The sequence below is a fragment of the Homo sapiens genome, chromosome 4, assembly GCF_000001405.40.
Source record: "Homo sapiens chromosome 4, GRCh38.p14 Primary Assembly".
Lineage (NCBI taxonomy): Eukaryota > Metazoa > Chordata > Mammalia > Primates > Hominidae > Homo > Homo sapiens.
In genome coordinates this window covers 53989484-54119054 of record NC_000004.12, presented here as the reverse complement: position 1 = coordinate 54119054, position 129571 = coordinate 53989484, and the positions used below count along the sequence as shown (strand labels likewise).

Here is a 129571-nt window from a genome sequence, read left to right as displayed (position 1 = left end):
CTTCCATCACCCAGACTGCAGTGCAGTGGTGCAATCGCAGCTCACTGCAGCCTGGAATTCCAGAGCTCAAGCGATCTTCCCACCTCAGCCTCTCAAGTAGCTGGGACTATGGGTACACACAACTACACCCTGCAAAGTCTACAGTGTACCTTCTTAACTTATCAGTCTCTTTTCAAATAATATTAGACTACCTTTTTATTGATTTATTTTTTAATCGAGACGGAGTCTTGCTCTCTTGCCCAGGCTGGAGTGCAGTGGTGCAATCTTGGCTCACTGCAACCTCTGCCTCCCGGGTTCAAGTGATTCTCCTGCCTCAGCTCCCAAGTAGCTGGGATTACAGGTCTGTGCCACCACGCCCAGCTAATTTTTGTATTTTTAGTAGAGACAGGGTTTCACCATGTTGGCCAGGCTGATCTCGAGCTCCTGATCTCAAATGATCCACCCAACTCAGCCTCCCAAAGTGCTGGGATTACAAGCGTGAGCCACCACACCTGGCCTAGACCACCTTTTGTAGAAGAATTTGGCCTATTATATAAAAGCCTTACAACAGTGTGCTTCCATTTTTCTCTCCCAGTTTCTGTGCTATTGTTGCCTTTTACTTTACTTCTGTATACACTTTATTCTCATTATTTACAGATTCTATATTTGTAAAGTCACCTACTTGCTACAATTTATTTGTAACTCCAAAATCTATATGGTAATTCTGTAATTATTTGTGAACATGCTCAGAGCAGCAAAATCTTTGAGTCCCTTGAGGTTCACAATCCAATCAGAAGAAATAAGGCAATGCCTGTCTTCTTTGTTTCAGCTCTTCTAATGTAAATAAGTGTCCTATTTTTGGTCTAGTTATTGCCACATTGTTTATATGTTGTGCTTTCCATGTAGATGATTTCACTGTTTAAAGTGGCCCCCCAAAAGACTTGTATACTGAAAACTATGAAATGTTGTTGAAAGAAATAAGTAAATGGAAAGACATCTGGTGTTCATGGAAGACTTGGTATTGTTAGGATGTCAATATTACCCAAAGTGATCTACAGATGCAATGCAATTCCTATCAAAATCCCAATGACATTTTTTTTTGCAAAAATAGAAAAGTCCATCTTAAAATTCATGTAGAATCTCAAGGAACCACCAAATAGCCAAAACAATCTTGAAAAAGAAGAAAGTTAGAAGTCTCATATTTTCTGATTTAAAAATTTTCTGCAAAGGTATGGTAATCAAAATAGACTGGTACTGGCATAAAGACAGATATAGAGACTAGTGGAAGAAAATAGAGAACTCAGAAATAAACCCTCTCATATGGTCAAATGATTTTCAACAAGGCTTCCAGCCATACTCAATAGGGAAAGGACAGACTCCTTAACAAATAGTGTCAAGAAAACTGGATGTCAGGCCAGGCGCGGTGGCTCACGCTTGTAATCCCAGCACCTTGGGAGGCCAAGACAGGCGGATCACCTGAGGTCAGGAGTTTGAGACCAGCCTGGCCAACATGGTGAAACCCCGTCTCTAATAAAAATACAAAAGTTAGCCGGGCGTGGTGGCACATGCCTGTAATCCCAGCTACATAGGAGGCTGAGGCAGGAGAATCACTTGAACCCAGGAGGTGGAGGTTGCAGTGAACCTAGATCATGCCACTGCACTCCAGCCTGGGCGACAGAGCGAGACTCTGTCAAAAAAAAAAAACAGAAAAAAAGAAAGAAAGAGAAAACTAGATGTCCACATGCAAAAGAATAAAGTTGGACCTTTATCTTATACCATATACAAAAATGGACTCAAGGCCGGGCGCGGTGGCTCACGCCTGTTATCCCAGCACTTTGGGAGGCCGAGGCGGGTGGATCACGAGGTCAGGAGATCGAGACCATCCTGGCTAACACAGTGAAACCCCGTCTCTACTAAAAATACAAAAAATTAGCCGGGCGAGGTAGCGGGCGCCTGTAGTCCCAGCTACTCGGGAGGCTGAGGCAGGAGAATGGCGTGAACCCCGGGGGGCGGAGCCTGCAGTGAGCCGAGATCGCGCCACTGCACTCCAGCCTGGGTGACAGGGAGACTCCGTCTCAAAAAAAAAAAAAAAAAAAAAAAAATGGACTCAAAATGGATTAAAGATCTAAACATGAGGCCTAGACCTATAAAACTCCTAGAAGAAAACATAGGGGAAAAGCTTCATGATGTTGGATTTGGCAATGATTTAGTGGATATCACTGGATAATGATAAATATTAGATAATGATTTCTTCCTTTGGATATGACACCAAAAGCACGAGCAACAAAAGAAAAAAAAGACAAATGGAACTACATCAAACTCAAAAACTTTTGCTCATCAAAGGACACAGTCCACAGAGTGAAAAGGGAACCTATGGAATGGGAGAAAATATTTTGAAATCCTATATCTGATAAGGGATCCAGAATATATAAACAACTACAACTCAACAACAATAAAAAAATCAAATAACCCATTTTAAAAGTGGGTAAAGGCATGGAATACTGTGTGGCTATAAAAATGAGTGAGATCGCCGGGTGCGGTGGCTCATGCCTGTAATCGCAGCACTTTGGCAGGCAGATAATGAGGTCAGGAATTCAAGACCAGCCTGGCCAACATGGTAAAACCCTGTCTCTACTAAAAATACAAAACAGCTGGCTGTGGTGGCAGGTGCCTGTAATCCCAGCTACTCAGGAGGCTGAGGAAGGAGAATGACTTGGAGCCGGGAGGTGGAGGTTGCAGTGAGCCAAGATCATGCCACTGCACTCCACCCTGGGTGACACAGCGAGACTCTGTCTCAAAAAAAATAAAAATAAATAAGATCATGTCCTTTGCAGCAACATGGATGGAGCTAGAGGCCATTATCCTAAGCAAATACAGAAACAGAAAGCCAAATACTGCATGTTCTCACTTATAAGTGGGAGCTAAACAATGAGTGCACATGAACACAAATAAGGGAACAACAGACACCAGGACCTACCTGAGGGTAGAGGGTGGGAGGAGGGTGAGGATGGCCAAACTACCTATCTGGTACTATGCTGATTATATGAGTGACAAAATAATCCGTACACCAAACTCCTGTGAGACACAGCTTACCTATATCACAAACCTGCACATGTAGCCCTGACCCTAAAATAAAAGTGAAAAAAATGGATAAAGGATCTGCTTGAGTAGACATTTCTCCAATGATAATACACAAATGACCATCAAGCATATGCAAAGATGCTCAACATGACTAATCATCAGAGAAAAGCAAATCAAAACCACAATGAGATATCACTTTACACCTCTTAGAATATCAAAAACAACAAACAAGCAAAACCCCAGAAAACAGCAAGTATTGGCAGGAATATGGAGAGGCCTGGACCCTTGAACACTGTTGGTATGACTATAAAATGGTACAACCACGGTGGAAAACAGTATGGTGGTTCTTCAAAAAGTTAAAACAGAACTACCGTATGGTCTAGCAATCCCACTTCTGAATATATCTCCAAAAGAACTGAAATCAGGGTTTTGAAGAGAGATTTGCAAACCCCTATATCTAGCAGCACTATTAACAATAGCGAAGAGTTGGGAACAAACTAAATGTCCATCCATGGATGAATCAATAGACAAAATGCAATATGTATGCACAATGGAATACTATGCAGCCTTAAGAAGGAAAGAAATCCTGTCACATGCAACAGCATAGATTACCCTTGAGGACATTATGCTAAGTGAAACAAGCCAGTTACAAAAGAACAAACACCGTGTGATTCTTCCTATATAAGGTATCCAAAATAGTCGAATTCATTGATATAGAAAGTAGAATGGCTGTTACCAGGGGATGAGGGAAAGGGAAAATGGGGAGATGTTGTTTAATGGATATAGAATTTCAGTTCTGCAAGATGAAAAAGTACTGGTGATCTATTTCATAACAATGTAAATATGCTTAACACTACTGAACCGTATACTTAAAAAAGGTTAATTATGGGCTAGGCGTGGTGGTTCATGCCTGTAATCCTAGCACTTTGGGAGGCCGAGGTGGGTGGATCACCTGAGGTCAGGAGTTCGAGACCAGCCTGGCCAACATGGTGAAACCCCATCTCTACCAAAAATACAAAAATTAGCTGGGCAAGGTGGTGCGCACCTGTAATGCCAGCTACTCGGGAGGCTGAAGCAGGAGAATTGCTTGAACACGGAAGGTGGAGGTTGCAGTGAGCCAGGATTACGCCACTGTACTCTAGCCTGGGCGACAGAGCTGGACTCAATCTCCAAAAAAAAAAAATATTGTTAACATGGTAACTTTTATGATTTGTTTTTTAACCACAATTTTTAAAATCTTATTTTAGTGCATATGTATAACTAAGATATACAGAAATTCCTGGCTCAGTGACCCTTCCAGATGCTTTGCCTTTGGGGGAGAAATCAAGTAGAAGTTCGGAGGGGCTAATACAGTTACACAGATCATAAAATATGCTGTGAGAGAAAAGAGGCAGAGTTGTTTGTCTATTTTGTGTTTTGGGCTCACATTTGCTCAAGAGCTTTATGTTTATCAATCAGATAATTAAAGAATATTTGCTTAAATATCACTTTGGTTTGCTGAAATCAACACAGCCTAAGGATAAAAACCTAGTTTTTCCTCAAATTTTGTCATTACAGGTTGAATTAAGTGTGTCCCCTCAGATTCACACATTGAAGTCATAACCCCCAGTACCTTAAGATGATACATTTTATGTTGTGTTTTTTACCGCAATGAAAATTTTAAAACTATTTTAAAAATAAATAAACTCAAAATGGATCAAAGACCCAACTATAAACTATAAACTCTCTTAAAAGAAAACATAAAACTGGGCGTGGTGGTTCATGCCTGTAATCTCAGCACTTTGGGAGGCCAAGAAGAGTGGATTGCTTGAGTCCAGGAGTTTGAGACCAGCCCAGGCAACATGGGGAGACCCCATCTCTATAAAAATACAAAAATTAGCCAGGCGTAGTGGCGGACGCCTGTAGTCCCTCCTGTTCAGGAGGCTAGGGTGGAGGATCACTTGAGCCTGGGAGGTAGAGGCTGCAGTGAGCTGTGGTCACACCACTGCACTCCAGCCTGGGTGACAGAGTAAAACCTTGTCTCAAAAAAAAAATTAGGGAAGAAGCTTTATGACATTGGGTTTGACAATGATTTATTGGATATGACATCAAAAGCATAGGCAACAAAAGAAAAAATTGATAAGATGGACTTCTTCAAGATTGAAAACTTTTGTGCATCAAAGGGCACTATCAACAGGGTGAAAGGGAATCCACGAAATGGGAGAAAGTATTTGTAAATCATATATCTGATAAGAGATTGATATTCAAGATATATAGAGAACTCTCTTAAAATGCAACAACCAAAAAAACCAACCTGATTTTAAAATGAGCAAAAGATTCAAATAAATGATTTTCAAAAAAAATACAAATGGCCAATAAGTACATTTAAAAATGGTCAAAATGAGGCCAGGTGCAGTGGCTCACCTGTAATCCCAGCACTTTAGGAGGCTGAGGTGGGAAGATCACTTGAGGCCAAAGTTCAAGATCAGCCTGGTCAACATGGTGAAATCCCATCTCTACTAGAAATACAAAAAAAAAAAAAAAAAAAAATTATCTGGGCATGGCAGTACATGCCTGTGGTCCCAGCTACTCATGAGGCTGAGGTAGGAGGATGGCCTGAGGCCAGGAGGTGGAGGTTGCAATGAGTCAAGACCATGCCACTGCAATCCAGCCTGGGCGACAGAGCAAGACCCTGTCTCAAAAAAATAAATAAATAAAAAATAACATCAGTAAGCATTAGGGAAATGAATAACAAAACACAGTAAAATACCACTTCACATACACCCATTAGAATGGCTATTACTTATTATTTTAAAAAATGACAACAACAAATAATGTGTTGGTGAAAATGTGGAGAAACAGGAACCCTTGTGCATTGCTGAGGAAAAATGTAAAATGGAGCAGCTGCTGTGAAAAACAGTATGGCAATTTCTCAAAACATTAGACATAGAATTACCATAAGATCCAGCAATTCCACTTCTGGGTGTATACCCAAAGAACTAAAATCAAGGTCTTAAAGAGACATTTGTACACCTGCGTTCATATCACACTGTGATTATAGCATTATTCATAATAACCAAAAGATAGAAGCAACCCCAGCGTTCATCAATGAATGAATGAATAAACAAAATGTGGCGTATACATACAAGGGAATATTATTCAACCTTGTCACAAAAGGACAAATATTGTATGATTCCACTTATATGAGTGTGGGAACAAGAGTGACTTCTGACTAACCCTGAGTCCAAAAATGCCTCCATAATGTCTAGGTGTCAGTACTTTTTGTGTAGAAACAGCTAGTCACTGTAAGTTTCCTCCAAAACAACACTTAATGCTGTTACAAACATCATAGGCTAGGATTCCTGTAGCACCTATACATTCCTTCCAGAGCACATATTTTTATACTTTTCCCCAAGACATCAGCCTCCCTAAGGATCTGGGAGGTTGTGGTGCTAAGATCTACCTGTCTTGCAGCCCCCAAGACCATGCTTCTGTCCATAAATTCCCCTGATAAATAATCTCATACCAACAAACTGGATTTGTCTGCTTCCTTCTTTGATTTCTTCACTTCTTTGGTATTTGGGGATCTCTTTGCATATACAGCCCTTTCACAGAACAATGAGGTACCTAGAGTACTCAAATTCATAGAGACAAAAAGTAGAATGGTGGTTGTCAGGGCAGAAGGCACAGGACAGGGGAGTTATTGTTTAATGGGTATGGAGGTTTCATTTGAGAAGATGAAAACGTTCTAGAGATGGGTAATGGTGGTGGTGGTGGTTGCAGAATAATATAAAAATGCTTAATGGCACTGAATTGTACACTGAAAAATAATTAAAATAGTAAATTTTATGCCATATATATTTTTCACCATAAAAAAATGGCTCCCAGGGGCAATTGTAAAATTATATCTGGTATTCCTAGTACGAGAAGACATGGATGTGCCTTATGTGTGTGTTAGATGAGCTTTGTTCAGACATGTTGGCTGTGAGCTCCATGTTAATAAATCAATGATATATATTACATAAGCTGTCTTTAAATAGAGACACACATAAAACAAGGTTATGTGTTGATTGCTTGACAAAAGTGTTGCAACCAGAGGTTTACAGAATCTAACTCTGTATTTCCCCTGTGAACAATGTTCAGTGTTCACTAATTCATCATTTTCAACAACTTTACAGAGCATAACTATCATGACTAAAAAGAATCAGCTGAGACAGACACAGTGGCTCACACCTGTAATCCCAGCATTTTGGGAGGATGAGGTGGGATGACTGCCTGAGTCCAGGAGTTCAAAATCAGCCTGGGCAACATAGTGAAACCCCATCTCTAATTTTTTTTTAAAAAGTAAAAAAAAAAAAACCAACAAAAAAACTGTATGTTATAAACTCCACAATATATTACTATTTTTGCTTTAAAATATTCAATTATCTTTAAAAGAGATCTTTTAAAAACATCTTTTATATTTACCCACATATTTTTTATTTGCAGGCATGTTCCCATCTACGTCTTTGCACTTGTTTCTACCTCTGTCTGGAATTCTCTTGCTCCAGCAAGCCATGTGATCAGTTCTCCACATTCTCTTTAGGTCTCTATTCAAAAGTTACTTTTTCAGTTAGACCTTCCATGGCTACTTTATCTAAATAGCTATATATCTTCACATCTATTTCCTTATTTAACTATCAATGTCCTTATTTAATTCTCAACTATTAATTATCCTTATTTTACAAATGAGGCAAGTGGAAGTCAGAGGGATGAAGTGAATTGCCCGAGGTCACACTGCTAGTAAATGGTAAAGCACGTAGATTGTCTCCAGAAACTTCTCAATATATTTACCTTATGTACATGATATTTAGCCTATATAAACATTTACATATATTTATCATGTGTATACACACACCTATAGATATATCCCATCTTCAAGCTATATTTCATCATAGCTGTTTCTAAGTCCTCCATGATTGATGCAACTGGTAGAGACTTGGAAGTAAGATGATGCACTGACCCAGCTAGCATTTACTGGGCATCTGCTAGTAGGTGCTAGGCATTGTGATGAATGCTAAGGATATAGAGATGAAAGATGCAGTTGCTGTCATCAATGTCCTCACAGTTGGGAATAGGGAGAAGACAGACACTTAGAAGTTCCATGGAGAAAGAACTAGGTAGGACCCAATGGATAAAAAATACTGAATGAAGATTCTAATCCAACACAAGAAAGTTTCTAATGGTCAAAGCTGTCTGAAAATGAAATGGGTTAGAGGGTGGAGTTCCTCTCACAGGAGTTGTCCCAGCAAAAGTATGGTGACAGTTGAGCTGGCTGTTATAGAAGGGATTGACTTAAACATAACATGGCTGATCAGGAGCCAGGTAACCAATGTGAGCTAGGGTTTTTAAAGACACTTTTCAACAAAGCGACTATTTGCAGAGATGTGTGTAGGGCTAATGGAACTAACAAGAATTTTGATGCACCCAGGGGACTAGCAGAAACTAGAAGGCATTTCCACTTCATGCCTGAAGGCACAGGGGGAGTCTGATTAAAAGCCAGAGCCTAGGAAAATAGGCTCTCAAAGAGAAAAAGAATTTCTAGAGAAGCAGCAACTGCCAGAACTGGAACAATATAACATTCCCAGAAACAATATACCTGCAGTTCTCTATCCTTAGGTTGTTCGGTTATTTGCAGTGCCACTTATTCACCAAATGCAAATGGAAGCCAGAGGCAAGCGCCTGCCAGTGACGCAGTTGATAAAGGAACTAATACTGTCCACAAAGGTCAGTGTCCGAGGGCACCCAGCAGGGCAGAAGAGGGCGAAATGGATCCAGATGGAAAACGCAGGATAATCAGCAGAGTTGTTTTTAAGGGCCCTTTATTTATTCAGAGGCAAAATTTTCTTTCCCTTTAGACTCTACAAATGAACAATCGGGAAGCGAACCTCAACTGTGGGGTGAGTGGCGCTTGGAGAAAATTGGAGCTGAGTGGATAATCCGGCTATGCCCTTCCCACGTCTCTTTCCCACGCAGCGTCACCGTCGTGCTCTCCAGTGCACACCACCAGCCATCCCTGCCCTGGCGCCCGGACGAAGCTCACGGGCTGGGGAGCCTCTTTCCTGCGCCGGTGATCAAGGGCGTCCCAGCCCACTGAGGGCCAGGAGGCGAGGCTTGGGCACACGTCCCTTCCCGCCCGGACGCTGGTGCCCGCGAGGTCCTCTTGGCCCTGCTGGGAGCGCAGGGGTCGCGGCAACCATTCAGAACCCCGGCTGCCAGACAAGCGAGGCTTTCCACGTGGGCAGAGGCGACGTTGTTCAGGTGGCAAGGATCCAAGGCTGAGCCTTCCTCCCTCTGCGTCCACCCACCGCCCCTCCCCACCCCCGACCTAGAAAAGGACACGCACACAAAAAACTTTCGCCACACTATTAATATATTCGCGTTTCCTCCCACTTTCCCAATGGGCTACCAGCTGCAGAACTCCTGAATAGAAAGCTTAATTGTGCTTTGTCATGCAGAGTACCTCGATTTTCTATAGAAGGTTACAAAGGGCCATTTGAAGTATTTCTTTCTCGCCTAATAGTGAACCATTTGCATACGGCACCTCTGCGCCTGCCAGACCCAGGTAGCTGTGCCGAAGCTCCGGGGGCCCCGGAGTAACAAAACCCAGGGCGGTTTCCAAAGGGCGCCCTACCCCGCCTCTCGCCCAGCGTTTGGACTTTTCTCTCCAATTCCCTCGGGTCACGGCCCGCCCTAGGCAGCTGATTTGGAGGACGCGAAATATGGCCTGCAGGCCGCGGGTGCCCAGCCGGTCCGTCTGATATCTTGGAGGCCTCGGGCCATCCAGGCCCTTCTAGCCTGGACCCGAGCCTTTTTTAGGCCGGGTCTACCGAACCCAGGTGGTGTTTTTCATCTACTATCTGCAGGTCCAGAGACCAGGCCTTTGCCCACGCGGGGTCCTCCACCCACTTGCTTCTCACGTAAGGCCCAAGTGAGGCGCTGAAGAACTGGAAGGTGATTATGATTTCGATACCACGCTGTTCGTTTCTCCTGGTTGATTGACAGGGCTGCGTTCAGAATATCTTTTCTTGTTGCTTGTTTTGACAGTTCAAATCCAGGTCTGTGTGACATATAAAGCTAATAAAATTCTAATTTCATTGTTAATCTTATTTCATTGCAGTATAGGTTTTTACCCTCACACCTGCATGGCAGGGTGTAATTCCATTAATAAAAAAAATCAACATATTCATTGCATGTCTTTTCCCTGATGATATATTGTGAGCAGTGTGAGTTGAGAAAGAGCCATTTATTCCCACCGTGAATGAGCCTGCATGGGGCGGGAGCTTCACCTGCCCCTCAGTCAATTAGGAATGTATCGAAAAGTCTAGCAGAAAACGAGTTAAATTAACCGTTGGCTAATTTCCTTATGTCCCTCCTACATAATCCCCCCTTTTCAGCTTGCCCCAGAAATTACCACATGTTGCAAGGTTCAAATAGTGCCTAATGAAACAGTGACTAAACGCTTCTCCCTCCGGCGCCACCGACGGGGGAGCCCTTTCGCCGGCCTTCAAAGCTTGCAGGATTTCGTGGTTCTGGTTCCCGTATCCAAGAAAAAAAAAAAGAAAAAAAGAGAAGAAAAGAAAGAGAAAGAAATTTTTGACAAGCAGAAAAAAGAAAATCTAAGCTGTCAATAACTCTCGATCCAGCGAGTGAAACTACATTAATGCCCACCCACTTCCTGCCACCGATGATGCAGTGGGATTCCGAGATGCCTGTGCCCGCAGTAGATACCCAAGTAGGAATGGCAGCTTTAGCATCCTCCTCTTTCCCCGGAGAGCTAGGAGGATTGAGCCATGGCCAGGGGAGACTGGATGGGGAAAACGGCCAGGAGAACAAAGGGTGGGGGTGGGGGCGGATATCAAGGCAGAAGGAGATGGAGACAAGACAGAGAAATGCAGACAGAGAAAGATCACTGGGGAAGCAGATGCAAAGGCAAAAAAAAAAAAAAAAAAAAAAAAAGACAGAGTGACAGCAAACACACCTCTAAAGTCTCAACTCCCTTATCCCAAGTTAAAACTACATGTATGGCTTAAGCAACTCATCAGCCTCTAGCCAAAGGCATTTTGAAGCCTTGACATTCAAAATCCTAATAATTAATCATTCTTATTAATTAATTAAGGAGGAAAGGAGGAAGGTGGCTGGCTGCTGCTTGACCCCAAACAATCTAAATTAGGGTTTGTGAAGGAAGTCTCCAAAAGCATGCACTCCCTCTCCTTCGTATTCTTTCTTTTTCACACTCTCAAAAATTTCCATTATAATCCTTCAAGGTCTGGGGCAGGCAGAGCTTCTCACCCTGCTCCATCCCTTCGCAGCAAACTGAGACCAAGCTGGCTTCTGCTCCTTGGAGCCGGCTGCCACTCATAGGCAGGGAGCTCTTTCCCATCGGGAGCAACTCCCACCTGCCTTTTTTTCTCTGCACCTGCTGTGGGTGGTTTCTCCTTGAACTTCAGAAACCAAGTAGTTGCCTAGAATTACTTTCGCCACAGTGCTCACAGGCTAAATATTACTACATTCTCTCTCTCTCTCTCTCTCTCTCTCTCTCTCTCTCTCTCTCTCTCTTGTCTTCTCTCTCCTCTCTCCCCTTGCCTCCCTCTCACTAGAGACTTGAGTCCCCTATTTGAAATGGTGCAGCTAATACAAAGTCATCAAAGCACTATGGTTCTTGTCTTAAAGTGACAGCCTGCTTTATGAGACTGTTTGAAATACTCCCCTTGCTTTTCAATGTCTCTCTATCCATCTTTGTCTGCTCTTCAGAAAAGGGGACAATATAAAGCCCAGCCTGGCGAGCTCCCCACGCTCAGGCCTGGGCAGTGCCAACCTCCGCCTTTAAGCAGATTGAAATTGTCACTGCTTCATTAATCTGAAACTAGTTACTTTCCTAAGCACACAGCATACACTTCCGATCTGTTAGGATTCACTCAGGGGAGCCCCTGGGGCCTTCCTGGGTTTGGGATTTAGAAGGCTCAACAAAGATACAGCAAGGGTTCAGGAAAACATAGGGCTCAGCTTGAAGAAAAGCAGTGTCCAGTACCGAAGGGCGGCATTGACATCAGTATATTAAGAGAGCACAAAACACTATTTTCAGAGACAATGGGATGCCCAGGATTTTGGAGGGTACACTTGAGAATAAGTAGTCTGGCTATGGCAACAGACAAGGTTATCTATTGCCACATGGAGCAGCACTAGAGGTCTCACAGGCCTCAGAATTTTTTTCCCCAAACAGAAGAAACTGGAATCCAAATTTCTTTGCAAGTTGGAGTTTTGCTGACTTTCTTTTTTTTTAGTTTTTTTTTTTTTTTAATCTGAGTTCTGATTCAAGTCTGATTCTAAGAGATGTCTTAAGTTCTGTGCTTCTTTGGCCCCTCCCTTAGTTCCAGCCTGTGTTGCCCACTCCAAGTGCCAGATGTTGGATGTAGAAGCCTCGGGTCCTTATAGAATTTCTATGAGACAAGTTGCCCCTTTTCTTCATACCCCCACCATTAACAAAAGACAATACAAAGGATTCTATTACTTTTAATATTTCTAGCTGGCTTAGAATAGCAAGTTTTTGGGTTCTATTCTATGTAGTTTAGGGAAGAGATGTGGGCATTTTTTAAGAGAAGCTCAATTTTCAGTAATGTGAGCCTAAAGATTTATAAAATAGATTTATATTAAATTATGTTAATAGACGCCTAGTAAATGCACCATTTAATTGCATGGAAAAAAATGTTCCCTTTTAAAAGGTCTGTCACCTTAACAGGTACATTCAAAGATTTCCTGTGAATAATGAAAATAGGAACAATTGCTTTGATGCACTGAACTGCATTCATCGTCTAGGACAGCTTTGGGCTGTGTTTGGAGAAGATGGGAGGAGCTCTTTTGAAAGGAGTGATTGCTCCTTTAAACTTGATTTCCTCTAGCAAATAGGTTCTATTGGAGTGTCATTCTCCTCCCCTCTCTCACACCCGTAAGGCTGGGCTTGAGATCATGCCCCAGAGCTCTTCTCCATGTCTCCCCTCCATGTTCAGACTGTTTTTCCTCCCCACAACCCAACACTGAGCACCTCCCCATCTCCCTCAAAGAAATCTCTCAAGGAGTGCCATTAAAAGCGAGTGGAACCTGCAGGAAAGGTATAAGTGGGAAACAAAAAGAAAAAGAAAACCTGGTTAAAAATTACTCTTTTCCACCTACATCACCACCATCAAAGGACCCTCTCTGTCTCTTTCACACACACATGTGCCTCATGCATGCACACACTACACACATGTACATACAAAGCCCCTGTTGCCCTCTGTGACTGCTTTTAGTTAGAACCACCACCTTTCTGGCAATTGTCTGACCACAGTTAGAGTGTGCCAAGCAAACTGCATTTCTAATCCTGACCAGATATAACTGGACAGAACTGGTGGGGCGTTGTGGGTTAGCGGGGTGGTGGTTGGCAATGAGGAGACGGAGGCGGAGGTCAGAAATCAAAGACTTCACATCCCCAAGTGTTTTGTCTCTCCTAAAATTATTAGATATTCTTTAGGGGAGTGGGGAAGGGACTGAGCTATGATGACCACTTCAGAATAAGGACCCTAGAGGAAAAGAGGTCTATGGGCACCAGTGTCTCCATCATGCAGGCCCACTGACACCCTAAGGATGGGCTACTGGGTCACTTTTGCTTTTGGCCTAGTTTGCTATCAGTATCAGGCCCTTGGCCTTAGGCATTTGTTGGTGGCTGAGTGGGAGAGTGAAGGGGAAAAGTCTCTGTTCCTCCTCTATGCTCTGAATGTCTGGGCTGGGCCAGGGCACATGGGTGAGAGGTCATCCTTCCTGCTCTCCACTCTGCCTTCCACCCCCAGCTCTTTTCCTGTTTAAAACTAACATGAGACTTGTTCTCAAAAAGATGGACTCAACCACACTCACAGCGGGTGCTACCCACTGATTTTCTCTTGGTGGAGCAAGTTCCTGTTTTCTAATTCTCATTCTCATTTTCATTCTCTTTCTTTCCATTCTTTCTTTCTTTCCATGACCTCTCTAAGAGGTCATGCTCTGGGGGAACATAGTTCTGTTTCTGTTTTTCAATTGGGGCATAATGGAAACTAGTATCTAGTGCTTCCCAGGTAGAGAAATTGTCAAGGGTGACCCCATACATCTTAAACTTTCCTCTTAAATGGGTGTTTGATATCAAGATTATTTAGCTGAGAATGTGAGTTTCTGAGGGTTGGCTTAAATGCTCTTAAACTAAAGTGAAACTGTTGGTCTTTAGAATCAGACCGACTCCAAAATACCAAAGCATTATTCCGATTTGAAAACTTCAAAAACATCAACTGATATTTTTTGAGGAGTGGGGATAGGGAAACATGTAAAACTTATTCTAGCATAGTAGGAGACCTCATACTCCATTCTGAAAGTGACCAAAGGAGTCCACTTTGCATCGGATGTCCTAGAAGGAAGACCTCCCTGGGAACCCTGGAGAACCTTTTCTTCTATGGAGAGTGTCCCAACATCTAAATAGGTATCGCTACGCTTTTTTTTTTTTTTTTTTTTTTTTTTTTTTGCCTCTGGGCAGAAATACTTTGTTTATTCTCCTTTCCCTAGGGAACTTCCCCAAAGATCGAAGCAAGAGGGGCTGGGGCCATCCAAGCAGATCCAAACCATCTAAACAGGGTTGGCACTGCGGCTATCTGCGGCATGGCAGAGCTGGGTCCACCGCGCGCGGTACCTGGTGTTCCAAGTGCTTGGCTCCGCAGGGCCTGGGAGCCGGGGGCCGGGAGAGGCTTAAGAGACTGTGATCGGGGCTAGTCATGGACATAGGGGAGGGCTAAACCCAAGCGCTGAGCCCCAGAGGGGCCGGGCTGGGTAGATGGAACGGGGACCAGAGGAGTCTCCCCACAGCCCAGAGGAAGCTTAGCTTTGGGCAAGAGCGCAAAGAGCTGCAGCAGGCGCTCTTTGTGCTTCTTATTTCCCCTGGTGGAAATAGTCTGCTTAAACTCCTGTTCTTTGCGCCTGCAAACTCCCGTCCTCCCACCTCTGTTCTCGCGCGCGGAGAGGCCTGCTTCTTGGGAAGAAGGGAGACAGAATCTTTTGGAAAGGCAGCCGGCCTGCGCCTCCTCCCTTTCGTGGCGGGCAGGGCGAAGAGCCCGGAGCTCTGCGCGTGAGAGACAGGAGGAAAGAGATCCAGAGGCCTGAGCTTCCCAGGCCAGGCAGTAGTGAGCCGGCTGTCTGGGACCTCTGCGCAGGACAGAGCTCAGCACATTGCACAAAGCGCCGGCAGCTCCCTTTTCAGCCTCACACAGTGCGGGCCCTCCTCCCTATGTCCCTTGACGGAACGAAGAGGGATTTTCCTTCTGAGCCTACTGTGTGTGTGTGTGTGTGTGTGTGTGTGTGTGTGTGTGTGTGTGCGCGCGCGCGCGCGCGCTAAAGACAACACTCAGGGAAAACCGTGTCCAGTTTTAGAACCCCAGCCGTACCTGGTGAGGTTCAGTCCGACCGGCCTCTAGTAACTCAGACCTAAAGCCCTTGTGTATGTGTGTTGTCATTAACTCCTGTGGCTTGAACCTATTGGGTGGCGTCTTTATAGAACCTAATCAGAAATCACACCGGTTGAGGATTAGTGGGGCTCAGCTTGCAGGGAATGAGATCTCTTCGTTTTCCTGTTTCCAGTTTCTTCACTTCTCTCCCTAAGATAACAAGCCCAGGCCGCACTGAGGAGAGAGCCAGTTGCCCTGCTGAGGGAAGAGCTAGAAATAAGTCTTCTCTGGGACCAGGCTTAAAGGAAGTGATTCTGCTAGGCTATGGGAAGGGGGGTGGGCTGGAAGGGACTAGAAGGGAGCCAAATTAACTGAATATTAGGGTGACCGGGAAAAAAAGCCCCAAAACTCAAAGCTCTAAAGGCATCTCTGGGCTGCTTTGAAAAAGTGAGATTATAAATCTTTGAACAGAATACTTCCTGTCCCTGACTTTTTGTTTTCTTAACATTGAGGGAAACCCGCTAATTCTGCTTGTAGCATCGTTATTAAGTTTCCACTGTTTGCTTCTGACCTGTTTGATGGATTGTTGCTCTTCCTAAAACTATTCTGACTCTACAAATTCCTTCACATAATTCAAGTTTTCGTACTGAGAGAAATGAGGAAGTAGAAAGAAGAAAACAAAAACTAGATGGGGGATTTTTACCCTTCCTTGCTAAATAAAGGTTTACCTGTCGTTAATGGTCAGTGTCATTCCAAATGGAGTGATTTGTCCTATCAACTGTGAGGAGGTTGCCTATTTTAAGGATGGAGAGGCACTGCCTGGTAGATGCCATCATGACTAAAGGTGTCTCCTTGGCGAAAGTTCTGTTACATAGAAAACCCATTGAGCCACAAACTCCCTCAGTCAAGAGACCCACATTACCAAGTTCTTACTCAACATTTTCCTCGAATTCCTCAGACAGCTTTTTCCTGCATATGCCTTTCTCTAGACATTGGAGGAGGGGGCAGGAGAAGATAGGGAGAGCAAACACCACAGATTTAAAATTCTGGTTTTTGTTTCATTTATTTAAATAAATATAAATATAAATTTTATATAAACCTATTCACATACAAAGGGACTTCCAGCGACTTAGATTTTAAATTCTCCCCAGGCGAAATTTCAGAAAGCAAGACCTACAAGGTCTAATTTTCTAAATTATTTTCAACTTGGGTGTTTTTGTTTGAAAACGACAACAGAAAATAATCAATAAATCCTGTGTTCTTATCGAGTTCTGAAAGAGAGTAGGGATGGGGAACTGACATGTGCTTTCAAAAACCCCATACAGTGTTAAACTTAAACCAACCCTGTTTTTCCTCTGTTATACGACAAGAATGAGTTGAATTATAGGTTATTTACATTTTTTAAAAAAATCTGTAACTTCAAGTTGGAGTCCTAGATAAACAGGTCAAGAAGGAGACGCGAAGGGTCAGGTCCCGGCTTGTCCATTCCAGAACTTCCAGGTTCGTTTCTTCTCCAGATGGGACCACTGCAATGAGCAAGGATTCTGGCCCCTGGGTGCCCCACGCCTTGGCGTTGCCTGGTCTGCCAGGAGCGGGGGATGTGAGGGAGGAGGCCCTCCCTCATAAGGGGGAAATCTCCTTGTCATCGTTGGCTGAGGCCGGCGACAGGGAGTCCTCATCCTCGGAGCGCGCGTAGTGCACCTGGCTCCCGACGCACTTGCAGCCCGCGTGACTGTTCCTCTGCGTGCCCTTCCCCTCCTTCTTGTGCTTCACTCGGCGGTTCTGAAACCAGATTTTCACCTGCTTCTCCGACAGGTTCAGGTAAGTGGCGATTTCAATCCTCCGGAGTCGAGACAGGTACATGTTGGAAGAGAATTCTCTCTCCAGCTCCAGGAGTTGCGTGCTAGTGAACGCCGTCCTCATCCTCTTGCCATTGGGTACCTGGCTGGCGTCAGAGCCTCCTGCGGACCGGCGAAGAGAGGGTAGAGAGGTAAGGCTCGGGCAAGGTGCTCCCACCCCATGTGCTAACCAGGACGCATTTCAGGGACCCACCCGGGGAAGCCCAGCCGAACATCTGTATCCCTTTCCCATTTCAAGGCACGTGGTTGCTTAGCGGGGAAGAAAAGAGACGTGCAAAGCAAATAAAGGTCTTCGATGCGCAGGATGCGAAGTCACAGGATTAAAGAGGGATGGGGGCTTGCACTATCTGATCGCCTCCCTTTGAGCCAAGCGGAGAAGCGCGCAGGCTTAGCCAAAAACGTCAAGACGCTTTAGCCGCCCCGACGCGGGGATGCCACACAGGTTCAAACACACCCACCCCAAATCCCAAGCAGTTAACCTCTGGTTTATCCGCCGTGACGTTCGAGGTCCCTAAGGCCCCAGTATTAATAAGGCAATACTCGAGCACCTACTACTAGGAGTAAAACGCACCAGGCTGAGTGGAGAAGCTGGCAAACTAACTTCCACTTTCGTGGAACTTCTGTGGCTGACTCTACGGTTACACTAAAAGCCCGTCCTCTCTCTTCACCCTGTCCCCGGGCTCCCACTTCCTCCACTGGAGGTGGAAAGTTTGCTCCAGGAGCGCGAAAGGCGCGGAGCGCAGGTGCCCCAAGACCCCGCCCTACCCATGGTGAGGCAGTGGAATCTCCGCGGGTCCGCCACGTTGTAGGTGGTGGCGGTGCAGACAGGTGCGTGGTGCTGCGGGTGCCCCAAGGCCGCCGCGGCCGCCGCCGCCGCTGCTGCTGCTGCCGCCGCCGCGGCCGAGCCAGGCTGCTGGGGCTGATGATGGTGATGGTGGTGCTGCGGCGGGTGGTGGTGATGATGCGCATGGTTCACCCGCGGGCAAAACTGCGCGTCCCCAGGAGCCGAAGAGAACTGGCCCTTAAGCAGAGGCAGTGCCCCTGCGGCCCCTGCCACCCCACTGCCTCCGGCCCCGGTAACCCCGGCCCCTGCGCCCCCGCTGCCGGCGCCCACAGACCCCCGAGAGGAGTGCAGGTGCGAAGTGACGCAGAGAGGGCACACGCAGAACGCGCCGCTCTTGCGGGACGGGCAGCCGGGGCCGGACACGGACATCACCAATGGGGGCGGCATGCCAAGCGGGATGAAGAAATCCGGCCCGGGGTGCGGTTCAGGCAGCGAGGGCGCAGGCCGTGAGGTGTCCTTGATGATGAGCGAGTCGACATAGAAGGAGCGCGACATGTCGAGAGGGGTGGGTGGCTGGAAGCCCCGGCAGTTCGCGGCGACCCCTCTCCTCTAGTGTTCTAAGCTCTGCCCTGGGAGCCGCGCAGACACGGGCAGTCAAGCCCTTGGGGACGCAGAGGTGTTGGCGTCTGGGCTGGGAACAAAGGGGTCCCCGGAGAGGGCTGGTCCTCACGTCCCCCGCCCGGCGCCCCGGCTCGGGTATTTTATAGCCCCCCACCCTGGCACGTGATGCTGCGGAGTACCGCTCGGCTCAGGCTCCTCGGCAGCTCCGCACCCTCGGGATAGGCTGCCCGAGTCACAACAGAAGCCGCGAGGAGGGGCGGGCGCGCGGCGGGGAAGAACTCGGGGGAGGGGGATGGGGGAGACTTTGCAAAGTGTAGGTTTTGTTAATTTCCCGGGGAGGCCGGCCTCCTCCCCCTCTTTCTCCACGCTTTACTGAGAAATCACAGCGCTGCATCCTCCATCCCACCCCCTCTCGCTACCCTGGCCGCAGCCCAACTCTTCCCCACGCCCCACCGCAAAGCGTACCAGGTGGGGACTTGGAGGCTTATTTAATAGGAATGCTCAGTGTTTCCAGCTCCTCTGTGGTAGGGGTGGCTGCGGCGCGGTGAAGTGTGAGGCCTGCGGTTTGGAGCAGGATTGTGCGGGCGACGGACTGGCAGTCGTCCAGTCCCTGAGCGCAGCTCTGGCCACGGTTACACCTACCCCTGTCCACAGCTTTTGGACTTGGCAGAGGTCATTCAGGTGGTTAGTTCAGGACTGTCCGGCGCAGAACTGTGAGGCCTCCCAGCTAAGAAACCGTCAAGCTTTTCATGCTGATGTTCGACAAGGTCTGAAGTGTCTTTGTACTTGGGGCCCTCCTGGGGCCACTCAGACCAACGACCCTTCCTTGTTTCCCTTTCTGATCGGCACCTCCCACTTCCGCAGAGAGAGAGAGATGTTGAAGAGTCACCCTTTTCTTTCTCCAAGTAGTAACACCATGGCATTCCAGGGCAATCCTACAAACTCCATCCTGAAGATTTTGGAGGGAGGACCTCAAACACCAAGCCCTCCTAAAGACGCAGCAGGGATTAGATAGACCTTCGCTCTGGGTCTGAGGATTTCCTGTCCCTCATTTTTACCAATCATGGGCAGCTTAGCAAGGCTAACCAGGAAGCACTCTTTCCTCTGCATCTTAAGAACCTAAAAAGGATGAAGAGGATTCAGCCATCCAGGGAATCTTGCCTCTGATTGGCAGAAGTGGCTTTGTAAGGGAACTCTCTCTGGTCCATGGAAGTCTTGCACACCCCTTACTGCCCGAGAGAGGGTGGCTGCCAAACTATTGGGACTATTTATCTTCGGAGAAGGCAAGGCAGCAGAGGTGGCCATTTTCTCTCTTCATTTCCCCCTGCAGAAAAGCGGGCTGGGGCCATGTGGTTGGGCAATAGTTAGAAGTCTGATCCTTTTTCCAGAGCAGCTAACTTCAATCCTGAGTTCATGATGGTGCTAAGAAACTTAGAGACAGGACTCCCTCCACCTGAGAGAACAAGGTGCCCAAATCCAGGAGAGCACTAGCTAGAGGCACGGCTCTATCTTTCCATCCTCTGTCTTCCCCTCTCCATCTCTGTGACAGTCTCTCTTGCCTGCTAGAGAAGTGTAATTGGGTTGTAGGGATGCCCGGCTCTGGGGAGCCCAGGATTTATGGATGGCAATTAAAGTTTTATGAATTGCAGCTGAGGCTGGTTATTGAGCTATTTGAATGTGATTAGAATTCAATTAGAAAGCGGTTAGTGGACGGTGGGTCTCTGGAGTGTAAACAGACAGCTATTCCAGAAATGTGCTAATCCAACATCTTGTGACAACAATTAAGGAGTCTCAGGGCTTAACATGGGGCAGCTCAGCTGTAACTACTTTTGTACCACAAGGTCTGCAGACGCTCAGGCTCACCCCAGCCCGCCCTTGTTCATGACTGGAGGATCTAGGCAATCCCCGAAATCATTTCAGCCCCAAGAAGAAGGCTTGGAGCCACTGATGGAGAATGGCAATAAAAAACATACCCTGCTGAATGGCAGGATATTTTTTACAGTCCTAAACTGTCCAAATAGATGACTCGATTCCCCCCATTCACTTTGCAACTATACAAGCATATATAGATATAGATACAGATACTCTTTAAGAATAATAGCTTTCTCTCTTTTCCTCCTCTGGGTTAGGTCCCAGGTTATCCACAGTCTGTTTTGGGCTGATGGTTTGAGTCACAATGTTCCCAGCAGTTTGGGATGTGTTCAGAGGAAGAGCTCCTATGCTAAAGTCCTAGAAATCGCACCCATGTGCAGACCATTTTACCTTAGAGAATCTTAACTATGCAAGAGGCTTGTGCATCTTATTCAATTTGTGTCTGACTGTGGAAACTTTCATTTTTCAGTGCCAAGGAGTTTTGAGAAATGTGAGGGGCTCATGGGGTTTCCTAAAGACTTCAAGGGGAGCAGTGGTTTCAGACCAGGCTGAGGCTGAAAGCAAGACCATGTCTGAAAAACTTGACCCTTAGGGTACTTGGTTAATTCCTTCAGCCCACCAAGAGCAAGTATACTGGAATCCCATTTCTTGCACAGTTTCTGTCCACTCTGACTCACTTCTCTAGTTCTCTTTGGATCTCTCAGTGTCTGCCAGTCTCTCTCCCTCCTTCTCTTCTGAGTCCAGCCCCTATCTGGCCCTACCTGCCTATCCCCTCCTCAAAGGAAGCCTACCCTCCATGCCCCCGGGGCAGCACTGCCCACCCCCCACCCCAGCCCTGCCCAGCCCTACTGTTCCCCAGAGTGCAGTGCCCTGAACCAGCAGGAGACCCCAAGTTCAGCTTTCTTTTCCTGAGAGGGAACAGACAGACCATTGGCGTGTGCCCATGGTGTCTGAGCCGCCACACAATTTTATTTCTCAGTGATTCTGTCCGATAAAATTTCATCGTCCATTAAGTAATCCCCAAAATGAGAGCTCTTATGAGCCTATAATGAGCTCTAATTGCCACAACTCCAGGAGCCACGTGGAAGGATTTATTCTGTATTAAGCAGTCGGGTACAGAGTACAGGCTGTTACCTAAGCCATTACTTTCATAATTCAAGGAGAAAATTAGTTCTTTTAAAGGAAAGGGGAAATCTTTTTATTATCTCCCTCTTGCTTGGGACAATAGAGTATGGTTTTGTCTTCCTTGAGTGCAAGACAGTGTCACATATGTGATGGTAACAAAATTGTTCTTTGTACCTCCTCCTGGCCAAGGCACTCCACCCTTACCCTCAACTTACAAAAAAAAAATCAAAGCTATTCTAGAAAGAACAGCAGAGGCATGGCCTTCTTGTCTCTCGATTCTCCAAGTTGAGCCTGGGTGAGCAGTTTCCTTTCAGCCCAACCCTGAGATTTGGATTCTCAGTTCTAGCTTCCAAAAGGTCTCCAGTACTTCTTCCCAGCTCTGGAATGGCACCTGACCTGAACCCCACATTCCTGTCTCACTTCTCTTTCTTCCTGTTTGCTTTCATGGGCAAAGTCAGGACAAGTAAAGGGCAGGGACTTAGCATTGCTTATTCAACAGGCCCCAGAGTTCTGACCCGTTCCTGTGCTTAGCTGTTTTTTTCAGGCTGTAACTCCCACTTTGCCCCTCCCTCTGTGTCCTCCAAACCTCCCCACCTCCCCCACCACCACTTTCATCCCCAGTCCTTTTTTCTCTTAGTTTCAGCATTTGCCCACATGGTTCTCCAGCTCCAAATGGAGGCTGCAGGCAGGGCGGGACAGCCGGGGAGTTGGCGGGGCCGCCTCGGATTTATTTGCTCCTCTTACATTGATTTCATATTAGTTTCCAAAGCGATGAATGATCTCAAAGCTGGGTTTTGTTAGCCGAACACAAACAGGAGACAGGACTTACTTGCCCCCAGCTCCCTTTAATGAGGTCATTATCAAAGCGTGAACAAGTCTATGAATGTTTTATTGAAAGTGCATCGTTAACTTGTATCCATCCTTTTCTCCGAGTGGCATTGTGATATTGCTGTCTGTGGCACATCTTACCCGATATAGCCCGAGATTTCCCCATTCTCTGTAACCAGGCAACCCTTTCTGAATACCCAAAAATTGAAAAGAACCGCTTAGTCTTCAAGAAAGTCCTCAATAATAGTGGAAAAGAACAAAGATCCAGGAGACAACAAAATGCCACAGGGGTGACTTTTCATGAGCAATTATCTCTCATTAATCAGAAGAACAGCTGCAATATTAATTTTCTCTCTTTCTTCCTCTCTTTTCACAGTCCCCAACATTTGAATAATCATAAATTTTGATTTTATGAAGGAGTCACATTTTCAGGGGCTGGAGGAAAGCAGCTACCTAGGTGAAGACAAGAAGAAAATGCTCTCATTTTATTTTATTTTTTGTTTGGGTAAAGCTGCCAACAAAGCAAAATGGAAAAAATAAAAATAAGAAATGCCAGAGAAAATGCCCCCCCCCCTTTCTTCTTCTAGATGGCTGTTGAGAATAAGGACTCTCTTCTCCCCCACCCTCTGCTCACAACTACCCCTCCTTTCTTTCCTCCCCCCGCCCAGACCCATTCCCCAGTTTTGCTCTGAGCAGGGCGGAGGGAAACGTCCCTGGCGTCTGGCGTGGGAGTTTCAGCCGGGTTTCTGCCCGTTTAACTTGCAAACGTGAAGCCAAGCGTTGTCGATCTGACCAAAGAGACACTCTTTGGGCGTAACTTGCATTGTGGCCATCAAAAGCCCGCCAGCCTTGGATGAACTGAGAAGTGTATTCAGCAGAAATGGGGCGCTCGCTCTCCTTTCAGGCTCTGGAGAGGCAATTGTTCACAGGATGTGTAGCCAGGGTGGAAAACGTGGGTCCCCAGATAAGGCTATAACCTGCAAACGAGCTTGGGGGAGTTAAAAGAATCTCATTAAAGCCCCGGCTGCAATTAGCAAATACACACTCATAGAGAACTCAAGCTCCTCTTGAAAAGCTGTGGGTCAAGATGAAAGAGGGCAGTTGGGAGCTAGTCCCCACATTCTTGTACTGCTTGAGTGATGGGGGGCTCAGGAGCCAGGCTATTCCTTCAGCTGCCCCAATATTGTTAGTTTTAATGCAAGGCCAGGGAAGGCCTTTCTAGAGGGAGGGCAGGCTGTGGGCCCTGTGTTCATGCACCACCAAAAATAATCTTGCTTCTCCCTGGTGTTTATTCAGAACGGATGGGCTTTTGAGAAACCTGAATTCGCCTTTGTGCTCACCACAGTTGCAAGAGTTCAATTCGGCCCTCTGAGAAGAAGCAGCGGGGAGAGGGGGGTGGGGGGTGGTAGTGGAGGTCTTCTGAGAAATAAGTGAGGGGTTTGGCTTAGAATTTCAGGAACGGCCCAGTTGGAAAAAAGTTGTGATGGCACTGAATGCCTGCCACACAGCCCCTCTGCTCCCCACTTCACTTTAATTAATATTCGCCCACCCCCAAATCCTCAAGCCGAACAAGGCATCCCTCTCCCACCCTCAGAGCTCTCCTCTGTCATCAGAATAAAATTTATCGAGCGCCTACTCTGTGCCCAGCGTGTGCTAGGCACTGCAGGGAGCAGGCCTGAAAAGGCCAAGACAGTATCCAATAGAATATTGTTTCATTTCAGTAACAATGGCCTGAGGTGGGGAACAATTATCCGGATAATTGAAGCAAATGCTTCACCTCCCTCCCTCCCTCTCCAGTTCTCCTGGCACTTACTATTTTTTACTACCCTATTCAGAGATGTGGTTTTTGTATTGGAGGGCGGGCGGGGGAGGCAGGAGTGTGTAAGAGGAGGGTTGAATTATTCACATGCATACCAATTCCCCACTTCCCTTGGCCTAAATTTTCTGAAAGCTTGGAGCCAAAATAGCTGCTTAGTTATGGGAGCAAAGACTTAAAAAAAAAAAAGTCACTAAAATAAGAGCAATTCTTTATAATTTTTAGCAGCCCAGCCCTTCTGGTTTTTGATCTTGGTCATCTACAAAAATCACCTGGAGAGCTTTATAAAAATACTGATTACCTAAGGGATTTCGATTTAATGATGTGAGGCTGGAACACGGCGGGGTGTAGATGGAGGGGGAGACAGAAGTCAACCAGAATTCTGCATGCGGTTCTGATGTAGTTGAGAAATAACTGATAAATCCTGCCCCCTACGCCCTCCTACCATGGAATCTGAAGAGAGCAACGTAACTTTTTTGAGCCTTATCTGGTCATTTGATAGTTGGAAAGTGTGTATTGAGCGCCTATTATACCCCAGGCTGCGCGCAAGGGAATTCAGTAGCACAAGACCCGCCCCCGGGGAGTTTCCAGGTTAAGCGAATCAACAAATTAACTCGGAGCTGGTGAGTTAAAAAGGTCGTGTGAATATGAAAGAAAAGCTCAAGGGGCTCTGGGTGATGATAAAACCGAAGCTTGAAGTGACATTTAAACGGAGACCTGCAAGATGTGCGGGTGTTGGCCTGGGAAAGAGGGATGGGGAATGCGTTCCCGGCCACCTAAGGGTGCTCACGGGAGCCTCCGAGAGTTTCTCTTGGTTAATTGCAAAAACTGAAAGGAGGCCTAGGAAAGTGGAGAAAGAATTTCAGTTTCTGCATCTGTAAAATAGAGAAAATGCCATCGTCTTCGAGTTTTTGTGAGGAATTCAGGACTGCCTAACACCGGGCCTGGTGCCTGGTAAGGCTCGTGGCTTCTCTTGTTGGTTTTATTATTATCTGAGACCTGCAGCTCCATAGGCTCTTGAAGCTTGTAAATTAGGTATCAGAGTCCCTGGGCTTGGCAACTAGGAGCCAGGAAGCCGCTGCACAATCATCTCTCCGTCCCCCCGCGCCTTTTCCCGGCCGAGTGTTGCCCTCTAAGGCTCCTCCACAGCCTGGCGCTCGCACCCTGAAGGCGCCCAGTGTGGGGCCTTTCTATCCCTCGGTTTCCGGGCATATGTTTGTTCAGCAGTTACATTAACCTCGCCACTCCCCACCCCCGTCAAAGGCTCTGGCGTCCTGGCCGTCCCTACTTGGGACTGCGCCCTAAATTTCAAAACGTTCCTATGATATTAGAAACCTCCCAGCTTTGCTGCACACCCACCTGCTTTGCATAGGAGGAAAACAGTCGCCTTTCGAGTATATGACAATACTCGTAGGTACATTTTCTGAGCTCTCACTGTGTGGCAGTTCTTGAACCAAGAGCCTTGCCTGCATGACCTCATTAATCCGCACAACAGCCCTCCCAGATAAAATGCCATTATTTTCTCCTCATTATGTTTGCGGAGAACCCTATTTGAACTACTGAAGTTCAAAGACTGAACCAAGGTCACACAGCTAGTGATGGCAGAGCCTTTTAGGCACTAAGCAATACTAACCACCTGATAACACCTAGCATTTATTGAACACCTACTATATGCCTGGCAGTGGCTGAAGACTTTAATGCCTCCTTTATTTCTCACAGCAACCCTGTGAGGTAGGTGCTTTTATTACTTCCTTATTTGTTGGCTGTCCATTTGTTGGTTAGTGTGGTTGGTTTTCCTACATATTAAAGGTTCTGAGGGCCAGTCCAATGTACGGACTGAAATTAGAATGAGGACAGGGAACATGATTGTTTTTATTCACCTGTGCCCAGAACACAGTAAGCGCTGAAAAACATTTGGAGTGGATGAAAGCAATATTTTATTATTTAATTCAAAAGCCCTCTTCATAATCAATCCGTATGCTTGTTGACTGCAAACTGCTCCTGGGCAGAAACTGGGTCTGTTTTATGTATTCACCAGTGTATGCCAAATGTCCAGACCAGAGGTGACATATATTAGGATGGCAATTAATATTTGTTGAATGAATGATTCCTTATTTCAGATAGGAAACGGAGGCTCCGAGACAACGGTAAACTGGCCAAGGCCACATAGCAAGTGGCAGGGGGAGAATTCCAACCATAGTTTCTAACGCTGAGTCCCTTTTTCAGCCTCCTGCCCTGTGTCCCCGGGGCATAGGGACAGGGCGCGGGAACCCTGTGCTGCGCGGCCGAGGACGGTTGTAAGTCTGTCCTCACTCGCCCGCGTCCCACACCTGGGCGAGGGCAAGGGAGGCAGAAGAAATGAGACGCTGGAGAAGCCGCTCCGAGGAAGAGGGTAAACAAACAGGCTCTGGGGCTGCGCGAGGTGCTCTCTGCGCGACAGCTCCTACCCGGCGCTCTTGCTCCCACGGCTCTAAAACCTCAACCTACTCCCTTCCTCCAGTCTCGGTCTCCCTGGGTCTCCGCCTCTCTCTCTTCCTGGCTAACTTATTTCTCACTGGGAAACCAAGGAAATCTAAACGATCGCACTGACCCCACAGCCTCAAAACAAGCCCATCCGCAAAGGCCACCAAACACCCGCTCCCACACCAGGCACAAAGTCCTCTCCGCGACGGATGCGCATGCACGAGCGCGAGTGAGGAGGCAGAGTTAGCGTGTGCGCCTGTGCGCATGCGTGAGTGTAAGTGGGTAGGGAGTCCTTGAGTGTGTCTGCGCGCAAGCTCGTGTAAAGAGCGAAGGCGAGGTGGGGGCGAGTGTGCATGAGCGCGAGCATAAGTGTACTGTCAACAGTGAGATTAAGGTACGTGGGCGTGATGGTGTGTGAAGAGGTGAAAAGTGAATTAGAATGAGGGTAGGGAATGAGATTGCTTTTCCTTTTTTATTTTTAAATTATTTCAATAGTTTTTTGAGGAACAGGTGGTGTTAGGTTACATGGATAGGTTCTTTAGTGGTGATTTCTGAGATTTTGGTGCACCCATCACCCAAGCAGTGTACACTGTACCCAATGTGGTCTTTGATCCCTGTGCGCGGAGCTGTGTGAGTGAAGCGTGTTTGGGAGCATGGGTGTGTGTGAATATATGAGTGTATGAATGTGTGAATGTGAGGAATACGAGAAACTGGGGATGTGCACAGGGTGAGTGCGGTGTGAATGAGAGTGTGAGAACGTGCGTAGAGAGAGCAGGAGTGTGTCTGCGTGTGCCCGGCCCCTGGAGCCCCGCCTCCCCACTAGGCACGCCTTCCTCTTGGTGGGGTGCGCTACGGGCGCAGCCCAGTGCCTCTGTCCGCGCAGACCCGCTCTGCTGGTCCTGGAGCCTGGCGTGGGCTGAGGCTTGAAACTGGCGTCACTCAGCGAGCCAGAAAGGAGTGGGCGGGAGTGTCTGGGGGGTGCGCTGTCTCCCCATGTAGAAGCCTGGACACTCTAAGCAGGAGGGGCTCTGGCAGTATTGCCTCGAGGTCCTCCCTTTCACCTGCCCCCAGTATTGTTCACCCACCTGTGGATCATCTTTATGTTCATGTACTCAGGGAGCACCCATGGTGTGCCTATAGTATGCCAGGCTCTACTTGGGCTTGGGAAACCGTGAGAACAAGATAGCTTAGATCTCATTTGTTTTGGAACTTCCACTGGGCCTTTTATTAATGTGTAACCAGCTTGCAAAATGCCAGTCATACACAAGTTTTGTCGCCTCTGTCCTCAAGCAGAGGGGCATGGAGATTATGAGACAAACACTGATCGTAATAAGACGATGCATTGAAATCAGTGCAAATCCATTTCATCTCCAACCCAACCTCACCCTTTCACTGCACCACTGAGTTTGGGATTGGGTTTAGGAGGTCCTGGATGTGAATCCACCTTCTCTCTGACCATGGAAATAATAATGACCCTCTTCTCACAGGATGGTTGTGAGCATTAAGTGAGTTAAGCCTGACATCCCTTGGCACAACGCCTTGCACATACTTAGCACTCAGTATACAAACTATGACGACGTTGATGTGTGATGACGTTCCCTGAGTCTGATGGAATGTTGTGGGGAAAGAGGGAGGATGCGTTTGTGAGCTACAAAATTTAAGGGATTATTTCTGGATTTAGGTTAAATTAGGCCGGTTGTGGTGGCTCATGTCAATAATCCTAGCACTTTGGCAGGCCGAGGCAGGCAGATTACTTGAGGCTAGAAGTTCGAGACCAGCCTGGCCAATATAGTGAAACCCCATCTCTACTAAAAATACAAAAATTAGCCAGCGTGGTGGTACACGCCTGTAGCCGCAGCTACTTGGGAGGCTGAGACAGGAGAATTCTTGAACCTGAGAGGTGGAGGTTGCAGTGAGCCGAGATTGCACCACTGCACTTCAGCCTGGGCCATAGAGCAAAACTTCATCTAAAAAATATATATATATAAAATAAAATAATTAAATTGTGTATAATTTATACAGATTGAGTATCCTTCATTAGAAATGCTTGGGACCAGATGTGTCTGAAGATTTTGGATTTTTTATGGTTTTGGAACATTTGCATGTATATAATGAGATATCTTGGAAGAGGACCCTAGTCTAAACACAAAATTCATTTATATTTCACATACAGCTTATTCAGTGTACATAGCCTAAAAGTTTTTTATACAATATTTTAAATGATTTTTTGCATGAAGCAATATGTTTTAAGTACTTCTGTGTGGAATTTTCCACTTGTGATGTCATGTTGGTGCTCAATAAGTTGCAAATTTTCAATATTCAGCCTGTATTACATTCTCCTCTAGCATCAGGCTAGTGTTATAGTATCAGATACTCCATCTTCATCCTTTACTATGACTTCTTTTCTTCCACCAATGTTATCAAAAGTACTGTTACCAAGGGAAATAAAAATGCAGCAAGAACCTATAGGAGCTGAATATTCTTTTAGGCAGCTTTGGAAGCATTTTTAGTCCTGTTAAAATGGAAGGGAATATTTTCACAGTGGCACAAAATGAATGCTGTAATTTAACCTTGTGAGCAAAATTTCTGATTAAATACAACATAGGAAATATGTTTCCTGATTAGCCATGTACCTCCCTGGAACAAGGTATTGTATAAACAATTGCAAGACATACTTATTTTTATTTTAGAGAAGCTGACTTATTAAAAACATTTTTTGATATTTTGATCAAATATTTTGATCACTATATATGTGTGTGTATATATATATATATATATATATGGAATGTGGTGGTGGGATCATAGCTCACTGTAGCCTTGAACTCCTAGGCTCAAGCTGATCACAATATAATTTTGTTTAAAACCAAAATTTTTAAAGATTGGATTTCATTATTGAGATGTTTTCCCAAGGAAAAAAAATCAAAAAGAAGGCTTGAAAGATTGGAGAACCGATTGCAGATCTAGGTTCTTGAATTTAACAGCAAGAAAGGAATTCTGTCCTTATGTAACTGACCTATCTCATGTTATAAGTAGGGAGACTGAGGTCTCAAGGGATGAAATGGTCTTAGTGGTCAGTCTCTCCTACAGTCACCAAATAGGACCATATCAGCTTTGTTCCTCTACCTACAGTTTTATACACTTGCAGGAAGATGCCCTGGAAACTAGGAGAAGAGAAGGTACAGGAGTTCCAGGTTCCTGCATTACCCTCAGGTCTCTGTTGCTGGCACCTCCATCTTCTGGTGGCTCTTGCCCAAATCCTTTGAATCTTCTGTGACTCCTCTCTTGCTCTTTCTCTAATCCTGTACATTTAACCCATCATGAAGTCCTGAAGGCTTTAACTTCAAATGTAACTGGAAACTGACCACTTCTTAACACTCCAACTACTATCGCACGGGTCCAAGCCATCACCACTGCATAGGGATGACTGGGTTCATTCTTCCTATACTTGCCTCTACAATCTGTTCTCAACAGAGCAGCCAGAAGGATCGTTTTGAAATAGAAGTCTGATCAGGTCAGACCAAGAACAAAAGGCCCTCCATGATGCCACCATGGCTGTCTCTGACCACTCCAACCACTGGCCTACTTGCTCCCTCTGTTTTCCTTGCTGGTCTGGCCCTCTCTAGCCTTCCCCTCTGTTGAGAACTCTTCCCCTACAAGCTCACACGTCTTACTTCCTCACCTTTAGGTCTTTCCTCCAAAGACACTTTCTTACTGTCTTTTTTCTTTTTTGCTTTGAAATTTAGAAACAAATTTTATTTAAGATCTGAAATGTAATTCCTAAAATATCAACTTTTTCAGAAAACTGTGGCTTACACAATAATGCATTGCCTCTATCACGTTACAACATGCATTAGACTCAAATGCAAAAACCATGAAACAAACGACCACCCTTCAACAATTTGCGCAAAGACAGAATGCCTAAGGAACAACATAGACGGATTTGCAGAGGATGGGCTGTTTTACTTCAAGCATCATTAAAAAAAAGAGAACAAATGCATGGGTTTTTGGGTATATATATCAAATTGAATGTTTGGCACTAGGAGTCAGGGCATTTTGTCATGTAGCATTAACACATATTAGAAAATTGTGTAGTGTCAAAGGGGTAGAACCACCAGCATTCAAGCAATGTTGTCAACTAGGCAATAAAATGTTCCACTGAATATTTCTTCTTTGTTCTAATTACTGCATACCCTGGTAGCAACTTTGAAATGAGAAAAGGAGCTTACACTCCTTTTATTTTCTGTTTAAAACAGAACAGAAAACAAACTGAAACATAAGCCCTGTTTTACATTAACAATGTTAAAGAATATCCATTTTACAAGAAAAAGACTAAGAACAAAAAGTGTTTCCAGATCTCAGGGAAATAACAGTGAATGGTCTGTAGACCAGCACAGGGCTTTGTGGTGGTACTTAGCAGAAGCTACTTTGTAATCACCGCCAGTAAAAAGAGATGCAGAATTCTTTGCCAGATATTTTAGGAAATCATGCAAATGGCCCAACAATAACGCAAGGCTCTTCTCATCAAGGGATATATAGGCCAACATTTCTCCTATTCTTACAAATAACCTCAGTAGGTGTGTGCCCCTTAAACCTGGGACACAGGAGCATCAGGGTGAGCCAAGAGGATTTCTGCATACAGGGGCCTCTCAAATTTGTAGAGCAGCTGAGTGCCTAACATCACGTCGAAATATTCTTTTATTCTTGTCACAATTTCATTAACTGCCTATGCCTTATTATCGACGTTTCCCTGCGATGTTTTACAATTTGCATACTCCTTTAGAATTGCATCTACATTTTGCTTAGCAGGGAGTTAAAACAGCTGCTTCTGCTTGGTAACTAAGTTCCAGTCCCCAGCAAGCCATGGTTTCGATTCTTCAGGCATCTTCACTTTAACTTCCATTCTGTTCTTAAATGCGTCCTCGCTTTCAACAGTGAGGTCTGCCCAGGCTCTTTCCTTCCCTGGGGTCTGAGGTGCTTTGCTGGTACTGCCCCCATATCTGTTTCCAGGAGTCCTCTGTTTGTTCTTTCTGGTCTTCCTCACGGATCCTGAAGCTAAGAAGTTCTCTGCAGAGCGACCCCACATCTTCCTGAGAGAGGTGGTTCAAGATTTTTCTGCTGTGGACCAGCTGCCTTCTTTCCTGAGGAGGCCCCTCTCATCTCTGCATGTTGCTTCTAGTTGGTTTTTTGAAGTTGTCTTCTTCTGCAGATTGTTGTCCATGAGATTGAGAACCCGGCTTTCTGGAACTCATTCAACCCTTTTTATTCCAACCAACAATCTTTCTTCTTTCCAAGAACTCCTAGGGATTTCCCAAAAGGACTCTTATAGATCTTGCAGGATGGTCTAGGAGGATACAGTGGGAGATACAATCCAAGATTCTGTAATCAGAGGTTTCTACAATCAGGATCAGATCTCCTGAGCCTTACTGTACAGCAAACTTAGCTTTTCTGAATGGTGACCTGAAATGAGAATCCAGATCTTTCTAGCTGCCGCTTTCTCACTCTTTTTAAAATATCAAAGCTGCTACTGTGCCTTCTGCACTCCCAATCCCTTTTCCATGCTCTATTTTTTTCTCCCATAGCAGTCATCACTTTCCAACTATATGCTACATAATATCTTCTGTTTATGTTTATCGTCTGAATCTCCCTGCTAGAATGGAAGCTCCTGCAGGATATTTATGTCTACTGGGTTCATTGAGAACAACCACCCTATGAGAAGAGGGCCATTATTATTTCAAAGAGAGGGTGAATTTACATCCAGGACCTCCTAAACCAAACCCCAAACTCAATGGTGCAGTAAAAGGGTGAGGTTGGGATGGAGATGAAATGGATTTGCACTGATTTCAATGCATCATCTTATTACTATCATCATCTGTCTCATAATCTTCTCCATGCCCCTCTGCTTGAGGGCAGAGCCCAAAACTTGTGTATGACCAGCATTTTGCAAGCTGGTTGCACATGAATCAAAGGCCTAGTGGAAGCTTCAAAATGAATGAGATCTAAGCTATCTTGTTTACATGCTTTCCTAAGCATATAAAGCAGAACCTGGCAGAGGAGATGCTCAATAATTTATGAAGGATTGAAAGAAGAATGTCAGTGTTCTAGGTGGATGCTTCCTCACCATTCTATTTTACCTGTATACAGGACTGCAGTTTATAAAGACTCTAACCAGTTATGTCCTTGGGTTAGCACAATTATTTAAGCTAGATAGGACTTTTTGTTTTTTTTTTAACTGTTATTTCCACAATAAGATATTGAGAGGTTAAACGACTTGCCAAAATCAGATCCTGGATTTAGACTTGCAATCAAAGTATCATTTTGTTTTTGGTGGGAGACAAGTTCCCTTTCCAGACCTCCTGGCTAAATGAGGAAAACTAATAAGTTACTGGATTTACTGTGGATGCTTCTAAATCCAGTGGCCCTGAGATTAGGGCTAAGGTTCTCCCTCCACTGTCGGCCTGTGGAATTCTTTAGCTGCTCACATCACAGCTACATGAACAGTTTTTGGGAAACACACCATAATGGCCACATCCTCTTGTTTTTATAATTTACACAGGGTTGAAAACAAGAGATATTGTCTTGTTGTTAGCTAGAGCTCATTTGGAGTCTGCCCTGAGTCTCTGGACTTGGCTCGATGCCCTTCCTCATCTGACTGCTCTGGGCAAACCAACTACTGTCTTAGTCATTGTATTACTCTGTTTGGATTCTCTGTCAGTCCATCAGATTTAGCTGATGAGCTCATTGACTGAAAATTGATTGAGCAAGACAGTGTCCCTAATTCTGTATGCATACACAGCACCATTGTCTTCCACAGATACTTCGTAATAATTGGCATCCCCCTACGAGATCATTGGTATCTCAATAATTAAAATCAATAGCTGTTGTTAAGGCAAGAATTTATCATAGTAACCTACAAAAGTGGTAAAAAGGTAATATAATTCAGAAGATAGATGTAAATATAAAATTACCAATTCTGAACAGGTTTTTAAAGATAATACTTGTTCCTTAAGGACATTCATATTTAATAAAATAAATGAGTTATTTCTTTATCATTTGAATGACATAAATTGTTACTTTTTTATGTGAGTGGGGAAAATATAGCACTTTAACATTTTGAGATAAGGAGTAGAACACTTTATTTATATCAATTCAGTGTTTAGCTTTTCACAGATTTTGTCTCTATGCTACCTGTTTGATTTTTTTTTTTTTTTTTTTTTTGAGACAGAGCAAGGCTGTGTCTCCCAGGCTGGAGTTTAGTGGTGAAACCTTGGCTCATTGCAACCTTCGCCTCCTGAGTTCAAGTGGTTCTCATGTGTCAGCCTCCCGAGTAGCTGAGATTGCAGGTATACACCACCACGCCTGACTAATTTTTTATACTTTTTTGAGTATACTCTAATTTTTTGCTTTCTGGGGTTTTACCATGTTGGCCAGGTTGGTCTCAAACTCCTGGCCTCAAGTGACCTGTCTGCCCTGGCCTCCCAACGTACTGGGATTACAGGTGTAAGCCACTGTGCTTAGCCTGTTAGAATTTAATAGGTCTCAGTTATACACTATTTCACTATTCTGGGTGCTCTAAAGCATCAGTGACAATAATTATGAATGTAGAAGGTGCATTGGTAGCCAAAGTTAACTATGTCATTGCTGTCCTTGAGAGGGGTTTTTACCTGTGTTTTCTTTTTTTTTTGTAATTTTTCTGAGATCAGACAAGTTAGTTAGATTCCAAACAATATGGGCCTAATATAATCACAATTCCATTTAAATTGGCCAAAGAATGACCCTTATCCAGACAGGACTCTTAGTGTACTTAGCTGTCAACAAAATATAAAACTTATCAGAATAATGGCTACTTTTAAATATAAGGCCTGCATCATATTGTTAGAGGAACTTCTGGAAATAGGAGACAGTTGCTATTAAAATTCAATTTAGTTTAATTCACCATTATTTACTGAGTGCCTACATATGTTAGGTACTAGGGCTACAAAGATGACTAGACCCCGGGCTGGGCACAGTGGCTCACCTAACCATAGCCATCAATGAATTCAAGTAAGTGTGTGATAGTGGCATGCAACAACTGTGGAACCATGGAGGAGAGATCTGTTCTTTCTTCCTGCTGGCATCATGGACTCTGAGACTGAGGCTTGAACTATTTCTAGGAGATGCTCAGAGTAAAAACAACAGCAGGAGAAGAGACTTCTAGGCCAAAGTTTCAAGAGTGAGCACAGGCCCAGAGGATGGATATGCATTAAGCTGCATGCAGGAGACAGAAGCAGGAAGGGCTGCTTAGTGGCAGAAAGCAAAGAGTGTGAGTGGCAGGTGAAGAAGTATGAAGGCCTCTGTAGTAAGATGAATGGTCTTTGAAGGATGCTAAGCAGAAAATTGAAATGATTATATTGTAATCATTGTAAAGGATGGGATTGGAAGAGAGAGAAACCAGAGACAGTTAGTGTCCAGTACCAAAGTCCAGACTTGAAATGATAAGTGTCACATTAATCAGTAGTGGTGGGAATGGAGAGGAGAGAATAAATTCAAGAGTAATTTGGAAGGTAGCACCAATGAGCCTTGGTTACTAATTAGATAGGACAGGGGTACAGAAAGACAAATGGGTCAGTGGGGACTTGGGTTTCTAGCTCAGGTGTCTGTATTGAATATGATTGTGTTAACAAATATAGTGGTTACAGATGAAAGATAAGCAGTTTTTTGTTGTTTCAGATGAGACTGTAGATAGAGTGAATGGAACAGAAAAAAGATAAATTGGTTGTAAACATTTTGAGTTTTAAGTGCTATAAGAATAGCCAAGAGGAAATTTTTGATGTAGAGTAGCAGTTGGAAATATGGATCTGAATTTAACAGAAATTGAGATTGGAGTTGGGCGTGGTGGCTCATGCCTGTAATCCCAGCACTTTGGGAGGCTGAGGTGGGTGGATCACCTGAGGTCAGGAGTTCGAGACCAGCCTGACCAACATAGTGAAACCCCGTCTCTACTAAAAATACAAAATTAGCTGGGTGAGGTGGCACATCCCTGTAATCCCAGCTACTTGGCTGGCTGAGGCAGGAGAATCGCTTAAACCCGGGAGGCAGAGGTTGCAGTGAGCCGAGATCACTCCAGCCTGGGCAATAGAGCAAGACTCAGTCTCAAAAAAAAAAAAAAAAAAAAAAAAAGAAAGAAAGAAAAAAGAAAGTGAGAGTAGAAATAAAAATGGCATCAGCCTATATTATTTAAAGCATATATAATATTTGAAGCAATATGATGAGATGAAATTACCCAGGGTTGGTGTCATGGTTAGGATGGTGGTCAGGAAAGTCATTGTTTTGGTGTAGTACTTAGAGTAGTTTGAATATATTATGTGATATATTTGTTGGATGCTGAGTCTCTTCTACAGTCTCACTTCCCTCCTCTAAGGACTTGTATAATCTTTTGGTGAGTCTATCTAGGGATAATCCAGTACTTACTATTTGACAGTGGAACTGGAATACACCTGGGAAACCAAATTAAGGTTGTAAGACAGGTTGGTGTAAATATGGGATTGGATTTAGAAACGACTGGTATGAATATGAGATTAGAGTTACAAATAGCCCTGACCACCAGATGACTTGAAAAGGTGGCTGAGTACTCTTTCCTCATCCCTCTCATCTAATAGAAATAGAGTGGAGTAGGGAAATCCTGATGGAGGGTTCAGACACCCTGCCTTCTTTTCTTTCCAAAAGACTTTCTTTTCCATGTAGACCGTAGATGTTTTCTGACTGAGTCAACTTTATATCCACAAGGTCTGTTGACATTTAACATGCCAAAGATCCATACAGTGGAGCAGCCAGATGTTTAGGGCCTGGTCCTGGCTTATTGCCATGAGCATTGCTCAGATTCCCAGTCTGAGTCAGAATCCTGAGTGACAGATCACAGGATGTTTGTGTTTCCTGAAGGACTTAAAGGGCTTGCAAAATGTTCTGTCTTATCCACCTCCAGAGAGAAGATTGCTCATTTTTGAGATCCATGTAGATGGAAAAAGAAAGGAAAAATGGTATATCAATGCACAAAATCATATACAGTATCACCATTCATCATCAGCTATCACTCTTGATTTTCCATCAGTCACTTCCTTACCTATCTAATGCCCTCATCCCATTATGTTCGGGATCAACCTTTTTGCTTCGACCAGGCTAGCCTGTTTGTGGTCCATGGCACACATAGTTATCTTACCATATGTGGGGTTTCCCATTGACACCTTTCTCCACCTCTATCATCTATTTTTCATCTTTAAATTGCTATTCAAAACTATGGCTTCTCCACAAAACATTTGCTTCCCAATGGTAAAAACTTAGGCTGGGTGCTATGGCTCACACCTATAATCCCAGCACTTTGGGAGGGCAAGGCAGGAGGCTCACTTAAGACCAGGAGTTCGAGACCATCTTGGGCAACATAGTGAGACCTCATCTCTAAAAACAACAACAACAACAACAACAGCAACAAGCAACCCAAAACAAGCACATCAAATCATCCCAAATTCACCAGTGGTTTCCTATATGGCAATTAAAGTTTTATCTCCCCATAGAAATTATACCAGAGGTAAAATTTATACTCATTTGGGCATAAAGTACTTATTTATACATGTCTAGGGCAGATTCCTGATCTTTCCATAGCAGTATGTTACAGAGTAGCCCTCACTTAGAGAGGTAGATAAGTAGAATAGAATATTTGACTACATCAAATTGAAGTATCTTAGATGATGAGAATAATAGCGATAATAAGTATCATTCATCAAGTGTCTGCCATGCCAGACACTCTACTAAGCATTTTGTAATGTTATTACATTTAACTATCACAATAAAGATTAAGAAGGGTATCATGCCCATCTTATAGACTAGAAAACAAAGATTCAAAGAAGTAATTTGAAGCCAGGCACAGTGGTGTGTGCCTGTAGTCCTAGCTACTTGGGAGGCTAAGGCAGGAGGATCCCTTCAGCTCAGGAGTTCAAGGCCAGCCTGGGTAACATAGTGAGACCCTGTCTCTGAAAAAAGAAAAGAAACAAATAAAGGACTAATTTGCCCAAGGTCTTAATTTATAGGCAGTGGAATCTGGATTCAGACCTAAGTCTTTTTTTTCCCCAGCTTTTTGAGATATTAATCAAATAAAATTTGTATATATTTAATTGACAAATAAAAATTGTATATATTTAAGGTATATGTGTGATGATTTTATATATATATATATATATATATATATATATATATATATATATACACACACACATTGTGAAATGATTACCACAATCAAGCTAATTAGCACATCCATTATCTGACATAGTTACCATGTGTGGTGAGAATACTTAAGATCTACTCTCACAGTAAATTTCAAGTATACAATGCAGTATTAACCATTGTCACCATGCTGTACATTAGAGACCCCAGTACTTTTTTTTTTTTTTTTGAGACAGAGTCTCACTCTGTAGCCCAAGCTGGAGTCCAGTGGTGCGATCTCGGCCTCCACCTCCTGGGTTCAAGCAATTCTCATACCTCAGCTTCCCAAGTAGCTGAGACTACAGGTGTGTGCCACCACGCCCAGCTAATTTTTTGTATTTTAGTAGAGATGGGGTTTCACCATGTTGCTCAGGTTGGTCTTGAACTCTTGATTTCAGATGATCCACCTGCCTCAGCCTTCCAAAGTGCTGGGATTATAGGCATGAGCCACTGCACCCAGCCGAGACCCCAGTGCTCTTTAATCTTTCAACAGAAAGTTTGTACCCTTAACCAACATCTTCCCATCTCTTCCCCTTACCCTGCACCCCAAACCCCTGCCTCAGCTCCTGGAAACCACTATTCTACTTTCTGCCTCTGTGAGTTCAATTTTTTTAGATTCCACCTATAAGTGAGATTATATAGCATTTGTCTTTCTTTGTCTGTCTTATTTCACTTAGCATAATGTCCTCATTGTCACAAATGGTAGAATTTTCTTTTTTTTAATGGCTGAATATATATATATATACACATATATATACACATATATATACACATATATATATACACATACATATACACATATATACACATATATATATGTATATATATATACCAAATTTTCTTTATCCATTAACTGTGGATGAATACTTAAGTTGATATCATAACATGCAATAAACATGAGAATGCAGATATCTCTTTGAGATACCGATTTCATTTTGTTTGACTACATACCCAGAAGTGGGATTGCTGGATCATATAGGAGTTCTATTTTTAATTTTTTGAGGAACTGCCGTACTGTTTTTCATAATGGCTATACCAAGTTACATTTCCTCCAACAGTGTATAAGGGTTCCCTTTCTCCATACCCTTGCAGACACTCATCTTTTATCTTTTGGATAATAGCCATTCTATTTTAAAAAATTTTTATTTTTTAATTTGTTTTTTTTTATTTCTGAGACCTCTCAGGGATGAAAATATTAATAATTGCCATTCTAACAGGTGTGAAGTGATATCCCATTGTGGTTTTGATTTGCACTTACCTGATGATTAGTAATGCTGAGGACCTTTTATATACCTGCTGGACATTGGTACATCTTCTTTGAAAAAATGTCTATTCTGGTCCTTTGCCTATCTTTAAATCAGGTTTTTTGTCTTTCACTATTGAGTTGTATGACTTCTTTTTCTATATTAAATACTAACCCCTTCTCTGATACGTGGTTTCTAAATATTTTCTTCTATTCTGTGGGTTTTCTTTTCATTTGTTGCTTGTTTTCTTTGCTGTGCAGAAGCTTTTTGATTTGATGCAGTGTACTACTTCTTTATTTTTGTTTCTATTGCCTGTACTTTTGGTATCACATCCAAAAAAAATCATTGCCAATAACAACGTCAAGGAAATTTTCCCCTATTTTTTGTTCTAGGAGTTTTGTGGTTTCAGACTTTAGCTTAAGTCTGAAAGGATAAAAGTTTTCTGGAAGGGGAAGTTTTGTTGTTGTTGTTGTTTCTTTGTTTGCTTTAAATGGAGTCTCTGTCACCTAGGCTCGAGTGTGCAGTGGCGCAATCTCAGCTCACTGCAACCTCTGCCTTCCAGGTTCAAGCAATTCTCCTGCCTCAGCCTCCTGAGTAGCTGGGATTACAGGCACCCACCACCATGCCTGCCTAATTTTTATATTTTTAGTAGAGGCGGGGTTTCACCATGTTGGCTAGGCTGGTCTCGAACTCCTGACCTCAAGTGATCTGCCTGCCTCAGCCTCCCAAATTGCTAGGATTACAGCCATGAGCCACCGCACCCGGCTCTGTAAGGGGAAGTTTTAACACTAACATGGAAAAGAAAGTATATAGTAAAATTTCAAAGATTGTATAATTTAATGTCATGTAGGAAAACATAAAGATAATAGTTAACAAATCATAAGAGAGGCCGGGAACGGTGGCTCACTTATGTAATCCCAGCACTTTGGGAGGCCAAGGTGGGCAGATCACTTGAGGTCAGGAGTTTGAGACCAGCCTGGCCAACATGGCGAAACCCCATCTCTACTAAAAATACAAAATTAACGGGGTGTGGTAGTGCATGCCTGTAATCCCAGCTACTTGGGAGGCTGAGGCCAGATAATCGCTTGAACCCAGGAGGCGGAGGTTGCAGTAAGCCAAGATCGTGTCACTGCACTCCAGCCCTGGGGACAGAGACAGACTCTGTCTCAAAACAATAAATAAATAAATAAATCATGAGAGATCTTTTAAGGTTGTATGACAGAAAAATGAAAGGCCAGCTCAATACAGACAAACTAATTCAAGCTTTATTAATAAGGTTGTTCCTATATTATTTTAATTATGATCCAGAAACAAAAGAGGAATTAGAAAAGATTGTGGAACTGTTCTCTAATGGCATGATCCTAATATGACTGGATTAAATCTGACTGGACTGCTCTGTTCAACACAACCATCAAAATGTTGATTTTGACCATCCTAGCAACGAGAATAAAAAGCAACATCTGACCCTTTGACAGTGGCATTTATAAAAATGAAATCTCACATATACATGAGGGTAGGGTCCTGAGCTACCTAAAGTTTGTAAACTCATTTCAGTAACTTGAAGAAACCTCTATTAGTAAGCACTAATTATAGAATCCCACATGTGAGACACATTACATTCATGGGTTGATTGGCATCATTCTCAGTTGATCTGAGATTATCATCAAAAAAATTTTGACTTAGGATTTCTTTGCCAAGTTACATCATTCCTAAAGCATCTAAAATCAGGCAGGGCAGAATAGAACCACATGCTGATGTCACAGGGTGTAGGTGGGTTTGAATGGTCTCTGATTTAGTCAACATTCATGCTGTAATTGTGAATGATAGCTGCTCTGTGATACTAATAAGAATGCTCACCTGCTCAAGTGATACGCCCTTGAACAACAGGTCCTCACAGTTGGCAGCCGGGTGGCAGGAGGGCTGCTATAGAAATGAAGTTATAGAGACCTAACAGAACCACTGGCAGAGTGGGATCTTTGAGCCAAAGTGGGATCATGTCTAAGGTGAGTAGTAGCCTCAACAGCCTTGCAAGTACATTTTGAGGAAGCATATTCTTGTGGAGAAACCTCTTACAGGCTAGTGACTATGCTCATCCTCAGCAAAATAACCTGTCTGTTCCTTAGATGATAGGTGCATAGATAGTGTGAACTATTCATTTGATTCTCAGAAAACAATAAAATCATGCTGGCTGTTCTTTCCAGTTCAGCCATTGAACTCTTAAATTGCCAGACAGCCATGTAAGTCTGAATGAATGACCATTCATATACCCTTTCCACTGCACTGCAATATGGCTCTGCTCAGAATGGCAAGGAGAAAGACTGGAAGAGAAAAATGGTTGCAGGATCTTCTTGTGTTTCTACAAGGCTTTGACGGTGCTGAGAACATAATCCATTCTGGTGAATTTTTTCTGTGAAGGAGGCAACTAGAAAGGAATATTGTCTTCATTCTCTAGAAAAAAAGAACTGAAGGAAGAGAATTTATAGTTGGCTGATTATAACAGCATGAAAACGCATATCTTCTACTCTTTATCTAGAATTTTGTCCATCCTGATTAAAATAACAACACCCTCAATAACAACTAACGTTGAGTACTTGTCATATATTGTATCATTTTAATCCTCCCAACAACTTTATGAATGAGTACTATAATTAGCTGCATTACACAGATGATAACAAGGATGACAATTGTTGAGTTAACCCAGTTTCCTCAGTTTCTTTTTTTAAATTTTTAATTGTTTATTTATCAGTACAAATGATTCCTTAGCCCACATATTCATGTTTCATAGTTCAGGAACATAGGTCAGTGACAAACTTCTGAGGAACTCAATCCCAAAACATTCTTAACATTCCAAAATCACTTTGCACTCTGAAAGGTACCAGCCCTCTTCACCTCCTCAAAATCTTTCATGGAATCATAGTTTCTGTAGAAATCTACATATATCTGCTTTCTTGGTTCAGCAATGTAAACTTTAAGAGAGCTGCAACCCCCAGCATTACAAGAAATGCTCTGACAATATGAAATCACAGACACCTGGCCAAAAGGCTATGCATCTGAAATTTCTTCAAAACACTGGAAGCCGTGGTAGTTATTGTCCTCAACACCAATGTCCTTCCTGGCTGATGGAGAAATGCCCAGTTTCTTAAATATCATCATGGGATTGTAAAATCTTTGGGGAAGCATATAGACTTTTAAAATAACCACTCAACAATTGCTAATTATACTGAGTAAAACCAGTTAGCTTTATTTTCTCATTGCTTATATTTTTTCCTTCTTATTTATCTTTTCTCCCTTGCAGTAGAAACATTTACCTACAGCAGAAGTCTTAGACCTTAGTTGTATTTCAGCTTTTAGGGGCCATCTGAGCTGAGTAAGTCATTTTTAAAAATTAATTTAATTAATTAATTAATTTTTTTTTTGAGACAGATTTTCACTCTATTGCCCAGGCTGGACTACAGTGGCATGATCATGGCTCACTGTAGTCTTGGCTTTCCTGGCTCAAGCAATTCTGCCTGAGCCCCCCAAATAACTGGGACTACAGCTGTGCCTTACCACGCCTACCTAATTTATTTGAATTTTTAGTAGAGACAAGATCTCGCTATGTTGCATAGGCTGTTCTTGAACTCCTGAGCTCAAGCAAACCTCCTGCCTCAGCTGCCCAAAGTGCTAGGATTACAGGTGTGAGCCACCATGCCCAGCCTGAGTAAGTCATTTAACTTAAGTTTTCTCTGAAGTTTATAGAATGGGATGAATATCTCTCTGTTTACAGCACTGGGGTATGGTGAGGGTCAGATGTGACATTGCAAATGAACATGTTTTATAAAATATTAAGCAGTATGTAAATACTGATATAAATATGGCCGGCACAGTGGCTCACATCTGTAATCCCAGCATTTTGGGAGGCCGAGGCGGGCCTTGAGGTCAGGAGTTCAAGGCCAGCCTGGCCAAAATGGTGAAACCTCATCTCTACTAAAAATACAAAAATTAGCCAGCCATGGTGGCAGGTGCCTGTAATCCCAGCTACTCAGGAGGCTGAGGCACGAGAATTGCTTGAAACCAGGAGGCAGAGGTTGCAGTGAGCTGAGATGGAGCCACTGCATTCCAGTTTGGGTAATAGAGTGAGACTCAGTCTCAAAATAACAATAAAAATAAATAAATATTTTTTCTACTTTTTTCTTTGCCTGATTTTTCCCCTTATTTTTCTGAATAAAGATATTGCATTCCTTTACATGTTCATATCCAAATATCCTCCAATGGTGTGATTAACTACAGCATAAAAAGATAATAGCAAGATTTCTGAAGACGTTCACTTAAAACTATTTTGTTTCTCCAAGACTAAGTTATTCGTCCAGTAACTAACGTGTATTTAGTTTTCTGGACCTTCAGATTACCTCATAGTCCATTATAGCTTCAAAGGACACATTGATATCTTTAAATATATCAAGTGCAGAGTCACCAGATGATCCTCAAAGCTCAAATTCAGGTATCTCTTTATGTGCTTAATGTCACTGAGAGCAAGGTTATACCCTGGATATTGACACCTTAAAGTTAACTGACTTGAGAGAATTTATTTTATTTTATTTTTATTCATTTTTGGAGACTGGGTCTCACTCTGTTGCCCAGGTGAGTGCAGTGGCACAATCACAGCTCACTGCAGCCTTGATCTCCCTGGCTCAAGTGATCCTCCCACCTCAGCCTCCTGAGTAGCTGGGACTACAGGTGCATGCCACCATACCTGGTTAATTTAAAAATGTATTTTTGTAGAGACAGGGTCTCACCATGTTGCCCAGGCTGGTCTTGAACTCCTGGGCTCAAACAATTCTCTTGCCTTGGCCTCACAAAGTGTTGGGATTTTAGGCATGAGTCACTGTGCCCAGCTGAGAATTTTTAAAAACATTTTAGTTCTACCTAAGAGTCACTCAGGTTAAGAAGAGGTTGAGATATACTAGCCAATAAAGTAGAAAAGAAAGAAATTTGAAAAGTATGAATTCAAAAAGTAGACATATTCAGAAAAAAAATCACATAAATATAAGAAAAAATTAAAAATAGGGAAGAAACACCATAGTAAGGCCAGTGTGTGTGTGTGTGTGTGTGTGTGTGTGTGTGTTTGTGTGTTGTAGGTGGAGATGGCAGTGGGAGAACATAGAAACAACTTCTCTTTTGAGTTCCCAGATGAAGCTGGGTACTTCCTAATCTCAATTAAGTGAGAAGGCCAACATGATTATAACTATTAAATCCAACTTTTCCCTGTACCATGTGCAAAGAACTACAGAAAATCTTAACACTGGTGTGTAAGAAGGCCATTGACTTCAAGTGAGAGTTCCAAAGGATAAAGAGTAGATTTTCTCAGCATGCATTCAGGGGCCAAAAGAAAGTGCTTGTGCCTCTCAGATCTTAAAAGTGAAAACCAGTGTCTTAAAAGCCATGTTTTAAGTGTCTAAGTTAAGTATGGCACTTAACAGAGACATAACACAACTTAATTAAAAATATCCCTTAAATTTTACACACAGACACAGAAGAGAAAAAAACCTATGACTTTTTTTTTTTGAGATGGAATCTCTCACTGTCACCCGGACTGGAGTGCAGTGGTGCCATCTAGGCTCACTGCAACCTCCGCCTCCCGGGTTCAAGCGATTCTCCTGCCTCAGCCTCCTGAGTAACTGGGACTACAGGTGTGCACCACCATGCCCGGCTAATTTTTGAATTTTTTTTAGTAGAGACAGGGTTTCACCAAGTTGGCCAGGATGGTCTCCATCTCTTGACCTTGTGATCTGCCCATCTCAGCCTCCCAAAGTGCTGGGATTACAGACATGAGCCACTGCGCCCGGTCTAAAACCTACGACTTTAAAAATTAATAGTTTGATCTATTTTTCTTTGTCTTTCTACTGTTTCTTATGATATCCAGGGTCAGGAAGAAAGGGCTAAGTCCCTCTTTCTTCTAGCCTTGCTGTATTAGTCATCTATTGCTACATAACCAATTGCCCCAAAACTTGGTAGCTTAAAACAACAATAAACATTTGTCATTTCTGACAGTTTCTGGAGGTTAGGAATTGGTGAATGGCTGGGTGGTCTGGGGTTGCAGTCAAGATGTTAGTTGGGGCTGCTTGGCTGGAGCTGGAGGATCCAATTTTAGGGTGGCTCACTCCCATGAGTGGCAGAAAGCCTCAGTTCCTGTTCATGTGAGTCTCTCCATAGGTCTGTTTGAGTGTCCTCATGACATGGTGAGTGGCTTCCTCCAGAATGAGTTATTTAAGGGAATAAGATAAAATGTGTCATGTCTTTTATAACTTAGCTTTGGAAGTCATATACTGTCACTTTCACAAATCCTATTGGTCACACAGGTCACCTCTATTCAGTGTGGGAGGGAACTATAGAATGGCTTGCACACAAGTTGATGAGTCTCTCAGGGACCATCCTGAAGGCTGGCTATCACAATAGTTAAGTCACACCATCTAGTCAGAGCCCCAAATGTTAAGAAGGCTGTTGACCAAACCAAGGCTGATGGGAGTGAGAGACTGCCTCTGCAAAGAGGCAGGGACTAGAAACTCCCTTCCAGGAGGAAATATGGTTGAAGTAAATGGGCATGTTTAGCTCACAAACAAAAAAGATTTGGGATGTGAACATCTTTTTTTTTTTTTAGACGGAGTCTCGCTCTGTCACCCAGGCTGGAGTGCAGTGGCACGATCTCGGCTCACTGCAAGCTCGGCCTCCTGGGTTCATGCCATTCTCCTGTCTCAGCTTCCCAAGTAGGACTATAGGCGCCCGCCACCATGCCTGGCTGATTTTTTGTAGTTTTAGTAGACACGGGGTTTCACTGTGTTAGCCAGGGTGGTCTTGATCTCCTGACTTTGTGATCCATCCGCCTTGGCCTCCCAAAGTGCTGGGATTACCGGCATGAGCCACCACGCCCAGACGCGCACATCTTAACATATTTGAAGGACCATCATATAGAAGAAGTAGACTTGTTTTGTGTGTCCTCAGAGACAAGAACCAGAACTAACAGATGAAGACGTATTGAATGACTCTTGGATTCCAGGCAATAGTCAAGGGCTTAGATTACAAGAATAACTAAGTCATAGTTCTAGACCTTAAAGAATCTAGTCTTTTATGTGGAAGAACATAATATTTTTGTATATGCTCAATATACTATAGATATTTAATACAATTATTGTAGTTGTTCAGCTAAAGAAGGAAGTACCGTGTGATGCAGACTGGTACATGGTTTTGAAGGCCAGTGTGGGCCAGATGACTTTTGGGTTCATTCTGGTTTTATGAACCTATGATTCTAGTAGTAATCTCCAGATTGTCGTGAACTTAAAAGATGGTAGTGAAGAGAGCTAAGTACATAAACTAAGTATTTTATATTTATGGTGTTGATTTAAAAGATACTTTTTTTTTTTTTTGAGATGGAGTCTTGCTCTGTCGCCCAGGCTGGAGTGCAGTGGCGCAATCTCGGCTCACTGCAAGCTCCCCTTCCAGGTTCACGCCATTCTCCTGCCTCAGCCTCCCGAATAGCTGGGACTATAGGTGCTCACCACCACGCGCCATGACACCCAGATAATTTTTGTATTTTTAGTGGAGATGGAGTTTCACCATGTTGGCCAGGATGGTCTAGAACTCCTGACCTCGTGATTCGCCCGCCTTGGCCTCCCAAAGTGCTGGGATTACAGACGTGAGCCACCGCACCCAGCCTAAATTAGATACTTTATAGGTATTATTATTATTTAGATTTAGATATTACTCCAGGAGAATCTAAGAGAAACAACATGGATTTCATAGATTTATTATAACAACATTTTAGGGACAAATTTTGAACCAAATGTGTACACATGGTATGAAATGATCTGGAAAATATGATTTTATACATGTAGCCATCCATTTAGTATTTATTTTTAGTAGAGACAGGGTTTCACCATGCTGGCCAGGCTGGTCTCGAACTCCTGACCTCGTGATCTGCCTGCCTCGGCCTCCCAAAGTGCTGGGATTACAGGCGTGAGCCATTGTGCTTGACCCCATTTAATATTTATTAAGCACTAATTATATGGCAGGTACTGTTGTAGGTGTTAGGAAGACTGATGTAAGGAACCCAAATATTTCTCTAGTGGTGTTTAAGACCAGTGTAGCATAGTGGTAAGATTATGGGATGAGGAAAGATCCTATTTGAGTTCAAGTTCTGGCTCTACCACTTCCTAGTTGTGTGGCCTTGGCCAAGTTACCTAACTTCCTTGTACTTCAGTTTTATAATGTCTAAAACAGGGATGAAAACGGTACCTATGTTATAGGAATGTTTACAAGGCTTATAAGGCTAAGTGGGTTGATTTGTACAAAGTGCTTAGAATAGTGCTTGGAATACTATATGTGTTATACAGGTTGTGTATCCCTAATCTAAAAATCCAAAATCCAAAATGCTTCAAAACCTGAAACTTTTTAAGTGCTGACATGACACTCAAAGGAAAAGCTCATTGGAACATTTCAAGCTTTGGATTTTCAGATTAAGGATGCTTAATCTATATACACATTTAGCTTTTTCTCCAAGCATAATTGGTTCTGCTCTCAGGAAGCTCCCAGCCTAGTTTAGATCATCTTCCTTCCCTCTCCTTTAGTGGCCACAGTTGTATGGAAGGCGAAGAGGATCTCTGTTGCTCTCTAAAGGCCTTTTGCATAGTTGTATTGCACATACATCAATCCTAAAGCATTGGAGCAGAAGTGCTATTTTCTATTACTTATACTGCGGGCACCAAAAACTCTAAGGTTGGGGCACAACCTGAACATTTTAGGTCAGATGCCCACTCTTGGAACTGGAGATATGGTCAGCTTAACCTAATCACATGTACTGAGGATGGAGGGGATATGATTTACTAAAAATCCTGAGAGTGTTGTTACAGAATGTGTGCCATTTACAGAATAACAGGCTGGGAAGTGGTGCAGGCAGGCTAGGCTGGACTACTGGTCTCCCACTTGGGGATTTAAAAATACACATCTGGCCAGGCCTGGTGGCTCACTCCTGTAACCTCAGCACTTTGGGAGGCCGAGTTGGGCAGATCACCTGAGGTCAGGAGTTCAAGACCAGCCTGGCCAACACGGTGAAACCCCGTCTCTACTAAAAATACAAAAATCAGCCAGGCGTGCTGGTGCATGCCTGTAATCCCAACTACTCAGGAGGCTGAGGCAGGAGAATCGCTTGAATCCGGGAGGTGGAGGTTGTAGTGAGCCGAGATTGTGCCATTGCACTCCAGCCTGGGCGACAAGAGTAAACTCCGTCTCAAAATAAATAAATAAATAAATACATAAATACATAAATAAATAAATAAATAAATAAATAATAAAAATGCACATCTGATAATGTCACTGCCTGGCTTCACATCCTCCGCTCCTTTACTTTTGGCATGCATTTAAGATTTCTTACAAAGGCCATCAAGTTTCCACCAGCCTCTTTGACCTCAACTCCAATCTGGCTCTGCCTTCCTCACTATGATCCACCCACACTGGCTTTGTTTTTTACCTCATTTGAGCTGTGCTCTTTTCTACTTCAAGGTCTTTAAACATGCTATTCCCACTGTCTGGAGCTTTCTCCTCTCTTCTCTCTACTTCCCTACCTCCATACCTTTGCTTAGCTCATCAGCTTACATGTCATTTTCCCAGAGAATAAATCCTGATTTCTTGGAGTGAGTTAGGTGGGTTTACTACTCCCATGGACCCCTGTGCTTCTCCACAGAACTGATCACAATTCTAATAGTTATTTATTTTTATAATTATCTGTCAGTCCTCCCCAGTGGACTTCATGCTCACAAAGGCAGGGGCTGTGTTTGGTTTACTGCTAAATCCCTAGTTCCTGGCACAGTATGTGACACATGAGAAGCATTCAATGCAAATTTGTTGAATGAATGAATGAGTGAACAAATGAGGGTTTATATGCTTTCTCAAGTCAGCTTGGGCTGTGTGATATCAGGAAATACATATTTGGTTTTTGACCCTGTTTCCTGGCATACAACACCTAAAATGCTTAGAAACTCCAAAGCAATGTCTTTCTGTATTCTAGTGAGTTGACTGTAGGCTGGCAGCTCCTAGTTAGCTTCAGGATGAGAGCTGATCACCAGAAGGGGCTGAAGATTAAGTCAATGGCCAGCGGTGTAATCAATCATGCCTACGTAATGAAGCCCCATAAAACCCTGAAGGAACAGGGTTCTGAGAGCTGCCAGACAGCTGAACACGTGGAGGATTACAGGGAGATGAACAAGAACTCATCCGTGTGCTGGGAAAGCAGAGCACCCCGACTCCGCGGGGACAGAAGCTCCTGCACCCAAGACCCTTCCAGACCTCACCCTCTGTGTCTCTTCATCTGGCTGTTTATTTGTAACCCTTAAAAGATCCTTCTTGGCTGGGTGTGGTGGCTCATGCCTATAATCTCAGTACTTTTTGGAGACCAAGGTGGGTAGATTACTTGAGCCCAGGAGTTGGAGACTAGCCTGGGCAACATGGTGAAACCCCATCTCTACAAAAAATATAAAAATTAGCTGGATGTGGTGGTGCATGCCTGCATTCCCAGCTACTCGGGAAGCTGAAGTGGGAGCATTGCTTGAGCCCAGGGAGGTTGAGGCTGCAGTGAATGGTGATTGTACCTCTGTCTCAATAAATAAATAATAAATAAATAACTATTGGACTGCAGTGAATGGTGATTGTACCTCTGTCTCAATAAATAAGTGAAATGAAATGAAATGAAATATCCTTCTTAATAAACTGGTAAACCTGTTTCCCCGAGTTCTGTGAGCCGCTCTAACAAATTAGTTGAACTTGACGAGGGTGTTGTGGGAACCCCAATTTATAGCTGGTCAGTCAGAAGTTCTGGAGACCTGGACTTGTGACTGGTGTTTGAAGTGGAGGGTGCAGTCTTGCGGACTGAGCCCTCAACCTGTGGGATTTGATGCTATCTCCAGGTAGAGAGTGCTGGAATTGAATTAGGACATACAGCTGGTGCCCACTGCAGAACTGATTGCTTGCTTGTTGGTGGAGAAAACCCCCCAACACATCTGGTCACAGAGAGTCTTCTGTGTTGGTTGTTGTTGTTAAGCAGGAGAATAGGAAAAAGCACATTGAGTGTATTTTCCACACAAATAGGCTGCCACACAAAATACCATAGACTGTGTCTTAGTCCCTTTGGGCTGCTATAATCAAATATCATAAACTATGTGACTTATAAACAAACATTTATTTCTCATAGCTTTGGAAACTTGGAAGTTCAAGATCAAACGGCTGGTAGCTTTGGTTTCTGGTGAGGGGCTTCGTCCTTGTATATGGTTGTCTTCTTGCTGTGTTCTAAGATAGTGGAAGGGGCAAACCAGCTCTCTGGGGCCTCTTTTATGAGGGCACTAATCCCATTCATGAGGGCTCAGCCTTCATAACCTAATCACCTCCCAAAGGCCCTAATATTTCCTAATACCATCACCTTGAGGGCTAGGATATCAACATACAAATTTGGGGGGATGTAAACATTCAGTACATCGTAGCCTGGGTGGCTTAAACAACAGAAATTTAGCTCACAGTTCCTGATGATTTGGTTCCTGGTGAGAGTTCTCTTCCTGGCTTGCAGATGACTGTCTTCTTGCTGTGTCCCCATGGCACAGAGAGATCGAAAACTATCTAGTATTTCTTCTTGTAAGGGCACAAATTCCATCATGAGGGCCCCAGCCTCTTGACCTCATCTCAACCTAATTACCTCCAAAGGCTCCATTTCCAAATACCATTACATTGAGGGTTAGGGCTTCAACATATGAATTTGGGGGGGGGGACAAAATTCAGTCCATAGTACATGCACGATCTCATTTGATCTTCCAGAACCCCATGACATAGTTTCCATTTGAAGATGAAGAAAAGGAAGCTTAGAAAGGTGAAGCTGCCAATGGCCACTCTGCTAGGTAGAAATGGAACTGGGAAGTTTTCAAGTCTAAGGAATTAACTAAGCAATATTTGCCTTAAAAACAAGTCTTGCTGACTCCTGAGGCCTGACATTATCCAGTTTGGTTTTGAGCCATTTGGTCTAAAGGTAAATATGAAAATATGTGAGGCAAGAATATAAAGAGAAACTCCAATGAAGAGGAGGCTATGGAGGGATGGGCACTTAGCAGGGTGCAAGTGAGTACCTGGACACAGAGGGAGAGGATCCTGGAAAAGTGGCTTATCTCCAGGAAGAAATTGGGGGAGGAGTTTTACAGGAAACTGGATCTTGGAAGGTTGGCAGGGCGGAGGTGGAGGGTTGGAATTACGATGTCAACTCTCATCAGGAAAATGTTTGACTCATGTTCGCTCACCCCTTTGGCCTTCTTCCTAGGTCCCACACCCTTTTGCTGGCTCTGACAGGTTTTTCAGAACAGGAAAAAGAAGAAAACACACACACACACACACACACACACAGACACACACACACAGAAAGGAAAAAAGAAAAAGAAAAGGCAATTCCCTGCCTCTACCGTATACCCAGGCCGTGGGAGTTACAAAGATCTCTCTGTTGAATAGATCTTAGAATAAGAACATTTCTCCCACATCCAGCCAGTGTGAAGATAAGAGTGAGGTTCTCACAGTCCTCTGAAGCCTAATTAAGTCACAGTGTTCTGGAAAGAGCACTAGTAACACTGTATCTCAATTCAGATAACATTTATTAAGCTCCTTTTCTGAAGCAGGAACTGTGGAAGGTGCTGGAGTTCTAAGGAGCTCTGTGTGGCTTCCTCCGTCTTTGGGAAGTTGTCAGCTATGTGATGATTTAGATACTTTGGGGCACTAGCCCCTTATCTTGGCCACTGTTTCTACATAAGGGTGAATTCTCAGCCACAGCCAGGTGTGGGCTGTGCCAGGACATACTGACCTTATTTCCTCTTATTCTCTTTCTTATCTTCCCATTTGCAGCTGTTCCTTTAACTGAGTGCAGCCACTAGTCTCCTGGTTCCTGCCAAGGAGGAAATTCAGAGGCTGAGGAGGGAGGATCGCTTGAGCTGAGGAGTTCAAGGCTGCAGTGAGCTATGATGGTGCCACTGCACACCAGCCTAGGTGAGAGAGTGAGACTCTGTCTTAAAAAAAAAAAAAAAAAAGACATTCAGGAAAGCTTGGACCACCAGTATACTCAATTAGACCATTAAATCTTAAATCGTCACATGGCCTTGAGAAAGCCACATAGCATCTCTGAAATATAGCATATCATAGCATCTCTGAAACATAGCATATCTGAAAATAAATACACCCTCTTTGCTTACCTCACAGGTTCTTGGGGGAATATTAAATGATATATTATGTACGTGCTTTATAAGCAGTAAAATATTACATAATGCTGTGGTAACCCTCACAGGGTTGATAAGCTAGGGAGCCTTAAGCATCACCTATTACCCCGTATTTATTGTGTACTGGGCCTTCTTCTAGGCACTTCACCGATCTTAAGCCCTTGAATCTGCTGAGCATCCCAATGGGGCAGGTACTGAACAGGGAAGTTAAGTGGCTTGTCTAGGGTCACACAGTAAGTGGCAGAGCTGACATTCAAGGCCAGGTAGTCAGGTTCCAGAACACACATTGTTAAACACCAGACCAAGCTGCCTCCTGTGTGCCCCACTGACACTTCCTGTGTCCTCCTCCATGAGCCCCTGGCAGAGATGACAATTGCTTGCCTTAACAATAGATAAGCTACCAGAAGTCAGGGCCTGTGCCTCATTCACACACGTCCACAGTGCCTGCCACATAGCTAGAGTTCAGTAGATATTTGTTGAATGAACAAATACCCTCCAGGGAGGGATACAATAAGTCTGATACAACTACTGTATTTTTCCTTCATTTTTTCTTGGCTAACCACACTCATTTCCTTCAGTTGTTTCCAAAAGGAGGTTGGCATCTCTCACTGTCCTCATTGACCTCCTTTGCACTTTCTCCACGTCAACAGTGACCCATCTAAAGCCGACTACTGTGACATGAACACTGCACTTGAAGAGCCTGACCAGCGCTGGGCTCAGTAGAACTATCCTTTCTTCTCCCATGGTGTATCCTCACTGTCCAGGACTCTCTTCTCAGAAGCCCACTCCTTCCCCTGTGCTGTTTATATGCTTAATGAAACCAAGTACCCAAAGTGACCGTTCAACTGTTACTAGGCAGCTAAGTAGACTCCATTAAACCTTTTCCTTCCTTCCTCCCCTTCTTTCTTTCTCTCCCATTCTTCTTTCATTCTTCTCGTCCTTCCTTCTATCCTTTCTTCCTTCCTGCCTCCTTTTCTTCCTCTCCTCTGCCCTTTCTTTCAGGTCTTTTTTGTGGTAGGAACTGGTAAGAAAAGGAAAGGAATTCCCTAAGATTTTAAGGAAACAACAACAAAAACCAGGTTATGTTTGGTGAGAGAGTTGGGGCAAGAAACTGCATCTTCTAATATGGAATCCAGGTAATTTATCAGTTTTTTTTCATAGCATGACTACGGTGAGATTTCTTGTAAGAAAAAAAAAAAAATACCAGCATCGCTGGCCTCATATATTGGATTATACTTAAGGGGATCAAGGGATAAGATGTTTGAATTTGGAGATGTCTTGAAAAATCCTGTGGTGAGCACAAATGTTTGCAGTGTCTCTGCTGGACTCCTCAAATTGGGAAAAAAGAGACTCTGGTTCTCATCATAGACTCAAAACCTGAGGAAAAGCGAGATGCGATTATTAGATAAACTGGCAATGACACGCACAAAAATGTGTCTATTCCAGCCAGGGCTTTTCTTTTCAGTTGTTTGTTTTGGTTAGAGATGACTTTGGGGAACTGCATGTCCCACTGGACATTCCAAGCTGCGTTGTCGGAGTCGCGGGTCGCGGCCTCCAGTCAGCGGAGCCGCCGCCCCCAGGGTCCGCCACCCAGAAGTCGGCGGAGGGGGGCCCGCCGGCGGGAGCGCGCGCCCCGGTCGCCGTCTGCGGGTAGAAGCAGAGGAAAGACGGTGGCCTGGGAGCGCGCGAGGCCGCACGTGCGCGCGCCCGCCCGCCCGCCAGCCAGTCCGCTCGCCCACGCGCCCACGCACGCGCCCGCCCGCCCGTTGGCCCGGGAAGTCTCGCGATGCCGTAGCCGGCTGCTCCCGCTGCGGGTGGCTCGGGCTGTTGCTGTGGTTTCCTGAGTTGCTGCTGCTGCGGCGGCGGCAGCGGCGTCTGTGCTTGTGGAGGTGTCGGCCTCTGGGCGGATGTTGACATTGTGTTGTTGTTATTGCTGATGGTAATGGCGGCGGCGGTGGCGGCGACGGTCCAGACCCCATCCCCTCTGTAGCCGGAGCCGAGACAGCCGACAGCGAACTCCGCGGCCTCGGAGCCGGCGGCAGCGGCGACTCCCCTCAGCCTCCGCCGCCTCGCCCGCCGGTACCCCGGCGCCAACCCCGGGAGTCAGGCCCTTTGGGCAGGGGAGCTCGGAGGCTCAGGATGGCGGATTTCGACGAAATCTATGAGGAAGAGGAGGACGAGGAGCGGGCCCTGGAGGAGCAGCTGCTCAAGTACTCGCCGGACCCGGTGGTCGTCCGCGGCTCCGGTCACGTCACCGTGTAAGGCCCGGAGGAGGGCGAGGGCGGGAGGTGCGGGCTGGGGTGGGCCCCGTTACTCCACGGGAGCCCCGTTTCCCCTGTGTCCGTCTGGTGTCGGGGGCCTTCCGAAAGAGTAGGCAACCAGGAAGTGAGAACTTGGCTTATTTTCATTTGTTTGGGTCTCCGAAGTGGGGACGGACGCTGTCCTTCCTCCTCCACACACCCCTTTAGCAGGCCCTACAGGCCCGGGCGATGTGACGATCCCAGTAGGCACGGGTTTTCATTAGGGTCTGCCCTGCGGGCCACCCTTCCTCTTCAGGGTGGAAGTACGTGTATTGACAGGGAGCCTCCTTGTTTTCTCGCCCAGTTACCCTGTGGTTGTCTGTGCCTTTGCACCCAGTGACATGGCTCAGAGGCCAGATCTGGGCCGTGTGAGACCCCAGTGACAATTGGCAGCGAAGCTCCGTTTCGTGTCTATTTCACACATACCCACAGGTCTCCCAGTTTTTCCACTAATTTCCGCAGAACTAATGCAAGTTCTTGTAATTGTACGTGATAAAAATATATAGTTGAACACAAATTTAAGATATACAGAAAGAAATATGTTTACAACAACAACAACAACAACTACGTGAGGGACATACACTCTGCTCAGGTTACTGAGGGAAAATTGTAGTCCTGAAGCTCCTCCTTGGGGCACGAACTTGGGGCTTGTTAATTTGGAAAGTCCCACTAGTAACATTAAAAGTCTGATATTAATAAGGAATGAAAGCTTTCGGAAAGACCATGACAAAGGAATGTGAAGCCTTGAACCAAATAATGAGCTGTCCGGAAGCAGGAAGTTTTGTAATGTTTCACTATGAAGTCCACAGTTTTGTACCACTTGATGTATTACATTGATACTCTCTCATTTTAGATCTCTTGTTCAAATAATAGATCAGACTTCCATACTTGTCAGGTATCTCTGTACTTCTTCACCTTTTCAGTGAAACAAAAGAGCCAGCAAGTCTGAGAATGTCTGGAATAGTCTTCATTATATTTTGGTGAAGAGTGAGTGGGATGTGCTGTGAATAACTTAGGGAAACAGTAAGACTTCTCATATAAGTTTGTCAGCAAAATAATTGCATTTCTCGTATGACCAGCCATATTGTTGTTTGAGTATGCTTATGTAATGCTTTAATTTCTTTAGTACCTGTTAGTTTATGTTCAGGTGACTTAACAGGGTAAAAACACTGCATAATTGCCATCACAGCACCATGACAAGACAGTGGAATTTAATTCACCACAATAATACTTTCTAAGTGTTGTCACCAGCTTAAGAAGTATAACCAAATATCATGGATATTAAACTTTTAACATATATCACAGAATTCATAACCTGCCATTTGATTTTATTTTGACTTTTAGGACCTTTTTGCACTGTTTTAAGCCTAAGGAGTATGTGGATGCTTAAAGAAGTGATTTCCAAACTTTGTCATGCCATCTATCCCTCCTTCTACATTCCTCATGTCAAAGAAAAGCTAGAGAATTTTGTCATTTAAAAAGGCGACGCTGTAGTTGTAATGTTTCCTCTGTTAAGGAGAAGAAAAGCTAAGCACTTTGTTGGGCAAGTGGAAAATGCAATAGTGGGCAAAGTGCTCAGAACCTAGGTAATCAGTAAACTTGATTGTAGTTGGCTACGTGGAGAGGTTAATAGGGTAGAAAATAATTATTAGTGGTTTTCAAACTTAGCTGTCCATTAGAATCCTGGGTGTCTTTAAAAAAAGACCATTGTCTTTGCTCCACCCCAGGCCAGTTGAAGGCCAAATACTAAGTGAGGGTCCTAGGAGTGGACAGTTAAAATAATAAATAAATAAATAAATAAATAAATAAAATCTCACAGGTGATTCTAATGTGTAGCCAAGATTGAAAACTATTCCAGGTTATAGGGAGGGACTATCTATCATCAATAAACAGTATGCCTTTCTACATTGTGAGTTAAATCTCTGATTTTCCTCAGCAACTTCCTTCTTCTCCCATTTATCTTGGTTCTAGGCTCTGGGTTAAAATCTATCTCAGCTACTTCCTGGATAAATTGTTTATTCATGACCTTTAGTTGAGATGGGGATAGTTATAGTCGATACCTTTTAAGATTATTAAGGATTAAATGAGATAGTACATGAAAAGAATTTATTGCACTGTGTGGTACTATGTTCAATAGATACTAGTTTTTATTATTCTCCTCCTCAGATATAGTTTTCCACTTTGAGAAACAGGTGTAAAACAAAGTACTAAAAAATTAGAACTGCCATTATCAAACATAACAATGATTCACCTTAGTCTTATTTTTCCATTTCTAAGCAATGTGTATGTGCTTAAATTACTGTGTTTGAAGTATTTTGATGACAATAAGGATCTTTCTGCATTGAAAACTTAACCTGTTTTGTGGCGACATAGGTAATAATAGAAAACTTTTTTTTTTAACATGGCTCTGTCATGCATAATTCCCAGGCACACTAGCACACCATGCCAGTGGGTAGCCCAGTTAACATCTATAAAGGTTTTTAGAATTGGTGCATATGTATTACTATAACTGTTGAGCACATTCAATTTTTCTTGCTTTAAATATAAATGGGAAGAGCTATTAGAACAGTTGTAGTAAGACTGGCTAAATTTAACACCCCCTCCTCCACCTTTTTTTTTTATTAGGTGCTGATCAGAGCAGTCTTCCCTTACCAATTTGAAAGTAATTGACCATGTAAACTGAATCATCTGTAGTCTAGATCAGTCTAGAAGGATATAGATCAATCCATATGTTTTTCACAGATGTAACTTTTGAGTAGCCCTTTACAATTGACTATTTCTGCTCTTTTTTTCTACTTTAATATATTACAGTATTACTGTTTATTTTAGAAACTGGTATTCTCACGTGACGTGATTGGCATGTCATTGTGGTGATGTGAGAAAGAAAGTTACCTTCCATTCTCTAGGTTAGTCTCTAGGCATAATCAGATTTTTGTGACATAGGATGCAACATGTTTAATTTGCCTAAAGTCTGCTTTAAAGTGGCTTTTAATGCAAATATTTTCCTTTTTTTAAATACAAATGTTTTCATCGTGACCCCCAAATCAGACTTACTTTTTATACTTCTCTCATGATCAGTATTCTTTTCTGACATTCTTCTGTTTAAGTATAATATTTCCCTTCATTGTTAGATTTCTAGGTAGCAATATGGGGAAATCTTGTGCAGAAGCATATTTTGAGGAAAGTGGTATTGGAAGGAAGGAAAATAAATGATAAATTCCTGTTATTGCATAGTATTTAGGTACATGTAACCTAAAAGGCTTACAGTCACCATTCAATTAAAAGTAGATTTCCTTTTTGCTTTCATGGTGACTTCTCATATAATTGACGATGAGGAAAAATAGTTTCTAAAATAAACAGTAATACTGTAAAAAGACTATTAGGTAGTCTTGACCAGATTGGTTAATATTTTAAAATTATGGAGTTCCTTATGCTTCAAAATATATTTGCAAAATATGTTGATCATTTATTGAAGAGTTTCGTTTTTCACAGTGGTAACTCTAAAGGATGTGTCAGTCTAAAAGTTAGAATTTAAAAGTAGTTTTAGGCCAATATTTCCTAGGTAATCTGTCATTATAACAGACATTATTTGCTCCCATCTCCACTTTCTACCCTTCTTGTATCAGAATCAAACTTGGGGCTTTCCTAGAGTATGTATAATCTTTGACTTCTAACTCAAGCCCTATCATAGAGCCAAGTTATTTTGCTGAGGTTTGTTTCTAATGTTATTCTCTTGTAATTTTACCGTGTCTTCATGTACTCTCTTCTGAGGTGTAATCTTACCATCTCCACAAATAATTCCTTATCCTTCAACACCAGTTTTTATCAATGGCTGTCGGAAACCACTTTTTGCTTGTTTTCATTCCAGATATGTTATGGAAGATTAAAGATTTAGAAATGTGACTTGAAAATGTTTGGGAACTACACTGGGATGGAATATGACTTTTGAATAAGAGACATCACAAGAACACCTTAGTGTTTATTGATCTTTCAAATGGTAGAGTTAGTAAAAAATTGTCTTGAAATGTGTCAGTATTTCAGGACTGCTGCTAGATGCTGTGGTTAGCAGTAAGAGACCTGAATGTGAGTTGCCAAATTACAGAATCATGTCAATAAAACAATTTTGTTAAACTTTATAATTCCTACTTCTTTCTCCCACCCAGCATAATATTTAAGACACATTCTATTTATTTCTAAAGATTAAGCTTTCTGTTTTGAAATTTTTGAAGGCTTCATTGATGTATCTCCACAGGCTATAAGTTCTTGAGGGCAGAGGTTGTGTCTATTGATCTTTCTTTACTATTTAATATAGTGTCCAGAATATTATAGTTCCTATAATATTTTCTAAATGAATGAAGTAATTGTATACATCTTTGGATTTTGTCAGAATTGCCAAATGAATCACTGTTTTCTTCTCTGCACCTCCGAACAAAGGCAAACAATGTTCTATAATAGAATACTTATCACACTGAAAAGATAAATAGCTCCTCTGTTTTAAAAAATGAAATCTGGTAATTGTGAGGAAATTATCAAATTAAGGTAGATTTTTTTTTTATAACTTTTTTTTTTTTCTCCAGAGATTTTTGTTTTCTTTTTTTAGAGACAGAATCTTTCCCTGTCACCTAAGCTGGTGGGCAGGGGCCTGATCACAGCCTACTGTGGCCTTGACCTCCTGGCTCTAGTGATCCTCCTTTCTCAGTCTCTGAAGTAGCTAGAACTACAGGTACACGCTGCTATGCCTAGCTAATTTTTTAAAAAAATTAGTTTTTTGGTTTTTGTAGAGATGGGGCTTCACTGTATTGCCAGGCTGGTTTTGAACTCCTGGCTTCAAGTGTTCCTCCTGCCTCAGCCCCCACAAATGCTGGGATTGTATGTATAAACCACCATGCGTGGCTTCCCAGAGATTTTTCTTATTCCATATAGTTTGAGAGGAAATTAATTTGATTATAATTTGGTAATTTGATATAATACATATCTTTGGTAATGTGAAGAAAAAATTCTATGCATTTTATTTGGACCAACTACTAAAACTTCTTAATGCACAGATTTTCTTGAAGAAATGAGAAATATGATAATTAACTGAGGTTTCAAAGTTTTTACTGTATTTGAATTTGAGAATTTATATGACATTTGGTCCAAAGAGTTCAGTGTTGGATTTTTGCCTACCAAGGGATATGAAATTGATTAGTACTTAAAATTTTATATGACTAGCTAAGTGGAAAAGAGGGATTAAATGGTGAAAAGTAAATTATATGTAATTATTATGATACTAATCAAATACTATTCTAAATAATTTAAATAAATAATATTACTCTAAAGCAGAATTCCAGCTGGAGTTTATACTGTCAACAGGTTAAAGGCCCAGGATATTAGGCCAGCTGTATACTCAGAAAGAAATCTTTCAAATCTCTAATAGCTGTGTCTGGCTTAGGTTTCTAATCTGCTATAAAGCTATTTAGATTTTATTAATAAAATTAAGCTTTAAATATAACATGTAGCAACAGATGCTCTTAAGTATCCTTCAGGTATCTTCTGTGTAAGATTGTGTGTGTGTGTGTGTGTGTGTGTGTGTGTGTGTGTATGTGTGTGTATGTGTGTATGTGACTTTTGACCCAATCAGAATATTGGGTCTGGAAGGGAAGAGTCTAGGGATTTTTATTTTTGGTAGGAGTGTTATGTGATTCTATCAGACATATTTGGAAAGTAATAGATGGTACTGTGGAAAAAGTGTGGTCTTTGATATGAGGCAGATTGGTTTCAATTCTCAGTCACTTCCTGACAGTAACCATAAGCAGATTAACCTTTCCGAACTTCAGTTTTTTCATCTGCGAAAGAGATAATATCCACCTTAGAGGTTACGTGTGAGAGTCAGAATTTATCTAATTAATAGGCATTCAATAAATTATTACTTATGACATATTTTGATGTTTAACCCTGCATGCACATTTTTTTGGTTATTCTTTACCATTTTGTGGGAAGTCAGTCTAAAATGTGAAGTATGCTTTTCTGCTTTAAAACAAGATTCTGAGCATAGCTCAGAATTATCTAATTGACTAGAGGAATCATTTAATCAAAAGCGGCTATCAGATTGATACACAGTGATGCCTTAGTGGCCCTGAGGTATGTTGGAGTTTGAGAACCTTCTCTAAATGGCACTTTCATTTAAATTTCATATGTGGGCTGTTCTTTTTGGTTTGCTTTCTTCTGTCTTTGTAATTGGTCAGCTGTTCTTGGAAGCAAAACAACCAACCAGCCTTATTAGAACTGCATATAAAGTAAGAGAAGTTCATCCTGATTGTTGAATGTAGATGCTTGGGTTTTGATGCTTGGGTTTTACAATATTTATTTTGTTTTCTCAGAGTATTTTTTGCTTAATCTTTGATTATCAGCTGTCTTGTTGAGGTTTCCTGATAAGTAATTTAATGAGTATTTGTTAAATGCCCATTTTTCTGCCAGGTATTGCACAAAGCTCTGGGTATATAATGAAACCCAAAATGAAACACACATAGTTTCTGCCCTCATGGAGTTTACAGCTAATAGACAAATTTTATCTGATAAAGTTGCACTGAAGGAAATGGATGAGATCCTGTGATTGAAAATAATGTGATTAGGAAGAACCTCTCTGAGGAAGCTAACATTTAGGAAGGATGAGAGTCCTGTCAGGAGCCCCTGGATCTGGAGAACAGCAGGTGCCAAGACTCCAAGCCAAAACAAGCTTGACTTGCCTGAGGAACTGAAAGGATACCTCTATATTATGGCTAGAATATAGTGAACAAAGGGGATAATGTCTTGAAATGAGGTTGGAGGGTTCAGTAGGGGCCAGAAAGGATTGTAAAGGAATTAGAATGAAATTTAGAAGGTTATAGAAGCAGCTTCCATAAGACATGATAGTGGCCCCAGCTAGGGTGTTGATCTCTAGATTAAAGGAGTTATTACAGTTCTGTGTGTAAACCATCAAATTTCACAGCTTTTCCTATGAGGTATGGAAATACATAGCAGTGGCCACTTTTGCTGTCTAATTCCTCAGTTCTTATGTTTGTTTTGGTCTGTTTATTTTTTAATTTTAGCTTTGTGTAGGCTGAGGTTAAATAACTGGCTACCCTTACTGTTCACTGGGAGTGATTTTGATGGCATACCTGCACTTTCTGTTCTGCTGCTGGGGCAGCTAGTATGCCAAGAGAATAGCACATGCCAGAAGTAGAGAGTGTTTCCCACAAGATCATAGATTTTGAAGTGGGAACCCTCGTAAATGTGATATCCTTTAGCTGTAAGGTGTGTAGTATGTGACAGCCCTCAGTACATGATTCATTAGATTTGAGGAAAAAAATTGTGTTTTTTATATCTTACATTTAAAACTCAGTTGCATCCGTAGGAGCTGAAATGTTCTCACAGTGTCCCTGAAGAATAATTTTTTTGTTCTTAAGCTTTTTTTCTCTCCCACTATCTACTTAGGATAGAGTTGGTTGGACTTGAAGGTAACCTAACTTTGTTATTTTGATTGATAAAAAAAGTGAATGTACTATATATAGTGAGCTTCCTGCAAGAACTTCTTGTTTTATTCTCTTTGATCTTGCATTGTAGTCATAATGTGGGCCTTGGTTAGTTCAGTGGTGGAGTTCCTATGTACCCAGTCTCCTTTCTTGGTCTTTTCTAAACTGCTCAATTATAAATGTTACTTGAAATGAGTATTTTTGTTAGTCTATATTGTAAATCAATTCAACCATATATTTTGCTTAAATGAACATAATTTAGCATCATTATTTTGCTCTTAAGATTTATAGAAGTATGAAGAATATTCTAAAATATGTATAAATCAGATATACAAAAATCTTTTTTCTGTAGTTCAGAAAATTTAAAAGTTGTTAAGTTAGATCAGCTGCATCCCTATATCGCCAGAAGTTAGTTATACTGTGCATTTTCATCAGTATACACTTATATAGCTTTCACTGCTTAACAACATATTTAATCTGTTAATAATGGAAATTATAACCTTAATAATTAAAAATTGATAAAATGCTAATGCTAGATTATTATAAGACTATGTATAATGGTGAGGTTTATGATAGAGTAAATTTAACACATGCTTTGGAGAATTAAGTCTTTGATTTCACTAGTTTCCTGAATGAGATTAAACTTTCATAAAACCAGATGAACTCAAATATTGTTCAGAATGTGGTTACAGAGTTAAGATTTTTAGAATTATTCTGAAACCCAAATATACGTCTCCAACTCCAGGGTCTCTGTATCTTTTGTATAAATAGAGTATACTTTCAATTAGATCCCATCCTCCTTGAGCTACATTGATATTCAGACGTATGTTGAATCAACCAGATAAACTTAAAGCATGATTTATATGCATCAAAGCCTGTTAATTTTTTTCCATAGTTATGACTTTATCTCCAAAACTAGCTAAAAATTTGAGTTCATTGAGCTCAAAGTTCAACATTAGGAAATAAGCACTCTCTTCATGTGCCATCTGCATAACCAATATGTTCAGTTTGAAATTTCTAGTTCATATGCTCATAGGTCTTGTCATATCTGTAGGAACATAAAAATTCTCTGTATCTATAGATTTGTACAGGTGGAATGTCTCAGAATCCAGAATATCCAAAATGGAATTCATAATCTACACCCCAAATCAGCTTCAACGGCAGCCTTCCATTCTCAGTTGATGGCAGATCGAGGACCCTGTTTGTTTAGATCAAAAACTTTTTGATGTATTCTTGATTTTCCTCTTTCTCTTTCACTACATCCATTCTGTCTTGACATCTTGGCTCTGTCTTCAAAATTTGGCCCTATTTTGCCACCTACACGACTGGAGTGAATTGCCAGTCTCCCTTCTGCCTTACGCTTAATGTATTTCTTAAGTCAGTTATGGTGGCATGTACCTATAATCCCAGCTACACGGGAGGCTGAGGCAGAAAGATCACTTGAGCCCAGGAGTTTGAGACTACACTGGGCAACATAGCAAGAATCCATCTAAATTACAAAAAATATATATATATTTTTTTCTTCCCCCTGTCTCCACCTTTCCACCTTTGCCTCTCCTCTTATACAACCATTTTGGTACATCTGCTATAGTGATCCTTTTAAAACATAAGTCAGTTCAAGTCTTTTCTCTGTATCAGGCCCCTCAAAGGTTCCCCATCTCCTTCAGAGTCCTTTTAATGTTCTACCAGACCCTCCCTGATCTGGCCCATCATTACTTGTCTGGTGATCTCAGTTTCTGCTTACTATTGGCTTCAGTTTATTTTGATTTCTAATTATCGATGGCTTTACTACATCTTGACTTCAATTTAAGCCCTCTCTCTGTCAGCTCTGCATGTTACCATCTATTTGTCTTATGTTCAGATACCTCAAGAGAGAGCTGATTGAGTTAGTTAATGTTATCTAAGTTAGGCAGGACTGTTTGGCCTTGCCATTCCATGTGCTGCTACCCAGCCCAGGGATTAGCTGTTCTTAAAGCAGATGCCCACTTGTGATCTAATTAGCCAAAGTATAGGGAGTTCCTAGTTAGGCATGCGGAGTAACAGACTACTCTCTCTAGTATACATGGTTTTGAGCTGTGTAGCATCTTTTCAGATTGTTGTATTATAATTAATTTAATTATAAGATATTTCTGTTTTAAAAATTTCACTGTTAAAAATATCACTGTAACTCAGAAGAAAAGAAACATTGAACATATATTTTTGATTAAGGGCAAAACAAGTTGAAGCAGTGGATTCTTGCATTTCTGCATTTAAAAAGCAAAATTCGTTATGAGTTCAAAACATGTCTTAATTTAAAATGATAGCTCAGTAGTGAATGCCAAGAGACATTGTTAATATGAGGAGATACAAGGAACATAGAAGAAGTTAAAACTGAAGTAAGAAGGACAGAGGATTAGATGGACTTGAACTATGGAAAACATTGAAATGCATTCAAGAAAACTATTGATTAGTGAACCTAAATTTCCTTGTTTACTTATCTTAAAATACCTAGTTAATACCAAATAAAATATTCAAATAAGAAAACAAAATTAGGGTGGTATTGTACATTATAAAATATTTGTCTGCCGGGTGTAGTGGCTCACGCCTGTAATCCCAATACTTTGGGAGGCCAAGGTGGGCGGATCACTTGTCAGGTGTTTGTGACCAGCCTGGCCAACATGGTGAAACCCCGTCTCTACTAAAAATACAAAAATTAGCCCAGCATGGTGGCGAGCACCTGTAATCCCAGGTACTTGGGAAGCTGAGGCACGAGAATCGCTTGAACCCGGGAGGCAGAGGTTACAGTGAGATGAGACCACGCCACCGCACTCCAGCCTGAACAACAAAGCGAGACTCTGTCTCAAAAAAATAAAATAAAATACTCGTCAATTATTTAGTTAGCAGGAACTATACATTTCTGAAAAATAGCTCTTATTTAAAAAAAAACAAATGACACAAAATGTCTTTAATACCCCCTCCCTAAAATAACACTGCAGAATACTTGATTATTCATTAACATATCTGTGCCACTGCAGCTATTTTCTCTTGATACATTTCTGGAAGTAGAATTACTGGGTCAAAGGGTAGGAATTTTTTTTTTTTTTTTTTTTTTTTGAGACTGAGTCTCACTGTTGTCAGCCCGGGCTGGAGTGCAGTGACGCAATCTTGGCTCACTGCAACCTCCGCCTCCGGGTTCCAGCAATTCTCCTACCTCAGCCTCCTGAGTAGCTGAGATTACAGGTGCCCACCACCACATCCAGCTATTTTTGCATTTTTAGTAGTGATGGGGTTTCACCATGTTGGCCAGGTTGGTCTCGAACTCCTGACCTCAGGTGATCCACCTGCCTTGGCCTCCCAAAGTGCTGGGATCACAGGTGTGAGCCACCACACCCAGCCAGGGTAGGAATATTTTTTAAGACCCGTTTTACATACTACCAGATGGCACTCCTGAAAATTCTATCAACTTGCAAGATTTTTGTTCTTTTCAGTTAATATCATGGTATATTGAATTTTCTTCTTCAACATTTTCCTCCATTGAGAAAGATGGTAAAAATACTGAAGATACATAAATAAATCTAAAAATGAAAGGGAGGGAAGGTAAATAAGTTTATGTTCAATGGTATTTCTGTGTTTTTAGTTTGCAAATTTCATTTTTAATGGTTGTTTAATATTCTGTTATATTGAGATAAGATAATTTTCTTAACCATTCCTAAAATGTTGTAAATAGATACATATTTATATTTGTGAATAAAGATTCAATGAACTTGTTTATGCATAAATTTAATCCACATTTCAAGTTATTTTTTAGGTAATATTACATTTCTAAAGAGAAAACAGTATGACAAAGGTATAAATATTTTCAATGCCAAATTAATCTGAAATGGTTGTAACAATTTATAGTTCCATTGACAGTGTGTGATATTTTTCCATCTTGACCTTCTTGCCAACATAAAATATTTTTTAAAATTTAATTAGTCTTGTAGATAACTGAATTAAGATGCCACCTACTTTAAATCATATTTTTAAAAATTATCCAAGTGTTACTTCTGGCTTTTTGGATTAGTAGAATGTTTGGTTATTAGAGTCTGAAGGGGGTTCAGCTTCCTACTCAATGCAGGAATCATTGCTCTTCTTTCAAGTACATCAAATTATTATTTTATGGGATGAAACTTGGCCTTTCTAATACTGTGCTGAACCAGTTGTACTTTGTCTTAGAATAAAGGAAATTATTTTTACCATATATAAAAAGTTTTATGTAAACTTGTAGGTACATTTATAATGCTGTCAATTGAAAACAAAACATAGATGCCATTTTCATTCTAACAGTCTCTGCCTCCTGCTGAACTTAAAAAAGAAGCCAGAACTAAGGTATTGTCAAAATTAAGTGGTTTATGTCAAAAATAAATCATTAGAGGTGATATTTTACAGTTATATTATCAAACAAGAAGTGTGACTTTTCCTATCCATTTAATAAAATAAGACCGTCTTGCTAAAATTCTACCTGCTACTATTGTTTTGGTTGGTCTAGATTTGGATTAAAAAAAAAGGTTTTGGCAGGGATGAAAAACATAGCAAAGGAGATATTTGCTGTGGCCTGTGCCAAATAAGAAATTCTGACATTCAAGCTCTTTGCCAGGAGAAAGCATGCTATATGAAAGAAGACTTGCTGAAAAGAGTTGTTTTCAACTACTCTGATGAGAACAGTCTTATTAGTAAAGAAGTGTGTAGGAAAGCCTGGATTGTGGTAGTTTGAATAATGAATGGGAGGTAACGTAAAGATAGTTAATGTAAAGGAGTCTTTCAAAACATTAGTTGAGGAAGGAAAGAAATAGATGCCATCAGACATTGAGAGAGAAGAAGAAATAAGGATTCACATCCTCAGGTGGATAGACTAATTCAGGTTTGTAGGCTATGTTTAAGGAGCCTGAAGCGAGGTAGAAATACAGTGAATTGCAGAGGAGACTGGAGGAGATGCACTCAGAAGTAAATGGTTAGTTTTTGGAAGCTTTCCTCCATTGAGAGATGGTAAAAATACTGAAGATATATAAGTAAATCCAAAAATAAAAGGGAGGGAAGGTAAAGCAGTTTATATTCCATGACATTTTTTTCTCTCAGAGTTGACAACTGTGGTTATTTGCAAAAAAATGTTGGTTGTGAGGATAAAGTGGAGTACCTAAAGACAGGCACAACAACTACGGAGCATGGAAAAGAGAACTTACTGGGGATGAATAAAGATTGTTACAATAATACTCATGAGATTAGAAATAAGATATGTATGTTATATATATATTTATTATTGGTGATACATTTATAAATGTGATTTTTCTCCAGTAGCTCCAGGCAGTGTGAAGAAGGTAAACAATTTAATTGAACCTGGGTTGGCAAGGGACACTGTAGAGATGATTAAAGGTGTTTGTTGGAGTATGTTCAAAATGATTGACTATGTAGTTCTGGCAAATAAGGAAGGAAATGGAGTCATAGGGAGCTATGGAGGGGTGGGAAGCAATATATTACAACCAGAGGCCAAAAAACAAATTTAGTAAGGATGGGAGAAATGAAATGATTGATGGCAGTGGTAAGAGAAGAATTTTACAGTTCAGAATTTCAGAGGTGATACAGTCCCAAGTGATGACAATATGCAGAATATATCACAGTGAGTAGGTTGCTGAATTAGATGGAGGTGCAGGAGGTAAAGTTCTTTAGAATAGATAAGGTCAGGAGTGAACTGTAGTTGAGGATTTCTAAGGAAAGAGTGGCATTTCAACAGGGTTTTTGGTTAAAGTGAAGATATATACAAGTATGTGGTGCTTAACTATGGGGACTACTCTGATAAATGGGTCAGTAGGCAATTTCATCATTGTGCAGACATCACAGAGTGTGTGTATACAAACTTAAAATGGTGTAGCCTACTACACATCTAGGCTATATGGTATAGCCCATAGCCCTTAGGCTACAAACCTGTACAGTATGTTACTGTACTGTGTATTGTAGGCAGTTATAACACAGTGGTAAGTTTTTGTGTATCTAAACATAGAAAAGGTACAGTAAAAATACAGTATTAAAATCTTGTGGGACCACCTTCTAGTATGTCCTGACTGAAACGTTGTTATGTGGCACATGACTGTATGTATTTAAGGTTTGTTTTGTTTTTTAAGATAAGATATAAGGAGGTATCCTGATAGCTGCAGATCAACAGATTGAGGGTTTCAAGGTCTATCAGGAAAGATAAACTTGAATATGATGATCATGAGAAAGCAGGATAACAGATTGGAGTGGTTTGCAGAGTTATGACTATAGACTGGAGGAATGTAGAGATAGTGAAATGGATGTATGTGGGATATGAGTAAAACAAGCCTGTTTCAAGATTCCATTTAGATTTAGGTGTAAAGTTGGAGTCCCCCCTTCAAAACTTTACAGTGTATTACATGAACTTTCAAAATTATCTCAAATTATATAAAAGTAAAATTGGTCTCGTGTGTGATTTCTTAAGGAAACAAAGGAAGCTGTAAAAGCCATAAAAGCCTGCACTGAAGTGTTGCATGGAATGTGCTCAGTAGTTGTGATTTGAATGAATTCTCTGTTCTCCAAGTACTGGTAGACTTCTGATAGATAAAAGCAAGATAGGTTGTTTTTATTATGTCTTTTATCTTCTTGTTATATTTACCATTCTTTGAAAATAGTTTAAATCTTTTATCAATTCTAAAGCCATGGAATATTTTAACCATGATTCAAGAAAAGGTCTTTTAGGTAATAGGAATAGATATAGGTATAGTACACGTCTACATTTTCTTTCATACCATCTAATGCACTGACAAATAGGTGTTCAATGGAACCTAAGACGGTTCTTGGTAGCACTTTGTCCATTCCTACTTTTTTATTTTTTCTCTCCCTTTTTCCTTATTCTTCCCCTCCTCACTCTTTTTCCTGCATTTTTCCTTCTCATCTTATTGCTTGTGTAGGACACCTGCTAAAATTCACAGGTATTGTTTGTTTCCACCAATAACATTAAAAGCTGGAAAAAATCGCTATCCCACCCATTAAAATAATATGCTTTGTAGTTACTTTTTAAGATATAAAGTTGGTAGCTCAAATTAAATGAACCATTTATATTTTTGTTTACATACTGCTGGTTAATTAACATTCAGCCCCTTATCATTATGCAAAAGTTTCCATTTAACTGCTAAAATAATTGTTACATTTCATAAATTGCTTGTTACAGTTATTTTATCTCAAACTTCCATTTTATGTCTAAAACTTCCTCCATATGTGAAAATGCTTTCTATTGACTTGACCTTTAAATTAAATGGTCTACATTTTTGGCAACAATAACATGTAATAACATATTCTTCTTATTTTTTAAAATAGATTTGGACTGAGCAACAAATTTGAATCTGAATTCCCTTCTTCATTAACTGGAAAAGTGAGTGTCTCATTTATGTACTATTTGTATGCCTCAAAATGAAAGTTTTTTTCTGAGAAAATTAGAAAAAAGTATGCTCATCAGTCATGTTTTTTGACATTAATATTGCATTGTTATTATTTCTTAAAATTTTTCTTTAGGTAGCTCCTGAAGAATTTAAAGCCAGCATCAACAGAGTTAACAGTTGTCTTAAGAAGAACCTTCCTGTTAATGTACGTTGGCTACTTTGTGGCTGCCTTTGTTGCTGCTGCACATTAGGTTGCAGTATGTGGCCAGTTATTTGCCTCAGTAAAAGAGTAAGTTGAATTATATATTTTAATTTAAATTTAGAAGTGGACAAGCAAGTCTTGCATTTATCTAGTTTTTATTTTTTGTATTGAATGAATCACACTATCCTGAATAAAATATGAAAATAATCTGATCCAGGAGAGGAGTGAGTCAGTAAAGTTACTATATATCCAAGTGCTGTTATTAAATAGCCATCTAAAAATTATATTTATAATTTTAGAAGCAAGGAGTAGTGTATGGCATTGTCTGTATCTGTACATTGACAGTGGTGTGGTATAGTGATCAAGGATGCTGGCTTCAGCTCTACCACTTTTCTCTGTGACCTTAGGCACGTTTCCTAACCTCTTTAAACCCTACTTGACACAACTGTAAAATGTTCACCTACTACTTGAATATAAAGGTAAAATGAAAATGTTTGGAAAACTCTTAGCTGAATATCTCAAAGGAAGTGGTTAATAAGTATTAATTAATAGTATTCTTACTGACTGTAAGATGGTACCCATACAAGAAATAAAATGGTTACAATGGTTGTTTCTTGTTGGTAAGATTATGGGACATTCTTTTCTGCTTTTTATATTTTACAAGTTTCCTGTAGTGAGCACAAAGTGATTCTGTAATCAGAAAAAATAATTTCAAAGACTCATTATTTTGACTGCTTATAATAAAAAATTCTGGCCAGGCACAGTGGCTCATGCCTGCAATTTTAACACTTTGGGAGGCCAAGGCGGGCGGATCACTTGAGGTCAGAAGTTCAAGACCAGTCTGGCGTACATGGTAAAACCCTGTCTCTACTAAAAATACAAAAAATTAGCCAGGCGTGGTGGCGGGTGCCTGTAATCCCAGTTAGTCAGGAGGCTGAGGCAGGAGAATCGCTTGAACCTGGAGGGCGAAGGTTGCAGTGAGCTGAGATCGTGCCATTGCACTCCAGCCTGGGCAACAATAGTGAAACTCTGTCTCAACAAACAAATAAACAAAATTTTAAGATGTTGGTAGAGATATGACAAATTATTATAGATTGAATGTATTATATTCTTGTTAAAATTTTCAAAAATTGTATTTATATGTATAAAAATGATACTTTAAAAAAATTTTTTTAAATAAATAAATTTTATTTTTTAAAAATGTATTTAAAAAAATAGAGACAGGGTTTCTTTTTTTTAATTATTATACGTTAAATTCTAGGGTACATGTGCACAACGTGCAGGTTAGTTACATATGTATACATGTGCCATGTTGGTGTGCTGCACCCATTAACTCGTCATTTAACATTAGGTATATCTCCTAATGCTATCCCTCCCCCCTCCCCCCACCCCACAACAGTCCCCGGTGTGTGGTGTTCCCCTTCCTGTGTCCATGTGTTCTCATTGTTCAATTCCCACCTATGAGTGAGAATATGCGGTGTTTGGTTTTTTGTCCTTGCGATAGTTTGCTGAGAATGATGGTTTCCAGCTTCATCCATGTCCTTACAAAGGACATGAACTCATCCTTTTTTATGGCTGCATAGTATTCCATGGTGTATATGTGCCACATTTTCTTAATCCAGTCTACCATTGTTGGACATTTGGGTTGGTTCCAAGTCTTTGCTATTGTGAATAGTGCTGCAATAACCATACGTGTGCATGTGTCTTTATAGCAGCATGATTTATAATCCTTTGGGTATATACCCAGTAATGGGATTGCTGGGTCAAATGGTATTTCAAGTTCTAGATCCCTGAGGAATCGCCACACTGACTTCCACAATGGTTGAACTGGTTTATAGTCCCACCAACAGTGTAAAAGTGTTCCTATTTCTCCACATCCTCTCCAGCACCTGTTGTTTCCTGACTTTTTAATGATCGCCATTCTAACTGGTGTGAGATGGTATCTCTTTGTGGTTTTGATTTGCATTTCTCTGATGGCCAGTGATGATGAGCATTTTTTCATGTGTTTTTTGGCTGCATAAATGTCTTCTTTTGAGAAGTGTCTGTTCATATCCTTTGCCCACTTTTTGATGGGGTTGTTTGCTTTTTCTTGTAAATGTGTTTGAGTTCATTGTAGATTCTGGATATTAGCCCTTTGTCAGATGAGCAGGTTGCAAAAATTTTCTCCCATTCTGTAGGTTGCCTGTTCACTCTGATGGTAGTTTCTTTTGCTGTGCAGAAGCTCTTTAGTTTAATTAGATCCCATTTGTCAGTTTTGACTTTTGTTGCCATTGCTTTTGGTGTTTTAGACATGAAGTCCTTGCCCATGCCTATGTCCTGAATGGTAATGCCTAGGTTTTCTTCTAGGGTTTTTATGGTTTTAGGTCTAACATGTAAGTCTTTAATCCATCTTGAATCAATTTTTGTATAAGGTGTAAGGAAGGGATCCAGTTTCAGCTTTGTACATATGGCTAGCCAGTTTTCCCAGCACCCTTTATTAAATAGGGAATCCTTTCCCCATTTCTTGTTTTTGTCAGGTTTGTCAAAGATCAGATAGTTGTAGATATGTGGCATTTTTTCTGAGGGCTCTGTTCTGTTCCATTGGTCTATATCTGTTTTGGTACCAGTACCATGCTGTTTTGGTTACTGTATCCTTGTAGTATAGTTTGAAGTCAGGTAGCGTGATGCCTCCAGCTTTGTTCTTTTGGCTTAGGATTGACTTGGCGATGCGGGCTCTTTTTTGGTTCCATATGAGCTTTAAAGTAGTTTTTTCCAATTCTGTGAAGAAAGTCATTGGTAGCTTGATGGGGATGGCATTGAATCTATAAATTACCGTGGGCAGTGTGTCCATTTTCACAATATTGATTCTTGCTATCCATGAGCATGGAATGTTCTTCCATTTGTTTGTATCCTTTTTTATTTCCTTGAGCAGTGGTTTGTAGTTCTCCTTGAAGAGGTCCTTCACATCCCTTGTAAGTTGGATTCCTAGGTATTTTATTCTCTTTGAAGCAATTGTGAATGGGAGTTCACTCATGATTTGGCTCTCTGTTTGTCTGTTATTGGTGTATAAGAATGCTTGTGATTTTTGCACCTTGATTTTGTATCCTGAGACTTTGCTGAAGTTGCTTATCAGCTTAAGGAGATTTTGGGCTGAGACGATGGGGTTTTCTAGATATACAATCATGTCATCTGCAAACAGGGACAATTTGACTTCCTCTTTTCCTAATTGAATGCCCTTTATTTCCTTCTCCTGCCTGATTGCCCTGGCCAGAACTTCCAACACTATGTTGAATATGAGTGGTGAGAGAGGGCATCCCTGTCTTGTGCCAGTTTTCAAAGGGAATGCTTCCAGTTTTTGCCCATTCAGTATGATATTGGCTGTGGGTTTGTCATAGATAGCTCTTATTATTTTGAGATATGTCCCATCAATACCTAATTTATTGAGAGTTTTTAGCATGAAGGGTTGTTGAATTTTGTCAAAGGCCTTTTCTGCATCTATTGAGATAATCATGTGGTTTTTGTCTTTGGTTCTGTTTATATGCTGGATTACGTTTATTGATTTTCGTATGTTGAACCAGCCTTGCATCCCAGGGATGAAGCCCACTTGATCATGGTGGATAAGCTTTTTGATGTGTTGCTGGATTTGGTTTGCCAGTATTTTATTGAGAATTTTTGCATCACTGTTCATCAAGGATATTGGTCTAAAATTCTCTTTTTTTGTTGTGTCTCTGCCCGGCTTTGGTATCAGGATGATGCTGGCCTCATAAAATGAGTTAGGGAGGATTCCTTGTTTTTCTATTGATTGGAATAATTTCAGAAGGAATGGTACCAGTTCCTCCTTGTACCTCTGGTAGAATTCGGCTGTGAATCCATCTGGTCCTGGACTTTTTTTGATTGGTAAGCTACTAATTATTGCCTCAATTTCAGAGCCTGTTATTGGTCTATTCAGACATTCAACTTCTTCCTGGTTTAGTCTTGGGAGAGTGTATGTGTCGAGGAATTTATCCATTTCTTCTGGATTTTGTAGTTTATTTGCGTAGAGGTGTTTACAGTATTCTCTGATGGTAGTTTGTATTTCTGTGGGATCGGTGGTGATATCCCCTTTATCATTTTTTATTGCATCTATTTGATTCTTCTCTCTTTTCTTCTTTATTAGTCTTGCTAGCGGTCTATCAATTTTGTTGATCTTTTCAAAAAACCAGCTCCTGGATTCATTGATTTTTTTGAAGGGTTTTTTGTGTCTCTATTTCCTTCAGTTCTGCTCTGATCTTAGTTATTTCTTGCCTTCTGCTAGCTTTTGAATGTGTTTGCTCTTGCTTCTCTAGTTCTTTTAATTGTGATGTTAGGGTGTCAATTTTAGATCTTTCCTGCTTTCTCTTGTGGGTATTTAGTGCTATAAATTTCCCTCTACACACTGCTTTGAATGTGTCCCAGAGATTCTGGTATGTTGTGTCTTTGTTCTCATTGGTTTCAAAGGACATCTTTATTTCTGCCTTCATTTCATTATGTACCCAGTAGTCATTCAGGAGCAGGTTGTTCAGTTTCCATGTAGTTGAGCAGTTTTGAGTGAGTTTCTTAATCCTGAGTTCTAGTTTGATTGCACTGTGGTCTGAGAGACTGTTATAATTTCTGTTCTTTTACATTTGCTGAGGAGTGCTTTACTGCCAACTATGTGGTCAGTTTTGGAATAGGTGTGGTGTGGTGCCGAAAGGAATGTATATTCTGTTGATTTGGGGTGGAGAGTTCTGTAGATGTCTATTAGGTCTGCTTGGTGCAGAGCTGAGTTCAATTCCTGGATATCCTTGTTAACTTTCTGTCTTGTTGATCTGTCTAATGTTGACAGTGGGGTGTTAAAGTCTCCCATTATTGTGTGGGAGTGTAAGTCTCTTTGTAGGTCACTAAGGACTTGCTTTATGAGTCTGGGTGCTCCTGTATTGGGTGCATGTATATTTAGGATAGTTAGTTCTTCTTGTTGAATTGATCCCTTTACCATTATGTAATGGCCTTCTTTGTCTCTTTTGATCTTTGTTGGTTTAAAGTCTGTTTTATCCGAGACTAGGATTGCAACCCCTGCCTTTTTTTGTTTTCCATTTGCTTAGTAGATCTTCCTCCATCCCTTTATTTTGAGCCTATATGTGTCTCTGCACGTGAGATGTGTTTCCTGAATACAGCACACTGATGGGTCTTGACTCTTCATCCAGTTTGCCAGTCTGTGCCTTTTAATTGGAGCATTTAGCCCATTTACATTTAAGGTTATTATTGTTATGTGTGAATTTGATCCTGTCATTATGATGTTAGCTGGTTATTTTGCTCGTTAGTTGATGCAGTTTCTTCCTAGCTTTGATGGTCTTTACAATTTGGCATGTTTTTGCAGTGGCTGGTACCAGTTGTTCCTTTCCATGTTTAGTGCTTCCTTCGGGAGCTCTTTTAGGGCAGGCCTGGTGCTGACAGAATCTCTCAGCATTTGCTTGTCTGTAAAGTATTTTATTTCTCCTTCACTTATGAAGCTTAGTTTGGCTGGATATGAAATTGTGGGTTGAAAATTCTTTTCTTTAAGAATGTTGAATATTGGCCCCCACTCTCTTCTGGCTTGTAGAGTTTCTGCCAAGTGATCAAGTGTTTCTTTTTTTTTTTTTTTTTTTGAAATGGAGTCTCACTCTGTTGCCCAGGCTGGAGTGCAGTGGCATGATCTCTGCTCACTGCAAGCTCCACCTCCCGTGTTCACGCCATTCTCCTGTGTCAGCCTCCTGAGTAGCTGGGACTGCAGGTGCCCACCACCACACCTGGCTAAGTTTTTGTATTTTTAGTAGAGACAGGTTTTCACTGTGTTAGGCAGGATGGTCTCAATCTCCTGACCTCGTGATCCATCCGCCTCGGCCTCCCAAAGTGCTGGGATTACAGGCGTGAGCCACCGCGCCTGGCCGAGACAGGGTTTCTATGCCCAGGGTGGTCTCAAACTTCTGGACTCAAGCAGTCTGCCCTCCTTGGCCTCTCTAAGTGCTGGGATTACAGGTGTGAGCCACTGCACCCAGCCAAAAATGAAATTTTGTTAAGTTGAAAATGAATGAACAGTTTTATGTGGCTACATTTTGACAACCAATAAGAGTAGGAAGTATGGATGATCAAATTCTCTTTGTCCCTTGATTTCTGTTATAAAATAAAAGATATATTCCTACTAAAAATTTTTAAACTGGTACATTCTATTGATAGGAAGGAGTTAATGCCTTTGTAATAGAATGACTTATGATATTTACTTCAATATTTCTAATATTCCTTTTTTCTAAAAATGGTTCTTTTTTTTTCATCATTCTCACCAGATTACCTTTGCACTACAGAACATTTTTTCGTCTCTGGATCCACAGTTGATTTTGTCGCTCTTGTAGTTTGGATCCCCTCACTCCCTTCTGCTATGTGGGCATTTCCATTGTTTCAATGCCTGCTATGTCTCTCTTGGTTGGGAATTGCCATCATGTAACCCAGAAAATCCTAAGAGTTTTAATACTGTAGATACCTTTGAGATCTGGCTTGTTTGTTTGTGTTGGTTTTGTTTTGATACCCTTTTTTTAAACCTTTAAATGAGTAATAAGATGTTGCAGTGTGTACGGTGTATTTAGAAAACAAAGGTAAATGAGTTAAACTTTGCATTCATATCAACTTGAGATCCTTTTTGAAATGCCTTCATTAAATTCCTTCTTATGTGAGATGTAAGATTGACTTTTTAAGCTAGTTTAATCTGTAGTTTCTGAAAGTACATTTCATTTAGCATTGTAGTGTTCAGTCTTAAGTTCTCTCTTTGTATTTTATATGACTAGATGGAATATTTATTTGATGCATTTAATTTTATATGGAGTACTATCTAGGGAGCATAAACAAACATGACTTGCTTTTTAAAAAAGCCATACATATCTGTCCTTGGGTGTAAACTATTACATAACCATGGTAAGAGTGACACTTCATGCATGTGTGAAGGATATTACCGGCCCTGGAGAAAGAGGTGCTTTGTAAGATGGAGGCAAAATAATTTGGATTTTTTTTTCCTTTTTTTTTTTTTTAAATTATACTTTAAGTTCTGGGATACATGTGCAGAATGTGCAGGTTTGTTACATAGGTATACACGTGCCATGGTGGTTTGCTGCACACATCAGCCCATCATCTACATTAGGCATTTCTCCTAATGCTATCCCTCCCCTAGCCCCCAACCCCTGACAGGTCCCAGTGTGTGATGTTCCCCTCTAGAGCAGGGATTTTTAACGTTTTATTTGCCATAAATCCTTTTGATGGTTTAGGGAAGCCTATGAATGCTTTCTTAGATGCTTTACATATATTTAAAAATATTTAATGTATTCTAAATGCATAAGGTAAAAATACATGGATTACAGAGGAAACCAATTATATAAAATATAGTTATCAAAATACTAGAAAACTTTAATGTGGTTTATAAATATGTTTATTAATGCATACAAAATGAGATAGCAACAAATCCATGATAATAATGATATGATAGGAAGAATCTGTGATTTCTTTAAGTGATGAAGGTGCAGGTCCTGTTCAGTCTATTGCAGTTAGTTGCATACATTCATAACCTAAGGAAATGTAATACATTTCAGTTAGTGGTTAAAAAGATGTATTTTCATTTCACTCACTTTCACAGATTCCCAGAATTCTGTCTAGGTACTGTATGTTAAGAACCCTCGATCGAGAGGCATGAGTATAAAAAATTGCCAGCCTGTGAACTTCTGTTTTCTTTCTTGTGATGTGAAATCCTCTTATGTGGTTAGAATGGTCTCAGACTCTAAGACAAATCAGGACCAAAGGCATACTTGATATGCAGCTCAGTGCTTTTACTTTCTTCACATTATTCACTGATTTGGAAAACTGCAGTTCTGTCTTGCCTTCAAAATCCATCCCCTCACGAGGTCAGGAGATCGAGACCATCCTGGCCAACATGGTGAAACCCCATCTCTACTAAAAATATAAAAATTAGCTGGCATGGTGGCACGTGCCTGTAATCCCAGCTACTCGGGAGGCTGAGGCAGAAGAATCGCTTGAACCAGGGAGTTGGAGGTTCCGTCTCAAAAAAAAAAAAAAATCTATCCCCAACTTAGTGCCCTCTTTTTATGACCTGATATTATTCCCAAGACCTTGTTTTTATTCTGTTCTATTATTATTATTCTTATTATGATTGAGACGGTGTTTTACTCTTGTCATCCAGGCTGGAGTGCAATGGCATGATCTCTACTCACAGCAACCTCCTCCTCCCAGGTTCAAGCAATTCTCCTGCCTCAGCCTCCTGAGTAGCTGGGATTACAGGCACCTGCAGCCACACCCAGCTAATTTTTTTTTTTTTTTTTTTTTTTTTGAGACAGAGTTTCACTTTTATCACCCAGGCTGGAGTGCAGTGGTGTGGTCTCTCAGCTCATCACAACCTACACCTCCCCGGTTCAAGTGATTCTCTTGCCTCAGCCTCCGGAGTAGCTGGAATTACAGGCTCCTGACACTATGCCCAGCTAATTTTTGTATTTTTAGTAGAGACGGGGTTTCACCATGTTTGCCAGGCTGGTCTTGAACTCCTGACCTCAGGTGATCTGCCCGCTTCGGCCTCCCAAAGTGCTGAGATTCAGGTGTGAGCCACCGTGCTCGGCTAATTTTTATATTTTTGGTAGAGACGGGGTTTCACCATTTTGGCCAGGCTGATCTTGAGCTCCTGACCTCTGGTGATCTGCCTGCCTCGGCCTCCCAAAGTGCTGGGATTACAGGCGTGAGCCACTGCGCCCAGCATGTTCTGTTATTTTGATTATTTTTTAGACCTTCCAAATTGCCTTTTTTCTTAACTACCTTTGCCTATTTTTGAAAATTGTTTTTTAATATACAGTAAAATTTTTATAAACAGTTCTGTGATTTTTGATAAACGCATAGAGTTTTGTAACCACCACCAGAATCAAGATACATAACAGTTTTCCATAAAAAACTTACTTGTGCTGTAGTAAGTTTTTTACTTACTACCTCTGTAGTTGAACCCTCGTCAACTCTTAAACCCTGGCAACCAGTGATCTGTTGTCTATCCCTACAATACTGTCTTTTCTAGAATATTATATAAATGGAGTAAAATAGTGTATATAACTTTTTGAGTCTGGCTTCTTTCATGTAGCTTAGTGCATTTGAGATTCATCTATTTTCTTTTATGTATTAATAGTTTATTCTTTTTTATTGTTGAGTAGTATTCCATTGTATGGATGTATCACAGTTTGTTTATCCATTTATCAGTTGAAGACACTGACTTTCCAGTTTTTGAATAAAGCTTGCCATAAACATTCACATGCATGTTTTTGTGTGAACACAAGTTTTCATTTTTAGGAAGGGGATTGCCGGGTTATATGGTAAGTGAATGTTTAATTTATAAAAAATCTCCAAACTGTTTTCCAAAGTGGGTGAACCATTTTGCATTCCAGCCAGCAATGCATGAGAGATCCAGTTGCTTAGCATCCTTGCAGGACTTGATATGGTTAGTTATAGAAATTATAGTCATTCTAAAAGATACATAGTAGCATCTCATTGTGGTTTTAATTTGCATTACCCTCATGAGTAATGATATTGAGCACCTTTTCATGTGCTTATTTGCCATTTGTACCTCTTTGTTAAAGTGTTCATTGAAATATTTTGCCTATTTAAAAATTGTTATTTCTTGTTGAGTTTTGAGAGTTCTTCATATAATTCTGAAAATAAGTCCCCTGGCAGATACGTGCTAATATATATTTGCAGTCTGTAGCTGTCTTTTCATTCTCCAACAATGTCTTCGGCGGAACAAAAGCTTTTGCTTTTGATGAATTCATCGCTTTAAAAAAAAATAGATTGTACTTTTGTGCTGTATCTAAGAATTTGCCTAAACCAAGGTCATGAAAATTTTCTCCTGTGATCTCTTTACTTTTAGGTGTGTGACCCATTTTGACTCAGGTTTTTATATGAGTGTGAGGTATGGGTGAAATTTTTTTTTTTTGCATATCACTTTCTAGGTTTTCCAGTACCATTTGTTGAGAAGACTATCCTTTTTCCCTTGAATTGCCATTGTACATTGTCAAAAATCAGTCAACAATACCTGTGTAGGTCTCTTTCCATACTCTATTCTGTTCTATTGATTTGTATGTCTATCTTGATTAAATATCATAATGTCTAGTTTACTGTAGCTTTTTTTTCTTTTTTAATTAAAAAGGAGACAGGGTCTTGCTGTGTTGCCCAGGTTGGTCTCGAACTCCTGGGCTCAAGCGATTCTCTCATCTCGGCCTCCCAAAGTGCTGGAATTACAGATGTGAGCCACTGTGTCCAGCCTACTGTAGCTTTATAGTAAGTTTTGAAATCAGGTATATTGAGCCTTTCAATTTTTTTCTTATTTTTCAAGATTGTTTTGGCTGTTCTAATTTCTTTACCTTTCTTTATAAATTTTAGAATTAGCTTGTCAAATATCTATAAGAAACACTGGTATTTGATTGGAATTACATTCAATTTACAGATGAATTGGAGAGAATTGACATCTTAACAATATTAAGTCCTCTAAACCAAGAACATGACATAGTCTCCATGTATTTAGGTCTTTGACGTTTTTTTTGTTAGAGCTTTGTAGTTTTTTGCGTAGCATATAGATTATGCTCATGTTTTATTAGCTTTATACATAAGTATTTCTTTGGGTTTGGCGCTATTGTAAATGGTATTGTTTTTTAAATTTTGATTTCCAGTTGTTCACTGCTAGTACATAAAATACAGTTGATTTTTGCATATTAACGTCATGTCCTTCAACCTTGCCAAATTCACTTATTAAATTCCAGGAACTTTTTTGTAGATTCCTTGGGATTTTCTACAGAGATAACTATGTTGTCAGAAAATAATGACAGTTTTATTCCCAATCTGTGTACTTTTTCTTTTCCTTCTCTTTTTCACAGTGTAGGAGTTCTAATAAAATGCTGAATAGGAGTGATGAGAGCAAACTCCTTGCTTTATTCTTGATTTTCTGTGTTGTTTTTCTGTTTTCACTTCCATTGATTTTTTGTTTTTATTATTTCTTCTCCTTGCTTTGGATATAATTTACTCTTGTTTTTTAGTTTCTTAAGGTAGAAGTCATTGATTTGTCTTTTCTTTTTTTCTTGTATAAGCATTTAATGCTCTTTCCCTCTAAAGCACTGTTTTGACTATATCCTACACATTTTTATATAGTATTTTTGTTTTCTTTTGGTTCAAAGTATTTGTGATTTTCTCTCTGAGTCATGGATTATCAAGAAGTTTGTTTAACCTCCAAATATTTGGAGATTTACCAGAAACTCTTCTGTTACTGATTTCTAGTTTAATTTTATTACTGTTAAAGCATATACTTGGTGTGATATCAGTTCTTTTAAATGTGTTTTATTTTACAGCCTTGAATACAGTGTATTTTGGTAATGGCATGTTCAAAACTTTTATTTATATTTTACTAGCTTTATTGAAGTGTCAGTGACATACAATAAACTACACATACTTAAAGTATATTATTTGATGAGTTTTGATACACTTGTGTGCATCAAGATAGTGAACATACTCATCATTTCCAGAAACTTCCCTGTGCAAGTGCTGATCTGCTTTCTGGCACTATAGATTAATTTGCTTTTTCTAGAGTTTTATCTAAATGAAATCATACAATGTGCATTCTTTTTTGTCTTCTTGTTTTATTTTTTATTTATTTATTTTTGAGATAGGGTCTCATTCTGTCACTGAGGCTGGAGTTCAGTGGCATGATCATGGCTCACTACAGCCTTCCCAGACTTCCCAGGCTCCACTCATCCTCCTACCTCGGCCTCCCAAGTAGCTTGGGCCACAGGTGCGCATCACCACTCCTGGCTAATTTTTGTATTTTTGGTAGAGACAGGGTTTCATCTCTCAAACTCCTGAGCTCAAGCAGTCCACCCGCCTCAGCCTCCCAAAGTGCTGGGATTACAGGTGTGAGCCTCCGTGCTTGGCCAGCCCCTTTTTCTTTTACTTACTATGATTTTGAGATTCAACAATGTTGTTGCATCAGTAGTTCATTCCCTTTTATTGCTGAATAATGTTTATTATATGGATATGCCACATTTGTTTATCTATTTACCTGCTGATGGACATTTTGGTCTGTATAAATAAAGCTGCTGTGAATATTCTTGTTCAGGTCTTTTTGGGGACATACACTTTTTTTTTTTTTGAGTAAAAATTCCTGAGTGGAATGCCTTGGTCATATGTCAGTGTATGTTTAGCTTCCTTTCCTTTCTTTTTTTTTGTGGTTGTGGGACAATCCATGGAAATGCATTTAAGGAACTGAGAAACTGCCAAAAGTGGAGGTACTATTATTTTATGATCTCATGGTACTGTAGGATAGATTCTGTTCTGCTACATACTTGTCAACATTTAGTATAGTCTTTTAAAGAGTTGGGGTATGTGTCCCCTCTAAATCTCATGTTGAAATGTAATCCCCAGTGTTGGAGGTAGGGCCTCGTGGAAGGTGATTGGATCATGGGGGCAGATAACTTCACAGGTTGGTGCTGAGTTCTCTCAAGATCCGGTTTTTTAAAAGTGTGTGGCACCTCCCCCAACCCCGTTGCTCCTGCTCTGCCATATGAGATGCCTGCTGCCTTTCATCTTCCACCATTATTATAAGCTCCCTGAGTACTCCCCAGAAGCTGAGCAGATGCCAGTGCCATGCTTCTTGTACAGCTTGTCCAATAAAACCTCTTCATTATAAATTATCTAGTCTCAGGAATTTCTTTATAGCAATGCAAGAACAGCCTAACGAGATTTTAGTACCACTGTCTTGATAACTGATAGAACTAGTAGACAGAAAATCCCTACAGATGTCAGCCAACTTAACCTAATTGACATTTATAAAACACTCTAACCAACAATAGGCAAATACACATTCTTTTCAAGTACATACAGATCACTGAGATAGTTCTTATTCAAAGTAATTAAACAAGTCTTAATAAATTTAAAGGGATTCAAAACATACAAAGTGGGTTATCTGACCACAATAAAATTAAATTAAAAATCAGTAAATGAAAAATCGCTAGAAAATTCCCAAATATTTGAAAGCTAAATAAAATGCTTCTAAATAACTCATTGGTCAAAGAAATCAAAAGGGAAATTTAAAAGCAGAATGAATTAAATGAAGATTAAAACACAAAATGTCAAAATTTGTGTCATACTACTAAAGCAGTGTTCAAGGAAGGAAATTTATACCACTGAAAGTCTACACTAGAAAGCCTCAAATCCATGACCTCTGTTTTCATCTTAAGAAATTAGAAAAACAAGAGCAAATTAAATCCAAAGTAAGGAGGGGGAAAAAAATAATGGTCAGACTGAAACCTATGAAATATAAAGCATAAAATCAATAGAAATAATCAAACCTTTGAGAAGATCAATAAAATTAATAAATCTCTAGCCAGAGTGGGGAAAAGAGAAAGAAAGAGATAAATTAAGTTTCAGGAATGAAACAGGTGATGAGACTAAGAGGTTTTAAAGATAGTAAAAGAATGATTAATGAATACTATAAACTGTATGCCTGTAATTCAACACCTTAAAGTGGACAAATTCCTTGAAAAACAAAAACTGTAAAGCTTAACCAAGATAAAATAGATGACTTGAAAAGTCCCATATCAATTAAGTAAATTGAATTTGTAATTTAAAAACTTCCAACAAAGAAAATTCCAGGCCCAGATGCCTTTACTGGTGTATTCTTACAAAATTTAAGGAAGAAGTAATGCCTATTCTACACAAACTCTTCTAGAAAATCAAGAGAAAAGAACCCTTCCCAGCTCACTTTATGAGGCCATCGTTACCCTGAGGCCAAAACCAGACAGAGATATTCTAAAAGAAAAGTCTACAGAAAAATGTTCCTCATGAACATAGATATAAAACTTCTAAACAGACGTTTAGCCTATCAAGTCCAACAAAAACATGAAAAGAAAGACACACATGGCCAAGTACATTGTCCTTCCCAGGAAGGTAAGTAAGGTTGGTTTAACATCCAAAAATGCAATGAATGTAACTCAACATATTTCTAAACTAAAAAGAAAAACCACACAACAATCTCTAAAGTGGCAGAAAAAGCATTTGACAAAATCCAGCATGTATACTTGATTAACACTCTCACAGCCTAATAGAATAAAACTTCCTCAAGCTGATAAAGGACATCTACAAAAACCCTACAATTAACATGACACTTAATAATGAAGGTCTGAATGCATTTCTTCTAAGATCAAGAACAAGCCAAGAGTATGTTCTCACTACTACTAATCAATGTTATTCTGGAGATTCTAGCCAGGGCAGTAAGGCAAGAAAAAGCAACAAGTATAGTAATAATACTGTCTTGATGGGCAGATGACATGTTTGTCTATGAAGAAAATTCAATAGAATCTTTAAAGAAACTCTTGAAACTAACAGGTGAGTTTAGCAAAGCTATACCCTATCAACAAAAAATAAAAAATTAAAATGAAAAACAATTTTTAAGTAGCATAAAAATGCTAGGTACTTACAGAGAAAGCTGAAAAAAACATATATAAGACACACTAAAATCTACAAAATACCACTCAGAAAAAAACTTAAAAGACTTAAGTAAGTGGGGGAAAATATTGGTTCTTGTGTCAGAAGAGGAAATACTTTTTTTTTTTTGAGACAGAGTTTTGCTCTTGTTGCCCAGGCTGAACTGGATTGGTGTGATCTCAGCTCACCACAACTTCTGCCTCCCAGGTTCAAGCGATTCTCCTGCCTTAGCCTCCCGAGTAGCTGGAATTACAGGTATGCACCACCATGCCTGGCTAATTTTGCATTTTTAGTAGAGATAGGGTTTCTTGATATTGGTCAGGCTGGTCTCGAACCCCCGACCTGAGGTGATCTGTCCACCTCAGCCTCCCAAAGTGTTGGGATTACAGGCATGAGCCACCGCGTCTGGCGAGGAAATACTTTTAAGTGGCCAATTTCTCCAAACTGATCCATAGATTTAGTGCAATCCAAACTAAATTCCCAGCAGGACTTTTTTTTTTTAGAAATTGACAGACTGATTCTAAAATTCATATGGAATACAGACAACCTACAAAAGCAAAACAACTCTGAAAAGGGAATACAAAGTTGGAGAACCAACGCTACCCAATTTCAAGACATAATTATAAAGCTACAATACTCAAAGTAGTGTGGTACTCGCATCAAGATAGACAAACAGATAAACAGAAGAGACAGAGCCAAAAAATAGACCCCTTTATGAACTGATTTCCACCAAAGGTGGAAAGGCAATTCAGTAAAGAAAGAACAGTCTTTTAAAGAGATGTAATTGGTAAAATTAAATGCCTATATATATTTTTAAAATCCTTCAATCTGTACATTAAACCGTATATTAATAGAAAGTTTAACTCAAAATGTAAAACCTAAACCTATAAAACTCTAGAAGAAAACATAGGAGAAAAATCCTTGTGACCTGGGCTTAGGAAGAATTACTAGGTATAACATTAGCAGCACAATCCCTAAAAGAACACCAGACAAATTGGACTCCATAAAAGTTAAAAATTTCCGTTTTTGAAAACTATTGGAGGATTTAAAGACAAACTACTGACTGGGAGAAATCTTTGCAAAGCAGATACTTTTGTCCAGAATATATAAAGAATTCTCAAAACTCAACAATAAGAAAACAATTCAAGAAACATTGAGCAAAAATTTAGAACAGACACCTCACCAAAAAAGATATGTAAATGAAAAATTAGCATTTTTTCAGATGCTCAACATCACTAACCATTAGGAAAAATGCAGATTAAAACCATAATGATAACATTACATACTTATTAGAAGGACTGAAATTAAAAAGACTATGTTAGTCTGTTCTTGCATTGCTATAAGGAAATACCTGAGACTGGATAATTTATAATGAAGAGGTTTAATTGGCTCATGGTTCTACAGGCTGTACAAGAAGCATGGCACTGGCATCTGCTCAGCTTCTGGGGAGGACTCAGCTTATAATCATGGTGGACGATGAAAAGGAGCAGGCATCTCATATGGCAGAGCAGGAGCAAGGGGGTTGGGAGAGGTGCCACACACTTTTAAAAAACCGGATCTTGAGAGAACTCAGCACCAACCTGTGAAGTTATCTGCCCCCATGATCCAATCACCTTCCACGAGGCCCCACCTCCAACACTGGGGATTACATTTCAACATGAGATTTAGAGGGGACACATACCCCAGCTCTTTAAAAGACTATACTAAATGTTGACAAGTATGTAGCAGAGCAGAATCTATCCTACAGTAGTGTGAGATCATAAAATAATAGTACTTCCACTTTTGGCAGTTTCTCAGTTCCTTAAATGCATTTCTATGGATTGACTATAATTTTGGGTTTGTGTATTTATTCATGCAGCTTATGCTGTATGTATTTTGGCACTCTGTAATTAGGTATATAAATTTTCAGGATTTTTGTGATTGACCTCTTTATCATTATAAAATTGACCTGTATTTTTCTCTGAAATTTACTTTGAACAAGACTCCGTCTGCAATCCCGGCACCTCGGGAGGCCGAGGCTGGCGGATCACTCGCGGTTAGGAGCTGGAGACCGGCCCGGCCAACACAGCGAAACCCCGTCTCCACCAAAAAAATACGAAAACCAGTCAGGCGTGGCGGCGCGCACCTGCAATCGCAGGCACTCGGCAGGCTGAGGCAGGAGAATCAGGCAGGGAGGTTGCAGTGAGCCGAGATGGCAGCAGTACAGTCCAGCTTCGGCTCGGCATCAGAGGGAGACCGTAGAGGGAGAGGGAGGGGGAGGGGGAGGGGGAGGGAGAGGATACACCAACTTCTTAACCTTGTTAGTTGTCTTATCTCCTTTATAAAAATGCTTTACTCTTTTAGATATGCTAACCAGAATTATGCCACTTTCTAAAAGTGGTCCCTATATGGATTTATTAAAAATATTGCATATTTTCATTTCCTTTGTGCTTTTATTTATATTTAAAATTGTATCAGGAAATCATTCATTTAGGAATAGGGAAGTGGCCTGTAACATGTGGTGGCTAGAACTTGCATTTTGGTGCTAGAACTAGCTGGATTGGACTGTGACACTTATCAAACCACTCACTCTAAACCCTTCTTTGTAGTGTTGTTTTAAGAATTAGAGCAAGTGGGCTGGGCACTGTGGCTCACTCCTGTAATCCCAGCACTTTGAGAGGCCGAGGCAAGTGGATTGCTTGAGACCAGGCGTTCAAGACCAGCCTGGCCAACATGGTGAAACCCCGTCTCTACTAAAAATACAAAAATTAGCTGGGCGTGGTGACACGTGCCTGTAATCCCAGCTACTCAGAAGGCTGAGACAGCAGAATCGCTTGAACCCAGGAGGTGGAGGTTGCAGTGAGCCGAGATGGCACCACTGTACTCCAGCCTAAGGCTACATAGTGAGACTCTGTCTCACAAAAAAAAAAAAAAAAAAAAAAAGCAAGTACATCTAGGCTACTTAATATAGTATTTTGCCCATAGTAGGTGCTTAGTTCAATGTAGTTACTGTTATTATCATTTTAGTATTATTATTCTCAGTGTTTGTCTTCTTAACTACTGTATCCTCAGTGCTGTCACAGTGCCTAGCATCTACTTGGTGTTCAATAAATATTTGTTGAATAAATGTATTCATCTGGCCTTTAAAATCCTGGCATTAGTAAGATCATAATGTTGCATAAGATATGGTGCTTACTAATAAGAAGAAGATTCCCTGATAAATAGAAGCATCTTGCCTTTTAGAATAAGTAATAGGAGCTCCTACTGCTGTAGGAGCAGTGTGATACAGTATAAAGGATAGTAAACCAATGTTTGAAGCTGGGTGACCTTGAGAGAGTTGCTTAAAACCTCTCTCAGCGTTAGGTTTTTTTTTTTTCCTTTCCTTTTAATCTGAGCAAAGGACAGGCCAGCTGATTTTTCACATATTTTCCAGTTCCAAAAATGTGTAATCGTCTGAAAATTGAGCTTTGTAGGTCTATAAACTATTTCTATTTCCATGCTTTAAAAAGAATCCAGGAGTGGTGGCATGCACCTGTAATCCCAGCTACACAAGAGGCTGAGGCAGGAGAATTGCTTTAACCTGGGAGGCGGAGGCAAAGGTTGCAGTGAGCCAAGATTGCGCCACTGCACTCCAGCCTAGACGACAGTGAGACTCCGTCTCAAAAAAAAAAAAAAATTCTCAATGTTAATTTTTATTTTAAAGCCTAAGAATTAGCATTTTAGGCCAGGTGCGGTGGCTCATTCCTGTAATCCCAGCACTTTGGGAGGCTGAGGCAGGAGAATCACTTGAACCTGGTAGGCAGAGGTTACAGTGAGCCGAGATCGTGCCATTGCACTCCAGCCTGGGCAACAAGAGCAAAACCTCATCTCAAAAAAAAAAAAAAAAAATTAGCATTTTAGTAAATATAAACATATATATATGTGTGTATATATATTTATATATTTTATAAATATAGATTTATACATTTATATATTGTATATGTGTGTGTGTGTGTGTGTATACATATATATATATATTTTTTTTTTTTTTTCTTTTGAGATAGGGACTCTCTTGCCCAGAGTGGAGTGCAGTGGCATGATCATGGCTCACTGCAGCCTGGACCTCCTGGGCTCAAGTGATTCTCCCACCTCACCCTCCCAAGTAGGCGGGACTGTAGGCACACACCACCATGCCTGGCCAATTTAAAACAAAACATTTTTGTAGAAATGAGGTCTCTCTGGGTTACCCCAGCTGGTCTTTAACTCCTGGGTTCAAGCAATCCTCCAGCCTCGGCCTCCCAAAGTGCTGGGATTACAGGCATGAGCCACCGCACCTGGCCATCATTGTAATAAATATTTTAATATAGGTTTCTTAGGTTTTTTCTTTTCTGAATTTTTTTAAAGATAATTGCTATTTAGTTTTTGAAACCTTTGCTAAGATGCCTGTATTTCTCTCATGTAAAGTATTTTGTATGCATACAAATAAATGGTAATCCAGTTCACTGTATTTTTTTTTAGTTGAGATTCTAGTTTACTTATGTTTCTTCTGAATATCTTTGCTCTCAAGTTCAAGTTTAGTTATCCAATAATTGTGACTTACTCTGGTTAGGGGTATAGTAGTGTTGAGAATCTAAATGGGAGAAGTGAATAGTAAAGTTTTGTTTTTAAGTTAGAATGCAACTTTGTAAGACTTAAAGAAATTCAAAGGAAAGTGAACCTGGGGGAATCATAAGCAGAAAGCTAAGAATATTGGTATATGGGAGGAATATAAAATATCCTTATTCAGTTATACCGATGTATTAAAAATTATCCAAAACTTTCAGAACTGATTTACTCTGTGTTTGGGATTGACCATTTATAGTCAGTAACTCTGAGTCATAAAATGAGAAAGAAACATTTAGATGAAGAATCAGATAAAGAAAAATACCTCTAACAACATAATACAGATATTGCAACAAGGCAGAACAAATTTGAAATTATATTGAAATTCTAGTGAAGTGAGAATCCAAAGTAATTTCTAGTGAACAAGGAATGATGAATGAAATGTAGTCTTATAACTGCTGTTGTTATTGATTGAAGATGTGGAAAATCAATGCTATTTTTTTAGAATGCTATTCAATTTGCCTTATTTTGGTAAATATAACAAATATTCATGTGGTCAATAATGGTCTTAATCTTCATTACCCTATATTTCTTGTCTTTCATATGATTTTATTCCAGAGGTTTTTCAGGAACCTGATCTTTCTTGTGCAGAGGATGTTTATACTGTTCTAATGTACAGTGATAGACTTAGCAATATAAAATAGAACATAGAGAAATTTCTGTCCAGTAAATTTAGAGAAACAAACTTGAGTTATGGTTTGTATTTAAATCAGAAACATCTTTCTTTTACACTTAATAAAACCTTTCACATCATATTTGATATTTGACTTTTGTTTTTTTTTTTTTTTCTTTGAGATGGAGTCTCGCTCTGTCAGCAGGCTGGAGTGCGGTGGCGCGATGTTGGCTCACTGCAATCTCCACCTCCCCAGTTCGAGTGATTGTCCTGCCTCAGCCTCCAGAGTAGCTGGGGCTATAGGTGCACACCACCACGCCTGGCTAATTTTTTGTATTTTAGTAGAGACGGGGTTTCACCATGTTGGCCAGGATGGTCTTAATCTTCTGACCTCATGATCTGCCCACCTCGGCCCCCCAAAGTGCTGGGATTACAGGCGTGAGCCGCTGCGCCCAGTCGATGTTTGACTTTTGCACCTACTTAAATGTAATTTAAGATAGAAACACTTAGTTTATAATACCAGTTATTCCAAATGGCTAAATTCCTGATGTTTAACTTGAAAGATTTTGCTATAAAATGGAAAATATGTGTTGATATGCAATGAAATAATAGACTACAAGGAACAAATGAAGAGAAAGATAATTATTGTATACCGGCTATTAGCAAGGCACATTACATACATTCTCTTTTAATTTAATCTTCATAACACCCTATGTGGAAAATATCATGGTAACATCAGAAAGTTGAGTCCTTACTCACTCTTTACCAGTGATGGAGTTAATCAATTTACATGTACTGTATTCTTACAAAATTACAAATCAGATATTCAGATTATTTTAAGGATGAGAAAACTGAGGCTCAGAAGTCAAGTAACCTATTTGAGATCTCCCAGTTTATAAAGTTAAGCCAAACTAGAATTCCAATCTTACAGCTCAAAATTTCATGCTTTTCCTGCTATTTTAAAGAGCTACAAAAATCAAGCTATTTTTTATTATTAAAATTTGACTTTATACCTACCAGCAGAGAGAGAGGTTTTAGAGCTTTGGAAGGAATTTAAAAGATTTCATGAGTTAGGAAATTCAGGCCTATGGGTTATAATTTACCTAATTTGTCCAGTTGATTGATAAATGGTAACAATATCCAAGCATTATTATATTAACTTTTGCAGTACTTTAGTTGTTTAGCAGATTTTTCTTTGTAAGTATTTTTTCTTAATATTTAAATAAGTTTGTATTTCTTGAAGACACAAACAGTAAAGGAAAGAAACTGTAAAGCAGGTAAAGTGGGTATAGGAGAAAAATATACATTTTAAGCAGATTTTATACAAAGTTATAGTTGGACAACCAAGAGTTGATATATTGCCTTTGCTTCTGTTTTGCTTTTATAAAAACAAATGAAAATCAACATCCTGTCTTTGAAAAGTTATTTATTAGGTTCCTACTCCCTAGCAAATAAGTTTACATGACTTCTGGTAAAGTTATTTTTCTTCTAGTATTAGATCCTTTCTTGAAACTTGTGTATTTACTTTTAGAGAGATTGAGAATGACATGTAATGAGTGCATGTCCCATGCAGTAAAGATGGGACAGGAACTCTGAATGAAAGAACTGGGTTTTCTTTATCTAGCCCTAGGCATTTAATTTGTGGTTTCTTGCCCCTTCTTCACTATCTTCCCCATTATAAGATACAGAATAATGAAATAGGTTTGACCTTTTTGAAATCTTATTTCAGTCCCTTTACAAAAGGGGTCCTGCATAAAAGATTTCTCATAACTAGATGAATACATTTACTGCAGTTCCATTTTAAAGAATGCTTTGGCCTTGAAACTTAAACAGATTCTTATGTAAATTACTGCCATTATTATGAACACTAGTGACAATTTGTTTTTAATTAAAATTAAACCGCATTACTAAGTTTTCATCATAAAAGAGGATACTCATAAAAATGTAAACTTTGAGCCTTAAAAATGCAGAGGTAGCACTGTAAAGATATGCTAGAATGCTTAGAAAATGTGTTTTGTCAACAGCTGGCTGACATTCATTTCTCTGTAAATATTTAGAACATAGTATTGGTGTGGTGGTTTATAGAAGGATTTGCACCTATCTTCTGTGACCTGAGTTTTTAATATGAGATACTGTATTTTTCAATTCTAGGGTGTCCATTTGCTGTTTTTTAAAATAGATTCCAGTTTTCTTTTGAAATTCTTCGTTTTTTCATCCAGCTTTCTACTTTCTTTTCTTGAACACATTAATCATAGTTTTAGAGTAAGTTGATTATTCAAGGCCGATAGCCTTGTTAGTGGCTAAGAAAACTTGCATGTCATACATATGTTATTTGTCTCAGGATAATATCTGTAAAAAAGTTCGATTTACAAAAATTTTTCATTATAAAATCATGAATGGCCTTGAAATTAACAACAAATGTATGTAAAATATAATTGAAATGAAACCATTAAGATTTTAAAGTGAAAGGAAGAAGGGTGGATTTAGTGAAGTGACTGCATTAGTCAAGAAGAGAAAGGCATAAAAGTAGACAAGAAAGAGAAGTAAACAGATTAAAATGAAACTTAAAAGACAAAAACTGTCAGAGTTTGGCATACTAGGAAATAAAAAAGGTGAAGGGCAGAGGAGGAGGTGTATAAAGATTTATTATCTCTGTTTTCCAGCTTTGTTTAGTAGATGGATACTAGGGCCATTCCTTTATTCATCTCAGAATAATATCTGTAAAATATCCATAACATATCTGTAAAAAAGAAAAGTTCTTGACAAAAATTCTTTTTTTTTGAGACAGAGTCTCATTCTGTCACCCAGGCTGGAGTGCAGTGGCACACTCTTGGCTCACTGCAACCTCCACCTCCCGGGTTCAAGCAGTTTTCCTACCTCAGTCTCCCAAGTAGCTGGGGCTACAGGTGCACACCACCATGCCTGGCTAATTTTTGTATTTTTAGTAGAGTTGGGGTTTCACCATGTTGGCCAGGCTGGTCTCAAATTCCTGACCTCAAGTGATCCATCCACCTCCACCTCCCAGTGTTGTGATTACAGGTGTGAGCCAAACAAAAAAAAACAAAAAAATTGTTTTTTTGTGATAGTATTATAATAGTTCTATAGCATGATGAAAAGAACAGGAAATTGAAGGCCATTTAATCCTGGTTTCAGATCCGAGCTCCATCATTTCCTAGTATAGATTTACATTTCTTCACCTCTGTAAGCTTTAGTTTTCATATGTAAAAAGAAAGTAGTCCAAGCCGCCATATAGGCTTGTTGTGCAGATTAAGTAAGGTAATAAAAGCAAGACACAACATGGGATCAGACCCAAAGTGAGGATCCACAAATGCTGGTTCCTTATCTCTTCTTGTTTCTCCAGTTGTGTTATCATCCATCAGCAGGTGATTTTCTTTTACCCCTTTCTTCTTGTTTTTTAAAACAATTCCTATTTTTTTTTTTTTTTTGAGACAGGGTCTTACTCTGTTGCCCAGGGTGGAGTGCAGTGACACGTTCACTGCAGCCTTGACCTCCCAGGCTCGAGTGATCCTCCCACCTCAGCTTCCCAAGTAGCTGGGACCACATGTGTGCAGCACCATCACACCTGGCTGATTTTTGTAATTTTTGTAGACATGGGTTTTCACCATGTTGCTCAGGCTGGTCTCGAACTTCTAGGCTCAAGTGATCCGCCCTTCTCGGTATCCCAAAGTGCTGGGATCACAGGCGTGAGCTATTGCGCCCGGCCTTTACCCCTTTTCTACCTGTTGGTCCTAAGTGTCTCATGCATCCGTGCGAAGAGACCACCAAACAGGCTTTGTGTGAGCGACAAGGCTGTTTATTTCACCTGGGTGCAGGCGGGCTGAGTCTGAAAAGAGAGTCAGCAAAGGGTGGTGAGATTATCATTAGTTCTTACAGATTTTGGGATAGGCAGTGGAGTTAGGAGCAATGTTTTGTGGGCGGGGGTGGATCTCACAAAGTACATTCTCAAGGGTGGGGAGAATTACAAAGAACCTTCTTAAGGGTGGGGGAGATTACAAAGTACATTGATCAGTTAAGGTGGGGCAGAAACATCACAGTGGTGGAATGTCATCAGTTAAGGCTATTTTCACTTCTTTTGTGGATCTTCAGTTGCTTCAGGCCATCTGGATGTATATGTGCAGGTCACAGGGGATATGATGTCTTAGCTTGGGCTCAGAGGCCTGACATTCCTGTCTTCTTATATTAATAAGAAAAATAACATAAAATAGTGTTGAAGTGTTGGGGCAGCAAAAATTTTGGGGGGGCGGGTGGTATGGAGACATAATGGACGATGTTTCTCAGGGCTGCTTTGAACGGGATTAGGGGCGGCGTGGGAACCTAGAGTGGGAGAGGTTAAGTTGAAGGAAGATTTTGTGGTAAGGGGTGATATTGTGGGGTTGTTAGAAGAAACATTTGTCATATAGAATGATTGGTGATGGCCTGGATACAGTTTTGTATGAATTGAGAAACTAAACAGAAGTTAGAAGGTCTGAATAAAAGAAGGAGAAAAACAGGTATTAAAGGACTGAGAGTTGGGAGGACCCAGGACATCCAATTAGAGAGTGCCTAAGGGGGTTCAGCATAATTACTTGCTTGGTTGGCGAATTTTTGGGCTCTATCCTTGAGTTTTATTATGTTGTCATATACCAGGCCAGATTGATTTACAGAAAAACAACACTCTTTATTTAAAAATATACGGAGTCCCCTTTTTTTAGCAGTGAGTAAGTCAGGGCCTCGGTGATTTTGGAGAAAAAAGAAATGCAAAGCCAGCAATTGTTTGTTAAAGAAGGATTAGAAATGGCTAGGAGAGAGTGAGTGCGATTGATAGTGTGATAGAGATAGCTGGGGAGAGGTAGTGGGTGGCATAAGAACGGGAACAAGAATAAGAATGAGTATAAAAGTAAAGAATAAGACTTCATCAGGGTGAAAGTATTGGAGTGTGTTCTGTCAGCAAAGATCATCTATCCACTCCAAGAGGGAGGCAAGAGTGGTGGATTGGGGATAGATTTTCACGATGGAAAGGAAATGAGAGGTTTTAAGAGATGGGCTAGCGGCTTGTAACCTACATGGAAGAGGTTATGAAATGACGACAGAATAGAATGGGCCTGTGAGGCTGGAAGGAGATATTTTCCTTGGTCCAAGAACCATTTGCCTTGTGTAGGAAGACATTGATAGGTGGAAGTTTTAGTGGCAGAGTAGGTGGGAGTGACTGACGAGAAGGAGAAAAACTGGCCATGAGGGGCAGAAGTTGGAACGCTAGCTGCTTGTTTAGCTACCTTATCAGCATAAGCGTTGCCCTGAACGATGAGATCTGACACCTTTTGATGGCCCTTGCTTGCAGTGAATGACTCCAGCTTCCTTTGGAAGTAAAGCGGCCTTGAGAAGAGTTTTTATTAAAGAGGAATTAATGATGGAGGACCCTTGCACGGTGAGGAAACCTCTTTCAGCCCATATAACAGCACGGTGGTGCAGGATATGGAAGGCATATTTCGAGTCAGTATAGATATTGATGCGTAGTCCTTTTGCAAGAGTGAGGGCTCAGGTTAAGGCATGAGTTCGCCTTGCTGAGAGGTAGTGGAGAGGGGCAGAGCGGTAGCCTCAATGATAGATGTGGAAGATACTATAGCATAGCCTGCCTTTGTTGGTGAGTGGCGATTAGGCCTGGTGGAACTGCCATCAATAAACTGAGTGTGATCAGGATGGGGAAGAGGAAAGAAGGAAATATGGGGAAATGGAGTGAATGTCAAGTGGATCAGAGAGATACAGTCATGGGGGTCAGGTGTGGTATCCAGAATAATGTGGGAGGCCAGATTGAAGTCCAGGCCAGAAACAGTGGTAATTGTGGGAGACCCAAAGAGTGAGTATAGCTGAAGGAGCCGGGGAGCAGAAAGTATATGCATCAGGTGGGAGGAAGAAAATAGATTTTGGAAGTTATGAGAACTGTAGAGAGTGAGTTGAGCATAGTTTGTGATTTTTAGGGCCTCTAAAAGTATTAGAGCGGCGGCAGCCTCTGCACGGAGACATGATGGCCAGCCTAAAATAGTAAGGTCAAGTTGTTTGGACAGAAAGGCTACAGGGCACGGTTCCGGCTCTTGTGTAAGAATTTTGACCGCAGAGCCCAGTACTTTGGCTGTGTGTAATGAAAAGGGTTGGGATGAGTTAGGGAGAGCTAGCGTGGTGGCAGCTTCTAGGGCTGTTTTTAAGGAATGGAAAGAGGAGTGGCGAAAGGAATTAGGATCTATGGGGTCAGCTAGGTTTGCTAGGACAGAATAATGGGTTGTGGAGGGAGGTATTGAGGATAGAGTATATGGGTTTGGCACCACAGGGTGGCTAGGCAAGACAATTTGGTTGCTAAGGCACAGATCCTGAACTAACCTATAAGACTTGTCAGGTTTTTGACAAGGTAAAATGGGGGAATTGTAAGGAGAGTTTATAGGCTTTAAAAGGCCATGCTGTAACAGGCAAGTGATAACAGGCTTTAATCCTTTTAAATCGTGCTGTGGGATGGGATATTGGCATTGAGCGGGGTAAGGGTGATTAGGTTTTAATGGGATGGTAAGGGGCATGTGATCGGTTGCTAGGGAGGGAGTAGAGGTGTCCCGTACCTGTGCGTTAAGGTGGAGGGATACAAGAGGAAGATGTGAAGGAGGCTTTGGGTTGGGAAGAAGGGTGGCAATGAGGTGTGGCTGTAGCTTAGGAATAGTCAGGGAAGCAGATAATTTAGTTAAAATGTCTTGATCTAATAAGGGAGCTGGGCAGGTGGGGATAACTAAAAAGGAGTGCATAAAAGAATGTTGTCCAAGCTGGCATCAGAGTTGGGGAGTTTTAAGAGGTTTAGAAGCCTGGCCATCAATACCCACAACAGTTATGGGGGCAAGGGAAACAGGTCGTTGAAAATAAGGTAATGTGGAGTGGGTAGCCTCCATATTAATTTAGAAGGAGACGGACTTACCCTCCACTGTAAGAGTTACCCAGAGCGTCTGTGATGGTCCAGGAAGCTTCTGAGGCGATCGGGCAGCGTCGGTCTTCAGCCACTAAGCTGAGAAGATCTGGGAAGAAGTCAGTCAGAGAGCCTTGGGCCAGAGTTCCAGGGGCTCTGGGAGTGGCTGCCGGGCGAGTTGGACAGTCTGATATCCAGTAGGGTCCTGTACAAATGGGACACGGCTAAGGAGGAATCCCGGGCTGCAGGGCATTCCTTGGCTCAGTGGCCAGATTTCTGGCACTTGAAGCAAGCTCCTGGGGAAGAGGTTCTGGAGGAACCCCTGGCAGCTGCACTTCAGGTGTTTGGAGTTCTTGTGTGCTGGCAATGTAGCTGGGGTTTGTCTCACAGTGGAGGCAAGGAACTGGAACTTAGAAATACATTGCTACTTGGCTGCCTCTACTCTATTATTGTACACCTTGAAGGCGAGGTTAATTAAGTCCTCTTGTGGGGTTTGAGGGCCAGAATCTAATTTCTGGAGCTTTTTTTAATGTTGGGAGTGGGCTGGTTAATAAAATGTATATTGAGAATAAGACAGCCTTCTGGCCCCTGTGGGTCTAGGGCAGTAAAACGTCAAAGGGTTGTTGCCAAACGGGCCATGGACTGGGCTGCGTTTTTATATTTGATGAAAAAGAGCCTAAACGCTAACTGATTTGGGAGAGGTCGGATAAAGAAAAAGGAACATTAACCTTGACTATGCCTTCAGCTCCAGTCACCTTTTTAAGAGGAAATTGTTGGGCAGGTGGGGGAGGGCTAGTCGCGGAATGAAACTGTAAGCCAGAATGGGTGTGAGGGGAGTTGATAAAAAGATTATAGGGTCGGGGAGCAGAGGCTGAGGAAGAATTGGGACCTGGCTCAGCCTGTTGAGGAGCAGCCTGGGGAGGAGAGGTCATATGGGTCTGTAGAAAAGGAGGATTCAAAGGACTCAGAGCTTGGTGTGGAGACTGAAGGAACAGACAGGAGAGAAAGAAGAAAGATTTGGGATGAGTCGCATTGGGAGCAGAGACTAGGGAGGGACCAATGTGTAAAAGAATGCCTGGATGTCAGGCACCTCAGACCATTTGCCCATTTTTCGACAAAAATTATCTAGATCTTGTAAAATGGATTTTCTGGCTATTTAGAACCATTATCGAGTTTGTATTGGGGTCAAGCGGTATTGCAGAAGAAAATAAGGCATTTAGGTTTTAGGTCAGGTGTGAGTTGAAGGGGTTTTAAGTTCTTGAGAACACAGGCTAAGGGAGAAGAAGGGGGAATGGAGGGTGGAAGGTTGCCCATAGTGAAGAAGGTAAGTTTAAAGAGAAAGGTAGAGACACGGAGAAGCGGGGTGGTGGGGAGCAGCCCTGGGCTGCAGTGTGGGTGAGGAGCCAAAGCAGGCATCCCCGCAATTGACTTGCCACCATGGGAATGTGGGTGAATGACCAAGGCAGGCGTCCCTGCAGTGATCAGACACCAGTGAATTGTGGGTGAATAATCAGGCAGGCGTCTCTGCAATGATTAAACACCAAGGGAAGGCTGTCTTCCCGAGTCTGTGACTGGCGCCAGAGTTTTGGGTCCATGGATAAAATGTGTCTCCTTTGTCTCTACTAGAGAGGAAAAAGAACTGGAATTGGAAGGGCAGGGAGATTGAAGGGTAGCGAGAGAGGCTGGAGAAGAGAGTGAAAAGACCGCTTACCCGATTTGAAATTGGTGAGATGTTCCTTGGGCTGGTTGGTCTGAGGACCCGAGGTTGTAGGTGGATCTCCTCATGGAGTGAGGCGAGGACAGGGGACTGGTCTTCCGAAGGAGTCCCTCTGACCCGGGTCTTCAGCACCAAATGTCTCACGCGTCAGTGTGAAGAGACCACCAAACAAACTTTGTGTGAGCAAGAAGGCTGTTTATTTCACCTGGGTGCAGGCGGGCTGAGTCCAAAAAGAGAGTCAGCAAAAGGTGGTGGGATTATCATTAGTTCTTACAGGTTTTGGGATAGGCGGTGGAGTTAGGAGTGGTGTTTTGTGGCAGGGGGTGGATCTAACAAAGTACATTCTCAAGGGTGGGGAGAAATACAAAGAACCTTCTTAAGGGTGGGGGCGATTACAAAGCACGTTGATCAGTTAAGGTGGGGCAGAAACAAATCACAGTGGTGGAGTATCATCAGTTAAGGTTATTTTCACTTCTTTTGTGGATCTTCAGTTGCTTCAGGCCATCTGGATGTATACGTGCAGGTCACAGGGGATATGATGGCTTAGCTTGGGCTCAGAGGCCTGACAGTAAGCACTGATTCTTTCTTTTGTAATTACATATATTTTTAAAAATTCCTGATAGCCGTACTTTTTATTTTATTTGCATAGTGAAATTCCTTTGTCTTATGAACAGTTTTTCTAATATTCTGTGGTCAGTTGAAACTATATTTATTAATTTTTATCTCTTAATTTTTTGGATAATTTTTTTTTAACAATAATAGTGACATATTTGCTGCCCAAATTCAAGGAGACCCTTCCTGCACCCTGCCCCAACCCAAGCGCATTTTTATTTGACTAGATTATTGAAACCAAAAGAACCCTTTGAGACCGAGTGGGATGATTGCTTAGTGGAAATAGGTCAGGCAGAAGATGGGTCAGATGGGGACCTCAAAACTTAATTTTAGTTTTTTAAAATGTTAGTATTTTCTGAAATGGTACTCAGAGTTAGTAGATAACCCCCTTTAAATTGTGCATGTTTGTGTACATGTTTCTTTTTTTCTGCAGAGAGAGAATCCCTATCTTTCATAATTCATAACCAGTATAACCTAAACAAGTTAATATTCTCTCACTAGCCTAGATCGTAAACTTGATGAAATTCTGTTTAAGATTAGCACCTATTAAGACACTGCTCAGTACTAGAGGATATTTTTGATTCACAAAATTTTAGCAATTTTTTTTAGCGTATTTCTATCTAAAAATATTACTTTTAACAAATAGCACATGATACTTCAGTGGGTGTTTTAATATATCTAGATTATTTAAAAGTTAATGTTCATATTAAAATTTTAAAAGGTGCTTTAATGTACAGGAAAGGAATTTGTTTAAAAATCCTTTTGAGAAATCATATTCTAGTTTTTTTTTGTTTTTTGGTGAATCTAGGCTTTTCACGTAGCATAATACTGTGATATAATTATTTAATTTTCTGCACATCACTGGAATATAAAATTTCATATTAATCCAGAATGAGCAGAAGTGAATAATATAATTTCCTCTTAAGTTCTCTTATGTTAAAATAATTCATTTTAAATTATATATGGTTTCTCCCTAATAACTTACAGCTAAAGACATTGTTTTACTTAACAAATTCAATTTACACAGATGTCTAAAGATGAATAGCATTCTTATTTGAAAAATATAAGTTAAAAACAAGATTATGAATATATTCAAAACATTTTAGTTAAAGGTTAATTAATGCATTATAGATTTAAGAGTTTAAAATTTAAGTAGGGAATTGAACATTTGAAATTTTGCTTTCCCATTTTGTGATGGTATGAATAAATCCAATTCAAATACATTTTAATTATAGGTTTAAATAGGTGAACTTTTATAAATAGTTATTAGTGAGTATTCTGTACATTTTATTAGCATATCATAGCATATTTTTGTTCTAAAGACTGATAATACTATTTTATTGGGAAATATTAAGATAAACTTTGTTACAGTTTCTACACTTAACATTTTTTTTCTTTAGCTCTCAATACTCTAAAATTTATGAGATTTCCATTGGTTTTATTAGTAATGTCTAGAAAACCACTTCTTTGTAAAACCATGTTTTCAAACAATTGATTGTGATTAAATGAGTCATTGGGAATTAGGAAACTCTTAAGTAACCAGTGGTGGCAAAGTAGGAGATTAATACCTTAAAGATTTTCTAAATGGCTCTTTGCTGTCCTGGAAGACTAATTTATATCTAATGGCATTTAATTTGTTTATAGGGAATAATATTAATAATTTATTCCTAAGAAAGTTACAGTATTTAGGAAAAATTACAAAAATACATAATAATTCAAATTTGAATTTTCAGGAAATCTTAGTTTTCTATTGCAGTAATTGAGTTTGTCTAGGTGTATGTGTGCTTTGCTGTTATAAGCTTACTTTAGATGCTTCTTTGGAAGGTATGTCTTATTTGGGTATGTCTTATCTAATATTGCTGATTAATCATTACCATATTAGCCATTTTATGAATTACTGAGGCCCTTTTAGTTCTCTTTCCGTTTTCATGTTTTTCCTATTTTCACAATTCTACCAAAAATCTAAAAGGGACCAAAGGCAATATAAATAGAAGCCAAAATTTCTATTCTTATGTTACTACTACTTGTTGCTCAACTTAAGTCTGTTTAATACCTATTCAGTAATTGAAATGATATTTTTTAAATCTCCTGTTAATTTTTACTTTCACAAAGCTGAATGGCTGTATTAAAACTAGTTCACCAATGAGAAAAATATAACCACTAAGGTGTGGAAATGAAGAAATGTGTGTTTTGTTTTTGTTTTTGTTTTTGTTTTTTTAAAGAAAAAGGGTTATTTAAAGTGAGCTGAGGGAGATGGGTGGGATCCAGATGCTTGGAGCTGTCTACTTCCAGACCAGGTTAGTAACATGACGCCATTCACACAAAAAAGTTGTTTTTCCTGCATATTGTGAGTTGGTGGTCTTGGTCCTTTTAATTAAAGATAAGAATACTTGATAAAATTACATTTCTTGTTGATCATCTTTTGCAGAAAGACGGAGAATTACATTGGTAAAGAACCGCTAACCTGTCCCCTCACCCCCAGGGTGTGAGCAGTGAAAAGGATTAAGGCCCACTGTAGGGAAGCTTACACTAAAGCCTGCACTGCCCCTTCCCCTGTTCTTTCAGCTAAATAGATTTTTAGTTCCCATGACTATCAATCTGGTGCTTTTCACAAGCACTAAATTCTCTTAAAGAAAATTAAAGATGACTTATTTTTTTAGAAACTGGCCTGGAATACTGAAAGATGGTGTTTTTTGGTACTTTGTTTCATGTTGACAGATCCCATACATATTTTTTTCTGATGCATGTTAATTTGCTTCAGCTTGTTTTGAATTTGGAGTTGAAATAAACATTTAAAAACCAAGGACAGGTTGTTATATGATTAGATTTGCTTGTCCACAGTTAGCAAGTGTAGAGTTCGACACTGTTGAATCTTACATTTCATTAGAAATAGCTACCTGACAGCCTTGTGGACATAAACTCTTTAACTTTTATCTAGATGACTACAATTATAAAGTGCTTTCTTTTAAAAGCTTTTAAGTAGCTTTTATAAATGCTGAAGTGTCATTTTTTTTAGTATCTGCCAAATTGGTATTGTATTTAATCTTGAAAATATATTTTGATTTTCTTAACTAACAATAATTGCATAGTATTAAACATTCTCAGTAGCTCAACCTTTTTTTTTTCTATTTAATTTGAGCTTTTGTTGTTACTAACAAATAATTTGTGGCACAGTTTCTTTCCTTTTTTTTTTAAATGACTGCTAGAATCTATATACTTGTCACCTTAGTGTGCTAGAAATGTTCCACTCAAATCAAGGGTTCCTTTCTGGTTTTGTATGTTCTCACCTGCTCCTCACTGTAAATCATTGAGATGTCAAGTGCAATGATTAATTAAGCTGCACGTGCAAGTGCTTTTTTTTTCACCTGTCAAGCAGGAAAGAAGTCTTATAGCAAAATTAGATGGTGCTAATTCACAGCTTTTACTTCAGACTGTGAAGTGTGTAGAAATATTTTATATTTATATGCTTATTCAGAATGTGGCATATCAGGGCTTGTTTGTTTTATAATTCTTAAATATTGTAAGATACAATTATTATACCAAGCCCTATCATTAAACTCCTAATTATAAACAGAGAAGAAATTCAGAATTCCTACTTAAATATTTTGGAATTCAAGATTTATACTTTGTAATTATCTTTTATTCAAATACTAGTAGTTGATTTAAGTTAAAGTAAATATTTTTAAGTTTTAAAATTGTGTGTATGTATGTGTCTATATATCATAATGAGATCTATTCTTATTATAGCATGGGTTTAAACTTCTGATGAAATGATGGTGGTAACTACATTTTTTTCTTTAAGTAATAAGTATTTGCAGAATGTAGTATTAAGCTTTTGGGTACTATTTTATACATTAATATAAAACAGTGGGCTTGGAAAACTTGTTCTGCTCTAGTTCTTTCATCATCCACCCACCCCCAAAATCATCAGTAAAAGTAAAACCTCAAATTGTATAGTAATCTTAATCTATTATTAAAAGGCCCTAGAAAGAAAGATTACAAGGTAGATTCAGGTTTTGAATCGGTTTTGCCATTGGTTTAGCAGCGGGTGGGCAGGCAGATGCCTGCTCAGAGTAGAACCTATTGCCATTTTTCACCATTGATAGAGTAGCCTTTCAGAGTCAATGAGCTCTGTCAATGTGAGCTTGTCAAGGCTACAACTTCATAGACCTGAGAGGCGGTTTGAGAGGTCAGCCCTTTTCAGGTTCGCTGTGATGCAAATGAACTTTAATGCTTAAACAACTATTGGAATTTTTATGTCTGCTCCTTGTTCTTTTTTCTTCACAAAGTCATTGACGAGACATTCAGTGCTTTTTAAATTGGAAGTTGCATTGTGCTAAAGACCTAGTACAGATTTACGGAGGGCTGAAAGCAGTTAGATCATGTTCTTTTCATGGTGCGATTAGAATCAAATCGATTTCCCTACAGCCTTCAGCATTCAGATGGCAATTTTAACAAAGCTTGGGGGCTAGACAAGGGACAAAACGACCGAACTGAATGTTAATTACACTCTGCAGCCTTATTTTCTTTTGATTTGGGGCTGACTGGCAACTAAATTAACAAAAAGTGTGACCATAACTGCTGCCCTATTTTCATTTAAAAGGAGAGCTGCCTCTAAAAGGCTATCTTTACAAAGAAACAAGTGAGGTCTGCTGATCATTGTTAACAAGGGCACTTTTTTTTCTTTAAAATTCTTGCCAAAAAGACTCTTCAGAAAAAGTAATGTAATAAATTAGTCATTGGCATATTATTACCCAGGGAAGTAGTTGATTTTCCGATTTTTATGACATAAGCTTGGAAAATGTAAGGCAGTAGTCGTAATTCATTGGTAGTTATGAATTATAATTGGCATCTATGTGACTTTGGTGTGTCTTTAGCATGTTTAATATGCTAAAAGGTAATGTAACTATTTAAAGTAGATACTTTAAATACATATTAAAATTTTATTATGTAACATTAAACTGTTCAAACCCAGCTTGATCCTAACAGTTTTTCACCTAGCTAATCCTTGCTTGACACGCAAATTTTCATATTTGATTACTAGTACTTCTTTATACCACATTAATAGTGGTAAGATGTTTTTTTCTTTCTCTTGCAAGAAAAGTGCAGCTGAACCAAGTTGCAAGTTGATCCTGGTGGCAACACTGTCATTTTTGCACCTGCAGCTGTGTCAGTCTCATCCTAACACCTGGCACCATGAATTACCCTCTTTTATTCATATTCTCAAGCAAGAAACATTTCATGCAGCATAGCATATCTTGCAAAAATCAACTGAAGTAAATTCTCAGTTGATTCCTGAAACAGTAGTATTGAATTAAGAGTTTGATTTTACTATCAGATGACACTTTTATGTTGGTTTAAATAAAATTTTGGCTCTGTTCAAAAAATCTATTGGTAGAATAATCAGTAAGCTGGCTTTTAAATATGGGCATTATTTTAAGCATGATGTGAAAATTAATTTGATTTTATAACTCATTGATTTTTTTAATATTCCAATTTTTTGTTTTGGAACTTACTGAAAGGCCATTTGCATTTTGTTAACTAATATTTACTTTTGTTTTAAAATATGTATTAAGGAACTTCCGTTACTATTTAAGTATTGGAAACATTTTTGAAAGAAGTGGGAATTTAATTTTATTTGGCAGATGACATTAGCTTTTTAAACCTTGATAGTTTTAAATCAGAGGCTAGTAAAAAAAGATTCGTATGATAAAAATAAAGGCATATCTTTTTTAAGAAAGAGTACTCTTTTGTGTTCAGGTTACCATTTAGTGCTTAGAACATCGATAGTGATGCACACCACACTATACTCAGTCACTGTCTTATACCTCTCCCCTTTTCACAGAAAAAGCAGCTGCAAAACAAAGTTTTCTAAAACCAGTCAAGAGTAAACTTTTTTCTCATTTGTCTTCCAGACACGAAGATCGATTGAGAAGTTATTAGAATGGGAAAACAATAGGTTATACCACAAGGTGAGTACCACAGGGAGCAGCTTCGTACTGTTGGGGTCTGAATTGCACAGTATGGAAACAGATGCTTTTGTTGAACTAAAAATATGAAAGGTGGACAAATGGGTTAGTCTGTGTGCTGCAATAAAATAGAGCTCATTTTTCTTCTTTTACTTTCCTACTTGTCTAGCTGTGCTTGCATTGGAGACTGAGCAAAAGGAAATGTGAAACGAATAACATGATGGAATATGTAAGTTAAAGGGCTGTTTTGTGAGTTTCTCTATTAAATGATCATTTATTTTGCTTCTGATCTTATTCTTTCCATGATTATTAATCAGCAAAGGTGTCAGGAGCTTAATCTCCTGAGTGCAAGGATTTTCTACGGTTCACAGATGCATGGTTTCATGTGCAAGACTGATTTATAAAGTTATGAATGACTTGAAAACAAGGCTTCACTGTGTTCTGAAAAATAATAAATTAATTGCCAAGATAAAATAGCCTGAACATGTGTTGATGGAGTGTGAAATTTTAGATGCTGTATAAAGAATAACCACAACTTTGGTTACGCAGCAAGTCAGATATGGCTTTTTTATATAATGCTAATCAAGTTTCCAAGTATGGAAGAAAACCTTTCAGCCAAGCCATTGGAGCTTAAGAAACCTTTACCCTTTATAGATTTTAACTGCCCGTACCTCAGTGCCCTTTAAAGAATCTCTTTTAAAGTGTTATTAGAATACTGCTTTGTAAAAATTAAAAGTAAGCAGGAGATGAGATGTTGATCATCTTGTGTTTACTTGTTAAAAAATATCTAATTTGGCATATATATACAATGAATTTTAGAACTTACTCAGCATGGGATTTAATTTACTGACTCCATGATTTACTTGAACAGTTTTTCTCCTTTTGAAAATTTCAGAATACTCTAGAAAATTAAGAATTTTAATTCTCTTTTGAGCTTGGATATTTTATTTTAAATATGGCCAGGTTATTACTTTAAAAGAAAAGATCTAAGGAAAAGTTAATAGTTGAAAATAAAACTCAGAGCCTTTGTGAAGTACCTGTTACAACATTTCTGAGGAATTTTGTCTATTCTTTAAAACAATATAGCCATCATAGATGTGTGCGTGTGTATGTGTAAAATATTGATTAAAACAGTGTTTAGTTGTAAATTATCATAAAATCATTTTTGTCTGTTAGCATTTTCCTGTTCTTTCATTATCCCACAGTCAAATCCTATTTCTAGCCTTGAACATAAAAAATATTTTTAAAATGTCTTAGACTAGCTTTATTCAATGAACCAAATAATGTAGATTTTATCTTTACTACATCAAACATGTTAATGTATGATGATGAGAAAGACACTTGATACTTCTTTATAATCATAACACATTTGAGTAACTCATTTTGAGGTGAGGAGACTACTCTTGTATTTTCATCTTAGATAGAGGGTTTATGTATATATTTTGGGGAGAGGGATGGATAGGAGATGTAAAGAATTTAGTGAAAAAAATATTTACTACATTTATAACACAAACACTAAGCTTAAAACTGAGGTATTAATTTTTTCATGCATTTCTAAATTTACTTTGGAAAGGAAAACATAAAAGTTATCCCAATGCTATGAATTCCAGATAGAACTATATGACTATAATTTATTCATAAAATAATTTATAACCTTCCAAAACATTCTGAACTATATGCTTTGTTTGTCAAATAAGTTTCCTTGAATTTTTAGATAATTAAGCACTTCTGCTAAAGCCATTATATTATTTTCACTCCATCATAGAAGATACCCAGAAGAGTAGTAAAGATAAAATAAATATTTCAATTGCCAGGAAAAAGCTGGGTGTAGTGGGCATGCCAGTAGTCTAGCTGGGGAGGCTGAGGCAGCAGGATCACTTGCGTCTAGGAGTACAAAGACAGTTTGGGTAACATAGCAATACCCACCTCTCTTTAAAAAAAATAATAATAAGCTGGGGAGAAAAAATGTGTTCTGCTGGATTTTCTTAGAGTATATATATATATTTGTGATAGTTGAAAGTGAGAATAATGTAGCTTAAAAAATTTATAAAAATGAATTTTAAAAGTTAAACTAGCAAATAAAATTCATTTTATCTAATGAATTTGGGCCTTTTTAACCATGTGTCCCTCTTTTCTTCAACTTTTCTTTAACTTACAGGAATTTAATTTTGTTAAAAGAAAATAATTATCCTTGATTATAATTTGAACATTGGAGATACTAAAAAATATATATATATATATTCCACCTTGGCACTAACTTTTCTTTGTTCAGATATGGTAGAGATGGATGATTTAGAATAAATGAGACAAGTGGCCAGTCTCTATGTGTGGCTTCTGAAGGAAAAATTTGTAGAATATATTATTTAAAAACTAATAGTTCAAATGTAGGCAAAGATAGCCTTTATTTTATGTTATGTATTAAAAGTGTATATTATAAAGTGTGGGGATGCCCATACCTGGGGACTAAAATTATAAAGACTGATTGAGGACATACTTGAAATACAAAATTATTTATTTAATGTTGACTCCTAAGTAGTTTAAACATTTAATTGTCAAATTTTAAAGCTGCAAAGAATCTTGTTATCTAGTTCAATGCTTTTATTTTATAGATAAGAAACCTGAGAAACAGGAAAATCTAGCTCAAATGAAGAAGCTAGTTGGGAGAAAGTATTTTAACAGGGAGCTAGTGAATATTTTGTAGGCAAATCACAGGTCAGGAGAGTGGCAAATGTGACAGCTAAGCCTTAGTGCAGGATACCTAGAGTAGGACAGGAATATTTTTGAGCCAGGTATAGAAGTGTATCTTCTTTATTGAGGCAGATCAAAAGCCAGGAGAACTGAAGAGTGAAAATGAAGATTCCTGGCCCAGACAGCTAATTTGTAGAAGTATTGAAATCTGGAGGTCATATCAAGCAAGACACAGTTTCTGAAAAAGAATGATGAGTTCACTAGACTTAGAAACTTTTAAAATCAAATAATTTTTAAATCACCATCTATTTAATACAAATTTGGAGCAAAAGAAAGAGTTGACTGTAATTTAAGAAAATTCAAATTTGGAAAAATTAGCTCTGGTCACTTTGTGTAATTCTGTGTTACCATATTTTGTTTTTGTTGGTTTTCCTTTAGTTTCCTATTAAAAGGCCTTTTGGAACAAATTTTAGCCTTTAATTTTGCTAACCTAAGAAGAAATGGACTTTTTAAAAAATTAAGAGATAAAGGACCTTTTATCTAAAGATTACATATTCTGGTAGAGTAAAATGAGAGCAACTCTAGAACTTAGAGAAGACTCATGTAGTTGGGTTGATTAAAAAGGAGAAAGTCTAAAGAAAAATGTTGGGTGAGCTGCAGTCACGTAGGGTGGTATAAAGGGCAAGGCTTTGGAGTTAAGACAGTCTTTTATTCAAACAGTGACTCCACATTCAATTGTGATACAACTTCTCTGGATCATCAGTTTCCTCATCTGTGAAATAAGGATTATAATACTTGCCTCATAGAAAAGTTGTTGGGTTTAAAGAGACCCAATGTAGTATGGAACACCTGGTATACAGTTAGTTCTAAGTAAATACTAGCCTCTTTTCTCATGAGTGCAGGGGAGCGTGCATGTATGCATGTTTGCTCCTCCAGTGTATCAGGGGCACTATCTATATCACCCTTCTCAGACTTTGGTGATTTTACTTGCTTATTTGTCTTCCTTTTCATAGAGCCAAGGTATTTCGTGTATTTGGTAAAGGTCCAGAAATAAAAAGAAAAATTCTCAGTGATGGAACTCTGCATTATCAGATAAAGATCTGTTTTAGTAATGCAAAGTTGCGTTTTAAAATGTGAATGGATTTTCAAAAAAATTGTGAAAGCATATAATTGAAGTTTTAAGAAAAAATTTTGTTTAAATCTTTTAAAACCTTTTTCTTCTCCTTTTACAGGTCATCCTCATAGAATTTTTACCAAAGACACCGATTTTTCGACCAGATTAGCATTTACTTTATTTATAGAGACTTTCCAAGTATGTTGTCTTTCCAATGGTGCCTTGCTTGGTGCTCTCCTGGTGGTGACATAACATTGGTTCTACAGAATCGTGTGGTGTTTTTTTTGTTTTTGTTTTTGTTTTTTTTTTAAATAACCGCATGTTCTAAGTGTGCATTTTTGTCAATCTTTGCAACAGTTATTTCATACAGATGTTTAATACTTAAGTTATTGTGCTCTTTTCTGTTATGTATTCTGATTTTCAAGGATTACTTTTTTGTATTATCAAAAAAATACATTTGAACTTAGCATAAAAAGTGGCCAGCCTTTTTTATTTTGTCACCAAGGTACACACAGTCCTTTATTTATAAATTCCTTAACAGAGAAAAACACCTTTGTAAGGCTCAACTTACCTATTCCAGCAAGCACACTTTTTCTGTCATTTTTTCTTTCTTTTCAAATTTGATATTGTCATTATTTTAAAATAGTAAGTTTTCTTTAATAGTCTTTTGGGACCTAACATACCCTTTCTCATACAATTCCTAATGCTCTGTTTATGGCAGATAATCTGTAATGTTATGAAGACCTATCAAAAAGTTTTAAAAGTATTTCTGTCTTCAAAGGTAGTAAGACAGGATTAAATTTTTATTAGAATAGACAAATCAGTGAATGGTATGCATGTATCTAGTGGTTACTAGAACTCAGGATCACACAATATAGTAGCATCACGATCTGTGTATATTTTTGATCAAGATGATAATAATGGCCTTACTTGGGTTTTTATCGTTTATCAAATCTTACATACAAAAGAGTGGAAGTATTCCTTTACAAAATTTCTAAGGAAAATATTTCTTCCAATCTATCACAATTATAGAATGGATATATGTTTCTGAAAAGTTTTTGAAAGAAAGCAAAAGTTCTAGAACTAAAAGTAAGCTGGTATTTAATATCCCGTTGATATTTAGAAAAGATTGTTAATAAGAAATGGAGGATGCATTTAGTACTATTTTTATCCACTAGTTCACTTTCAGTACAGTTATGTATACTTGTTTTGATTGAGAGTGTGACATACATGTTAAATCAGATTAGCTTGTTTCTTTTAAATATACATATACACAAATACATATAATTTTTTCTCCTTTTTGTTGTGCATATCTCTATGCATTTTTAAACTTTTAGATTTGTGAATGACCTATGTGTAAATTTTTGTTTTTATAAACCAGAAATTATACAAGTTTTAATGTGTGTCAAGAACTTGTTCCATACAACTGTGGTATCGAGCAATAATGTTAATAACTTTTGGAATTATATAAACTATGCTTAATAATTTGTATTGAGAATTGGTACCACTATACAATACTTTTTTCCTGTATTAAATCTTTTAAATACCAGTTTCATTAATTTATATACCTGTATTTTTAAAAGTATTTCTTTGTACTTGCCAAAGTACTGTAATCCTATATAAATTTGAATAGTCAAATGCCAGTATCTCATGTCCTATATCCTGTCTTGGATATTAGGAGCTATCTTAAAAACTAGGATTTAAGATTTTTTTTTGCTTGAGAATTATATGTTTTCCTTGCCCCCCAAGTAACAACTTGAATTTGTAGAACACTTTTCCTGTGAAGAGTTCAAAGTACAAAGAACTCAAATACTTATTTTATTTAACTTGTATCTAGGGTGTGTCCTACCACCTTAAAGTAGTGCAATTAAAAATAATGCCATCTAGAAACTTCAGTATTCCTCTGTGGTTTCAGTGTGAAAAATAATTGTATCTTCATACAACGCTAAATCTGCCTCAGGATTCAGAAAGATCAGAAAAATATAATGACTGTGTAAACTATGCAACACAGTGTTCCCTGTATAAAATTGTATAAATCCATAGAGCACCATATTGATAAGCTTTATGAGAAGAACTTATCTATTTACATAATTTATTCTCCTGTTATTAGTCTACTGTGGATAATAATTTTAAAATTACTATATTCCCTTAGGGATATTTTAACTGTAAGATAATTTTCATAGTTGATTATATTAAGTATAGAATCTTTAAAAGCTTTTCTGATTTTATTCAGCCATGTGCCATTTGCTTAAAGATTCCCTAGAAACATACACTTCAATGTATATATAGAAAATAACTGTGAATACTTAATATGTGGTATTATAAGCCAGTTATGCCTTGGGCATTTAGATTTTCATGCTTGGATTTTCATTAGTAACCTGTAGTATAACTGTATCCTTTCTTGAACCATGAATTTAAGTGCCCACATTACTGGATAGTAGAGATGCCCATATTAAGTAAACATCAGTCTAAGGAAATATTTAAAGTGATGATTTTTCTTCAGCTTCTGTTTTCTGACTTAAAGTTTGTGGGACATAAACTGTAGAGCTTTTTAAACTGGCCAAGAAAAAATATTATTGGCAGAAAGTTTGGTATATGGATTCTACATAGGCTAAGGTAAATAACTTATGGTCTTTTTAAAATACATTACTGGCATTTTACAATCAGTCACCATTTCTGTATAGAAACATTCTTTTCTCAACAAATGTACGTTGACAACCCTGTTATATTTTAATATATAACTCTGGCTATCTGGGTTAAAATGATACTCCAAAGCCTAATGACTATAGTAAAACTGATGTGACACATTTAGCTTCTAAGGTAGATGTTGGCCCTCCCTTACATGGAGATCACCTTACCTATCTAAAATGATCATCAGATGCTTTATTAAGACTCTTTAATGACTAGATTTCATTTATTTAAAATATAAACATGTCATTTTGCCCTAAATTCAACAAAATAAATTCAACAAAGCCTTGAATAATAGTAAACAATGATTATTTTTTCTTATGAGAAAAACTAGTTTTGTAATTGAATAATTTTAAATCAGGAAGAATCCAGCTTTCCCCAAGGTTTTGTCTTTAGTGTTATTTTTTCAGTGTTAGAGAGCTTCTGGTTGTTTCTTTATATTAATAGACGCAGGCCAACCATAAAAATCTTTGACAATATTCTGTCTCTATCTTTGGATGTAAAAGGACATTAAATAGTAATACGTACAGTTGGACCCACAGTTGCATGAGTTCAAACTACTAGTTTTGTATAACACTGTGTACATAGTCAGACTGTTTCAACTTTTGTGGTATTTAGCTTCACAATTATAACCTTTAACTGCATGCTTGATGTTTCACTGTAAATATTTGCTTTGACTTGCTGTTAATCAGTAGTACTAAATCAAAACTATAGTGTGTTAAAGCTGTCTTGGACTGAACTCCAGCATCTAGTCCTGCACCCTCTTTCTTTTTATCCTTTTGGACACCATGGATTCTTTTGCTGTCCTCCTGATGTCCAGAGTCTTTACCTAGGCCTGAACATAGTTCAGAATTGCATTTTTATCTTTCTTCCTCAAAGCTCCCAGTAAGAACAGTAATTTTTTTTTTTTTTTTTTGAGACAGTCTCACTCTGTTGTCCAGGCTGGAGTGCAGTGGCACCATCTTGGCTGACTGCAACCTCCACCTCCTAGGTTCAAGCAATTCTCTGCCTCAGCCTCCCGAGTAACTGGTATTACAGACGCCCGCCACCACGCCCGGCTATTTTTTTTGTATTTTAGTAGAGACGAGGTTTCACCGTGTTGCCCAGGCTGGTCTCGAACTCCTGTGCTCAAGCAATCTGCCCACCTCGGCCTCCCAAAATAAGAACAGTAATTCTTTTGTATTCTTAGGTAGGTGTTTAGAAGACCAATTAAAGTAAGTCGCATTAAGTGATGAATGGCTGACACCCTCAGTTCTGCTAAGGTGGTACTTGCATTTTAAAAATGCATTTTAAAAAGAGATTTCTTAATTGATGCAGTGGTGCAATTGATGTTTCCTTCTGAAAAGACCCTAATGGTCCACGCTTTCTAGGGAGGGAACAATAGGATGGTTGGACATGGGGTTGCTTCTCAAACCTGTTTTTGAAAGAAGGTGATTAATAATTAGTTTTTGGGAGGAAAGAATAGGCTAATTTTAAACCAAACTATTAATTATCCCATAGCCGTTTGTGTTTATTTAACCTTTTCTTAAATAAAGTAACTCTTAATTTTTCCTTGATATCATGGCCAACTTTATGTTGTTTTTAGGAATATATCTTGAGATTTGAAGAATGTCTTTAAATCTTGAGGTATCTTGTTCTGCACTTCTATGGAGATCTTTAGATAATAATTAAGAGAAGCCTAAATATTATTGGTATTATTAATCATAATTCTATCTGTTTCTGTAATATGGAGCATTATCTCCCCCACCCCAATGGCATATTGAAGTAACAGAGGTTGTTTATAATCTTAATAGGTAGTACTGAAAACAGAAATTCAGGATGTTGATCCTGATTTGGAACTCATTTCTGGTATTCTACAAGATCATCCAGCTACTTGGCCTTTTTGGTTTCATTTTCATTTCCCAAGCAGGGAGATACTATGACTACCTCATGGTGTTATCTTGTGAAGCAATATTTTTCGATAGTTTATTTTCCTGTTATTAAGTCCTATATAAAAGTAAGTAGTTAGATGTTTAATAATAATGATTGAATAGGTTTTTCAATTTATTTACAAAGTCAGCGCAAACTTGAATTATTGTCAGGTTTTGCATTTAAAGTGGAAGAGATTGGGTATTCCCTATATATACTTATAATGCTTTGCATGTTTAAAAATCAGGGAAACATTAAATATAGTACTTTGAAGAAAGTTTCTAATAAGATTTTTAAAAATATAGTTACGTCTGAGATACTTAAACAAAATCATGCCTTTTTTTATATCCCCTCTATTTCATAGACATGGTGCTCTGATATTGAGTTGATTACTTTTTTCTCTTTATGAAAACCAGTATATTGCTTTCCTAGCTCTTTATCTTAGAAAGTATTTTGATGAAGTGACCATACCCGGTATCCTTAATTTTGGCAAATAAGCTGTATATTGCTCTGTTGTTGTTTATTTAAAGAAACATAGTGTTAAGCAGCCTTCAAGAGACATAAGTGATGGGTCAGTGTTTTGTCTACTCTACTTTATTGAGACATAACGTACCCTCAGACTGCAGAGTTTCTATCCTATTGTGTCTTCTACTGGTTCTTGATGTAGTATAACTGGTTCCATTTCTTTTTCTTGGCATAAATTCTGTATAGATTTAAAATATTGTAGAAGGAAAGAGTATTTCCTCAAGAAACCTTTTGCTCTAAATTAAAGAACTCCTCTTCCTTTAGTAGCAGCTATTTAATTAGGTAATTAGAACAATCTCATTACATGGCCACCAAGTCTTTATAAACAGGAGCTTGTTTAACGCAAGTATCAAAGCACTTTTAAATTCTGTATTTCTTTTTATGTTTGTTGAGGTTATTAGCATTATGCCCTCTCAGAAGGGTAAAGTATTGTGAAACTTACCGGTTGTGGCAGTAGAAGCAAGGCAAACATGATTGGAAGGCAAAATGCTGAAATCTACTGGCTGAGAGAAATAACTGCATTATTATCCTACTCTTTGGTTTACAAGGGTGAATGTTATGCATTGGTCAGGAATTGCACACAGCTTTTTGCTTTCTTTATACATTCTTTATATATTACAATGGAAATTATTTTTAAAGAAAAAGAAAAAATATTATTCTAGATAGAATTTTCCTTTATCATCATGTCTTTTGAGAAGATAATGGGAGGCTACCTTGAAACAAATATACTTAGATTTATTTTTTATAATATAAATGTGACCATTAAAAAAAAAAAAGGGTTCCAGGAATTTGTTCCTTCATCTTTTTTTTTTTTTTTTGCCACTAATGTAATTTATATCCTTAAATGAACATGGAATAGTTTTCATATAAGATAATCAGAAATTTCTGATGGTGAGCACTTATGTAGAACTAAGAGCAGGGTCCCTAAAAATATGCTTTCAGATAATTATACAGCATTCAGGTAAGTCTAGTAACATTAGAAAATGAAGATAACTGGTAAAATATAAAGTTGAATGTAAAAGTTATGTATTATGTTTTTACTTTCATTATTAAGATATTAATCCCACTGCCAAATAAACACGGTTTTTTTTCTTTTTTTGAGACAGAGTCTCACTCTGTCGCCCAGGCTGGAGTGCAGTGGCATGATTTTGGCTCACTGCAGCCTCTGCCTCCCAGGTTCAAGCAATTCTCCTGCCTCAGCCTCGCAAGTGTCTGGGATTACAGGCGTGAGCCACCAAGCCCAGCTAATTTTTGCATTTTTAGTAGAGAGCATTTTGTCATGTTGGCCAGACTGGTCTCAAACTCCTGACCTCAGGTGATCCGCCCACCTCAGCCTCCCAAACTGATGGGGTTACAGGTGTGAGCCACCACACCCTGCCTATTTTTCTTAAAATGAGATTGTTTTGTTAGATAAAAACTTGTTGGCCTTCATAATTATGAAGAAATACATAATGGGTTATATTTAAGGTGGCTTAGTTTTTGGTCCTGTGTTGGTTGTAGTATATTTAGTCTTGTAAAATTAAGTCTTCATTGATTGTATTGATTGTTCTTTTTTTAGTAAACAAATGGAGACTAATTTGAGCTAGGGATTTTTTTTTTTCCCCAGTTTTGGCTTGCTTTGGCTAGTTGAGTTTTGTTGCTTTTAAGTGAGTCTACTACAACATGTCATTTCAACACACCATTCCATATTCAAAACTAAAATATGGGCTAATTCACAGCATTTTGTCTTTAAAGAATATAATATATTAAATAAGATCGTAAGCCAGTGTATTTGGAATTGGAAAAGGGAATCTGGAACTTAGATCAAATCACTTTAAAGGAAATTGGCCAAACTAATAATGTCTGTTAAAATGACCATATGAATGAATGCGTACACGCACACACACCTGCTTCTGTAGATTTGACCTGTACAATGTGTGGGGAAAAACTAATTAAATTGACGTCATTATGAATATGAGTTTAGAAACTGTGTACAATGAATTTAAATAAAGTTTTATGTTATATGTTCATGGACTTACATCATAGTTGGAAAAAAGAATAGGGGAAAAATGTAGCTTATATAATATAATATTACCTTTTTTTTCCCCACAGTGGTGTTTTAGTTATCCCTTAAGTTTAAAATTAATGCAGCTTGTAAATAGGATTCTCAATTATCCCGTTTCAGTTTTTAAACTTTCAGTAAGAGGCAGAAATAATTCCAGTTGCCACTTCTGTAAATAGACGTTTAGCACTATTTGAAATAGCTTATCTGTGGCATTGTATCAAGTGACTATTTGTAATACAAATTTTTCATTTTACTCAATTGACCCAGATTCCAGTCTAAACCTTTACTAATATAGATCCATATATGGAAATACACATACACATACACACGCAGAATCTCAGTACACTAAGACATCTCTTTGCAGTAGACAGTAAAGGTAACTCCATCACCTGGATTGTTTCAGTTAAAATACAAAATGACAGTTGATTCTATATGAAACATAAAAACTAAAGGGAAGTTTTGTGAGTTAGTCTTGTTTCCTTGAGTCATCATACTGTAGTTTTTAAAGAATTGATAACTTATTTTCTGAATTTTTATTATTTTATTCACATTTTTCATCCTGACCAGAAAAACGTGAGCATTCTCAGAAGTGACTTGTTTCTTTTTTCACAAAGAGAGACCTATGCAAAAAATGCCATTGCTGCTTGCACTAGTTACTATCTTAGAATCCATCACAGAAAGCCCAAAAGATAGCACAACCTTTTGTACCTACAGTCTTAGATATTGTTAGATAGCCATTCAGTTTTGTTTGCATTGTGTATGAGATGAATATTTCTTGAGACTTTTTTGTTTGCTCTACTAAAGAAATCAACCAAGGGAAAAAAAATCCAAAAAACAAAACAAACAAAAAACACCCTCTAACTCATGTGAAGCATGCAGGGTGTTGTAATTTCAGTTTGCAAAGCGGTGTGATACAATGTTGCTGAGCCAAAAGCACACGATAGATTTAATGTAGCCAATTGTGTACTTTTGAAAAAAAGAGTAACTGTTCCCTGTGAGTTAATTTTGGATTTCTTCAAAATCTCTCTTTTAGGCTTTGTGCTGGATTCTTCCAGACAAATGCGTATTCCATGTGGGCCACTGTTCTGCTAAATGCTCTCAGTTCTCCTTTTGCAATCAAGATTATGTTGCTAAGGAGATTTTGCTTTTATTGCTGCCATTGATTTGTGTTAATACGTTTTGAATACCTCTCGGTATTCTTTCGTAGACAAGGCCAAAAGAAAAACTTCCCCGAGTTTCCCAATTTACATTACAAATGGAGCGGTGGTGTAATGAAGCCGATATAAAGTGGGCAGTTGAAAGGAGACTAAAGAAGGGCACTCAAGTGAGAAATGAAGAAATGTGCCGAGTGCAGTCTGTGGGCTGCCCTTGGTCCAGCTGCAGGAACTGGCTCTGGCCAGAGGTAGAGTGAGTGAGCACCTCCCTCTGCAAAGACCACCCACTTTTGGAGCCTAGGCTGGCACACCAAAGATTACCTCATTGATTAATACAGGGCTTGAAAATTTCTGAGGTGGCAAAATCACTTCTAAATCTCTTTTTTGAGTCCTTCCTAGAGCATGACTGAGGCCACACTTCCTGTGCCTTATGACCTGAAGTTGTAAAGGATAACCTATGGATGGACCAGTTCTTTTGGTTCTGAGGACTAGTGTATTTCAAATGTTGGAATGTATTCCTAGGTGAGGAGGCTATTAACTAGATTAAATTGGTTTTAGTTATATGCTTCTTACTTTGTGTCATATTTTAGACTCCAAAAACTGTCTTCCTACCAAAAAAACCCAAGTATTCCATCTGTGAGTGGAAAGAGACCAACTAGATGTGTCTTTAACCAGCGAAGTGGTTTGCTCAGGTTGCAGTGCGTGGAGGTGCTAAAGAATAGCATGGGCCGGGCGCAGTGGCTCCTGTAATCCTTGCACTTTGGGAGGCCGAGGCAGGTGGATCGCAAGGTCAGGAGATTGAGACCATCCTGGCTAACATGGTGAAACCCCGTCTGTACTAAAAAACAAAAAATTAGCCGGGCGTGGTGGCGGGCGCCTGTAGTCCCAGCTACTTGGGAGGCTGAGGCAGGAGAATGGTGTGAACCTGGGAGGCGGAGCTTGCGGTGAGTCGAGATCACGCCACTGCACTCCAGCATGGGCAACAGAGCAAGACTCTGTGTCAAAAAAAAAAAAAAAAAAAAGAATACCATGGTAGCACAGTCATACCCTTTAATGGCTCACATTGTTCAAACAGCATGATATTAACTTTTTTTTAAAATCAAAGCACAAATGCTTCATGCATATAACTTAAAGAGTTTTAGATATTTTAAGTTAGAAATGCCAAAAATATAAAAACCATGAAGAAAAATTTCTATAGAAGTTAGGAAATTAAAAATCGATCATAAGGGAAGCATCTCAGGTTTTTATTGCAGTATTTGGAGATGAAAAATGACTTTCTATTGACACGATTTGTTATTTCAGCAAAATAGAAGTCTGTCAGTCTAATGTTGGATGATCTGATAGTCTTTGCAAGAAATAATTGCAGAGAGTTTCTGCAATCACTGGGAAATAGAAATCTATAAAAACATCTGAAAAAGTGTGAGACTGGGCCACTGCCTAGGGGGATAGCCCTGTTATTTCTATGGAACAGGAAAAAAAAAAAAAAAAACTCTGAAAAGGAAATTCTTAATTCCTGTATTTACAGTGCCTTTTTCAGTAGGTTTTTCCTGCAAAGGGTGCTTGTCAGTTACTTTGCTTTAATGGATAAAATCTCAATTTCCAGGCCAAATGTAACTTTTTTTGGTCTTACATCTTGATTTACTTGTACTTAAGAGGTTTTTTCTCCCTGTAATATTTTTAAAGCTTTTAAAATTAACTTCAGCTTAAAGACAATATAAGTATGAATTTCTGTTTCCAGCCTTGTAGTTCTGACTGTATTTGTCAATGGTTTCTATATTAACGATAGCATTGTTCCATTGTGTAATCCTAAAGTTAAAAATTCTAAGAATGAGAAAAACAGCTATGAATAAATTATAAGTGAAAGATAGAAAAAACACATATTTCTATACTAAATATTGAGAGCTTTGTATTTTTCAAGTTGGAATCAATATATTGAGAACTGACTTTAAATTTTAAAACTCTTATGCTGAGAAACCCTGACAGGTAGATAAACCCGTTTGTCTACATAAGATGTTAGCAGTGTAGTATTGTGCACATCAAGCATGTTACAAAAACTCTAAGTTATTCTCTGAAGATACATAAGTTTTACTAGAGATACTCTGGATTTATTAGTCCTGCAAAGCCAGCTTTTTATAGTCTTCTGTTTGTAACATATCTGCTGGATGGTAATTTCTGCCATGATCATCTGACCAGTGTTTCTTCTATATGCATTTTAGAGCAAAGATGAACTAGGTCATCTATAAACAAATGCATTACATGTTTTAAATCTGTCTATCAAAACTGTTGACAGGTGTGTCAAGAAAGAGCTCTGAAGAAAGCGTGGGGGAGGAGGATGGGAGAGGCATTTTTTGTTAGTTTGTTTCCCAAATTCTGTTAGCATTGGGTCTTGCTTCTAAGCTATAGGCCACATCCATTTAAAAGAAGGTGGAGTCTCAGAGCTGGAAGAAACCTTGGAAGTATCTAGTGGAGATGTGCATAAAATCAGCTGGGAAGTTTTTTGTTTGTTTGTTTGTTTATTTATTTATGAGAGTCTTGCTCTGTTGCCCAGGTTATAGTGCAGTGGTGTGATCAAGGCTCACTGAGGCCTCCATATCCCAGTCTCAAGCAATTATCCCACCTCAGCCTCCCAAGTAGCGGGGACTACAGATGAGCACACCATGCCTGGCTAATTTTTAAAGATTTAAGAGACAGAGTCTCACTATGTTGCCCAGGCTGGTCTTGAACTCCTGGGCTCAAGCGATCCTCCTGCCTTGGCCTCTCAAAGTGTTTGGATTTACCTGCGTGAGTCCTTTGCTGGCCCTTTAAACAAATTGTAACATACTATTCAAGTATCTAGGTTTTAACAGGGTCAGCTCCTTTGTTTTATCTTCCTCTTCAGTTAAAACCATTCTCCAGTTGATTTTGAATGATTTAATGAATGTCATTTTGATCTTGATACAAATGCATTCCAAAACTGTAATTTTGATGAGTAAATTAGAATTTTAATATGGGCTTAATTGTTTTTTTTGCGACGGTGTCTCAGTTTGTCACCCAGGCTGGAGTGCAGTGGTGTGATCTTGGCTCACTACAACCCCTGCCTCCCGGGTTCAAGCAATTCTCCTGCCTCAGCCTCCCGAGTAACTGGGATTACAGGCGCCTGCTACCACGCCTGGCTAATTTTTTTATTTTTAGTAGAGATGGGGTTTCACCATCTTGCCCAGGCTGGTCTCGAACTCCTGACCTCAGATGATCCACCCACCTCAGCTTCCCAAAGTGCTAGGATCACAGGCGTGAGCCACTGTGCCCAGCCCAGTAGTTTGGTTTTAAAACTACACTTGGCTCTACCCTCCACGTTAGAATTGGGAGGAAGGAAAGAAGACCATGTATATTTTCAATATTTTTATCAATTATATCTTCCGGCTGGATGTGGTGGCTCACACCTGTAATCTTAGCACTTTGGGAAGCCGAGGTGGGAGGATTACTTGAACCCAGGAGTTCAAGACCAGCCTGGGCAACATAGCAAGAACCTGTCTCTATTCTTATTTTTAAAATTTTAAAAAAAGATGTCTTCCCTTACCTCTCTAACCTAATTTTATAATGACAATAAGGCTTAGGAAGTTTATCACTTATCTTCCATTGCAGGTTGTTAGTGATTTTTAAAAATCCCAAAAGTGATCATTTAGAATCCTTGTAAGAAAGCATGACCACAACTGGCTCACTGTAACTGAAAGAGCATCGCCTATGCCTGGGGAACTGAAAGGTAAATTGTTGGATTCCAGCCACTCAAAAATTGTTTATCTGTCTCTGTAAGTGGTTAAGTTTTAGTTCTATCTACTGCCCAATCTGAGAACTGTGACTTAGACATTTAATTATTTATTGCTTGTCCGTGTGAAAACATTTAGAATGGCTGGCAGCCTACCAGACCCCGAGTTAAACATTCTACAGCCTGACTAGACTGTTGGGTAGCCAACTTCACATCAGATTAAACACATTCTCTTCATGATGAATAGCTTGGAACCTAAAAACTTAATTTCGTTACAAAAAGTGCAAGGGGTGTGTTGTTTTCTAAATTAAAATTATTTTATGTTTTACTGCCACCGATCCAATTGTGGTTGTCAAATGTATTTTCTTTGGTGCTGGTAGGATGGAAGGGAAAGGGACAATGAGGGACTTTTGGGACTAATAAAATTTAAAAAAGGACTCCTACAAGGTTGGACACAATGCAGCCTAGGGATGAACAGTCATGAATTTTGTACTGAAAAAATTTACATTTCATTAACATTTTAAATTACAAAGGCAGGTCTACAAATACCGATTTGTGTGTTTGTGTGTGTGTGTGTGCTCATTGCATTTTCCAAGCAAACAAGTGAATAATGTGCTAACTGTATCCTTTGTTTTTTTATTTTTGATTTCTCTTTTTATTGTAAAACGTAAGCTGTGATGTGTAGTGACATTAATTTTAGTAAAACCTACTTTACGTTCTCTATAGATAATATGCACATAAAGTCTACATAATGTTTTCTTATGTAATAAATGCTTTGGGATAATGAAGGGTACTTCGAGCATCATTCCTCAGCTGTTTAGTAAACCAGCTCTACAGAGACTTGCCTTTCTAATTCTGCAGCTACATGGGTAGAAATTAATCTACTTGAAAATGAATTAGCAATATAAAAATGTAATATTTTATGATTAATATTAACTAGAAATTAAGACTGAATTATTCAACTTCAGTTTGCCATTCTTTGAAAGAAGTTACATTTTGGGAAGTTCTGTGAAGTTAGAAAAAGTTTGAAAGTGTGTTGCGGGAAATAGTGGCTGACTAGTGTAATGAATTGAAACGTTGGAATCAAGAACTCTGTGCCCAAGGGACCTGGCTGTCCGCAGGCTGTCATTTGAGGGTAAATGACAAGCAGGTGCCTGAGAAATGACAGGAAAGGCCCTACTTTTGGTCGTTGGCATCAGTACTAATAACCTTCTGGCTTTAGACCATGATTGAGGAATATATTTTCTGTGAGCACAATTGTGTATCATATAAATTTCAAGTGTGTTAACTAGTAGCAGAAAACTACAGTATCTAAAATTGTTTTTGCTGACCAAATGCCTTTTGACCAGAATCCCCCATTTAAGAGCTTGTCATTGTGCAGTTTGAAAATTTAGCTACTTAAAAAAAAACTTTAGATATATTTTTGATAAAACTATAAAATATACTTGAAAAATCACAAAGTTTTAAACACTTTTATAAGTGTACTTTTTGCTTTATTGAATGCCTGGAGCAGTTTCAGAAACTTACATAGTTTGGGAGTTCTCAAAGAAACAGCCATCAATGACGAATATAGCCTTTTGATGTTCCAGAGTACCGCACTCTGACAGTTGTCTTTCTTACACTGTCTTCTTCCACCACTATGGTGTCCCTATAATTATGCTTCAAATGTGCTGTCATTTTTGAATGCTACATTTTCACACATGAGTGGATAGACATGAACAGTGTTTTGGTTCTTTCCTTTGTTTCCCCTATTGAACTACTTTTTTTAGTAAGTCCATGTTAATTAAAATTCTAATGTTCTCATCAAAATTGCATTTTTGGAATAAATTTGTATCAGGATCAAATGACATTAAATCATTCAAAATCAATTAGAGAATGGTTTTAATTAATTGAACAGAAAGATGAAGTAAAGGAGCTGACATTGTTAAAACCTATTTACTGATAATTTAATAGTATGTTAAAATTTGTTTAAAGAGCTGGCTGCAGTGATTCACGCCTGTAATCCCTGCCCTTTGAGAGGCTGAGACAGAAGGATCGCTTGAGCCCACAAGACCAGCCTGGGCAACACAGTGAGACCCCATCTCTAAAAAAACTTTTAAAAATTAGCCAGGCATGGTGGTATGCGCCTGTAGTCCCAGCTACTTGGGAGGCTAAGGTGGGAGGATCCCTTGAGCCCAGGAGTTTGAGAGCAGCCTGGGCAACATAGGGAGAACCCATTTCTACAAATAAAAATAACATGTAAAAAAGCTGGGAATGATGGTGCATACCTGTGGTCCCAGCTGCCAGGATGGTTGAGGCTGCAGTGAGCCGTGGTCACGCCACTGTTCTCCAGCCTGGGCAGCAATGAGACCCAGTCCCCCTGCCAAAAAAAAAAAAAAATTATTTAGAGTATTTTGGGGTGATATATAAAATCATAACAGCTTAAAACGGAATACAACGAAAAAGACAATTTTTAAATAGTTAAAAGTGTTGGCGAGATAGAGGAAGTCAATCATAGTCTTGGAATAACATTTAGATTTCAGAATTTGAGTTTTTATGTTTGTTTTGACAAAATGGTTCTTTTGCTTTCTTCAACAAGAGGTTTAAGGCTTTGAACTTTTTGAAACTTTGATATAATTGTTGAAGTTTTTTAAACAAATCCTATAGAAATAGGAGACTGCTAATATGAAGAAGATAGAACATACTATTACAGCAAATTTATTTACTCACAAAAATTGCTTTTCCAAGGTAATCTTTTTCAAAAACTTACTGACATTTTAATGCCAAGTGTGTTTTCTTTGTCCCTAGTTTTAACAGTTTTAAAATACATGATTAACCTTTTTTCCTGAAACTGAAAGGAATCTGGACCAATTTTTTTAATCTATGCTTAAAAGCCACTCTTTTGATATGTTTTTCTTCATAGGACAGCCCATTATATTTAAATAGATAAATTGTCTCAGTTATTTCACACTAGCTGTATGACTTTATTTCTGTTATCCCCAGCAACTACATTTTTAGCTTTAAAGAATATTTTTATTGCTTTTGCATCAATTTCAAGTTTCAATATACAAAAGAGAGTAGTAACTAGTTCCTATGCTCTTCAGTCTGCTTCCCCAAGTAATCATTCTACTGTGAGGTGTTTTGTTTTTGGTATTGGCATTTTGGTATTAGGATTCATTATTACTAGTTATCAAGGAGACTCATTATTACACTGTGTCCCCTAATCATGTATAACCAGTGGCCTGGCAAAGCAGAAGACGACTTCCTCAAAAAAAAAAAAAAAAAAAAAAAAATCGTAGTTTACTTTAAGAGTTGACACTGCTGTAACCCAAAGACCTATTGAACTTACATTGCTGGTTGAGAAGCACACATCCAAAAAATCCAGTTATCTTCTGATCCACAATAAATTTTTGGAAAATAATCTGAAAACCAATTGTCCTCCATTATGACTAATGCACAATTTATTAAACTTAGATTTTTTGAGTGCAGTAACAGAACTAGAAATGTGTTGCTGTGTTACTCTGTTCTTGTACTGCTATAAAGAAGTACCTGAGACTGGGTAATTCATAAAGAAAAGAGGTTTAATTGACTCATAGTTCCACAGGCTGTACGGGAAGCATGACGGCTTCTGCTTGGCTTTTGGGGAGGCCTCAGGAAACTTATGGCAGAAGGCAAAGGGGAAGCAGGCACTTCCTACATGGCGAGAGCAGGAGGAAGAGAGAATGAAGGGGGAGGTACTACACATTTTTATAAACAACCAGATCTTGTGAGAACTCACTATTACCAGAATAGCAAGGGAAAAATCTGCCCCCATGATCCAGTCACCTCCCACAAAGCCCCTCTTCTAACATTGGGGATTACAGTTCAACACGAGATTTGTGGGGGAACACAGACCCAAACCATACCAATTACTAAAGAAATGGGAGACATTTGAATTTGGTGAAGAAATGGTCTAAGGTCTAAGCTTGGCCCAACCTCGGGCATCATGCCAAGTATAAAGGATAGCAAAGAGAATAATGCCTTTTGGTTTCTAAAGAGTTGAGGCTGGAGGAATAAGCATGTAACATGGTATGAAAAGTGCTAATAATCAAGGAAAGTAAGTGATAGGGTGGATCTTCAAAGGAGCAATATATTTGGGGTGGAAAGGTCATAGGTTGCATGGGTTGAAGCTTAACACATGAAAAGGCTGTGTTAAAAAAGTACTGATGATTTCTGTATGATTGGAAAATATGGGGAGATGGTCTGGTACAAAATACCTGTTTAATGAATTGTGCAGAAGCATCAAGAGATAAGGTCAGGAAAGGGAGAAGGGACAAGTGTATCATGCTGAAATTTTTTTGACTCTAGCCTGAAGCTATTGAAAGATTTTGAGAATGTGAGTGGACCTGGTCAAATCTGTCATTGATGAAGCTCATTCTGACCCTGAAATAAGCCAAAATTAGCAAGCTCCAATGTTAATTTGTTTTAACCTGTAAAGCTAGCAAGTAAAAATTCCTTAAATAAAGAACTCAACTGTTTCACTGTTTAGCAATGAGACCAAAGAGTATGTAAGATCGAAGGAATAGAGGTATAGAAAGACTGTTTTGCCCTTTGTTAAACTGAAAGACTAGCCTACTAACAATTCTAAATAATTATCTGGAACATTATCAGGGAATCTCACTGGGGTCAGACTGGAATCTAATTCTGGTTCTGCCACTCTCCAGCTGTGTGGCTTTGGAAATGTTACTTAACAGCTCTGTGCCTCCATTTCCTCATTTGTAAAATGGATTTGTTAATAGTACCTGTTTCAAGAAGTACTTATGAGGATTACACAATATAATGCATATATTCCACTGGTAATGCCACTCAACACAGGAGACCACTAGGAACACACAAGGAGTTGAACAAAGTTGGGTTTTTTTGTTTGTTGAAACTAGAGATACATTGTAGGGATTCCTGAGTGCTGGAAAGGCCTTCTTTCAGGATTTGGGCTTGTGATGAGTGATTTGGGAAGGATTCAAGCAAGAGTTTGCACTGGATTTCGATTCTGTAAGGAAGTGGGGTAATTTTATGATTGGTCTGAATAGATCTCATTTAGGAGGTGGGAGACACGAAGCTAAGTGAAAGCCGTAATTTGTAAAGAAGCAGCAGTCACTCATATTTAGTATTTTGTGCTTTGCACTGCGACTTTGTTTTTGTCTTATTACACAAGATGTGAAGAGGTCTTTTCTGTTTCATCATGGTCACAGAGTAACCTTGACTGATGGTCTTCTGTGAGATTGTTTATGTTCAACAGGAGAACACCAAGGCCTAGCTGGTAATAACAAGCCAAGTCCTGGATGCCAAGGGCTGCTTTTCTCTTTCTGTCACTTAGCACAATGCCTGGCATAAAGTTAAAGCTTAAGAAGTATCCTAAGGAACAATTCTAAAAGAATTGAGCCCAACTCTCACATGCATTCTGACCCTAAAATAAAGGCCAGTTTGGTCCATTTTTGAGATTAATATGACAGTGTTGTTTCAACTTCATTGGTCAGTACCTTCTTATTCCTTTTCTATATGGATAGATTTGCCTTATATTTTAGATGTTTACTTTGAGTTTGTATTTTTCGTATTCAAAACAGTTAAATCAGAATGTTAAACTTCTAACAACAGATTCTCTTTGAACATTTTTACAAAAGTTTAAAAGTTTTAAAAATCTGTTTTCAACATCTCCCTAGGTCAGTCTTCACAGTGTTTATCACAACTGAACATAAATATTAAGTTTAGTTATTTGTAAAATATCTGTTTCTCCTGCTATACCATGAAAGCAGGTTCTTATCAGCCTTGCTATTATATCTTAGCGCCCAGTATGTGCCTGGCACAGACTGTTTTGAAGAAATGATTGTTGAGTAACTGAACGAGGAAGAGAAATTGTACTTGGAAAGTGGAGTTGAAAACTAACATGTATTGAGTGACTGTTCAATGCCAGGTCCTATTTTAGGCACTATACAAAAATTATAATTAAGTCCTCTCAGAAATTCTGTAAAGGAATTATTGACTTAAGTTCAGCGACTTACCCTTCTAGGAATGGGTAAAGTCTGATTCCAGGTCTGTGTCATTCATCAAACATTTAATAAACACATATCTTGGGAATTTATCATAGCCTATCATTAGCAATTGCTTTTCTGTAATCGTATCAACTTCGTCTACTCTCTGTCATAGTCTCCTACCTGCGAGTCCCAACTTGTTTTAAGCACTGCTCCATCTCTTTACTCTGCGCTTACACCTAACAGCTGAATGGGGCTGGAGAAAAATCTGAAGCCAATGCTGACTAATTTCATTTTAAATCCATTACCACAAATTTCAAATAGGTACTACCCAAAGATCTTACTGTGCTTCACAAACATGTTTGTTCTCTTACTCTCCAAAATTACTGTGTCATAACTTCCCTCTTCAACTTTTTCCAACACCAGCCTCTGACTACTGGACCATTCCATCAGCATACAAACATTTTCTTCTGCCTCCCATTTGTAAACAAAACGACACCTTCCCTTGACCTCACATCTTCTTTTGCCACTTCTCTCACACCTTCACAGAAACCTGCTCAAAAATTTCCTCACATTTCCAGCTTACCTCTATGGACCCTAAAACTAGGTTTTGGATCCCACCATTCCCTGAAACTGCTCTTGTCAAGATTACAAACACCTCCACTTTGCCAAATCAGTCATCTCTCTCTTAACTCCTGCCGCATTTATTAAGTCCTCTTCATGCACTATCTGTCTTTTCTTGGCTTCTTTAACAGCATGCTCTCCCAGTTTCTTGCTTCTTGCTCTATCCATTGGCTGTAGGTCTTCCTCTTAAGCCTTAAGTGTTGGTGTGCTCCAGGCTCAGGCCCAAGACTTTTCTGTTTTTCTACTGATCTCATCTAATTGCATGGTTTAGATACCATCTTATGTACAGATTTATATTGCCAGTTCTGACCTTTCCACTGAGCTATAACTTTAGATACCTAAACGCCCACTTGACCATTCGCTACTTGAATAATAAAAAGGTGTTTCATACTTAAAATGGCTAAAACAGTACTCTTGACTTTCTCCCTGTGAAATTGGTTCTTTTTTTCATTCTTCCTCATCTCACTATATGGTCCTTCTCCTCTCACTCATATATTTCACTCAGACAAAAACCCAGGAGCTGTCATTTCTCCTCCATTTCCCATAATCTCATAATCTACTTCAAAAATACACCTGCAGTACATTAATTTTTCCTTCATATCCATCGCTTTTCCTTTTTTCTAAGTTTCCATTATCTTCTATCAGTTCTTACCTGAATTGCAATTGCCTCTTTAGCTGTTCTTCCAGTGTTCTACACAGTCTGGCCATTGCCTGCCTTTTGACATCATTTCTTATCATCAGTGTTCCACCCACTCCAGTCTGACTGCATTGTCTTTTTCGGTTACTCAGAAAGGCAAAGTTAGTTTTCCCGTGGGGTTGTTTATTCATTGTTGTCTCTGCCTAGAATGACCCCCTCCTCTTAGGATTTCAGGTCTCAGCTCAAATGTCCCTTCTTCAGTGAAACTTTTCCCAACCTGCCAGTCTGAATGAGCTCTTCTGCGCTGTCACTGTGACATTGTATATTTTCTTCATTACACTTTTCACTATCTGAATTTCTTATTCATATTTTTGTCATTCTCTGTTAGAATACCAGCTCCATGAAATTGGGTGCCGTGTCTGGCCACCTTAACTTTCACCAGTATATTTCCAGAATCAAGAATATTGCCTGACACATGATAAATGCACCATAAATGTTTGTTCAATAAGTACATTTTATAATCATACTTGTTTTAATATAAAAGGGTTTTAACCCCACGACTTTAACCTGAGGAAAGTCATGTTTCTCCCATGGCCTTGTTTCTCCCATGGCTCTATGTGTCCGTGGCTTCACTGCCTTATTCCTTGCTTTGAGAAGCTTTGTCACTGCTTTCACCTATACCAGCCACTGCTAAAAAATAATAGCCCCCAAATCCCTTAGAATGAAAAGAAGGATAACAATGTCTTTGAATAAACATCAGGGAGGAAGTTCATCATTAAATCATCAATACAGGCCAAAACAAAAGATAGAGACATTGTCATGTTATGAAAAGAACTCCTCCCACACATGTGAGTATTTGGTTTGACCCTTGATTTAAATGAACAAGTATACTTCCCTGATGTGGCTGATAAAAGGTAATAATACAGTATCATGATGAAGAGAGATGACACTGAGGCTCCAGTCTACTTTAAAAATATGTAAGTCTCTGATAGGTCATGATTTTAGACCACATACAGACTGTCCTATGGGGAAAACACAGGGAAGAAAAGCAGCATAAACATTTTTATCCTTTATTGTGTTTGTCCAAAGCAGAGTTAAGAGGGTAGCCTAAGAGTATAATACTTGCCTTTCCAACTACAGAATAATCTTTTCCTTTCTCCAAATTGTATAAAGTAGATTTTTTTTTTTCAGTGAGTGAAACGATGAAACTTAGACTCACTTAAATGTATTTCCTAATGTAAGAATGTGTGTGTGCCAAGTAAATTTACTAAGCATTAGAACATGGAAAGCAGAGTATGATTAATACCCTCGTTTACCTCACTTTTTCCCCCATTTTCAAAATTTGTTTTCAAATATGGAAATTCTTCTGTACACTAAAATGATCTTAGGAAACAGGTAGCTCATGGTCTAAAGTTTAGCAGTTCATGATTAAGGGTTGCCGCAATCTAATCTGTTAACACACTGACTTTTGCCA

The 129571-nt window shown here is 39.6% G+C and overlaps 2 protein-coding genes and 1 pseudogene across 5 annotated transcripts, besides 15 other annotated features; 1 reads left to right on the top strand and 2 right to left on the bottom strand.

Annotated features, from left to right (window-relative positions):
• Positions 14294-15068: an enhancer, noted in NCBI's record as "H3K4me1 hESC enhancer chr4:54970154-54970928 (GRCh37/hg19 assembly coordinates)". NCBI's record gives its function as "activates a minimal SCP1, AML or CMV promoter by ChIP-STARR-seq in primed H9 embryonic stem cells {active_cell/tissue: H9 hESC(primed)}" and the evidence as "EXISTENCE:reporter gene assay evidence [ECO:0000049][PMID:30033119]".
• Positions 15069-15844: an enhancer, noted in NCBI's record as "H3K4me1 hESC enhancer chr4:54969378-54970153 (GRCh37/hg19 assembly coordinates)". NCBI's record gives its function as "activates a minimal SCP1, AML or CMV promoter by ChIP-STARR-seq in primed H9 embryonic stem cells {active_cell/tissue: H9 hESC(primed)}" and the evidence as "EXISTENCE:reporter gene assay evidence [ECO:0000049][PMID:30033119]".
• GSX2 (GS homeobox 2) lies at positions 16557-18892 on the bottom strand. Its single transcript, NM_133267.3, has 2 exons — positions 18137-18892; positions 16557-17473 (listed from the first exon to the last, which is right to left on the bottom strand). Exons 1-2 carry the CDS (start codon positions 18708-18710, stop codon positions 17133-17135), a joined length of 915 nt encoding a protein of 304 aa, NP_573574.2. The 5' UTR covers positions 18711-18892; the 3' UTR covers positions 16557-17132.
• Positions 16676-17465: an enhancer, noted in NCBI's record as "H3K4me1 hESC enhancer chr4:54967757-54968546 (GRCh37/hg19 assembly coordinates)". NCBI's record gives its function as "activates a minimal SCP1, AML or CMV promoter by ChIP-STARR-seq in naive H9 embryonic stem cells {active_cell/tissue: H9 hESC(naive)}" and the evidence as "EXISTENCE:reporter gene assay evidence [ECO:0000049][PMID:30033119]".
• Positions 17466-18257: an enhancer, noted in NCBI's record as "H3K27ac-H3K4me1 hESC enhancer chr4:54966965-54967756 (GRCh37/hg19 assembly coordinates)". NCBI's record gives its function as "activates a minimal SCP1, AML or CMV promoter by ChIP-STARR-seq in naive H9 embryonic stem cells {active_cell/tissue: H9 hESC(naive)}" and the evidence as "EXISTENCE:reporter gene assay evidence [ECO:0000049][PMID:30033119]".
• Positions 18258-19048: an enhancer, noted in NCBI's record as "H3K27ac-H3K4me1 hESC enhancer chr4:54966174-54966964 (GRCh37/hg19 assembly coordinates)". NCBI's record gives its function as "activates a minimal SCP1, AML or CMV promoter by ChIP-STARR-seq in naive H9 embryonic stem cells {active_cell/tissue: H9 hESC(naive)}" and the evidence as "EXISTENCE:reporter gene assay evidence [ECO:0000049][PMID:30033119]".
• Positions 22426-23224: an enhancer, noted in NCBI's record as "VISTA enhancer hs678". NCBI's record gives its function as "enhancer in: neural tube[11/12]" and the evidence as "EXISTENCE:transgenic organism evidence [ECO:0001131][PMID:17130149]".
• Positions 25412-26031: an enhancer, noted in NCBI's record as "H3K4me1 hESC enhancer chr4:54959191-54959810 (GRCh37/hg19 assembly coordinates)". NCBI's record gives its function as "activates a minimal SCP1, AML or CMV promoter by ChIP-STARR-seq in naive H9 embryonic stem cells {active_cell/tissue: H9 hESC(naive)}" and the evidence as "EXISTENCE:reporter gene assay evidence [ECO:0000049][PMID:30033119]".
• On the top strand, positions 27176-109266 carry CHIC2 (cysteine rich hydrophobic domain 2). 4 transcript variants are annotated; one of them, XM_047450063.1, is made up of 7 exons: positions 27176-27274; positions 52248-53751; positions 69750-69804; positions 69945-70100; positions 104936-104992; positions 105159-105218; positions 108910-109266. In XM_047450063.1, the coding sequence occupies exons 2-7, from the start codon at positions 53741-53743 to the stop codon at positions 108958-108960; spliced, it is 390 nt and encodes a 129-aa protein (XP_047306019.1). In that variant the 5' UTR covers positions 27176-27274; positions 52248-53740; the 3' UTR covers positions 108961-109266. The 4 variants fall into 4 exon arrangements, with proteins under 4 accessions (XP_047306019.1, XP_006714100.1, NP_036242.1 ...); XM_006714037.5 differs by lacking the exons at positions 27176-27274; positions 52248-53751 and adding an exon at positions 54450-54873 and having other exon boundaries at positions 69945-70016; NM_012110.4 differs by lacking the exons at positions 27176-27274; positions 52248-53751 and adding an exon at positions 54450-54873.
• Positions 27618-27717: a silencer, noted in NCBI's record as "silent region_15434". NCBI's record gives its function as "represses an Ori minimal core promoter by ATAC-STARR-seq in GM12878 lymphoblastoid cells {active_cell/tissue: GM12878}" and the evidence as "EXISTENCE:reporter gene assay evidence [ECO:0000049][PMID:35858748]".
• Positions 30608-32370, bottom strand: MORF4L2P1 (mortality factor 4 like 2 pseudogene 1; annotated as a pseudogene).
• Positions 51346-52545: an enhancer, noted in NCBI's record as "CDK7 strongly-dependent group 2 enhancer chr4:54932677-54933876 (GRCh37/hg19 assembly coordinates)". NCBI's record gives its function as "activates an origin of replication core promoter dependent on BRD2, BRD4, P300/CBP, MED14 and CDK7 cofactors, with strong dependence on CDK7, by STARR-seq in HCT116 cells {active_cell/tissue: HCT116}" and the evidence as "EXISTENCE:reporter gene assay evidence [ECO:0000049][PMID:35650434]".
• Positions 54143-54382: a silencer, noted in NCBI's record as "silent region_15433". NCBI's record gives its function as "represses an Ori minimal core promoter by ATAC-STARR-seq in GM12878 lymphoblastoid cells {active_cell/tissue: GM12878}" and the evidence as "EXISTENCE:reporter gene assay evidence [ECO:0000049][PMID:35858748]".
• Positions 54542-55042: an enhancer, noted in NCBI's record as "H3K27ac hESC enhancer chr4:54930180-54930680 (GRCh37/hg19 assembly coordinates)". NCBI's record gives its function as "activates a minimal SCP1, AML or CMV promoter by ChIP-STARR-seq in naive H9 embryonic stem cells {active_cell/tissue: H9 hESC(naive)}" and the evidence as "EXISTENCE:reporter gene assay evidence [ECO:0000049][PMID:30033119]".
• Positions 54613-54742: a silencer, noted in NCBI's record as "silent region_15432". NCBI's record gives its function as "represses an Ori minimal core promoter by ATAC-STARR-seq in GM12878 lymphoblastoid cells {active_cell/tissue: GM12878}" and the evidence as "EXISTENCE:reporter gene assay evidence [ECO:0000049][PMID:35858748]".
• Positions 102763-103364: an enhancer, noted in NCBI's record as "OCT4-NANOG-H3K27ac hESC enhancer chr4:54881858-54882459 (GRCh37/hg19 assembly coordinates)". NCBI's record gives its function as "activates a minimal SCP1, AML or CMV promoter by ChIP-STARR-seq in primed H9 embryonic stem cells {active_cell/tissue: H9 hESC(primed)}" and the evidence as "EXISTENCE:reporter gene assay evidence [ECO:0000049][PMID:30033119]".
• Positions 102763-104000: a biological region, named in NCBI's record as "VISTA enhancer hs687".
• Positions 102767-104000: an enhancer, noted in NCBI's record as "VISTA enhancer hs687". NCBI's record gives its function as "enhancer in: neural tube[6/6] | forebrain[6/6]" and the evidence as "EXISTENCE:transgenic organism evidence [ECO:0001131][PMID:17130149]".

Coding starts and splice junctions, on each gene's coding strand:
- GSX2 (NM_133267.3), bottom strand. CDS start 18,710: ATGTCGCGCTCCTTCTATGTCGACTCGCTCATCATCAAGGACACCTCA. Junction 17,474..18,136: donor ATTCCACTGCCTCACCATGG/GTAGGGCGGGGT, acceptor GCCGGTCCGCAG/GAGGCTCTGACGCCAGCCAG.
- CHIC2 (NM_012110.4), top strand. CDS start 54,755: ATGGCGGATTTCGACGAAATCTATGAGGAAGAGGAGGACGAGGAGCGG. Junction 54,874..69,749: donor GGCTCCGGTCACGTCACCGT/GTAAGGCCCGGA, acceptor TTTTTAAAATAG/ATTTGGACTGAGCAACAAAT. Junction 104,993..105,158: donor ACAATAGGTTATACCACAAG/GTGAGTACCACA, acceptor CTACTTGTCTAG/CTGTGCTTGCATTGGAGACT.